Genomic DNA, 144,179 nt, shown 5'->3' on the forward strand with positions numbered 1-144,179 from the left:
ACGAGGAGGAGCGAGGAGAGCCGAGCGGCAGCAGCAGCTGTGTTCAGACTGCCAGAAGTTTGTGCAGAGCTCAGAGAAAAACCAAACTGGTAATGATGGTGTGCAGCAGCTTGTAACAATGTACACACTGGACTGGAGCGTCTTTATGTACGGAACAGGACGGAAACTCTGACAGATGCTCACAAACAACGACGCTAAACACTCCAAAAATCCAGAGTACTTCCTTATTTATATTTCCAGCTGGTTTTATTTGTATGAGACGAAACAAAGACGTCAGCATGGGTTCAAATCATCCCCCCCCCCGCTCCCCCTTTCCCATGACCCTGATAACAGGCGTTACTTATATTTTCTCGGCGTCCTGTTGTCACCTCATGAACTCTAGTATTTATGTTTTTCATGTTTCTAATGTTGACTCTAATGTCTCATGCTGCATTCAGGTGCTCCTCTGTCAGTTAAATATGATGTGTTCAGGTGCTCCTCAGATGGTCACACTTTCTGAGTTGGGAAGTCGTTCCTCCGACTTCAGTGTGTTCTCGTGTTTTCAGTCCGTAATGTCGGAATGTTGTAACAACAACAAACAGGATGTTTCAATGTCTCTGTTATGAGTTAAAGCGCAACACGTGAATTAATCAAAAGTGTCTTAACATTAACTAAACATCTTTCTCCCTCCATGTTGATGACAAATATGACGTCTAGTCCGCAAGTCACCAGATTCTTTCCAAGTTTCCGAGTTGTTATTCTGACTTGAGCAGGCGTTCATGAACATTTTAGAACTCGGAATCTTGTTTTTCCGATGTGCCCGAAATCACATGAATGCAGCGTTAGAGTTTGTGTTCTGTAAATGTTTCTCATGGCTGCTAAACACATTTCCCCTCAGGGACAGGAAGTTAAAGTTGACTTATATCTCAAATTATTTAAGTTCTCTCCTCAGAAATGTGTAGTTGTTTTTAATGAAACTTTACACTTCCAATGAGAATCTCACGATGTGTGATTGTTTTTCTTTTTCATCACAGTAAATACTTAAGATATTTCTCTTTTTTTATCTGAGAATACTGTCAGAATAATTTGTCTCTGCACTTTATTTATTTCATATTGTCACGAAATTGAACTCAGAACAGAACTTCTGACGCTGCTCGATCTGGGAGCTCTAATTTACCACATTACTGTAGACCCTGAATGCAGCACAACTGCATTGCTCACGCTTGGTCCTGGGAGTTGTAGTTCACTTCATTGAGCTTCTGCCTGATTCATTTCGGTGTACGCGTGTTTAAGGACTACAAGTCCCATGTTCCACGAGGCGGGAGTAGCGGAACAACACAGAGCTAGCAGACTAACACAGAGGAGAAGATGTCTCATGTCGGGAAGAAAAGAAAAGTGGACAGAAGCGGACAGGACCGGCTTTACTTCGACAGCTACACCGATGTGACGATCCACGAGGAGATGATCGCGGATCACGTGCGCACCAACACGTACCGGATGGCGATCCTTCGGAACAGTGAGTTGATCCGTGGGAAGGTGGTCCTGGACGTGGGGGCCGGCACCGGCGTGCTCAGCATGTTCTGTGTTCAGGCCGGAGCGAAGAAGGTGTTCGCGGTGGAGGCGTGTTCGATCGCCGAACAGGCCGCGAACATCGTCCAGCAGAACAACATGGAGGACCGGATAGAGGTGATCCGGGGCACGGTGGAGACGGTGGACTTACCTGAGCAGGTGGAGGTGATAGTCAGTGAGTGGATGGGTTATGCCCTCCTGCACGAGTCCATGTTAAACTCGGTGCTGTTCGCGCGCGACAAGTGGTTAAAACCTGGAGGGTTAATCCTGCCGAACAAAGCCGAGCTCTACATCTCCCCCATCAGCGACCCGGTGGTGGAGGACCGGCTGCAGTTCTGGTACACCGTGAAGGACCGCTACGGTGTGGACATGTCCGGTATGTACGGTTTCGCCCGGAAATGCATCATGAACTCAGACATCGCCATGAACTCGGTGCACGTGGAGGACGTGCTGTCACATCCGGCCCGCTTCGCTGAGCTGGACCTGAACACGGTCAGCGTGGACGAGCTGAGGTCGTTGAAGGGGAAGTTCAAGTGCGAATCCTTCGGCTCTGCGGCCGTTAACGCCTTCTGCGTCCACTTCACGGTCACATTCCCGTGTCCGGACAAACCGCTGGTGCTGTCCACGTCCCCGTTCAAACCGGAGACGCACTGGAAGCAAGCGGTGCTGTACCTGGACGACGCGGTGGAGGTGGTGCAGGACACGGCGGTGAGCGGCGAGGTGTGCATGTACCCCTCGGAGGACAGCGGCAGACACATCTGTATCCACGTGGACTACACGATCGGCGAGGAGAAGAGACAGTCCAAATCCTTCTCCATCCCGGACTGGAGCAGTGAAGGCCACACGCAGTGAGGCGTTCAAGGACACGGTCGAAACAGCAGAAACACGCTGAAGAAGTTCCTCTCAGCTGATTCCTGCGCTCGCCGTTTAATGTCCGCTAACAGATTGAAGATGAACCAGATGTTTGATGTTTGACAACTCTTTGTTTTTGTTTCCTGTTTTTATTTACAGAGTTAAAGTGACGGGACCGTGAAGCTCTAACTATGTGAAATAAACAGTCAGAATCTGAACGGTCGTGTTGTTGACTTTTGATTTGTTGAGAGAGAGAGCGAGAGAGCTTCAGTGTCTGAGTGTGAACATTTAGTTTTATTAAACATTTGTTGATCACGACTTTAATGAATTAAAATAATAAAAGTGATCCCGCAAACTCAAAAAGAATCGATGTGAAAATAACTTTCCGCCGTCCTCATCACTTAAACGTGTTTTTATATCACGCCGCCTTTATTTGAATCCTGGTCTAAAGCGGCGCTCCTCCGTGAGAGCTCATCCTCTGTTGTCGACTTAGAAACATAAATTATATTTTCAGTTCATCGCTCATTTCATGATGAGTAGCTCCGCCCTGTGTGGCATCCTCACGTCTCTTGTTTGTGCGTTAAAACCCTCAGAGTTCATCCACTTCCTGTTAAAAAGATCGACTTTGTTACTCACGTTTTATTTCACAGACTTCTTCCAAGAGAAGACGCTCAGCGGTCAGACGATGTTTAAATTCTGCGTGCTCAGCAGGAGGACAGTCACGGTTCACATGTTTTGAGTTCTTTTCTTTTCTTCAGAGTTCAAAGTTCTTCAGACTGTCTGAGACCGCCAGGGGAGACGAGTGGAGAGCGAGTTCTGGATCAGACCTCGTCAGACGCAGCATCCAGGTGAGGTCTGACTGAGCCGGACGGCGTGCAGTCAGACATGAGGCGGTCTGATTTCAGATGTTCATGAACTCATCATTGTCATCGTGTTTGATCCAAACTCGTCTGCAGACTCAAACAACAGAGGTACAGATTCAGACAGTGTGTGTTCTTATCAACAACAACAAACATCGTATAGAGCAGGGGTCTCCAACAGGTAGCTCAGGAGCCACCGGTAGCTCGCGGGCACGTTTTCAGTAGCTCGCCTATAGGTTGACCGACTGTGTTAAAAAAATAATAATAATCTGATGGCAGTAAATGCACCTTTTCCCACTATTCAAATATTTGACCCATAAAAACAAGTGTAGTAGTAGTAGTAATGTTTTCTTGGACATTGATGTGAATTTAAGATTATTGATAAGCATTGGCTTATTGCAATTTCACACATGTACAAACAGCAGCTTAATTCAGCTGATGTGTGCTATGAAGATAAATGCAAGTAGCCCTTGGCCACTTTCATTTTTTCAAAGTAGCTCTCAGATGAAGAAAGGTTGGAGACCCCTGGTTTAGAGTTTATTATGCATGACGTTCTCATAAATACTCTGTACACAACACATCTGTTCTCAGTGAGAGATTAAACCTACAGAGAAGTCACTTTGTTTGATTTGAAGGCAGGGTCAGTACTTTATGAAAACTCTCATTCAGCGGTGAGTAAACACTACACATCATCAGACATGTATGACGGCGGGGGTCGGCTGTATGAAACAAAATGAACAGATAGAAATACTAACATAAATAATACAAACCGTATTCGTCTTTACTTTTGAGAGCAGAACACGCTTCAGCTTCTCAGACTTGGCATTTCTTGTGCATATTTTTTTTTACATCTGTGAAAAAACGGTCGCACACAAAGAGCGAGTTAGTGATTGAATAAATAACGTGATGAACTCAGACTTTCTAAACTCTAAATGAACCATTAAAAAGTCTGACTTTTAATTAAAGAAGAAATTTATAATATTTAAACTACTTAAAGTGCATAATGATCATTTTATGTGTGTGGGTAAAGGATGTGTCTGTGAGACAGTCTGCTGTTTTTAATGTAGGATTGAAAAAGTGACTCAGGTCAGACTGAAGACGGACAAATACATCATTATCCAGAAGCTGAAGGTCAATGATGAAGGCTACAATCAAACATCTACCTGAGAGAGAGGGGGGGGAGAGGGAGGGAGGGAGGGAGGGAGACAGAGGAGAGAGAGAGAGAGAGAGGGAGGGAGGGAGAGAGAGAGGGAGGAAGAGAGAGAGAGAGGGAGGGAGAGACATGAGAGAGAGAGAGGGAGGAAGAGAGAGAGAGGGGGGGAGGGAGAGAGAGAGGGAGGAAGAGAGAGAGTGGGGAAGAAGGAAGAGGGAGAGAGAGAGACAGAGAGAGAGAGGGGGAGCGAGAGGGAGGAAGAGAGAGAGAGAGAGAGAGAGAGAGGACCTGAAGAAGGACCCCCTGAAGACTGATCCACATGAACACAGTCCTGTATGCTGACATCAGGAGTTCTCAGGTGAAGTTCATCCAGACGGAGAAACAGAAACTCTTCTCCTTCAATGGATGTATCCAGAGTAGTTTTATGATCTCTCTCGTGTGTGATTCTGCTTCATGACTTTGTATGAGCTCGCTCAGATCCTTGTTTCCAGCTCGTCCTGTGTTTCTGTAGTGAGCAGGGTGAAGCAGATCCTTTCAGGCTCTACTGGTCACTCTGGAACTTGTTTTGTGTTAGAGAGGCAGACAGAAGTGAAACCCTGCACAGTGTGTCTCTCTCCTCAGGGTCTTCAGGTGTTTCACAGAGAACAGAAGCTGCAGACTCTGATTCACACTGCTGCATGCACGGCCACTCTCTGCCGCTGAATGCTAAACTAATTGTGATCCACTCCTGCCCGCCATGATTTGAAAACCATTAGAAACAAGTGTTGAGACTCAAAATGGGATTATTTGTCTCATTTTACGCAGCAATTTACGAGCCAATCAATATCAATGTGCTTAATCGAAGTGATTCCAGGATGAGTCAGACGGAGACGCAGCAGAGACCCCAGCTCAGAGAGCGGGGGGGGGGAAACATCTCAGACACTTATTCAGAGCTCGCCTTCCAACTTTCAGACTATGAACGTCATAATTACTGAGGAGCAGCTCAGCGATGGATGATTATATTTATCAAAGTTATCACTCAGAGCCTCGGAGGGCCTCTGAGTTTAAAGCTTCTTATATATCTGAGCTCTATCTGAGGGGATTCTGACATTCTCAGACTCATTTAAACCCAAAGGAAAGTCTTCTTTTTTCATGTGCACGTTGTTGTCTCAATTGTGTCCCTCCGATGTTTCATCTACCGCAGCAAAAAAACAACCCAAACCGTGTTCTCCTCGTTCCCCCTGTCGGCTCTGACCATAAATGAAAACCACAGTAATGTCTCTTTAACCTGCAGATGAAGCTGGAGGAGAACTCAGTCTGATGCTTCTGTTTGTTTGTCCTCACTTTATGAGACTCTCTGATTTCTGATCCTTGTTACTTCACTGCCCGCAGCGCTGCAACCAAATACTGGACTCCAGAGCATTCAGGAGCAGAATCTAAAGTTAGAAGGAGGACATACTGGCTACTGCATTGTTGTCAGAGAAGCCAGCACTTCAACATAGCATGTTTCCTTAATGTCTGATCAGATAGTAAGATACCTTTATCATTTCACTCACTACACAGCTTACTGAGTGGACCTTTAACAGATCAAATGAGCTCAGTCTTATTTTCAGTTTTTATTTCAGACTAAATGCATCAAACACGTCCTCAGGACGACTCTCTGTGGAGCAGAAAGACAAAACAGATCTTCCAGAATAAAAAATATAAAGATATCAACTGAACTCTGAGGGCGTGCAGTTATGAGATGTTTGTGTGACGCTGGTGATGTTTGTCCTTGAAGTGTCGGCCTGTCAGGAGACGAGAACACAGCGTACAGATCCTCACATCTCTGATGACCACTGCTTCTACTGGCCGACTGTACGGCTGAACAACACACACCACATGTTAAATTCCTCTTTATCCCTGAGACACAAAACAGCTGTCCTTAAAACGACAACAGTCTGTGGCGATCACAACAGAAGGAAATGCAGAGATGTACAGTAAACCAGCTGACCTGCTGCAGATGGATCTGTGTGTTTCACCTCTGTATCACATTGACCCCTCTGTGACCAAACACATCAAATATGGATTCAAAACTTCAACCAGAGGAATAAGAATGTGCATGATGTGATTTAAAGAGAGATAACTGTCAGTCATCTTTGAAGCCTGTTTTAAATTCCTACAGAAACCACTTCCTGTTCGGACCGTGAAACTCTGTCTTGTGTTAAACTTCTCTCAGAAATCCAGATCCAGGGGAGAAATAATTCAGTGCTTTTCTCTGGAGCTCATTTTTCGATCTCTGCCCGGCACACAGGATCTAATCATGGCCGCTCATTCATCCTCGTATGCTAATGACACCGTGAACAAGCCAATAAGATTCAATTCCGCCCGTCGCTTACTGTAACCAATACTCCTGTCAGCACATCCTGTGAGGACACTTTGGGAACATGCTATTGACTGAAGCTAATTTGGTGCTTGAACCCCCCCTGAGAGGCGGACATCATTTCTCCGGAGCCTGCAGGTCTCGTCATTTATCATCATTAGCATTAGCAACAGGAGCGCTAACACGGCCCGCTCTCTGGGCTTTTCTCAGCGCTGACAAAACGGAACTCTTCTTTCAATGAAAACGTCCTCTGAGCCGTCAACCTCTCACACGGTCATCCAGCCGAACGCAACGAGTCGTGACTTCATGGACTGACAGACACAGACACACACACAAACAAACACACACACACACACACACACACACCTGCACACCGCCTGGTAAGAAAGTAAATCCCAAATCACTGGCTGGGGCACGTAAATCTGAACGGGATGAACCCGATTCACAATCAGGCCGAGGCAGCCAGCTCGCACTACAAATCCACCAAACTCTGCCCCCCCCCACACACACAGACACACACACACACACACAAGCACACACTCCCCCCCTCCTCCCCCTCCTCCCTGCTAATCCTTTTTCAATCATGCACTTTTGGGATTATGCCACTATGTAATTCTTCTCAGGTATTGTTTTATAACTTAATATGATATATTTGAGTGTGTGTGTGTGTGTATTGTGGGGGAGAGAGGGGGGGTGGGGGGGTTAGGTTGGGGGTTTAGGACGCAGTGATAAGCAGTAGAGGTCTGCAGGCAACAGATTGGAGGCTGAAAGAAGAGATAGCAAAGTCTGACAAGTCCAAATGGAGCAGGTGCATAAAGGTGCTCACACTGACCTGATCCTGTCCTTTCAAAACTTCCCAGAATGCATTGTGGACCCTGGCTTTGTCATGGTCTCCCCTCCCCGGAGAGGTTCACACACCTCATGGCGGGGACGGTCCCTGTGGGAGGGGAGGGGCCACATGACGTGGGGACAGTTTCTGCCGCTACGTGTAGTTCAACATTTTCACGCTATCAACAAAGAGAGCAGAATCACTTCAGAAGATTTGAGATTGTCTGATCGAGTACTGATTGTGTTAAAGTCTACAGTCCCTCACGTCCTGTTTCCCACAATGCAAAGCAGCAGGTCAGAGGTCAAAACAACAGACAGCAGCGTCCATCTTATGAGAGGAAATAATCTCAATCAGACTAAAACACTCAGAGACACCACCAGTTCTCTTTGTTGATTCTCTAAATCATGAAGCTCTAAATGAATCTCTCTCGCTACGCTGGAGCGGCGTCTGATGTCAGCTGGGCTGTTGTTTACTTCCTCATTCCAAGACCGGAAACCAGTTAGCCAGGCCTGGTGTACTGCAGAGTAACCACCGACTGGAGGTCAGAGGTCAGACTACTGTCACATGTAGGCACTTTAGAAAACAGCCAGAGTGTCCTTATACCCTCACATGCTCAGAGCACGCCGTGCGTCCTGCAGAACTCGCTCTCAGACGTTTGTTCACCTCTTCTTCAGGTCTGATGATTCGGCTGGATTGGGCTTCATAAAGGTAAATTAAGAAGGAGCTTCAACACAATATTTCTCTCTAAATAACCCTCCTCCTTCGTAGATGTTTTAAGTTGTTGTCAGTTGCAGGAACCATAAATCGACATTCAAAACTTGAGGTCTGTGTTGTACTACGTTGGAGACTTTCACCTTCGAAAAAAAAACTTTTATCAGTCAAGGATTTATGTTATTCTTGTCAGACTGAAGAAGAAAGAGAACAGAATGAGATTTGTTGGAGCAGGAATTTGTTACAAAATGAGAAAAACCTTCCTTCTTGTGTTCACACACAGAGCTGTTCTCAGTGAACTTTAGTAACATGTGAGGTCGTTGTTGAAGAGCCTCTGAGCCTTTTCACGCTCTCTTTGTTCACACGGTCGCTGTACAAACTGCAGCCTGTTTTTAAGGCCTTCAAGAAACGACAGCTTCACGGCTGCATTGTGAGGGAACATGAAATCCTGTGTCATTGTATTGAGTCAATAAGTGGGGATTAAATGTGCTCCATGGTGGCTCTCTCTTGACGCTGAGCGAGTTAGAGGAGGAGGTTCATGTCGGGGAAGTTGACCCCCCCGGCTCTCAGAGGAGGAGACAGAGAGGAGCTGAGTCCGCCACCTCAGTCAGATCTGAACCCTCCAATCCTCTGCTTTTATCTGCAGGCTCTGGATGAGTTTATTAATCAATATGACTCAACTCATCCTGGCATGTTTTTAACATCTCTCTTTGCTGCAGGCGGCTCAGATGGAACAGCTCCTAAACGGGGACAAGTCAGTGTCACATTTTCTATTTAAAAAAAGGAACAGTGAAAACATGATTGTGCCTCTTCAATTCATGCCTCTGATGCAACTCTTACCATAAATCTTCCATGAAGGCTCCATCTCTCTTACTGCCTATTGAAATGATTTCTCTCTCTGAGTAATCAGAGTAAACCCAACAGAAACATCCTGCAAATAAACTCATCATCTCAAATGTGCATCAGGTCACATTTAAGTGAAGATAATAAAGGAGTAGTCTGGGGTGTTTGCCCTGAGCTGCGACTCTCAGGCTTCAGCAGAGAAACAAAGTTGAGGTGAAAGTGAGCTGTCAGAGGCTGAGCGGCTCATTGTGTGTGAGAGCAGCGAGTCTGTCCGCTCCTCTCTCTCTCTCTCTCTCTCTCTCTCTCTCTATGCGGCTCTCTGTGGTCACACCTGGAATCTGTATTTAGATTTTTTTAAATCTTTACATTTGGAGTATTTTCTTTTCTCTGCTGTGTCCGTGTCTTTGTGACGCCGCCTGTACCGGGAACTCTCCTTCCTTCCCGGAGCTAACTGGTCTCTTCCTCAGTGAGTGTCCGCTTCCTGCGCCACGCCGAGATGTCCCGTTTCAAAGCGGATTAATGTGGCTGCAACAGGCGACATGGCGGGCTGTCCCCGGCGGAATGAAGCACTGAAGACCCCCAGAGAGGTGAGACGCTCCTGCAGTTCTGGCTCTTTCTCATTCATTCATCTTTTCCACCGGGAGCTCGGGCGCGTAAACTTTGGAAGCCTCGCTGCTGCGACGCGCGCAGAGACTGTGTGTGTGCTTGTGTGTGTGTGTGTGTGTGTGTGTGTGTGTGTCTCTGTGTCTGTGTCTGTGTGTCTCCAAAATGTGCGTCGTGATCAGACAAAAAAAGGGGCAGATATTGTGAGAACAGATGCTGTTTCATCATTAAGTTCTTCCCCTGCTCCATGTGTGGAACTGTACTCATTAACAGGAGACACGTTAGGTGCGATAACGAGGAAGAAACCGGGTAGCTGTGATCCCGTGAGTGTGCTTTGTTTCTGAGACTATAACCTGCTTTATTCTAACACCTCACCTGTACCAGAGTGTGTGAGACTACAGCTCTGTGTGGACACTAAATCTCTCATATCTAAGTCATGCTTAGCAAACATTAGCATGCTTAGCAACAAACATTTGCTGCAAAAATTACACTTTACGCTACATTCCTTCATTTCTTTCTTTCTTTATTCCTTCTCTCCTTCCTTCCTTTCTTTCTTTCTTTCTTTCTTCCTTTATTGCTTCTCTCCTTCCTTCCTTCCTTCCTTCCTTCCTTCTTTCATGTAATCGCTGCATGTCTGGCTGGTTTCTCACGGCGCGTGGAGGTGCTAGGGGTCAGGGCCTGTAATTATCGACACATTGAGCCGCGCAGAGGTTCACCTGTGCGCCAGGTGTCGTGACCTGTCTGCTGCTAAGAGCCTCTCACTCTTTGTGTTAATCAATAAAGGTGTGAGGAGACATCGCAGGTGTGATCACGCGCGCTCTGTTCTGGTTGGAGGTTTAACTGGAGGATGAAAAATGTATGAAACTGAAATCGTTTTAATTCAGCTCAACCTGAAAAATTAGATTTTATATCAGGTAGATAAAATGATTAATAGGAGACGGCCCCTATAATTTATTTATTGATGTATCTATTTAATGGAACCTTCATGTCTTCATGGTACTATTATTTTATTTTATTTTATTTATAGCTATAAACATTTACATTTTAATTTACAATAAATCCCTTTTGGAACAAAAATGCATCTGTTAAAATTCAAAATTTGATTTGAAGCTACGAGCTTTCAGTTCTTGAATAATTACGCACTTTGCTGTGTCGACATGTTGTCAGTGAGGGACAGAAATAAAACGCTTCACCAGTTTCAGTATCTTTATTTTTATTTTAGTTCTGCGCACACTTTGGTTTGGATGCTCAGTGATCATAAAGCTTGGCTAAGAGAATTTCCTCCCTCTGTTTTTCCCGGATTCATCCCTCCTCTGAGACTAATAAATCCCACATTTATCAGATAATTTATCGCGATCTGGCGCCTCCGGTGAACTCCACAAGCAGAGGTTCAACTGGAGGCGATCCTCCTCCCTCACTGAGCTCCTTTAACGGTTCCTGAAAGAGGAGGACGGGGTGTGTGTGTGTGTGTGTGTGTGTGTGTGTGTGTGTGCGTGTGTGTGTGTGTGTGTGTGTGTGTGAGGGTGGAGACTGGAGGCTGGAGGGGTGGGGAGAGAAACCATAGGTGTGCTGAGTGTGCGTCTCATCTAATCGAGCCACGGAGTGTGTTATCCTCCCGTCATCTCCGGCGGGGTGGTCAGTGCTGCTCGTTGCGGTTCTGCGCGGCGCGGCGCGGTGCGGTGCGGTGCGGTGCGGGGTGACGTCCAGGAGAAGTAGACGCGGATATTGTGAGTCTAATTGGGGAGTTTGTTGTCCCTGCTGAGTGGCTGAAAGCGATCAGAGCAGAGAGAGAGGTCCGCGTTGAGAGAATCATAAAGAGGAGGTGAAAGTTTGTTCTGCAGCTCATGGCTTTTGTTTCCGCGGACATCACGAGTGATGGAGTGACACCTGGAGAGAGGATGATGGACACTTTGGCACCCCCCCGCACCCCGCACGAGGCGCGGTGCTGACCCAGCCCCCTGGACGCTCATCACTCATTTGTTTAGAAGCGGCAGGAAAATCCTCCTCTGATCGTTTTCTTTTACAAACAGCTGAGAGATGGTGCCGACGTGCGCACTCATCACGTTCCCGTTCAGCAGCGCGTCTTAAAGAGCTTCGTTCTTCATCCAGGGTCACTCTGAGCTCGGAACTTGTTGAACGGACTTAACGGACAGGGAGGCGTTCAGGACATGTAAGTTTTTTACTTTTATGGAGAGTTGGAGCGTTAATCAGACTGCTTGTTGTTGTGGTGTGACTTGGCTGTGGCCTGTCCCTGATTATTTTCTCCTGCACAGATCAAGAGGAGGGCTGAGTTCAAATTATTATTTTTTTCTCTATAAACTCCTGAATCAGCTTCTAAGACTCCCTCTAATACAATATTTTAATATTTACAAATGAGGCGACCTTGAATGCATCCTAAACTTCACATCATTCCTGCAGGTCATCTCTAGAGGCGCCCCCTGGTGGAGCTTATTACCTCATCGTTGACTGTTTATCGCAATGCATAATTACATTAGTGTCATGCTGCTTCCTTTGACACGTCATGCACTAGAGGCCTGTTCCTGCTGGACTCCTTCTTCTGTCCACAAACTGATCCATGTTTTCAGCCCCGCATGCACAGTGTCGACTGTTTTTACACCTCACTCCATGGCTTAGCGTGCGTTTTAGTTTGATTATTTTAACATTTATGATCTGAGGATTCACATATGCTACCACCTTGGCCTTGTCCTGGATTATATCTGTTAATGATCCCTTTAAGGGCGTGCCAACTGCTAAAAACTGTTATCAATGCTCATGATGGCTGCCGGGTTCAGAGCTCAGAAACCGACTGAATGCATTAAAATAATGTTCATTTTGAAACATGATTACATCCATTCAGCTGCAGGATTCTCCACTTGAAATAAGCTAGAGATCTTATTAGATTTAAAGTCTCAGCACTATGTCCATGGTCTTTGAATAAATCCGTAGATATGAGAATGAGTGATATGCAGCTGTCTCTTTAAAGCCGCCCTGATGTTTTGCAGCTCTACCTGTATGAGCTCATTCTTCAGAGCTAAAGTGGACGCTTGGAGTCGACATGTCACCGTGGCTGCAGAATAATGTGCCAGTAGCCTTTTAGGAAAAGTGTCTTTAATAATGCATAAGGTGTTCCCGTGTCGCAAAGACAAGCATGCTTGGTGGCTGAGAGGAGGCAGGGGGGAGGTAGGGAGGAAAGGGGGGAGGCGTGATCTTGTCTCACTGTCTCATTGGGCGTTCCCCTGCACTGATGTGGCGCTGGAGTAACTGACGCCCGAGGGTGTTGAGCTCGACTCGGGGCAGCTTGGCCACAGTCACCCTGTCAGAGGAGCCGCTCTGCACACACAGAGTGCATGTGGCAGCTCCAGCGGCAGCTCCGGGGGGGGGGGGGGGGGGGGGGGGGGGGACAGAGGGAGTGATGGAGGGTTGTGGCAGCTGGTGGAGGCGAGTGAAGCACATCCTCAGCAGTCAGGGAGTCGGCCTTCAGAGGCCTGACCTGTCGGCTGCAGCAGCAGACTCTGGGTTTCAGACACGTGGAGTCAGCGTGATGAGTCCAGCTCTGACACACTGAAGCAGGGGGTTACAATCAGATATATGTTGATAACAACCTCTGCACAGCTCATCACACGGCAGAAATAGCTCCTACCATTCATCTGCAGTTTCCGTCTTTCACATGAAGCACACCTTGGAGGATACGCCCACGTCAGACTGCAAAGTGTTGTTTCAGCTGCTGCTGGGCGTGTTCTTGTTTTTGTTCTGTTACACAGAAAACACAGCTGCACGAAAGAGGAGCTGGAACTGATTATTCTCTAGAGATGATGAGAATTTATCATGAAAATAATAACATGGCGGATAAAAATGTGTAAATGTATAAACATCTTAGTATTTGTATATTTGGGGTTATTATTACTGATGTTAGGCAGCTACAGGCCTGCTCTAACAGTATTTTGTTGTACTTGTACAGTGACAGTAAAGATATCTGATCACTGTGCACAATGAGAGTCTTGGCCTTAAGGTTCATTTTATATATATTTATATGTAAAGTATTTTTTGATATTAAAATATTGGACTGAATATTTGTAGCTGTCTTGCTTTTTGTGGTTTGTCAGAGAGAGAGAGAGAGAGAGAGAGAGAGAGGTAGAGAGAGAGAGACAGAGAGAGAGAGGTAGAGAGAGAGAGACAGAGAGACAGAGAGAGAGGTAGAGAGAGAGAGAGAGAGAGAGGTAGAGAGAGAGGTAGAGAGAGAGAGGTAGAGAGAGAGGTAGAGAGAGGTAGAGAGAGAGAGAGAGAGAGAGGTAGAGAGAGAGAGACAGAGAGAGAGAGAGAGACAGAGAGAGAGAGGTAGAGAGAGAGACAGAGAGAGAGAGAGAGAGAGGTAGAGAGAGGTAGAGAGAGAGACAGACAGAGAGAGAGAGGTAGAGAGAGGTAGAGAGAGAGACAGAGAGAGAGAGACAGAGAGAGAGAGAGACAGACAGAGAGAGAGAGGTAGAGAGAGAGACAGAGAGAGAGAGAGAGCAGCTGTTTATTCGTGCCAACTGGAACTATTTTATATCATTTATATAAAAAAACATGAGTCATGAAAAAGTTCCACATTTTTACCCGTTAAGATTGTGCACCGACCAGAATGCACAACAGGAAGTGAACGATCGATCGTTTAGTTTTGTTTTTTGTGAAGAACCCAGACCGGGTTAGAGGATTATTAAACATTAAATGACAGAACTTTAAAGGAATACGTGCTGTGTGGTGGTGGGTTGTGTTATTGTGCAGACGATGTCTGAATCCCCCCCCCCAGACATCCTGCCCCCTCAGAAACAGATGTTACACCTGAGACCGCTTTAATCAGATATCTTACAGGTTTATTGAAGGTACATGCTAACTTTAAAGAAGAGGAAACCTGACACTGAAATGACCTTAACCCAAGCTATCGAAACAAGCTAAATTCATGCTAGCAGCACCCTGACTCAGATGTTTTATGATCTTTGTACTAATTAAGAATTCAGATTTAAAAAGTCTTGATATGAAAAATAAGCAAACGTAAATAAACTTTATTTCTAAGTCTGTTTCATCCAATCAGGATGCTCCTCACACCTGTAGTGTTATCACATGTTCAGATGTTTATCAGTGTCAGACTAAATAGAATAATAATCCAGATCATGTTTTTTTTACAGTTCCTCCCAGCTCTGAATCACCCGCTTTCTTAAGAGAGTCTCCTTAATCTTTGCTTTTTCTACTTCGTGTGTGTGAGGGGAGAGAGAGCCTCTGAAACATGAACACATCTAAATTAATAAAATCCTTGCAGGGTGAGACACTTGTTATGGCTTTCATTTTTATTTCATGGAGATTTCACAGACAGCTAATAATTTATCATATCAGAGGTGGAAAACAAGCCTCAGTTTGAGTCTGAAGTGAAACCACCTCAGCTCTGATTCCTTCTGCGCCCCCCCGCCCCGCCCCCAACTGCCGCACAGCGTCACTTAAGCAGCTGTCAGCCCTCCACCCCTTCATACCTGTCGTCATTATTAAAAGATCACAAGCCTGCCGATGAAGGCGGCGACATTTAAAGAAGAAGCAAAGCGACGGGCTGACTGGGAGGCGAGCCCCGGGGAAGCGTCGTAGGCGTCCTCGCTGCTACACGCTGCTCCAAGCTCACGCTGGCTGTCATGTTTGCAGGGCCACGCTGCGCTCCGTATGTTTATTCATGAGGACAGACACCCTATTGGCAGGTTGTTAACAGGACAGATTAGGGATTCTGGAGCGGCAGGCGGAGGAATGTGGTGAGAGGAGCACGGAGAGCAGGCAGGAGGCTGTTTTTACTGAAGCCGGGCCAGCTTCTATCTTTATCTATCTTTCATCTGTTTCTCTCTCTCTCTCTCTCTCTCTCTCTCTCTTGCACTCAACGAGGCGCTGGTGGAGAATATGAAACAGGTAGAGTGAGAAAAGATGAAAGTCGGCAGAGACAGGACAGAAGCAGGGTCAGAAATCGTCCTTGAAAGTGAATAAAATGTGTGAAATTAAAAATGAAAAGGAGGAAAATAGGCAGGACATCAGTGGTAACCTTGTAATCATTCCACCTTCCTCTGAGCTCAGCTCTGCCTCCTCAGCTAAAGAGGACACCTTTTACATTTTTGGGACAATTTGCCAAACTGCTAAATATTGGTGGAGGTGAGTTAGTACCGCCCCCTGTGGTCGGCCCCAGGAGATTTGAGAAGTTTATGACGTGATCATTTTTTTCAGTGCAGCCTGGTCGAGAGGAAATGTGAGTTTTGGATTTAAAGGAGGACGGAGATGGAGTCAGGAGCAGCAGAAGGAAACACAGACTTGAGGTTAGAGAGAGGAGCAGGCAGGTTGGAGGGACGCCCTCCTTGTTTCTGCTCATCGGATGATTTGCATGATTTAAAAGTGTCTCCCTGTAGTAGTAGAGAGCGTCTCGGAGGATATGCGTGTAACATCTCCCCGGTGGTTTCGCAGAAACACTCAGTGATGCTTGAGCGGCCCCGGAGATGAAATGTAAGCGGACACGGAGGAGGGTGTGTTCTCAGGAAGTGGTCGGGGGTGAGGGGGGGTGTTTGGTTGGATGTGATTGAGTAAGCAGCCAAATGAACCCTCGGCTGGGTGGTCTGGATTCATGTGATTAAATATAAAAAGCTGTGACTGGTCTGTACCTGCAGGCAGCTGCTGAGGGCACACATTACTCAGCGTTCAAATATTTGACCTGAAGACACAAATATATTTTTCTCTCCTTGCAAATCTGCAGCATAAAAAAAGTTTGTAGTGCGGACATATTAAAATATGTACGCCCAGAACATGTTTGAGCCTCAGAGTGAAGGAAGCTCCGCCCGTTCAGTGTGAACACAGAGCTGAGAACAACAAACCCAGAGGGAGTTAGACTTCACGCTCTTCTTTGCTAACTGATATATGCAGTAAAGATATATATATATATATATATATATATATTTTTTTTTTTTCTAATTATTCTTTTTTTTTTTTTAAAGATTTATTTTGGGCTTTTTGTGCCTTTAATGCAGAGAGAGGACAGTGGATAGAGTCGGAAACCAGGGAGAGAGAGCAGGGAATGACATGCGGAAAGGGGCCGCGGGTGTACCGCTTGAGACGAACCATTGCGCCACCAGCGCGCCCCCAGTAAAGATATATTTGATATCTGCTTTTTAAAGGTTTGATATGTTGCACATAGCAAACTTCACGGTGCATTAACAATCTTCTGTCCAAACACAACATGTCTGCATGAACGCCACAGGGCGAGAAAACAATCAGATCAGCACTCCAGCGGCCACTGAGAGACATTATAGTTCATGTCATTAACAAAGACATCATCAAGAAAGAAAAGGACTTAGAAATGTCTCTTGTGGGGCGCTGGTTGCACAGTCGCTAGTGTGCTAGCCCCATGTATGGAGGCTGTAGTCCTCCAAGTGGCCCAGGTTCAAATCCCACCTGTGGCTCCCTTCCTGCATGTCAGAAAAGTTTGCAGACTCAGTGTCTGACTCTCAAATGGAAGAGTTATAGAGTCTGATGGCCACAGGCAGGAATGACCTTCTGTGGAGTTCTGCGGTGCATCATGGAAGATGAGTCTGTGTCCAGCACGTCGTTGAGGGATGAAGGACTTGTGACAGCCGATGTAGGTACGTTGTGAGGACACCAGAGGGATCGAGACTCTGGGTGGGTGTCTCTTGGTTGCTGTCTGACCCCGTGTTTCCTCTATTTAGACAAAGAAACACAGAGGAGGGGGGGTTTGGGGGGAGGGATGTGAAAGACGTGGTCTATGTCAATGAAACCAAACACCTTATTTGATAATTTAAAAATCTCTAAAAGAACATTTGTATTCTTTGTTGTCTGCTTTATCTTCATCACACTAACAGACTGTTCGCCCTGGTGTTTCATATTTGACTTTCCACATACTGAAACACCTGCAGGTTTATACCACCGTTAAAGGTGAGAATATCATCAACAGATTGGTCGTGTTCAGGATCTCTTCTCACAGGAAACGAGACACACATTAAATCCAACTCTTCGATGGGTTTCCCAGCCGCCTCTCTGTGTTCCTGTAAGTGTTTCTGTGCGTGCACACTCTGCACTAAATATTTCTGTACCTGGAAGACGTTCAGACTCTTCCCCCTCTCATCGTGTCGTCAGACGGTGATCGATGGTCGCAGGATGCTTCCTGAGCTAAAATAAACTCTGTTTTCTCACTTAAAATGCACATCCACACTTCTTCCATCTGCTCCCCTCTCCTCCTCCCCCCACAGGGCGACAGAGGGGTTATAAAGGGGGGGTGGGGGGGCGCTGTGTCCAGGACGGTGGAGTCATAACCCCCCTCCCCCCGTCTGTTATCTCTGGCTTGTTACCGAAGACTCGCCGGCGCTTGTTGTCTCATTAGCCGCGACTCACACCTCTCTTTATCCAGAGGTTACACACACACACACACACACACACACACACACACACACACACACACACACACACACACACACACACTCACACCTCTCTTTATCCAGAGGTTACACATACACACACACACACACACACACACACACACACACACACACACACACACACACACACACACACACACACACACACACACACACACACACACACACACACACACACACACACACACACACTTCTCTTTAGTGGCGTCCTTAACGTGGTGATATTATGTCCCTTAATGGGAACAGGGAGGCTGGAGTCAGGAGTTCTCTGGGTAATTGGCTGCTTCTTCACCTGCTGACATCTCCCCCACTGACATTCCTACATTTTACATCGAAGGAGCTTCATTTCTTTTTCCTTAAACCCTCTTCTCAACCCCCCTCTTCTGGTTAAACATCCTCTCACTCCATATTCTTCTGCCTAATTGAATTCCACATTCCCCTCCACATTTTTATGAACCCTGCGATAGAAACCGTCCAGAGTCTAACGTCTAACTATCAGCTGATCTCTCCATTGTTTTAACACGTTTTCACTCTCACGTTACACAAACTTCCTCACTGTCACACATTTTGTTCTCACCGGAATCCAGACGTATAAAAGGTGCGGAAAAAATCTGATGAATGACGCCCTCCTCTTTAAGGACGCCGTGAGACGATATAAATATCAAAGATGGAAACGATCTGAACTCATGGACAGGGTTTTTATAATAGACTTTTTATGATTAGTTAAAGGGGACATATTATTAGAAATCCTCTTCTTCAGTGTTTCTGAACATATATTTTGGTAACCTGAGTGTCTACAGACCCACAAAATGTGAAATAAACCCATCCAGTCCTTTGTTTGTGGTCTGCATAAGTCTTACAACACAGAGAAAAATACTCTGTTTCAAATGTGCTCTCCTTGTGATGTCACAGTGGGATTCTGGTAAAAAAAAAAAAAATCCCCGCCCCTCCCCTGGTATCGCCACCCATGGACTCCACCCAAGCATATAACAAAACCTGTGCACTGGTAAAAAAATAAATAAAAATTATTCTCCCTACAGAGGAGTGATATCTACGGGGAAAACTCGGGGGGGGGCTCATTGCATTTAAAGAGACACACACCAAAACGGAGCATTCTGAGAGAGCTGGTTTATACAGGGTCACAAACCTCCTTTGGTGCTAGATTTATGTTATATTTTGACCAAAGCACAACACAGATGTTTCATTTAGACCACAGGGGACTGTTTCAAAAGGTGGTGGAGGGGGAGTATATGTCCTCTTTAACAACAGAAATGTCTTTTTTAAATCAACTGCTTCATAAATCGGATCAGTGGGATAAGTGGAGGGGGACAAGTTTGAAAGTTGGATGCGGCTAACTTTAAGCAGATGTTTAAGGAGAAAAGGATCCACAGCCCACATGATGTGACAGATATAAATGGATGCTGTGCAGTCTGGAGGTAAATCACGGCGTGTGATTCAGTGCTGAGGCTCCCGTTTCAGACAGCTTCACCACTTATGAGCAGAAACCTGAACGCAACTCTGCAGTCTGAGGTGATTACGTTGACATTCAACTCTTTTTATTCTAATTTGCAAAGTGGGACTCTGTCAGGAGAGAGAGTTCATTTCAGTCCTTCAAATGTAGACTGCTGGGATTGTCAATCAATCAATCATTATTTGTAAAGCGTTGATTCATAACAAGTGTTATCTCACCTCATCTCACACCGTATATTTCAAAAATGTTGTTTTTAATGTAACCTCTTGAGGAAGTCAAACCTGCTGGGAAAAAGGAGGTCATGGTTCACAGAGGTCAAAGTTCAACAGGCAACACAAACGTCCTGTGTGCAGGTTTCTCTCATTTATTTTGACAGTTGTGATGTCACACTTTGTTAAATGTCATGTTATTTGGATCTATCTGTGATGTTGGTGTGTTAGACATTCAACTTAAAATAATGATGCAAAGGTGCCTTTAGGAGCGCTGTGACATATTTATGACGTGTGCAGCCACATGGTTGTCAGTAAACAGCGGGTGCAGTGGTGATCGGCTCCTCTGGGTGATGGCGTCTAATATTCGTTAAAGGCTTTATATGTGATTTTTTCAGACTTAAATATAATATAAATCAAGTATATCCTCTGAAAATAACTCTGTGAGTCATGACTGTAGTAACACCATTGGACAGTGAGTCCCACTGTGCTGTGACTGCTGGACGGCTGGCTGACTCCTCCCCTCACGTATAAAAGTTGTTTAATTGAGGGACTAGAGAAAAGAAGAATAACATACTGTACTCACTGCTTAACTGTGTTTCTAGATCACGCTCATTTCAGGTAAATTTACATGCAGTGTGAAGATACAAGCATAATAAAGATCACTAGCATTAGCATGCTAACACAACAATGCAGCGAGAGTTGTTTTGGTTTCATGCTGGTGCTCAAGGGCGACATCTGCTGGATCAAAAAATCTCATATAAAGCTTTTAAAGTACTCGGTGTGCTCAAGCCCAAAGTTTCCCCAAACAGCTGATTCAAAGAAGGAGGATTTGGTTTTGCTGTGTCTGCTTCTTCTTCTTCTTCTTCTTCTTTGTTGTTTAATAGTGATAAGCAAAACGTGTTTAAAAGTGTTTATATTTGTATTTGAGCTGAGAGACTCGTAGTAAAGCTCTTTCTTTTAGAAGGCAGCAGCTTAATTTCAGTTCAGACGTAATAAGTCTGAGCTACTAGACGATAATTATCACAGAGAACACGCGGCTTCTTCACCTTTGAGGCTGTGTTGTTCTTGGTTTCATCCCAGCCTGCACAGTGTTGAGAGAGGGCAGGGGGGATGAGAGGGGTGAGGGGGCGCGAGCGGGGCAGGGGGAGGCTGTAACCCTGTACCTCTGATCCTGCTTGGTGTGAAAGCAGCAGGATCCAGTTCATCCTGACGGTCTCTCTCTCTCTGATTTTCTGAAGGTTTGATAGACAACAAACACCAACATGTCCTCTCCCACACTCACACCTAACACCTCTCACCTGAGCCAACCCGGGCTAATGTCCTCTCCCTGTCAGACTGTGATCCCACTAGAGACCCACTGTACACTCACCCTCTCTTCTTCTGTTTCTCTGCAGAGCCGCTTGGCCGAGCAGGACCATGACTGACAGCACGGAGAGCTGAGGAGACCTGTCAATCATCTTCCTATCAGCGTGTCAGAGGGGCTATCTCCTGCTCCCCTTCCTCCTCCTCCTCCTCCTCCCTCCGTCTTCTCCTCTTATCTTCTCAATGGGCTGCTGACCCCGCAGACTCTCCACAAACCTGAAACAGGCAGAAAAACAGCTTTCAAACGGAGCGGCTCCACCTGAGGGGAGTCTGGCATGCCTCCCCCCTCCAGCTGAGTGAGAGGACCAAGAAGAAGAAGAAGAAGAAGAGGGATCCCGTGTTCGTACCCCTTCAGGAGGAGCAGTCATGCGTTTCCAGTTTGCGTTGACGCTGCAGGCGCTGTGGACCGCTGTGTGCCAGGCGGCCATGCAGCACTACCCTGCAGCGTGGGGTCACTATGATGTGTGCAAGTCCCAGGTGTACTCAGACGAAGGCCTGACCTGGGACTACATGGCCTGCCAGCCGGAGGCAGCAGATATGACCCAGTACCTGAAGGTCACTCTGGACCCCCCCAACATCACCTGTGGAGACCCTCCGGAGACGTACTGTGCCCTGGTGAGTAGACCTGGATCCTTCTTTAAAAAACTGTTTCCGCTGCAGTAACTGTTTGACACGCTGTAGGGGGACGGGTTTTGAAATGTTGTGATGCTTGCTGTTGAGCTGTTCTGCGACGCACACACCAAAATAACCCACATCAAAGTTCTGTTTTCTCCTCCTCGGGTTTGTTTGCACCAATGTCTGAGCATCATTGGTCAACAACGTCAAGATCTTTGGTGATGACTCGGCAGCACTGTTCCACAAAGAGCCTGTCAGGACTCATAGGTGAACATGTAGCGCCTGTGCCTGCTGCTCCAAACCCCCAAAAACGTTTAACTGTTTGATGTACTCAGTTTCATTTCCACAGCAGGGAACGGGGTCCAAATAAGTCCCAGTAGACGTTTTACCTCCTAAAGGTCCCTGCTGCATATAGGGTTTTTTTCAGCTTGGTCCTCAGCTGACCGAAGTGCTGTACAATACATTAAAAAAGAAAAAACAACTTCAGATCACAACGTCCACAAGAGAGAAATATATATATATGTATACATATATACAAATAAAAAGAAAGAATGTATAAAGAAAGCAACAAAATAAAGAAAGCAACAAAGGAACCTGAAAGAAATGGTCTATTCAGGACCAGGGGACTCAAATGCTGAAATATAAAAGTATGTCTTGAGACGAGACTTAAAAAAGTCAACAGAGGGTGCAGACCTGATTGAAAATACTAGGGGTCTAGAGGAGAAACTCCGGGTAAAGTCTGCGCGACAAATGTGTCTGTTTGCGTTCACACATAGTCTAAAGAACCTCTGGGTAGACTAATCTCCAGAGTTTTTCAGGAGATTTACGTATGTGTGAAAAGGGTTTCAGTTTACGCCCAACTTCAGCTCTTTCTAATAAACTCCTTCAGTACTCTGGGTGGTAATGTTGCTTTCTTAGAAAGCATGGCAGCTTTGTAATCTTTAAGCGTGTATCACCTATATGTGACCCTCCAGCCGTGACTCTCTGAAGCCTGTGTGACTCAGCTATGTTACGGTGTCTCAGGAAGCAGTTTGAGCTCACTGACGTCATGTTTCTCTGTTTGAAGCTGCTTCACTGCAAACACTCTCTGATGTGCTGTTGTTGCTGCCTGCTCTCTAAATAATGTGACTGTACCACACATGACAACACACACACACCACACACACACCACACACACACACACACACGTCACAGTCCCATAAAAACACGGTTCCTTCAGCCGCTGTGATTTCCAAGTAAAGCGACGTCCCAGGACAGATTTTCTGCTGCATCAATAAGAGAGTGGCCTAAATATTCAAAGTATGTAGGGGTGAAAAAGTGCACAGGTTGGCTAAAAATACGGCAGCATGTGTGACGGAGAGAAGTGGGGCACTATTGGAAGGGAGGTTCGTGTTTTTCTTAGATTTAGAAGCAGCATGCACACACGGCGTTCATCATTGGCCCTTTCTCAGCCTTACTATCTTCCTCTGACGAGTCCAGAGATTCACTCTGACTCGGAGACTCAGCATTTTTCTCACTGGGAGCAATTAATCTGTTAATCTGTGTGTGTGTGTGTGTGTGTGTGTGTGTGTGTGTGTGTGTGTGTGTGTGTGTGTGTGTGTGTGTGTGTGTGTGTGTGTGTGTGTGTGTGTGTGTGTGTGTGTGTGTGTGTGTGTGTGTGTGTGTGTGTGTGTGCGCGTGTGTATGTGTGTGTGTGTGATCGACTTCTAGATGAAACAAAGGGCACAGAGTGTCTGAACGTGTCTCTGCTGTCAACTTGGTTCCATCTCTGGTTTGCTCTGGACGTGGCTCTATAGCTGTAATGTTGCTTGTTAGCATTAAATAGATAAACATCAGCTGCTGACATCAGTGTACGCCGTGTTGGCCGATGTTTGTCAGCGGGGGCCAACATCGACTGATATGGATGTCAAACCGGTTCATGGTTGCATCTCTACGGGAACCAAAACTCCTCCGCTAGCTTCAAATAAAAGTTGAAATAGTTCAATAAGTTACATTTTACACATGTTTTTTTTTAAAGAACCTCCTGTCTCCGTAGTGATTTACACAACATCAGCTGACTTTCCTGTGGTTGTAAGACACACATCCACCTTCATGTTGTCATCTTAACTTGACTGTAAACATGGATCTTTATAAGCAGACTTCTTTGTGTCCGTCTGTCACTGTGAGCATCATAGGACTCATAGTAGTTAACGTCTGAGACCCTCTGATGCTGCTCGCACGGCTGCAGACTCCCCGAACATGAAACGTGAAAACAACAAGAGATACAGAATCTTGTAGTTGTGTAGAGGCAACTGCTTGGGGCCCCAGACCAGAAGGGGGGCCTCTAAGGGCTGACGACCTTTAAACCAGAGTGGCGACCCAAAATGTGTAAATTTCGCAACGACAGTAGGAAACCTCCTTAAGAGGGCCCCATCTGACAGCGCTCACTCTTGTTGCCCTGCTAAGCGTTGCATGAATTGTAATACTGTGAAAACCAAACATTGTCAATGAAAGTGGACAAAGAAACATGAAGAGGAATGACTCGTCTTTAGGAGAGAAAAAAGAAACATGATGAGGATGCACTCTGGTTAGAGGGGCCCCCCAACAGACTTTAGAATCATCACTGGAGCTCGCTTCCAGGTCGACTTCAGGAGATGACTTAAAGCTAACTCTCATTTATACTGAGTCTGAATCTCTGTTGTTCTGCTGTTCTGTGTGTCTCTGTTTGTGCCTTTAATTCACAAACAGGAAGTGCTGTCCCTGCAGGACGCTTCACCTCTCAGCCAATCAAATCTAAAAGAGGAAACAGAGATTCAACAGTTGCCCGTACTTGTTAATTTACTCATGTTTTAAAAACGTGAACATCAGGCTTTTTAAAATAACGTACCAGTTTGTTTTTGAGTTTGTTTTTGAGTCGCTTCACATCAAAACATTAGAGACTTGTTGAATCACAGAGCGACTCACAATCAGCTGTTCCAAAAGGGTTTTTAGCACAAATTAAATGTTCTGTATCCACTTAAAAAAAGAGTGCTCTGTAAAATGCTGTGATTGGTTGATTGCTTTGCCCTTTGAAGTTCCTGCGTTGCTGTTGATTCTGTAAATTGCACGGCAATCATGAGAAATCACAAACTCCTGCCGGAGCCGAACATGAGCCAAAGCTGTGTATTAGGTCAAGTGTTTAATAAGCAAAGCGGCCTCCTCCTCCTCCTCCTCCTTCTTCTTCCTGCTGCTTCTCTTTGAGTCTCACAGCTAGTCGCCTCACATTAACGATAAATGATGAATTCATTTTGGGCCGTGGCGTGTTACGAGTCATCAAAGATTCTGTGTGAACGAACGCTTGAAGAGCTCTTTGGGTAGATAGTGAGATGTTGAGGAGCATGAGGGAGTGAGGGAGTATAAATAGAGCAGAGAGTCAGCTGAGAGGAGACACAGAGGATGAACAAAGAGGGATTAACAAAACACAGACGACAGAGACAGTGATCAGGAGACAGAGGACTCGGAGGACTCGCTGACTGAAGAATTAATATCTGCTGCGTGGGGGGGGGGGGGGGGGGGGGGGGGTGGAGGCTCTGAAATGTGAATAATTCAACATGTTTTGTAGCTAATGTGTTTTATTCATAGGGCGCATTATTCAGCCCGACGTCTCTCAGGCACTTTTCAAAAAATGCTGAATCCTGTCATCCTCCAAGGTTGTATGAAGGAAAAGAGGAGGGGCCAAAAGGTGACCCTGCGCCCACCCCTGTGGGTCGCTCTGTGCCCGCTGATTGATCCACACTTCACCCTGAAGCGTGTCTGTGTTTGGTGTGTCGTGGCTGAGCAGTGGTCATGCGTGTGTGATGCTTCACTTGGTTTTTATTATCACAGCTTTAACAGTGTGATGATCTCTGATTGGATTAGCGTTTCTTGCCGCCCTGTCGCCCCTCGTGTCTCCGCCCGTCACTGCGAAAATCCCGTTTAACAACACTTCCTCTCTGTGCAGAACTCTACAGTCAGCTCACCGTACCGCCCAATCCTAAACAATCGGTTTGTGTTTACCCCGGGCCGCCTGCAAATCAGCGGCAGAACAATTATCATTGATATTCCATCTTCTCAGGCTGCCAATACGCCGCCGCTCTGCCAATAGTGGTTTGCATCGTGAGTCAGATCATCGCAGATTCGAGCAATTATCATTAGGCGGCGTTATCGGAGAATTTCATCTCTCTGTAATTGATTTTGTGGAGGTGGAGGCGGGCGGCGCTTCCTGCAGAGATGAAGGTAACAGACACCACCGAGATCAGCAGCTGCAGGGCGTGGCGCCGATAATATGAGGGCACTAATCTCTATTTTCACCCCGCACACACACACACACACACACATTTATACACACACACACACACACACACACACACACACACACACACACACACACACACACACACAGACATTTATACACACACACACACACACACACACACACACACACACACACACACACACACACATACACACACGTTTATACACACACACACACACACACACGCACACATGCAAACACACACACACACACACACACACATTTATACACACACACACACACACACACACACAGACATTTAAACACACACACACACGCACACACACATACACACACATTTATACACACACACACACACGCACACACACACACACACACACACACACACACACAGACACACACACACACACACAGACACACACACACACACTCTCACACGCACAGACACACACAGAAACAAACACACACACACACACACACACACACACAGCAGCCTCTCTGTGAAGGTTTTTCATTCCTCTTCTTGCCTGCTGACCTTTTCGATCACAATAAGCTGCGATCACTGAACTCTGCACACAAACCTGCCAACGCAGGAGACATTCTGTCCCCTCCCGTTAGACTCAGACCGGCGTTTAGAGAGCCTGACCTGGATCTGGAGCTGATGGTATAGCTGCAGGATCCATGAGGGCGGACTTCACTTCATACAGAAAGTTCCTTGTGAACATGAGCACATAAAGAATGAAGCAGGTTTTTGGTGTTTGGAACAGCAGCCTGACATGGTAACCTCCTCTGAGGGGGCGTGGTCAGATCGAGCTCCACATTCGATGCTTGATCCTTCACTTTTTCTCAAACGCTCTCTGCTCATTGAAAACAATTGAAAAAAGACGCTGGTGGACACGGGGCCTTAGACCATTATGATCTGACAAATCAAATTTAAGGTCTATAGAAATCTATATCTATCAAAGCTTTGCACCTCGTGATGTCATCCTTGAAAACATAAAGACATAACAACATGGTGAATACTAAACAGTCACTGAGATAATCTTCTGGATGAAACATAACAGACGCTCCTCGCTCGGTCTAACTCTCTCATTTATACTGAGTCTGGATCTCTGGTGTTCTGCTGCTCTGTGTCTCGCTTTGTGCCTTTAATTTACAAACAGGAAGTGCTGATTGAGGCCGAAACCCGAGTCCCTGCAGGACGCTTCACCTCTCAGCCAATCAAATCTAAAAGAGGAAACAGAGACGATTAAAAAGAAGGTGCAGCATGCGGCGAAGGAGAGGTCATTAGAGCTGAGTCATGATCAGACGAGGACAGCAGAGTTGTGATTAATATTTAGAACAACAACAGTGAAATCAATTCTGGGTCAGTTTGCAGAGATCTGTACACACAGGATGCTATCGGTAAACCGTGAGGTTAATCAATCAGAAAAACGAATCCAAGACCACCGCTCCAACAGTCTCATGAAATCCTTTTTCTCCCTCGGCTTTAGCTGCGTGTTCTCAGGATCTCTCAGAGCCGCATAAAGAAAGAAGAAGGTGGTGTAAAGGTGTGTTTTTTAGTACAGGTGGCTGTGAGCAGTGCAGAGAGGAGAGGTGTCGGTTTGTTCTTTAAACACCGTTAGGAGGAAGGAAGGTAAAAGTGGTAAACAACAGATCGCTCTGTGCAGCGTCTGCTTCCAGCTTCATTCAGATTGAAGACATAAAAGATTCTGCAGAGGTTACAGAGTAATGATGACTTTCCAAGATGGCGGATGAAGCAACAGAATCCAATACTTTTTTGACTTTTTATCACCTCTATGTGGACGTACTCACAGAGCGCAGAAAACATGACGCAGCAGCTTGATGGGTCACCTGATAAAAACTTAATCACCCTCGCCTGCCAGGAAGCTCGCTGTGAACTTGTGAACCTGCCGTGTGCTCACATCACCTCGTCACGTTGTTCTACAAATGAAGTCAGCAGGAAAAAGTGTGGACAGTCTTGTTGAAAAATGTGTCTGCTTGGGTTTACACCTAGCAACAACCTGTGGGGTTGAAAAATGAAGCAGATGCAGAAGTCCCAGAAGAAAACGTACAGTTCCTGGAGCGTCCACTGGGGACAGTCTGAAGATGTCTTTGTTTTTTTATTGTAGAAATCAACAAGTTTACGGCCGGGTTAGAAAAACAGTTTTAGTCTGTAGCTCATTTCTTTACTGATAAGAACTGTTCGGGGGTAAATTACAGTAAGGCGAACAGTCCTGAATAATAGGGGGCGTTGCTAATCTGACTGACAGGTGGGTGGGTGTGTTCTAGCTGTTTACCTCAGCTCCAATGGAACAGTTTCTTACAGTAAAGACGCCACGTCATAGCAGACACAAGATGCAGCATCTTCCATTTTGGTTTCTAAATCTCTGTTGCTGTTGTTTTCTGTGGACTTCTCTGATTGGACGGTTCACTTCCCAGCAGCCCTCACGATGCTGACACAGGACCGGTTCCAGCACCGTGCAGGAGCTGTAACCGGTGAGGAGGAAACACACTGTGACGCACAAATCTGACCTTTTACTGAGCCGATCCTGATTAGAGGTTTCAGACCTCCCCCCTCCCACCCTCAGCGCTGAGAGGTTTCATGGAGAAAAGGTAGAGTGCCGTCAGCAGACACGTGTCTCATTTCAAACAGAGCGTGGCGAGCGGCGTGCGGAGAGAGACTTCCTGTGTCATCAGATTGTTTTTGTGGAGGAACAGGATCACAAAAAGAAACACAAAGAGCTGCTGATTGACTCAAAGAAGGTCAGATAGCACGACTGTAGAAGCAATTAACAGCATTGAAAAATCTAATTACTCATTCAATAGAAGAGTTAAACATCAGAGCTTTAACTCCATCCTTTTTATGTTTCCTCTTTCATCTCCGCCAGACCCAACCCCATCAAAGGTTTGTTCAGATCCCCAACAGACGCAGGACACGCAGACAGGACGCCCGTTAATCACACACTCCTGCAGCTGCATTGTTCTTTGTGTGATTTCTGATAAATATCTGAACTTCTTCTTCAGGCTCCATTTGAATGTTTCACTCCTGATCTTCATCTGTGCTCCAGGGAATTCTGACTCTTTGTCTGTGATTTATTGAATCCAAACACGTTTAATTTGAAGTGAAGGAAGCACGCTCTAATCAACACTCGGTCATCACACTCGGCTTTAAAGGTGGAACATGATGGAGAATAAAACAGCATGATACAGAAGCATGTGTTCATCCTGTTTCCTCAGGCTCTGTGCTCCAAAAGGTCAGATGTCATCTAACAAAGTGAGAGAGAGAGTAAGAGGGAGTGGGAGAGGGAGAGAGAGAGAGAGAGGGGGGTTAGAAAGAGAGAGTAAGAGGGAGTGGGAGAGGGAGAGAGAGAGAGAGAGAGGGGGGTTAGAGAGAGAGAGAGAGAGAGAGAGAGAGAGAGGGAGAGGGAGAGAGAGAGAGAGGGAGGGGGGAGAGAGAGGGGGGGGGGAGAGAGCTGTCAGGCTGGATCTGCTCAGTGTGAAGGTTGCACAAACTACACACCTGACTCCCTGTGGGATCTCATCTCAGTCTCTCCAACACCTCGTGCTGCATAAAGTTTGCATGAACATCAGACTTCCTGAAAGCAGCTCGGTTTTTATCTCATCTTTCACACAAACACAGACTCAAGAGGAGACATCAGACTGCTGCTGACTTCCTGTGTGCCTGTTGTGGTCCAGACTCACACTAAGGTTGACAAAGTGTTCCATACCTTTTACTACCATAAGCCCCACCAAGGGTGACACTTCTTTCGTACCGTGCCCGAGCACAATTCCTCCCCCCTACAACGAGAAATATTTACACTGAGGGGGAAAAGTTAGAGAGGAGAAGTTAGAGAGAAGTCGGTATGCAGTGTGAGCAGTGTCTCTGTGATGCTGTGTGTGTGTGTGTGTGTGTGTGTGTGTGTGTGTGTGTGTGTGTGTGTGTGTGTGTGTGTGTGTGTGTGTGTGTGTGTGTGTGTGTGTGTGTGTGTCGTCTATCTGGGCTCCATCAAGGCGTTCAGTGTTGCCTCACCGTTTATATGCTGCCATAACAAGATAACAGGGGGCCTCTCTGACTCCCGCTCCCCACAGGAGACTCTGTTGACTCGTCTTTTTGTCAAAGTTTGGAGGAAAACATGTAAAGAGCCGTAAAGAGCAGAGAGGAAAGTTTGGAGAAGCTCAAGAACTGGAAATCAAAAACACACATTCAGATATGAAACTTGGAGAAGAAGCGTGCGGCGTGCAGCGTGTAGCGTGCACTGTATAGAGTGCAGCGTGTAGTATGCAGCGTGTAGAGTGCAGTGTGTAGCGTGCAGTGTGTAGAGTGCAGCGTGTAGCATGCAGCGTGTAGCATGCAGTGTAGCGTACAGCGTGTAGCATGCAGTGTAGCGTGCAGCGTGTAGCGTGCAGTGTGTAGTGTGCAGTGTGTAGCGTGCAGTGTGTAGTGTGCAGTGTGTAGTGTGCAGTGTGCAGTGTGTAGTGTGCAGTGTGCAGTGTGTAGAGTGCAGCATGTAGTATGCAGCGTGCAGCGTGCAGCGTGTAGTGAGTAGTATGCAGCGTGTAGTATGGAGTGTGTAGAGTGCAGGGTGTAGTATTCAGCGTGTAGTGTGCAGTGTGTAGTGTGCAGCGTGCAGAGCATAGTGTGTAGTGTGCAGCGTGCAGTGTGCAGTGTGTAGCATGCAGTGTGTAGTGTGCAGTGTGTAGTGTGCAGCGTGCAGTGTGTAGTGTGTAGTGTGTAGTGTGCAGTGTGCAGTGTGTAGTGTGTAGTGTGCAGTGTGTAGCATGCAGTGTGTAGCGTGCAGTGTGTAATGTGTAGTGTGCAGCGTGTAATATGCAGTGTGTAGAGTGCAGCGTGTAGTATGCAGCGTGCAGCGTGTAGTATGCAGTGTGTAGAGTGCAGCATGTAGTATGTAGTGTGCAGTGTGTAGTATGCAGTGTGTAGAGTGCAGCGTGTAATATGCAGCGTGCAGTGTGTAGAGTGCAGCGTGTAGTATGCAGTGTGTAGAGTGCAGCGTGTAGTATGCAGCGTGCAGCGTGTAGTGTGTAGTATGCAGTGTGTAATGTGTAGTGTGCAGCGTGTAATATGCAGTGTGTAGAGTGCAGCGTGTAGTATGCAGCGTGCAGCGTGTAGTATGCAGTGTGTAGAGTGCAGCATGTAGTATGTAGTGTGCAGTGTGTAGTATGCAGTGTGTAGCGTGCACTGTGTAATGTGCAGCGTGCAGTGTGTAGCGTGCAGTGTGTAATGTGTAGTGTGCAGCGTGTAATATGCAGTGTGTAGAGTGCAGCGTGTAGTATGCAGCGTGCAGCGTGTAGTATGCAGTGTGTAGAGTGCAGCATGTAGTATGTAGTGTGCAGTGTGTAGTATGCAGTGTGTAGAGTGCAGCGTGTAATATGCAGCGTGCAGTGTGCAGAGTGCAGCATGTAGTATGCAGCGTGCAGCATGTAGTGTGTAGTATGCAGTGTGCAGTGTGTAGTATGCAGTGTGTAGAGTGCAGCATGTAATATGCAGCGTGCAGTGTGTAGAGTGCAGCGTGTAGTATGCAGTGTGTAGAGTGCAGCATGTAGTATGCAGCGTGCAGCGTGTAGTGTGTAGTATGCAGCGTGCAGCGTGTAGTGTGCAGTGTGTAGTATGCAGCGTGCAGCGTGTAGTGAGTAGTATGCAGCGTGCAGCGTGTAGTGAGCAGTGTGTAGAGTACAGCGTGTAGAGTACAGCGTGTAGTATGCAGCGTGTAGTGTGTAATATGCAGCATGGAGCATGTAGTGTGCAGCGTGTAGCGTGCAGCGTGTAGCGTGCACTGTATAGAGTACAGCGTGTAGTATGCAGCGTGCAGCGTGTAGTGTGTAATATGCAGCATGGAGCATGTAGTGTGCAGCGTGTAGCGTGCAGCGTGCAGCGTGTAGCGTGCACTGTATAGAGTGCAGCGTGTAGCATGCAGCGTGTAGAGTGCAGTGTGTAGCGTGCAGTGTGTAGCGTGCAGTGTGTAGAGTGCAGCGTGTAGCATGCAGTGTAGCATGCAGCGTGTAGCGTGCAGTGTGTAGTGTGCAGTGTGTAGCGTGCAGTGTGTAGTGTGCAGTGTGTAGTGTGCAGCGTGCAGCGTGCAGTGTGCAGTGTATAGTGTGCAGCGTGCAGTGTGTAGTGTGCAGTGTGTAGCATGCAGTGTGTAGCGTGCACTGTGTAGTGTGCAGTGTGCAGTGTGCAGTGTGTAGCGTGCAGTGTGTAATGTGTAGTGTGCAGCGTGTAATATGCAGTGTGTAATATGCAGTGTGTAGAGTGCAGCGTGTAGTATGCAGCGTGCAGCGTGTAGTATGCAGTGTGTAGAGTGCAGCATGTAGTATGTAGTGTGCAGCGTGTAGTATGCAGTGTGTAGAGTGCAGCGTGTAATATGCAGCGTGTAGAGTGCAGCGTGTAATATGCAGCGTGCAGTGTGTAGAGTGCAGCATGTAGTATGCAGCGTGTAGTATGCGGCGTGCAGTGTGTAGTATGCAGAGTGTAGTATGCAGCGTGTAGTATGCAGCGTGCAGTGTGTAGAGTGCAGTGTAGCGTGCAGTGTGTAATGTGTAGTGTGCAGCGTGTAATATGCAGTGTGTAGTGTGCAGCGTGTAATATGCAGTGTGTAGTGTGCAGCGTGTAATATGCAGTGTGTAGAGTGCAGCATGTAGTATGTAGTGTGCAGTGTGTAGTATGCAGTGTGTAGCGTGCACTGTGTAATGTGCAGCGTGCAGTGCGTAGCGTGCAGTGTGTAATGTGTAGTGTGCAGCGTGTAGTATGCAGCGTGCAGCATGTAGTGTGTAGTATGCAGTGTGCAGTGTGTAGTATGCAGTGTCTAGAGTGCAGCATGTAATATGCAGCGTGCAGTGTGTAGAGTGCAGCGTGTAGTATGCAGTGTGTAGAGTACAGCATGTAGTATGCAGCGTGTAGTGTGTAGTATGCAGCGTGCAGCGTGTAGTGTGCAGTGTGTAGTATGCAGCGTGCAGCGTGTAGTGAGTAGTATGCAGCGTGCAGCGTGTAGTGTGCAGTGTGTAGAGTACAGCGTGTAGTATGCAGCGTGTAGTGTGTAATATGCAGCATGGAGCATGTAGTGTGCAGTGTGTAGCGTGCAGCGTGTAGCGTGCACTGTATAGAGTGCAGCGTGTAGTATGCAGCGTGTAGAGTGCAGTGTGTAGCGTGCAGTGTGTAGCGTGCAGTGTGTAGCGTGCAGTGTGTAGAGTGCAGCGTGTAGCATGCAGTGTAGCGTGCAGCGTGTAGCGTGCAGTGTGTAGTGTGCAGTGTGTAGTGTGCAGTGTGTAGTGTGCAGTGTGTAGTGTGCAGTGTGCAGTGTGCAGCGTGCAGCGTGCAGTGTGCAGTGTGTAGTGTGCAGCGTGCAGTGTGTAGTGTGCAGTGTGTAGCATGCAGTGTGTAGCGTGCACTGTGTAGTGTGCAGTGTGCAGTGTGTAGCGTGCAGTGTGTAATGTGTAGTGTGCAGCGTGTAATATGCAGTGTGTAATATGCAGTGTGTAGAGTGCAGCGTGTAGTATGCAGCGTGCAGCGTGTAGTATGCAGTGTGTAGAGTGCAGCATGTAGTATGTAGTGTGCAGCGTGTAGTATGCAGTGTGTAGAGTGCAGCGTGTAATATGCAGCGTGCAGTGTGTAGAGTGCAGCGTGTAGTATGCAGCGTGTAGTATGCGGCGTGCAGTGTGTAGTATGCAGCGTGTAGTATGCAGCGTGCAGTGTGTAGCGTGCAGTGTGTCGTATGCAGCGTGTAGTATGCAGCGTGTAGTATGCAGCGTGCAGTGTGTAGAGTGCAGTGTAGCGTGCAGTGTGTAACGTGCAGCGTGCATTCTGACACTGTCTCTCTGTCTAATTCCTCTATTTTCTCTCTCGTTTTATTTGACGAACACATCTCTGCAGCTTCTTCTCTTCTATTGCTTGGTGGGCTCTAAATCTCTCTCGCTGCAATGGGGGCTTTTGTTGCATTTCACAGTTCATTATGGTCTCTCTCTCCCTCTCTCCCCCCTTTCTCTCTCTCTCTCTGTCCCTCTCTGTCCCTCTCTGCCCCCCTCCCCCCCTCTCTCTCTCTCTCCCCCCTCTCTCTCTCTGTCCCTCTCTCAGTGGGAGAACAAATTGCAGCGTACAAATGGTGACATAAGGTGGCATTCATATTTAGAGGCCCTCATGTTTTCCTTTCTTTTCATTTTAATTGCAGCAGATGAGTGGGGGGGGGGAGGTTCTGATCCGATCGCTCATTTCTATCCATGGTGGGAGGTCGGATGCTCCCACTGCCGCGACACACGCCTTCCCTCCTCTACTTAGCATTTCAAAGCAGCAGGGCCGGCGTCCCTCATCAGCTCATAAATACCTTTGGTGCGTGTGTGTGTGTGTGTGTGTGTGTGTGTGTGCCTCACACCTGGTGCTTTTAGATGACGGTTCACTTCTGTTTTGGGATATCACTGACTGTATGCAGTGAGAGACTGCACAGATTCACGTCTCTATAACTCATTTAAATAAACAGAACCCAGGCACCGGTTTACCTTGATTGACTTCCTGCTGGCCTGATGTCGTGCTCTTACGTTTGACGCATCATTGTCTACAAAGCGAACGAGGTCATTAAGTATTTATTCAGCTTCTCAGTTGATCCTTCTTAAACTCTGCCGCGATGCCGTGGGTACTCATGTATCTGACCTGCTGACTGGAGACTGATAGTTTAGTCAAAGCAAATTAGTCTGACGAGAAGCACTTTCTAAACGCAGGTGGCATTTGGTAGCTACCTTGACCACACCGTTTAGAAACAAGCACTTGTGTTTCGGCGGCAGATATGCACGTTTTCTAAGGTTAGAGTTTGACCTGATGCCGGAGCACGGTGCATCAATGTGCCACAGAGCAGATCGACAGGACAGGAAGTCACCAAAACAACATTACTTTTCAGAATAAAACGCCCTGTTTTTAAGCTAGATCATACTTCACTGAACTTCATCAAGAAAATGTCACAATGGGCAGAGCCAGGCCTGGAGGTCAGGGGTTTTCATGGGCCATTAATGATGTGATTCTGTAATCACCGCAGGAACTCCTTTGGTACAGTGACTCCAGCTGTGCGGAGGTGCTGCTCTGTTCTGCGCTCTGAAAACACAGCCTATGGAAGCAAACACATCATGTGACAGTCCAGGGTCAAAGGCTGCTGGTCCTCTCTGACGTCCTCTTGTTTGTGACAACTCCCAAACCCTGAGATGTGTTGTGTATGGCCCTCACTGAGCACGGGGCAAACTCTGAATCAATACAACGCCACCACTGATGGAAATTGAATGCTGAATGTGAACGCTGAGTAGCCCCTTGTGAACTGCATAAGAGCATTTTGTCCGCTGCTCATCGCTGCAGAGTTGCTGTAAGAGGACAAGTTAAATTAGTAGGGACGAGCAGCTTATAGAGCATCAGAAAAAGAACCCGATGAGATTGTCTTCACACAGTCGGCGCTCTTTAAAGTCATATTACTTTCTCTGAGAACATTTTCATTCTCCTGTGCGCTCAGCTTGATCTGACTCTGAGAGGTAATTTGACGTCTGCTGTCATGTATCATTTTGGATGACGGTTGCAAACAGGTTAGTTCAAACAGGAAGCAGACAACAAAGCAAGAACAGAAGTGATATTTCTGCCAGAAACTCCTTCAAACCCGTACAGGGCTATACGATCCAAACATTACAGCAATATAAGAGTATTTTCTTATAGCAATGTGAACTTTTGGAGGAGCACTAAAATAGCAGCCGAAGGGAGCGAAGCAGTGAGAGCAAAAGACAAAGGCCTGCAAAATGTGCTTGCTTAATTAAAGGAGGGGAATAACCAGAGCAGCTATTTACACCTAATTCTGACATAAATCTGCAGTTACTGCCCCGACGAGACGCTCCTCTCCCCAATTTAGGAAGCACCCGAGAGCTCCCCCCTAATAAGCAGTCGTCCTGATTAAGGCGGCAGAGTTACGCTGTGTGTCTGTGCACAGAGAGGATTTCACCAGAGGGGAGGTAGTTAGCAAAGTCTGTCATGGATATTGAGATGGTTAGCGTTTTATTAGCCCGAGTCAGGACACAGAGAGTCGTTGGTAAATTGGGTGCAGACTTGCAGTGTCTGCAGGACGTCAGCCCGAGGCTGCAGGGATGTACACACTTGGCATTTCAACCTCTCCATCTCTGAGCCGTCCAGCAGTGTCTGCCTCATTCCATCGCTCCGCTAATTAGCAACTTGTTTTATTTCCTGTGGCTGCTGAGCTCGTCTCAGCCCCATCTTCCAGGCCTGAATATGAGCAGAGACGACGTGCGATGAAAACATCTCCCACAAGGTGCCAGGCACATGTCAGAGAGGCGTCATGTGACGAGGGTGCAAGCGGTAATCTGTTCATTATGTTCGCAGGGATATCAGCGATTGAGAGGCTTGGTGTGGAAATGCATTTTACATCCCCTCTGTCTGCACATCACAGGCTCCAAAATGAAATGATTTAGTCGGAGGTGCCAGGCATTAGCTGTTTCTCTGAGACACACATTGTTGTCACGTTGAAGGCTCTCCTTCAGCAGCGTTCGGCGCCGCTTCACAATATTCCCCCGCCGTAAACACGAGGGCGAGATGCCAAGCTGCAGACGCTGAGGCAGGAGCGTCGACATTTGATATGAGCCCGCTCCTCGTCCTCGCCTGGATTCCCCCGGATCTCATCAAGAGCTTCCTGCTCTTCACATTATTAGCTGGCTTGCTGCGTCGCCATCACCTTTTACTGCCGCAGAGAAAACGAGAAACTCTGAGGAGCAGACACAAATCATTTCATGTTCATGAATACCTGATGATAGATCTCTCTTTCACTGATTCAGTCTCACCTGTGACGCTGTGGGAGGAGTCTCAAATTGACACTATAAGGCCGTACAGGGTAGGCGGGGAGGACGGGAGCGAGGTGTTTTTAACGCTGTACACCAGGGTCTTCTAAAGCAGCTTCTGCAGAACGTCTGTTGGACTAACAGCAGTTTATTCAACATGGCAGGTTAACTCTCTAACACGTCACCATGTGATCAAACACAAACGTGGTCCATGACATTATTTCTTCAGTCCATCTTCCAGGATTTGTAACTTGATCAGTCTCGTTTCAACTAGTGGAAGGCAGAACAGGTGGAATAACTTCCTGTGTTTGTGGCTGCAACTCGTTCCTTTTTTGATTGAAATACATCCATGGTGAATGTTAGAAGTGTGCTTTATTCCAGCTGCTGATTTTATTCCACTAAAGATCAAACAGGAAGTCGAACACACGCTGCCGCTCGTCAGTACACTGTCAGTGCACTCGTTTGCTCTGCAATTTGTTTTAGTCCCGGCTGAGTAAAAACGTCCTGCTAATAATCCTAATTAGCTCCCCTAATGCCCCCCGACTCCTCCCCCCTCCTCTAAATACTCCCCGAGGTGAGCCGCTGCCTTCAGCTGCCTCTCTGACTGATAGCAACACTAAAAACCAGAGTCCTTCCTGACTGAGGATTTAGTCAACACAAATATAAAATCTAATGTGATATCAACTTTCACTTTATTATCTGTGACGAGCGTCGACCTCTCATTGGTCAGCCGAGCTCTGGTTAAATGGTTCATAGGTTATTAATAGATCGATAATTGTGGATCAAATGTTTTGGTTTGGGAGCAGATTCTTGCAGGAAATTGTGGAATCAAACTCAGCTTTGCTTTTTCTCATTTCCTTTATATGAAACATGGACGTAGTCTCAGTGACATCATCATTGGTTTGAAATATTTAGATCAATCTAAGAACAGACAAAGAGGCGGCGCTTAAGCCTCCTGACAAACAGCTATAGCGTGCCCACCTGTCTGTAAATTTAGCAACGCCCCTTATTTTGCAAATGATAGTACAACTCTTATGGTTTGTCTGAAAACAAATACTCTCCGTCACTACAGTCACTTCACTCTGAGAACACCACGGAAACACTAGAGGTGACTCTGATGAACATTATTATTGGCTTATGTCTTCTGGACTGTGCTGGACAGGTCACTTTGAAATCTTTGGGTGTTTTTAGCTTTGGTTGGATGTTTGCAGATCAAGGAAGATGTAGAAGCTGCTCACTTCATTCCTTCCTGCTCCTGAGCTTCTTCAGATTCAATCTCTCTCTGAGGAGCCCGTCGGTGCTTTATGTCCGTTAGAAAATCAATAATTAACCCCGAATTTCAAACGCTCTTCTAGCAGGTTAAATCAATCCCAAACTCTCTGCTAGCATCACTTCATCATTTATGTGATTTAATTCATGTTCTCCACCATGCAGAGTATCCAAGTTACAAAAGAGAAACACATATTTCCTTTTTTTCCACCCTGGAGTTAACAATATCACAGAGCACATTTTGGCTCCTGCCCGTGTTTCACTGTGACTCTTTTCAACCTGCGGAAGTGTTTTTTGGGAATAGATCATAAAGCCTGTGTGTGTGTGCATGTGCGTGCGTGCGCGTGCGTGTGTGTACGTGTGCGTGTGTGTGCGTGTGTGTGCTTGTGCTTGCGTGTGTGTCTCGCTGTGTATCCGGGTGCCATGTGGCAGCGAGCGGCTCGAGCTTCTCTCTGCCAGCAGATAAGAACACAGGGTAAGCCGCTCACTGCGCCAGCCTACTGGATTTCACCTCTCGATCATCTTTGTTGGAAGTTGCTCCCTTTTTTAAATTGAGGATTCTTGCAGAGCGCCATGTTGACGTGACTTGCTGTACATGCTCGATGTGGGAATCAGTTTCAGATAGATATCAAAGCAGCTGAATCCTGCAGGGGGGGACTGTGAGGTTGCTCAGAGCATTGTTAATGGAGGGCAGTTTCACATGCGGTTATTAGCTACATTACCATGTAATTGGCTGCTCTGATTGTTGTGATTCTGTAAGTACTTTTGAAACACCTTAAAGCACAATGATGATGTCACAGATGCAGTTTCCTGTGTTCCTGCAGATACAGAGCGGCAGGCTGCTGTGTTTAGGTGTTAGACTGTTGTACTAACTGGATGCATGTCTTGCTGCAGATCTCTGCCAGTGAAATGTTGGCAGCAGTCAGCAAAACAGCTCTGCAACTCGAGGGCAGTGCCTGCTGGGAAGTGTAGGCGGAGGCTGGCATATGGCTGCCGGTGCTCACAGGCTCTCTCAGCAGAGCGTCCCCTTGTTAGACCGCTTGTTTAAGGTGTGCAGGGGTCAGGTGATTCAGTGTCATAGAGCTAACTCATCTCTCTTTTGTTGAACAGAAAGTGTTACAACAGATTCTTCAACAATGAAAGTACAGATTCATATAAAACCAGTGTTTCACTCACCTGATAAGCTTGAGCCCCGACTACTTGTGAGGCAGTAAGTGACATAAACGACAGAGAGAGAGACGTATTATTAGTCTGATATTTACATGAACAAATCCCTAAAAGGCTCCAACAGCTCAAACACGGCCCAGAGGTCAAAGGTCAGGGACTGAACTAGCTGAGGGGCCAACTAGCAGACAGCTAGCAGCTCCCAGCTGTCACTCAAAGAGGCCACGCCCCCTAATTCTACATCCCTTACATCCCAACATTCAGCCCGTACAGTCAAAGAGAGAAATGAGCTCTAGAGACCCAAACTGTTTTTATACCAGACTGTAAACATGTTTATTTTAACATGGAGCTCTATGGGGACTGACTCACTGCAGGAGACATACTCTAGTGGACATTGGAGGAACTGCAGTTTTTTAGCAAGTTGTTGTTAGGTTTATACTCACCTTAAGGTATTTTCTTTACTGGAAGAAATGAACAGTAAAAGCTGCATTAAGCTGGCTCCAGACACCTGAAGACACTACTCAGGGCTGAATAAACTTCATTTTTTGGTCATTAATTTGACACAATTCTCCGTCCAGTAAGGACTACAGTGGAGTTAAAATCCATTGATAATCCATTTTCGTTCTTAGTTTCTTTACCTGTTTTGGAGACATTCATGAATTAAGGGTTAAATCTCTATTTTAATATGTGACTTTCCTGTTTGACTTTGTGTTCGTATCAAACTGGCTCACCTGTCGCCCCTTTGTTATGACGATCAGTATGTTCGGCTCATTTTGGGAGCAGAACAGAAAAAGCTTTCTCACATCTCCACTCATTAATGCAGCTCATTATCTGATTTTCACTCCCTCGCTCCACTTGTGTTAAAAAAGGAATCCAGACTTTAACATTTTAAATGCATTTCATCCTCGACACAATTATAAACATCTGATTTAAATACCGTTCTGGTTTGCCGTGCTGAAGGGAGAGAGAGCGCTCCCTGTGAGAAGCTTTCAGATTGACATTGTTCTCTCCGTGATCTCATGTCACTCTTTCTCTTGAAAGTGTCAAACTTCAAGCTTTTATCTCATCACAACAGACCCACTTGTTCTTCTCTGAGTCTGCGTTCGCTCCCTGCAGCAGTTACAGTAGTTGTGGAAATGACTGCACGCTGAACCGTTGTTTACCTTTTGTTTTATAATTGCTTGTGGCGTTCTTCTTGTTTTAACCTTGTTTCCATATGAATATTCAGCAGAGACACTTCTACATGAAGGCCTGCTACAAACACGATATATGTTTGAGTGACAGCCTCTAAACATCCCCCCCTCGCCCCTCAAACCTTGTCTTTTTAAATCCCTCCTGGCCACCGCCTGGCTGCCTCCAGCACAACAATTTAAATCCCACCTGGTAAACCCTCCTGTCACACTGACAGCTGTCATCAAGTCAGCCGTGTTCACTGTTTAGTTTGCTTTTTAAATTAGCGAATGGATATTCTCTCAGTCTCTTTGTTTTTCGCTCCTGAAAGAGGAAAAGTGCACCCTGAGGGAATGCGGCCGACACACACACACACACTTCTGTTCTTCTTGCAGAGAATTGACAGGCAGTTTGATTCGTCATTTGCTGCAGAAACCTGTGAAGTCACGAGTGTTTCAGTTTGAATTTCTCTGGTAGATTCTCATTCTTCTAAACACACACTGAAAGCTCTGAATTTTGAGCTTTAAGGGTTTTGCTCGACTAAGAATGATGTCATGAAGATCAGACAGGGCTCATCTTGACAAAGCTTTAAATATTTGACGCCACCTGAGCCCACACGAGTCTCATGTTTACCTGCATGAGTAACTTTTATCCACAAGAAGAAGCCACATCAGAGCTGGATAAACACTGAAGCTTCAGTGTCCACCACATGGCAACCTGCGTGAGCATGGACTCTAGAGAGGAGGGGGCAGAGTTACATATTGCTCCTTCAAGGAACAATGTTGTATTTCTCGATGGCTGCTTTGGGGAATCTTCATGAAATGATTCAAATTAAAACTGACATAAGGTTTTTTTTTTAGAAGCTCTGATTAAAAGTCTTCCACTGATTTATGTGAGAAAGAAAGGTGCAGGTTTTAAAATCCACCAGTGAAGTATTAGACAAGAGTCGTCAGCCCGGGCGCAGATTGTCACATCAGCATCTGTTCAGTATTAAAACTGTCTCGGCTCATACATCAGCTGCATGTACAAATGCAAAACAATCATTAGATTAAATTACACTGTTATTATCGTGATGATTTAAGCTTATTGACGGCTATAAAACACAGCGTAAGCACAGCCTGTGGAGTAATCAGCTAATGTCTGACAGTTACAAACAGGAATATTTAAACAGCCGACAGAGCTGCAGACCTGTAATCACTCGGCTCTCCATCACCCCCGACCAGACCTGCACACTCTGAGCTGTAACAGGGAGCACGACCTGTGACTCTGCCTCGACAAAGGTGTGTGTAAAGGCTAACTGGATGTGCAGAACGTCACCTTGTCATGGCTAGTTTACAGCAGTCAAACCTAAGCTGAGCGCTAATGTGAAGCAGGCTGGGGTGAGGCGCAGACCAGACTGAATTATTGAGATCCTGGCTGGCTGCAGAGCACACCCTCCCTCCTCTACAGGAACAGAATCCTGCTGAGAGGAGGCCAACACACCTGGATCTCTGCTAGCTCTCCAGTGCGCCTCTATATATTGTTACCTCTTTATATTTCATAGTTTTTGCTTCCATGCTAATGAAGGTTAACTCCTTTTTCAGCTGGATGTTTGCCAAGTAGTAGCTGCCATGTACACTGGTCCACAACAGCACACCCACAGGAACACTTTGCACAGAATCACACACCTCTGAAGCTCCCCTCGCTGCCTTACTTTGCTCTTTCCCACCTTTTATGTGTTTTTTTCCCTTCACATCTGAATTCCTCCTGAGCACAAACACACAACCTTTCATTACCGAGCTGAACAACACACCACCTCTCAGCGGAGAGCTAAGCTGCTGGAATCCAAGCAGGTCGTCTTTTCGACCCGCTCCAGCACGGCAGGCCCAATTAAAAACAGAAGACTGAGAAAGTAGTGAGACCACAGGAAGGTACTGATAGGCTTCTGTAACAGTGGAAGAAATGTATATTTAAAACCATACGATCAGTATAAACATGGAGTATTCATTGGGGAGTTCCTTTTTTTTTCTTTGCAGAGAGAATAACTCCCATGATTCCCCGCCAGCCTCCTTGTTATAGCATTGATTGAGAGCCCCCTGGTGGTGGAGTTTATGTTTTGTTCATTTAAGATGGCTAAAGAAATCTCCCTGAGTAGTTCCGATATTTATGAATGTATTAATGATTAGGGAACACAAACACACACGATACCTGCAGGTTTGAAATAGAGTAATCCTCCTTTGTTTGGTGATTGGAGGCAGATGAGTAACAACAGTTTTGTCAGTGCAGCATGACTTGACTGTATTTGACTGTAGTGTTGTCAACATTGACTGTACAGCTAAAAGTGTAGCGCTACACCAACAGTACGTCGGTAGGACCAATTCTAAGCAGGTTAAATTGACACTTACAGTGTTCAATTATGTTTCCAGCAGCAGCGCAGCGGGCTCTCAGGGTTTATTGATATTTAGGAGGTTTATTAATTCAACTAGATTGGCTGTCATACTCCCATTAAGAAGTCAAAACTGGGAGGAGGTTTGGCAGGGCCGGTCGGTATCGCTGCCAACACACTCTCTCTGAGGGTTTCAGTCTGGAGCTGCAGGCGAGTACACACGCGCACGCGCACACATACACACACACACACACACACACACACACACACACACACACACACACACACACACACACACACACACACTCAGTGTAGAGACAGTGAATTAGACTGCCTTCAGTGCGAGTGTCAAGAGCGTTATTACAGCCCAACATTTTTAGTGAAATGTTAATTAATGTCCGTTTAGCTTCTCATTGGATGATTCCATAATCAATAAGTGTTTGTTGCTCACTCTAAACAATTCTAAATATCTGCTTGTAAATTTGTGAACAGACTTTGCAGATGTTTAACTTCAATGTTCGGTTAAATGCAGTTTTAAAGATAGAGTCAGCAGCTTTCTCCGTCAAAATAAAAGACAGACTTCTCCTAAAGTGAAGCTGCTCCATCGTCCCTTCTGGGCCTCCATACATGTGTGGTGGTGACTGTGTCTGCAGAGACTCTGTCCTCTGACTGGATTTTACTGTTCTGCTTTGTTCTGGTTGACTCGGGATGTTTCTGGGCGGAGCTGGTGTGTTTCCTCCAGCCAATGACAGCGCAGCAGGTGAGTTTAGGAGTGGATACAATTCAGTGATTGGACGCCATTCAAACCGGTGAATATGACAGACGTGGACGTAGCAGCAAAGAAGAGAAAATATAATCAGAGTGAGGAGAAACACCAAGTGGATAAAGCTCGTTCTAAAACGAGGGTGAACCTTGTGTTGTCTTTTACAAGTGGACGAGGAGTTGGTCTACTTAGGCCAGGTGACAAACACTGGCCGTTAGCTTGTGCTAGCATTAGTAGCTTGCAGTGTAGGTACAAGCAGTACATATACACACTACATCCTGCAGGGGGCAGGGCTTCTGGGGGAGATGAACTATTGTTTACAAACATTTCTACTGACTCCACCTTTAACAAACTAGCAACATAAGGATAACTGACATTATCAGCATGATAAGAACAAATTATACCGACAGAAAATAATTATTGGACATCTAGTTTGATTTTATAGTTCGACCCATGTCTTATGCGTTAACATGGAGGAGGCGGAGCTTATGACCTATAGGGAGCAGGGGGAGCTCTGAATGTTTTGGTTTCACTTTAGGGGAGCTGTCATGACGTCCATCTCTTTGTACAGTTGATGATTAGGACACGTTTCAAAAAGTTTGAACAGCTGCTCATTCATGAGGTCGTATATGTGTTCCTCTTTTAATCCAACAGCTGAAACTGAAACATCGTTTAACTCACCGGCACTCTGCATACACACAGCACAGCAGATTTCCACATATTTCTCCTCTCAGATATTTTTCAAACCCGTGCGGCGCTCTGATAAAGGCACAGAGATAGGATCTGTAAGAAGGCTGAATTACAGCCAGCGCTCGTTTCTGCAGACTGTCGAGTCAGAGGAAAGCAGGAAGTCTGAGAGTCAGCACTGATATGCATTAACTTTATTTTATCACTGACACTGTATCCATGTCCAAATGAAACACCGCTTTGAGTGCTATTGACATTGTCAATCCCTGTTGTGTCATAAAAGCTGCTGTTATCTGCTTTCTGTTCTGATCATGTGTTTGTTTGTAGACTTTGTTAAACAGGACTAAAACACTCAAACAAACACTGTGTTTCCTGCATCTCTTCAACTAGCAATATTCCCCTTTTCCTTGCCACCAGAACACGCTCCCTCACCAGTAGTAAAGTAGGCCAGCTGAAGGGGGGTGGGGGGGGCACGGAGCAGTTTGCCGGTGAAGTTGAAGTAAGAGATAAAGGCTGAAGTCAAACAGGCGGTGGTGAAGAGGCAGAGCAGCAACGCCGATTTCCCAGGTTGCATCCGAGAGCTGTCGAGCCGTACGCTTGCTGCCATGTTTAGTGCGGTGACAGAGCATTTGTAACACCTCCGCCCGTGGCTTCCACAACTCTGTCACGTCAGATGAAATCAACTTGCAGAGAGGAGAGGTAAAGGAAGCAGGAGGAGGCGGGCACAGGAGTAATAGAGATCTCTGCTCACAGAGTGGAGATGTTGTTGGGCTGGAAGCAGCTGCTGCACGCTGGATTCACCCACTTCTGTTATTGTTGTCAGTCAGAGGCACAAAGTGGAGTCAAGGTGGTGCAGAGGAGCCGAGCAGGGCGCACAGGAGAGGCAGCTTTAGAGGGGAGACAGAGATCCTCCATGCTCTGGCTGGGAATCAAACAGCCTCAGTGTTTTTTTATACTGTGCTGAATGAAAAGCAGAAACTTTACACACGTAGGAATCTAAAATCTAAGTCCAAGAAAATGTGGAAACCTTTAAAAACAAGTCTCCTCTCCTCCTCAGTATGCAGTCCAAACCTTTCCTCCCACATCTCCCTGCACACCTCTTAATAAGCAAACCTTTCTGAGCATCTCAAATGTGGAGAGAAATCTCACTGTGGTTGCACAAATTCACTTTTGATTGCACGTACGTTTCTTTGGAGCGCTTCATAAATAGTCGAGCCCCAGAATAGCACCTGCAGTCAGCACTGTTCTCTTTCATTTTACAAAAAAAAAACCTACTTCTTACCCATCTACACACACAGAGCGAGCAGCAGAAAGGACTTTCTTCTTTGTCCCAGATCACACTGTACACCTGAAGGATGCTCTCCCTCCTGCACATTCAGACTGTTCAAAGTCCTGCTGACGACCGGCCACTTCAACAGCAGCTTTATTTCAAAAAGAGAATCACCTCAACTGTGGAAACACAGGAACATAAATACTCCTGTGTTTGTAAAAATGTTTCCCTGAGTCTTTGACCAGATAACCGGCGTTTAAAGAAAATGTTTGGATTCATGTCGGGTGCAGGGTGACCTTATAAGATGAAGCTTTATTCATCCAGGAGCAAATCTAAAGAGACTGTTGTGTACTCTGACAACTCAGTCTTCTCAGCCAGGATTTCACCTTTACACAGCAGGAAAGTTGACCACAACCATCATCCTCATGTTTGTTTGTCTTCTGAAATCACGTTTTGATCTCGTGAGATTCAGTGAGATCTCATGTCTGTGTGTGCTAGGACTGACTCCGTTTCAGTCGACTGTCAGTCTCACAGTCGATCATGAGGGCCGTTCCATTCCAGATCCTACCCCCTCCCCACTGGATCGTTGGTTGACGGCCTGCCAGAACAACCCCAAGCCCCCCCCCCCCCCTCCCCACTGGATTGTTGATGGACGGTCTGCCTCCCCCCACCCCCTTGCTCCCTATCCCTCTTCCTGCATCTTATCACATCTCTCCCCCTATCCCTTTCCAAGCCCGGCGCAGTCTAGGCCTGTGAAGGCTGTTTCTTCATGAGCCGGGGATCCGGCCGAAGATTTCTGCCTTTTAATAAGGCAGTTTTTTCTTACCACTGTAACTTTTGCTGCTTTGCTAAAGTGCTCATGATGGATAGGCTGGATCTTTGTAACATAGCAATAAGTAAGGTCTTTTACCTGCTTTTTGTAATATAGCAATAAGTAAGGTCTTTTACCTGCTTTTTGTAACATAACAATGAGTAAGGTCTTTTTACCTGCTCTTTTGTAATTTTAACAGACAAAGAGTAAGGTATTTTACCTGCTTTTTGTAAAGTGTCTTGAGATAACACTTGACGCTATACAAAATTAATTTAATTTAATTTAATTTAATGTCTGAGGTTTCATAGATCTGTCTGTTTTAAATGCTTCATGACTCATCGTCTCACTTGATATAAATATCACCTTATTCATACTTTTAATGCCGCTCTGAAACCACTCGTACTTTGAATTCAATTCCTTAGTGTGTGCTTGAAGAAATCACCCTGAAATCATCCCTCCAGAACAGGGGGAGGCACCTCCTTTAACAAAGGCTTTCATTGGCTGTTACGAGGTGTCATCAATAGCAGAGTGTTTCTGAACAGTTCATGGATTGATGGGACTCAGTTTGGTGGATTATTCTGATCAGGAGAGTTCAGTAAATCTTCAAACGGTTAAAAGACGTTTGTGTGTTTGTTTGTGTGTTTGTTTGTCTGACCCGCACGTCAGTGTGCGTGCCAGCTGGATTGGACTTGTGTAATATGGTTATAAGGTCACATTAATGCAGCCTTAATGAGTTAGAAAAAGCAGTGTCCTATCATAGAGTACATTGTTATTCCAAGTCTGGAAGACAAACAGTTTAATGATGTGCTGAAACTCAAATAAGAGTGCAAACTGCAAAAAAACATCCCGGACAAATGAACACCGTCTGAAATCAGAAATCAGGTTTTTAATCAGACGTGGCTCTTGTTCAGAGAGCACAGTGAAAAGAATAGTTAAAGAAATAGGAATGAACTGGAGACTCAAGTAGAGAAAATGAGGAGGATTACAGAGTGCAAACATAACCTCCTCTGTGAACAACTATTTCCTTTTTCAATTTAAACACTAGACGGCCATTTCCCTTTGCCTTGTCTCTTTCTGTGTTGACTTGTTTTAATGTGCTCAGCCTGCGTGCAGCCGTCACCAAACCAAGCACTGCATCAAACCCTCCTCTTTAAATCCTCTCACACACACACACACACACACACACACACACACACACACACACACAGGCGCTCGTGTGTGTGGTCTCATTAGCTTGAATCTCTTGGTTTAATTAATCACTAACAGAGTGCTTAATTCATCTCTAATTTCAGCCGAGTGGAGTTGATTAGTGGAGTATTTCCCTCTGGCCCTGTTAAACTTTTTGATTTCCTCTTCAGTGTTTTTTTACCCTCATCCCCCCCTCTCTCTCTCTCGCCCCCCCCTGCCTCTCTCTCCGTCGGTAGCGGCGGCTCATCAGGAGCTCAGAGACAATCAGCCGCTGGAGCACCCTTGACTCTCGGAGGGTTGTGATTAGGACGGCGGCGGCTGCTCAGAGTTATTGTGGTTGAATCGAGTGGATCCACTCGTGTTTCATTGTTGCCGCCACGCTCCGTTAGAGTCAGCGTTTAGTTTTTATTTCCTGAGTTCTCTGCTGCTTCTTTTTTTTAGGCCGACAGGTGATGAAGAGGGAGACGGCGTGAAGTGTTTTCTCCTGCTTTGCTGCATTGTTGTGCGGGCACTTGCTGTATGAAGAGGGAGAAGAACGTAACTCTGAGTCTGATGGTTTCCTTTGTAGCGACTCTTCAGTGCCTTCCTGCAGCTTTTCTTATTTCCACTTTCACAAGTCTAAAGTTATGAACACAAGGAGACACAGTCTGTGGGTCAAACTGATGATGATACTCTCTCCCACCCACCACCTAACCCCCCCCTCCCCCCAAACAGGCTACCACTGTCCACAACTAACATGTGTCTCTAGTCTGTCTATAAACCCCCCAAAGATGAGAAAAGTCCATCCTCTCCATCTTCTGTCTGCTCCACTTTTCTGAAAATGTGTGCTCAAACAGGCCGTTTGGAGATTTTCCCTTCATGACATCACAAAGGGCAGTAACCCCTCTCCCAGGTGGGTGACACTCCCACAGCTAGGTGTTTGTTCTGCCCTCTGAGTCTGCCTTCTCACCGTAAACAATAGGACATGGAGCGAGAAAGCCCGAGACACCCAAGACCTTCCAGAGAGGGGGCGTGGTCAAACACAGCGTTTTACATATTTAAAGGTAAGGCCAAGACATTTTGTCAATACCGTAAATATCACTGATAAATCTTCATCTTGTGTTTAGGGCGCGTGTCTCTCACTTAGACCGTGACACCGAGAAGGTTGAGGCCGTAAGCGGGCGATAAAAATCAAACTACAAATGAATTGAAGTTATTTGTTCTTTTAAAAAAAGGTGTTTCACTTCTCAGTAATGACGTGGAGAAATAGCCAATCAGTTGAGGTCTTGAAGTGTTGATTTAAAATCTGGAGTCCTCCCAATCTGAGACCGAGACAAGACCGAGTAAAAATGCTTCAGATTCTGAGACCTTCAAAAAGAGATTCTGAGTACTACAACACTATTAACACAAAAGCATGTTGATGCAATATCTACATTTCATCTGGAGAGATTTTTATGTTGATGATCTTTAGGAGCTCAGGAGAACTCGCTCGATGCTCAAATATTTTTATTTCTAAGCATCGAGCAAGTTTTGTTCATCAGGAGCTGAACACGGCGTTCTCTTTGTTCTGCAGGGTGGATACACGCGTTCATCCTGCAGCTGGATGCATTATGCACATTCGATTTTTCTCTTTCTTAATCATCGTATTCTCAGCCTCAGATTCTTAATTGTTGATAAAAATCTACTTCAAATTGTAAAATCTGCATGCTGACCCATTCTAAAGTAACGATCAGAAGAGTCCTCTGTTATGGAGTCAGTTTGTTCCATAAGGAGGCGTGTTGTGCAGGAGGAGAAGAAGCAGAATGCTGTGTGGGTGAGGACGTCTCTGCTGCATGACGGCGTGCATCTATAATCCCGTTTAGCCTTTCACCTCTGCCAGGTCTTTCGCTGGTATTTGTCTTCATCAGAATCTCGTTTCCTGGAGCGTCTTCAAATGCTTCATGTCCTTAAATCACGTTATGTAAGTTATCCTGTAGCTATTATTGGTTTTTTATTTAAGAACATTTTAATCGGGATTATTCCAACAATGATCTCTGACTCACATGTAGAGGCTGAACATGGTTTGTACCACCTTTTAATTGCCGGGCGCTGACGTCATCGATGAGCGCGGGACACTGGAGCTTCTGTGGAGTTCAGGTCACAGTATGCAGACAGGGACCTCTGGAGACCGGATGGTTTTTACATGTTCATACAGGATACACGAGTCTGATGTGATCCGGACGCTGCAGACTGAATGTGTCACACTTACACGTCGACACTCCTGATCTTATCATCTGTATTCACACCTTTAAACACAGAGGCTTGTGCATGATGTTAGTCCTCCTTTCTTTGTATTTGTGCTTTGTGTGTCATTTGTCTTCCAGTCTTTGTGCACGGTCGCAGAGCTCCGTCAGCTCTGTACTGAGCGCCTGTTTGTTGCCTGAGGCTGAAACTCGTCCTCGGGGACTCAAATGTTTAACTTTTCTAATTTGATGAAGCTTTTATTTCTTCTAAATCACAGCGAGAAATGTTGAAAAGTGAATTCTTGGTGACGTTTCGTTCATTTCTGTAAAAACACAAAGCTGTGTGTGTGTATCTGTGTGTGTGTGTGTGTGCGTGTGTGTGTGTGTGTGTGTGTGTGTGTGTGTGTGTGTGTGTGTGTGTGTGTGTGTGTGTGTGTGTGTGTGTGTGTGTGTGTGTGTGTGTGTGTGTGTGTGTGTGTTCTCCCATGTTGCTGTCAGTGTGTCAGAGTGTCGTGATCCTCAGAGCTCGGAAAGGAAAAGGCCCGAGCTCTTTTTCCCAGGAGTCAGCTGCCAATCATTTTCTCAGATTCAGTGTTAAGAGAAAAAAAGGAGGAGGGGGAGGTGGGGTGGGGGGGGGGGGGGTGAGGAAAAAGAAGAATAAAGGAGGGAAAGAAGAAGAAAGTGTCCCTGTAGAATGACTAAATAGACCTTCAGTGATCTGACAGAGAAGCCTGGAGCTGAATCACAACGACGCTGCACGCGGTTAAACCTCCTCGCCAAGCGCTCGGCAGCTTCTCCACATTATTGATTTTAATCATCTCTTAAAAGATCTCACTTTCAAAATAAATAAAATAAGACACCCTAAAGACCCGAGCAAAGGGAATAAAACCATGTGAATGCAGTAGATGCTGCAGAGTCGCTGTTAATAGATGGTAGTGGCGTCCTCTCTGCGGTTTGTGGAGCCTCTAATGAGCGCTGAAGCCTGATGACGGGGGTCTCATTGAAAAGGCGTCTCTGGGAGTGAGATATGACGGCACTTATACGACCGTACGAGCACTCAGAGAGCAGACTGTGAGTCGACGCCACGCTGCTCGGCGACTTAGAGGAGGGGACCGCTCCGTCTCACACCGTTTAAATCTGTTCCCTACAACTTCAGCAGCAGCTAAGTGTCACATCATCATTTATTTCTTCAGGCCTGGAGATTAAAGGTGCTGTTTGTTAATAATTGGTTTAAAGACAGAGTCAGCAGCTTTCTCCTTCAAAATAAAAGACAGACTTCTCCTTCAAAATAAAAGACAGACTTCTCCTTCAAAATAAAAGACAGACTTCTCCTAAAGTGAAGCTGCTCCATTGTCCCTTCTGGGCCTCCGTACATGTGTGGTGGTGACTGTGTCTGCAGAGACTCTGGGTGCGTTCGAATTGTCCCTCCTATCTCCTTTCACTATCCTCTTTACCTTAACCCCGCGAAAACGTCATGAGGTCAAGGAAAGATGTTTGGAGAATTCATAAAGGACTTAGGGAAAGGCGATGGTGTTGCTCTAACAATTCGACCACATTTTCCACTAGGCCACGTCATTAAATGCGACAGGCCAGCGGAGGTTAACGTGGGTCTGCCGTGTTGAAACTACAATGTTCAGAAAATGGACTACAAAAAGCGCATCTAAAAAACTTTCCCCTGTGCCTTCTTGCCAGTGAAATAATCCTAATTACCACGAGGTTGGGATTGATATAAAAGCAATATAGACTACCAGGCTACAAGTAACAGAAGTGAAACCATCAGCTTCCTGTCCACTCAGAAATCAACATCAAAGTAAGTATGATTGTATGAAATTAAATGTTACATTTATGCAAAATATAGCCTACACATAATATTTTAAGCATACAAATGTACAACTGCACAAAGCATTCTTAAGTGAATGAAATATGTTGAATAAAACATCATCTGTGTCACTTTACTTCCTTAACTTTTAGAGAATTCGAACGGCTCTTATCATGGCCGCCACTTAAACGCTTCTGGGGTTAAGGTAAAGTGGATAGTGAAAGGAGATAGGAGGGACAATTTGAACGCACCCAGAGTCCTCTGACTGGATTTTACTGTTCTGCTTTGTTCTGGTTGACTTGGGACGTTTCTGGGCGGAACTGGTGTGTTTCCTCCTGCCAATGACAGCGCAGCAGGTGAGTTTAGGAGTGGATAATTCAGTGATTGGATGCCAGTTAAACAGGCTGGTGACAAACACCGGGTTAGCTTGTGCTAGCGGTGTAGCCACAAGCAGTAAACGTACACACTACGTCCTGCAGTGAGTGGGTGGGGCTTCTGGGGGCGATAAGCCCAGGAGGAGGGGTCCAGTTTGAATGTTGAGCTTCATAACAGCGTTTGACGTCCTCCTCCGTTGTGTTTCATTGTCACCTTCCAGTTGTAGTTTACCTTCAGGACAGGAAGCGCTCCAGCACTCATTTGTTTAGCAGCAGGCCGCTCGGGTTTGTGTCCCTGGGGACGAAGCCCGGGCAGCTCCCCGTGCTGGGGTTAGCCTCTTAGCTCGGTCAAGGTGACAGTGATTCATGTTTCTCTGGAGGGCTTCTGTAACGGATCTGTGGCGTTATTATACCATTAAACATACGGGATGGCGGTGCAGGATGGAGGCGGTGGCGAGGGTGTGATGTAGCTTGATGATGTGGACTCCTCAGAGATCGCTCTGTTAAAGATAAGGAGAGTGATCATGGCTGCAGGTGGCTCTTCTTTCAGCTCGTCCAGTCTTTAGGTTATCTGACGGGACAGTTTGATGGAGAGACGGCTCTCTGCAGCAGCCAGCAGATCGATCACACCCCCGTGTATTCGCTCGCTGCAGAAATGTCATCTTAATAAAAGATGAATGACATGGGAAAATGGAGGAAAATAATGCTGATCCGTTTCTGATGCAGCGGTGGAAAGACATGTAGATGCCAGAAGACTTTTTTTTGATTGGACAGATAGAGTAGGAAAGAGTGTGGAGTGACATGCAGGAAAGGAGCCAGCGGCTCGGACTTGAACCCGGGCTGTCCACATAGAGGACTATAGCCTCTGCCCATGGGGCCGCTTGTCCATCTGCTCCTCCACTGAGTGAGATTAATCACAGCATTTCAGTAGTTAATCATGATTCATCACATTTTAAACATGTTTGAAATTTAATTATTTCACTTTTAAAAATAAAAATTGTTAGGCTTTTATTTTTGATGTTTGTATTTTCTTACACCGTGTCCTAACAGGACAGGATAATCGCGTCGCCCACGATCAGACGCTCGCTGACCACACTGCATCCGTTTAATATTTCATTCTCCACTCTGTGAATTTCAGTTTCATCTTGCAAACGTGACGAGATCTAGTGCTTTTATTTTGAAGGTGTACAAACTGAAGTGTTGCACTTTGTATTGTAACGGCTCGTGATGAGCTGGACAAAGTTTTTCTCCGGTGTTGACACAGGTCAAAGGTCAACATTTCAGTAATATGATGAGGATATTATTAAAGCTCTGTTATCTCCACTTTGTACAAGATAATAAGCTAACGAGCTCTGCTGAGGGAGGGCGCCCTCCTTCCTCTTTCCTTGTCCGTCTATGCCAGCGACAAAGAGGAAAAAGAAACAGGACATCTAGGTTAAAATGTCGGGCGACTCCTTCGAGCTGCGACGCTCGCGGGCACTTAGGAATTAGGAATTCATCCCATGCTTTTATTTTGAAATACGGTAAGGACCTTCTTACAGCCTTAATAGGTGCTTAGATTTTTTTTCATATGTAAGCTTGACTTTGCCCTCATTCAGGTGTAGTTTTTGTAGCATTCATTTGAATTTCCCTCGGGATCAATAAAGTATCTATCTATCTATCTAGCGTCCCATCAACCTGTGGAGGTAACAGCTCGTGTTAAAAGTCGTCTACCTGCTCGCTGCTCGCTCATATTTAGCGCCCTGCCCCCTTCACGGTTTCCCCCGGTGACTCTCTCACTGTCATATAAACCATCATGTGATGTAAAGTGGTTTTTATATCTCCTCTCAACGTGCCGAAGGTTGTCCTCACTGTTGTTTTAGTGCTCGTGAATCTTCTGAATCACGATGGACGACGTACATGAGGACGTTTACTCCTCGCCTCACCTCATAACCTCCGCCTGCTCGACTGCACGCCGCTCTGAGGGGCTTTAGGTGTTTGTGTTTCCCCTCTGGTGCCACAAAACAGCATTTTTCATCTGCTGGAGCGTTGAAGGAGTCGGCTTCAGGTCCAGATTAACACGCAGAGGGAGCCGTGTTTGTGTGGGAGGGGGAGCTAATGTCACGCAGGTTAATATCAAGACTGAGGAAGTCATTTCATCATTTATTTACAGTTTAGATTGTCTCACAAAATGTAGAATTAAGGGTTGAACACCAAGATAACAGGCTCGCCATAGGAGAGTGTGTGTTAAAGTTCCACAAAAGAGAGGCTGCCCCTGCTGACTGGCTGCAGTATAGCTCATAAGCTCCGCCTCCTCCATGTAAACAGATGATTCAAACTCTAAAGTTAAACTATATGTCATATACATTAGCTTCAGTTGTTATGGTTACTGCTTATGCACGCTGATTTAGGTCCAGATGTTTTCTGAGACGTTTATGTTTAATATAAGAAAATGAATATAACGTCATGATTGACAGCTGTGTTGACCAATGAGGTTACTGCGTTGCTGTGTGCCTCGGGTTATCAGAGCAGAGGAGGAGCGTTGAGAGGAAACATAACAACCATGAACACTAGAGTTGTTGAACGTTCCATAACTGTGAGGGTCTGCTTCAAAACCAACACAAGATCTGTTCTGTTGATTGAATCCACCTGAGCGACCTTTGTCCTTTGAGCAGAAGGTTAAATGTGTGTTTAGTTAGAGGAAGAGGCGGGACATGAATACTGCAGCTCCAGCAGCAGGTCTCTTCTGCACAGCCTGGAAGTATTTTGGCTTCACTTTCGCACAGCAGGTGGAGGAGGAGCTGTGTCGTTCCTTCAACTCGAACAATGATTCGATACATTCCTCTGCTTTTTTATGGTTTCTTTAAAAATGTCCTCGTTAGAAAACTTTATTAAAATCTATGAAAATATATTCAAGGATCATTTCTGATCTGAGGCCAGTTGGCTGCTCTGTGGTGGTGTGTGTGTGTGTGTGTGTGAGTGAGTGAGTGTAGATGTGTGTGTGAGTCCAGGTCCCCCGTCTTGTTGTTGACCGCGGTCCAGGCCGCTCAACCTCCGGACGACCCTGAGCCATTTGAAAATATGATTGTAATCCTTGTGAGGATTTGGCCTGGGTGTCTATTACCACTGTAATCTGTCACACTGGCATCCAATATTCATTCCGCGTCCAGGTTAAGCCCTTCTCTCTGTCTGCATCACCCATCACTGTGGGAGGGGGGGGGGGGGAATCCTGTAAAGGTGTTGGCATGACTAGAGAGAGAGAGAGAGAGGGAGGGAGGGAGGGAGGGAGGGAGGGTTTGAAATTGAGAGAGCGCTGCTTCAATCAGGCCTCTGGGTCGGGGAAGAAGAAATCTATCGGGGTACACAAGGTCTCATTAATGCAGCTGGGATGGCTTTAACCCACACCTGCCTGCCTTACACACAAACACACTCACGCACACACACACACACACACACACACACACACACACACACAGACACTCATGCACACACACACACACACACACACACACACACACACACACACACACACACACACACAGACACAGACACACACACCTTGCAGAGAAAGTGAGCTGAACACATGGAGGAGAATGGGTAGCTGTCAGACTTTCAGAGAAGAGGCTTCTGGGTAAAATGGGAGAAATCAGCCTAGCCCAACACACTCCTGTTAATCCGTTGATTATTGGTGTTCATTTATTTATTATGTTTATGGATCGTGGACTACCTGAGCGAGAGCATAGCCCCGGGTTTTATTTAGTTTAAATATTTAAAATATGTCCTTTCTGTTTCAGAATCAGAATCAGAATCAGCTTTAACCAGGTGTGCTTAAACACACAAGGAATTTAACTTTGGTAAACTGTGCTCTCTTTGTACAAAGGTATAATATTAAATATAAAAAAAACAATAAACAAATAAGCAAAGACTAATATCTACAGGGCTACATAAGATAATATAAGATAAGATAGCATTCATTTGAAGCCCTTCATGCACGTTGTTTTCCTCATTGTTGTTTTCCTTGTCATTGTTTTCCTTATCGACGTTTTCCTCATCGTTGTTTTTCTCATCGATGGTGGATCAGTTTGAGCTGCAGGAAGAGAGCGATTAAAGAAATGTGTCCATCTTTTAAATGATCTTGTGTTCTCTGGAAGAGAGACGGCTCATAACGTTCAGTATTTGTTCCTGTTTTTAAATCACAAGTTAAACAAAAGTGAGACTCTGCAGAGGCGCTGATGGTCAACAGGGAAGGCAAGGCAACTGCATGGGACCCCAGACCAGTAGGGGGGGCACTGAGGGCTCACAAACTTAAACCAAAAGCAGCGACCCAAAATGTGCAAATTTTACAACGACAGTAGGAAACCTCCCTAAGGGGGCCCCATCTGAGAGCGTTGCATGCATTAAGGCTATTGCTGTGAAAGCAAAGAAGAGGAATCATCCGTCTATTGGAGCGAAAGAAGAAACAGGAAGAAGCAGGAAGTGGAGTAATCGGGACATTGGCAGACAGGGCGAGACCTTATTTGTCGCCTCGTCTCACAGACAGCTGTCAATCACAGCAGAGCGAACACCACGAAGGTCAAACTGACTTTTATTTTGGCCAAATTCAGAAACTCCATTACAAACATCTCTAATGCTTTCACAGTGAGGTTTTGGTGCACTGTTTATGTGTAAAAAGTTACATATGTTCTCATCGCACTCATTTGAATATTGCTCACTGAAGTTCAACTTTTGTCCCGCCCCTTTCTAGTGTCCAGTGCATGCGCCTGCTCACCAAGCATCCCATAATCCTTTGCCCTACTCGCGTGTCGCATCCAATACAAAGTGAATGGGGCACGATAACTGTCACCTATAGTGTGACCGGGGCCGTCAGAGTGATGAACGCTGGTTGGAGGGGCCCCCACTTGATTTTTGCCTCGGGCCCCACCAGACTCTAGAATCTGTTTGTTCATTCTGTTTTGTGAGGTATTTAAGACAGTGCAGTAACGGAGCATATTTTTAACTCAGGAATGAAATAATTTGTGTGGTTGATCAGTAAAGTGTTTCAGTTTCAGAGGCACGATAACACATCAGAAGTCTGAAACACCTAGCAGAACGAGAGCCTTCATGTCACACTGCTTTAGACGAGCAACGTCAAGTGTCCTCGTTCTTCAGTGAGTGCATCAAGATAAAGAGTTCTGTAAGTCGTCTCACAGCCTTCACAGAGAGCCGCTCTGAGCAGCTCAACATTTAGAGGAACGTTTTTTTACCCGTTGATGTTTGGTTGATATTTATTCCTGCAGTCAGTCGGAGAAATGAGCCTGATCAGTGAGACAATAAACGGGGACGGAGCCAGACGTATCTGGAGCAGCTCCCTGCATGTTGGCATGCACCTGCAGACACGCACACACACACACACACACATTCTCTCTCTCCCATTATCGCTCTGCATCACAATGCTAATAATCGGATTAGGCCACTGTGTTTTGGGAGGGTCCAGAGCATCTCTATTAGTGTCAATTTAGTGTGACTTATCCGCTCCAGTAACTTGAGCTGTGGCTCCGCGGTGTGCGCTGGCCGTCCCCCATCCTGGCCACTTCTCATCCCACTGGGATTAATGGAAACATCTTTTGTAATTAGAGAAATGCAGCAGAGCCGGCTGCTGTCAGTTATCGTAATGTGCGCCAAACCATTAATCGGCTAACAGAGCCCTCAGAGGCGCCCTACAGTAAAACACAGAAACCTGCCTTCGATTCTCCCCCGGCACCGATACTCAGCATTTTATCTCCTCTCTGGGCTGTGGGACGACTGCCAAGGTTATTGATCTTCATAAAGGCAGTGTTTTGTCGTTGGTGAGAAGCTGAGGAGACGGTAATGAAAGGTTTTTAACCTGCGTGTTCGCTGGCCAAGCGGGCCGAGCTTCCAGGTGCTACGCAGCAGATTTTCAGCTGCTGGGCCACAAAGATCGATAGAGCTACATCTCTGTCTGATTACAGAGGTGAGCTGTTCCTGTGTGTGTGTGTGTGTGTGTGTGTGTGTGTGTGTGTGTGTGTGTGTGTGTGTGTGTGTGTGTGTGTGTGTGTGTGTGTGTGTGTGTGTGTGTTACTGTAAGCGCTTCTGCCTGATTCAGACGTAAAGGACATCAAAGCTTGACTTCAGATACAGCTGCTCACATAAAGACAGGAAGTGATGACTTACTCTACAAAGTAAAGGCTGAGGCTGAAACAGAGGCTTTGATGAAGGCATCTTATATTTGTATTCACTGATGGACATGTACTCACCTTCAGGACCTGAGATCTATTTTTAGACACTGCTATCAGTGTCTGTGTTAGAGTTAGGGTTACCTGAACACGCCCTGAACTTAACTTAACCCCCGTTTTCTGCCCTTTGTGATGTCATGAAGGGACCATCTCCAAACAGCCTGTTTGAGCACACATTTTCTGAAAAGTGGAGCAGGCAGAAGACGGAGAGGATGGACTTTTCTCATCATTGGGGGGTTTGTAGACAGACTAGAGACACATATACATAGAGTTAGAGAAACATGGAGAAGAAGATTTTACAGAATATGTGACCTTTGAAAAAGACTATCAGTGAATGGATGCTAATTTTGTAGTTTTTTTCACCAGTCAAAATGAAGCAACTCTTACTCAGAGAAGTCTGCATAGTTAAAAAGTGAGGCGATAAATCCAAAATGGAAAAATAAAATCACTGATTTGAAACCAGGGATTTTTCAAAAATGAGTGTCTAAAACATTTAAAAGCTCTCAGGGACCGATGGAAACAGAACAGAGTGCAAATCAGAAGAATGCACAGGAGAAAGAGAGAGTAGTTCTTGTTTATTTAGACAGTTATAGAACAGTATCAATAACAGTTATTAAAGCATATCATATCTGTTCCTTCTGAGGCGCTCTGAATGTCATTGGATTATATTTTAAGGTCTTCCATTAATGACTGCTCATTTTCAGCAGTCCCTCAGCAGCACTGTCGGCCCTCCTTCATGCAGAGTGTGTTTTTTTAGAGACCGTCCACACCTCTCAGCCAGCATAACTGTCACCTGTGAGTTATTACACATCTGTCCGAGGATGCTCCCCGCACCAGATGCTGCAGTTAATGGCACACCTAACCTCCCACAGTGAAACGCTACACTGAAACCCAAGTGGAATTTTCAACTGCCACTTTGCCAACTTCCGTCCAACCTGCAGGAGACGGTCAGGACAGGATATTAATGCCCCCCCCCCCCCCCCCCCCCCCCCCCCGACAGTCAGGGACCTGACGGAAACCTGTTTCATTGTCACCTTGCCTTCGAGGACGGAGAAAAACCTGCAAAGCTTATTAGCCGAACGGAGCTGATTCTCCCTCTGACTCACTCGATCTCTGCCTCACCGCTTCATTAGACTGTGTTACATCAGAGGCTTGTCCTCGCGCACACACACACACACACACACACACACACACACACACACACACACGCACAGGGTGACATCTCCCACCTAATCAAGTAGTGGATTATCTTGTCCTGATAAATTGGAGCTTGTAGCACTTGAAAGGTCCTCATGGAGAAGTGCCCCCGCCCCCTACCCCCTCCCGACAGCTCAGCAGAGCCCCCAGGGAGCACGGAGAGAACATCGCCTCGTAATGATTTGTGGTAAATCGGACAAATGTTTTTGGAAAGACCTCTTTCAAGCACGGGGGGAGACGAATGTTCAGCTTCAAAGACACTCGAAGCCACAAGTCAGATATAAAAATAGACATCTATTAAACCTCTGAGAGCGAAGACGATGAAAACACAGACGTGAAGTCCGCTGCTCAGCCTCTTTTTAAATGAATCTAATTGTAAGAATAAATGAGGTACAAGAGCTGCCCGGGATACTGAGAGGTCCTCAAAGGTAAGCTGAGCTCTGGAAAAGTAATAATATGACTGATTATTCCTGTAAGAAATGTGTTTGCAATCCAGAAGGGTAAAATCCTCATGACCTCAAATGTTGATGAACGGCTGCAGAGACTGAGTAAAAGAAGTGGACGTAGCCTCAAACGTCAATGCAGAAGTGTTTTAAACTGCATTCCTTCTAATGACCACCAGGGGCTGACTCTGCTGGAAGTCTGACTGTGTAGAGCTCGATGATAAAATGTTGATTAATGAGTTTATGGTCTCTATCTGTAGTTTCAAGTCTTCTGCAACACAGCGTGATGTTCATTTAGTACACATTAAGAGGGGGAAGAGTTAGGGCGGGGCTACCTGGGATTGAAAAGTCACCACCGTGGTTGTGTGATGAGAGCAATCCACCACCCGCACTGCAGTCAGACATGCACACACACACACAGCGCTGTGCTCCCCCGCTGGCTCAGCTGTTTCTGTCTCTCCTCTGTAACGCCTCTGTTACTATCGCTGAAGACGCTACGGGGGGGGGGGGGTGTCACTTCATCCCTCGATTATGCCTCCACATCATTCAGATTGAAGGTGAAACATCACAGGGGCTGATATGTTTTAGTGAGTGTACCCAGCCACTCAATCTCTTTACTACTACTATTACTCTCCTGATGCCATGCTGGTATGAGAGACTGAGTTCTGGTCATGGTTATTAGTTCCTGTTTCTTCTCTCACTAACACCTGCTTTCCTTTTCCTCCTCTTGTCTATCTGCAGGAGAACCCGTACATGTGTAATAACGAATGTGACGCCACCACAGAAGAACTGGCCCACCCTCCAGAGCTCATGTTTGACATCGAGGGTCGTAACCCCACGACCTTCTGGCAGTCCACATCCTGGAAGAAGTACCCGAAGGCTCTGCTGGTCAACATCACGCTGTCCTGGAACAAGACCATCGAGCTGACGGACGACATCGTCCTCACCTTCGAGTCCGGCCGGCCCGAGCAGATGGTTCTGGAGAAGTCTCTGGATTACGGACGAAGCTGGCAGCCGTACCAGTTCTACGCCACGGACTGCCTGGACGCCTTCACCATGGAGCCCAAGACAGTCCATGACCTGACCCAGCACACCCTGCTGGACATCATCTGCACCGAGGACTACTCTCGAGGCTACGTGTGGAAGTACGATAAAACTGTTCGCTTTGAGATCAAGGACCGCTTTGCTCTGTTCGCCGGACCCCGCCTCCACAACATGGCTTCACTTTATGGTCAGCTGGACACGACCAAGAACCTGAGGGACTTCTTCACCATCACAGACCTGAGGATCCGCCTCCTGAGGCCCGCCACAGGAGCTACGATGGTGGACGAGAACAACCTGTCCAGATACTTCTACGCCATCTCTGACATCAAAGTCCAGGGCAGGTAAGACCCCAATGCAGACGCTGAGTGACGGCCTCAGTGCCGGGTTAGCAGCTGATGGGATCTGTTCTGATGCCGATCCATCAGGACGGTCAGTGTGTGCATTCTGTCTCAGTCATGATGTAGCGTACAGCATAGAGCTGCAGGCGTGCATGTGTGTGTCACCTTGCAGGGCTGTGCGCATTCAGAAAACAATTTTTCATTGCGTTTCTTCGAGGTTTCTGTCTGGTAAAAGTTCTTCCTCTCCTCTGTAACTGTGTTGCTCAGTGCTGTGCTCATGGTGGATTCATGTCGGGACTTTGTGAATTATATAACGTGAGGTGTTTTCTGAAACAGTTCTGGGGACTTTTTGAAGAGGAACTATCCACTGGGGAGTTCCATGAGCTCTACACACCGTGGTACCTACTCTGAAGGTTCCTCTAAATGGGAATCTAGGAACTGAAATAGTTTATTCAGTATGGAATTAATAAAAAAGGAGGAGGATTCTAACGGGTCCTAGTAGGTACTCTCTCCCAGCACCATGGCAGTTTGAATGCAGAAAGAAAAGAACTCCCCATGGTGGGTACATCTCAGGAAACTCCCTCATGGATAGTTCCTCTTCAAAAAGTTCCTGGAACTGTTTCAGAAAACACCTCAAGTTGTATAACAGACAGAGCGGTTAGAATAGAATAGAACTTTATTTGTCCACAAAGTGGAAAATTGTCTTTGGCTTCACAAGAACAAACAAGAGGTTTTTTTCCTCATGAATTTTATAATTTTATTGCATTTGGTACAAATGATTTTTTACAGAATGGTTTGTTCTGTAAACACCTGTTGTGTTGTGATGACGCCTCTCTTTGCTGATTGGTCGTGTGATGACGCCTCTCTTTTCTGACTGGTCGTGTGTTGACGCCTCTCTTTGCTGATTGGTTGTGTGATGACTGTCTTTGCTGATTGGTCGTGTGATGACGCCTCTCTTTGCTGATTGGTCGTGTGATGACTGTCTTTGCTGATTGGTCGTGTGATGACGCCTCTCTTTGCTGATTGGTCGTGTGATGACGCCTCTCTTTGCTGATTGGTCGTGTGATGACTGTCTTTGCTGATTGGTCGTGTGATGACGCCTCTCTTTGCTGATTGGTCGTGTGATGACGCCTCTCTTTACTGATTGGTCGTGTGATGACTCTCTTTGCTGATTGGTCGTGTGATGACTGTCTTTGCTGATTGGTCGTGTGATGACTCCTCTCTGCTGATTCCTCTGCGTAGTTGTTTTTCTGGTTTTGCTGCAGTGACAGTCCAGTTTCCCAGTAGTGAGGAAAGATGTGATTGCCGTTACCATTCTTTCCATTTAGGCGGCGGATCTATAACGATGTGCGGACTTCACCGGTAGTCAGCACGTCTTAATTAACCGAGCTGCTTACGGCGTGCTGATTCACTCTATTCCTGACGCCAGATTCACTCAGCTGTCTATTAGCCCATGGAAAACATTAGAAGTAGCATTTCCGCCCGTCAGGTCACTGCTCGTTGTAATTAGTGTTTGATTTACGGGATCCACAGAGGGTCAAATAACACCAAAACAAGACGCCATTATAGCGTTTTGTGCAAAAGGAGCAACAACAGGAGTCAGTGGGGCATAGACCTAAGTGGATGTGTTTGACACTGTGTGCGTTCTCCGTTGAACAGATGTGACTGTGGATGTAGGGGTGAAGGAATGAAGATTTAATTACTCTTGTTTTGCTTTCTCACATGAGAAGCTGGCGGAGCAGAAGAGCAGAGTGGCGTAACGTCTCAACACTTCAGAGATACGAGAGGAAGTGTTGAAGTCAGACAACAAAGCTGCTGTCACAACATCAGTTTGTCTCATCAATGAGGTCGAGTGAACAGAATAAATCAGAGTCTGTTCAGCAGAGTGTGCAGATTAGCATCATGTCATAATTTCATATAATAATGAGAACACAGATGTTGTCACTGCGGTCTTGTTTGATTAATAGATGAACTCGGGGGGGGGGGGGTTGTTCATTTTTAACTACAAGAGATGAAAGCACGAGAAGACCTTTGTCATGTCTCCATTTCTATGAAGTAAAGGATCAATGAGCCGTGCAGAAGACAATCATATATAAAGGAGCAATATGTAACTATGTCACCTAGTGTTTAAAATGGGTACTGCAGTCTAAATTCTGGGGGGGAGCTGTCTCCCCCCGCCCCCTCCCCTCTAGAGTCCATGCTCACGCAGGTCACCATGTGGTGGACACTGAAGCTTCAGTGTTTATCCAGCTCTGCATGGGTCCGTAAACCTTTCTGTGTTCTAACCTCTCTCCATTTTTCAAAAGTATCTCCAATATTGATCCTAGTTTGAGCACATTTCTGCTCGTGGAGCTTATTAGAAACATGCAGAGGCTTTTTAGGTCGGGGACAATCACTTCTATCTGAACCACTTCTCTTGCCCGCTTCCATCGCTGCAACACCTGTTGACCTGATAACTGCTCTCATATCTGGAAAACCGAGGGGCGTCCAAAACGGCCGTGTGGGGGGGCCTTAAAACCATCTACCTTCTCTGGTCCAAACAAATCCAGAGCATTCAGGAGCAGAATCTAAAGTTAGAAGGAGGACATACTGACTGCTGCATTGTTGTCAGAGAAGCCAGCACTTCAACATAGCATGTTTCCTTAATTTCTGATCATATAGTAAGATACCTTTATCATTTCACTCACTACACATCTCACTGATTGGATCTTAAACACCACATTGAAATAATCAATCAAAGACAGCGTGCAGAAAAAACTTAGTGGTAAACCTACTGACTCAGGTTATCGACCACGGGGTCGCTGACCGGGCTGTGTGCAGTGAGAAGTGCTAAAGGAGGAAGCCCCCCCTCCCCCCCAGCAAACAGCCTGCTGGTCTTACTGCAATATTTCTGCTGCTGTGACATTATTCAAATGAAAACGGAAAATGCCCCGAAGCTGTTTAATGACACACTAATTTGTTGATTTCTTGAATACTCCATTAAATGAAGCAGAGTGGTGGTCCACACGGCTCTGAGGCTGTGTGAGTGTGCAGGTACCCCAGAGCATAAAGGCTCCATGATAATGAATGCTTCACTCACAAATTGAATTCCTGACGTTTCCTGTGATTGAGAAGGTCATTCAGCCAGAATAACTGGAGGAAATTTACCCACACAAAAGAGTTGGACGCTGCATCCATTCAACACACGCTGAAACGAAGGGAGCTGTCATCAAAATGCAGATTATTTATTCTTCCTGAGGAATCATGACCGGACTCACTCCTCCCTGTGGAGCTGTAGATTTGAGAAATGTTCGACCGCCGCAGTTTACCAGCCCGCTGCTTTAAGACGACGCCCGCCTGAGAAATGTTCCCCACTGTTTACTGAAGGTAACACACAGTTCAGACATAATGAGACACACTGAACACAGAGAGGCTTCACTCTTCTCCCCCCTCCCCCTCCCCATGGAGAATCACTGCTCAGCCCCTTTCTCCAAGTGTCGTATGCGAGACATAAGCTCCTTAATCCCAGAATACGGTTCTGTGAGACTTGGCGGGAGCGATTTTGCAGTGCAGGGAGGTTGGATGTGGAATATTTCAGTGTGCTGGACTCAGCAGGATTGGGGGGGGGGGGGGGGGGGTGTGCAGGGAGATACAGTAGGAGAGCTTGCAGATTCTCAGTGTGAGAAACAAAGACAGGAACCTAAGCGCCTTCCCAAAGTAGGTCAACCTAGCAAAGATTGAAAAGAAGTGTAAGAAGTTTGCAGGATCAGACCTCTCTCTGTTTGTAGCTCAAGATGTCACAGAGAATCCAGGAGTGTCATGCATGAACTTTCTATTATGCTCGATTACGAGGAACCAGACCACAGGCACCGGGGAGAAAAATCGATGCAAAGAATTTCAAATGAAACCAAGCATGGAGCTGTGAGATGGATGTGAACAAAGCCGACTACGCGCTGACTTAAACGAATCGGACACGCTCTCTGTTTTATTGTATCAGTCGCGCTCAGTGTGCACACACACACAGAGAGAGAGAGAGAGAGAGAGAGAGAGAGAGAGAGAGAAGAGGGAGATGATTTTCTAATTATCTACTGTATGACTTTGGCAGAATGTCTCTGCCTGTCTTTCTTTACATGCTTTACAGTAACTGAAGCATGCAATTTGGCAAACTGTCTCTCCTCCTCCCCCTCCTCCTCCTCCTCCTTCTGTGATCAATACGGTGTAATTAAAGCTGGAGAAGATACAGGCAACTCAAGGATCTCTCTCTCTCTCTCCCCGTCTGTTTTCTCTTCGCTCCGTCTCACTCTATTTCTCGGCTGCAGAGTAGACTTGTCCCTGAAGGGTCTCTGGGTCCTTGTCTTGAATTATACACAAGGACCCAGCCGCATTCCATTTCTGCACCACCACTCAGGGGATGCACGGACTACACACCTGCAGAAAACACCACACAGCCAAAGAATGCACCTACCTCTGAGGACTCTGGCTCTGCTGAAACATGAATCACATTCATGGGGTTTTAAAAGCCAAAATTCTTAACACGCTTAAAGGGATACTTCACCCATTAGCATTAAACTTTGTATTATTTGAAACCTGGTAGTATTTTTGAATGGTCGGGCATCCCGCCCTCATTTTCCCCTGAGATGGGAAATCTTTGTATTTCTAAGTCTGAAAAGGAGCTTCCAGTGACACAAAAATTATGATTTTTCCGTCATCGGAAGCTGTTGTGGTTAGCGGGGTGAAACTACAATGCTAGTTCCTCATATTTTCGACCACTGATGCTACAGACCAATCACAGATCAGTGGGTGGGAACTCACTCCCAGAATCAAAACTTAACGTCCGCCATATTGCTTGGAAGCTATGCTAATAGTGTTGGTGCTCTCACTGTTTGCCTATGGACACAGACATAGAGTCTGTTTTCTGCCAGGAATTTCCAAGATCAATTCTGGAAGAAATCTCTGAATCAGTTGAGGAAACGGTCTTATGTGTTGTAGTAAATATGTCTGTAAATGTTTTTATTTCTATATTTCTCCTGCTATACTGTATATTTTGAAGAAACTGTATCGATTGAATTTCCCTCTGGGATTAATAAAGTATTTCTGATTCTGAACTAGAGGACCTTAGTGGGAGGGGCCTGCAGTGCTGTGCATTCTGGGATTTGGTGTCTTTTATCCACATGAGCCAAAAAGACACTTTCTGTCTTTTCCCGACCAAGAAGGCACCAACTTCAAAATGTATTTCACATTTCTACTACATGTATGACCCAATGTCAATACAGATTCATGTTTCAGTGGATGAAGTATCCCTTTATGTTTTGAATTATTTCGTAACAGCTGCGTGCTGTTTCTTCTGAACCGGTGAAACACTGCATAGAAATCATTGAAGCTCCACATCCAGCATTTTAATTCCAGGTTGTTTCCACCCTGAGTGCATACAGAAAACCAAAGATATGAAAAGGAAAAAAGGTCTCACCAATCTATTCTTGTGCCAGTGGGAGTCGTGATTCAATTTACAATGCATATACGAGTGTGAGGTGTTATCAGGCTCTGAAGGGTTCACTCTGCAGGGTGGACAGGTGACTCACCCGGGGAACGGCTGGTCTTTAGGAACACGGTCCTTCATGAGGCCTCGATTCTCAAGGCGGCAAGTCGGGCACTTAACTCTTTTCCCGAGTTTCTGAGTTGTTGTTCCGACTTGAGCTGGTGTTCATGTGAATTTTGGAACTCGGAATCTCGTTTTTCCCGTTCTGTCCAACACCACATGAATGCACCATACAACTCAAGGACATACCCTAACCCTGAACCCTAACCCTGAAGTGCTCTCAGACAAACATAAAACAGAGAGGTGTCAGGTAGAACAAGAAATACAGCGAGGTGTTCAGGTGCATGTTTGACCCGTTGATGTGTTTTAAAATCTTTAGTGAAGATGTTTCAGGACGCGAAGCAGACGTGAGACCGTTCACCATTATTGGCAAAAAGAAACCAAGAGTGTTTCCAAAATGTGAATCTGCTGTGAGCAAACCGCTCTGTTTTCTTTTAGCACCTGTCCACACTCTGTCAGCCCACTAAAGTCCAAAAGTAGAACTCGTGTGAGAAACAGAGAACACAGTGAGACGGTCCATCTCTCCTCAGAGGGTCAGAGTGTCGGGCCCGTCTAATCGCTGTGCAGCTCAGTGAGCGTCTGCTTCAGTTGCAGCTGTTTCAACTACAGATCAGCAATTTGGTGAGTGATGGCTCTATTGGCTCCCCCCCCCCCCCCCCCCCAAGGGATGAACAAACAAGGAGTCAATCTGCTTTCCTCCCCCCTCCTCCTCCCCCTCCTCAGCACTGGGCTCGCTCTCAGGCAGCCCACCGGTCAACAGATAATCTATTTGTGCTAATTTCATGTTTCTCCTGCCCACTCCTCTCCTGAATCAGTCATTTCACTCGTCTGCCTTCCTCAGTCGCTCTCTGTCTGCCACCATAAGCGTCTTTTTACCTTCCACTGTGCTCTGCTCTTCTGCTGCCTCTCTCTTTTTAATCAGCTCTCTGCATCCGTCATTGTTTTTAGGACGGGAGCGGGCGATTGGTTTAGATATCTGTGACCGTCTGTTAACTTGTTGGTGCACGGCTGCAGTCAGACTACCCTCAACCTTTTGTTTGAGCAGCAGAGAGCGGTTTAGTCTAATATTATATATATATATATTATACAGTGGAGGAACTCTGAGACGTCTGGTCAGAGAGGAGGTCCATGACGTGTTGATGTTCTGTGTGTGGTTGTAATCAGACTCCGGTTCACTGTGTCCCCGTCCGTCAGGCTGCTGTCCACACTGACAGATACAGTTTCTGCTCATGAAACCATGATCGTCCCATTATCATCGTTATGACTCAAAGTTTGATGCAATGAAGTAAAAATATCACAGAGATGTGAGGCAGATCGTCGACCTGCTCACCTGTGAGATGTGTACGATCGACTGCCACCTACCATCCCCTCAGAGTATGAACAAACCTACAACATGTTCCTTCAAAATAAGAGCACAGCGTACACAGCTTTGTCTCCCCTGACACACATCCCTGTCCCACTGAAGACCACTTGGTGACCGTCCTTTGAGTCTCTTTAAAGTCCGTCTCTCACAGTTTGTGTATTTCCTGCGTCCTGAAACATTTTCAGCTTCTTTTGTAAGCGTGTGTATTTGGAGACAGTATTTGTGCTCTGAGTGATTCACTTCTCTGCGTGGTGTGTTGTTTTTCTGTGAATGGACTGATTAGATAACAAACAGAGTCAAATTAAATCATTCCATCCTCTGACTCTCTCCCCCGACCTTCGCTCTCCTCTCCTCTCTGCTCTTTTCATCCTCCTCCTCCTCCTTGTCCTCCTCCTCGTCCTTGGAGCAGGAAACACTTCTTTTATTTATTTCTACTGTGTTTGGAGTCGGTTCAGTTTGAAGCTGCGAGCGCTCTTCCTACACTCACGGCTCCACCGGGACTCGGAGCTCAGGATGCTTTATTAACCGGTGACCTCCAGTTTGCTGCTGAAATATCATCACTCTTCTCTTTGAAGGTCTGTGGATCCTCTGAAGATTTACTGTGCTGCTGGATCAGGGCTGTACCCGACTCTGAGCCGTGGTATCTGAAGTAGATTTAGCTTTTTAATATAAATCTTTGACTTTGTGTTTTTTACTTCAGTGAAGTGCCACACCAAATATCAGCCCACACTTCTCTTATGTTTTTACCTGGCTTTGCTGAGTCATCGTCTTCGTAATGATTGTATTCAGCACGATGTAGAGGTGCAGAGAAGTTTAAAGTCTAACTGAGAGCTGCATCATTTGTCAAAACATGTAGCTTAAGGCTACTTAAAGGGACAGGCCTTCAATTGAGATGGGCTTTTATTACAAGTTTTACGGTATCAGTTTTACCCACCCATGCTGAGGTGTTAATTTAGAACCCGCCCCCCAGCCCATCTAAGGACGCAGATATTTCCAGCTGCAGAGTCGATCCCAACGGTGAACATGTCAGCCTTGGAGGTAAAGACGGTGTGTTTCACATGTGGTGGAGCATGAGCTGCAGCAGGAGAACGTGCCGTCACATCTCTGGAGGCCTCAGCTGTCTGTGAACATCATCAGCTGCTGCTGGCTTCATCATGCCGCCGTCACCGCGTTTGTGTCCTTCATGAAGGGGGGTCGAGGACGGAGCGTTACTCCTGGATGACGGGACAAAAATATCCTGTACACTGACATGTTTCCTGTCAATCAAGTCTTGGTTCAGATGTTTAATTAGCTTTCATTAAGACGAGGGGCTGCAGATTAAACTCGGCCAGCAGCGTGCCTCCACCACAATGTCAGCTAGACCTTTAAATTATTAAGCGCGGTTAAAGATGGATGGCGCGTTTTAAAGTCCTCCCCATGTAAAAAAGCAAAGCTAATCCTGCTGAGACACGCGCTGATTGTGCAGGAGAGATCGGCTGCAGCATTTATGCCCCGCCCCTTCCTCTAACGGAAAAACACACAACTTCCTGCTTAAAGGTCAAAGGTCGCTCAGGTGGGTTCAGTCCACTGCAGAACAGACTTTGTGTCGGTTTGAAGCAGACTCTCATGGTTATAGAAAGTTCAATGATTCTCGTGGTCTCTCCATGGCATCCATGTTTCCTCCTCTACACTGATGATCCGCTGCACACAGCAACGCAGGAGCCTCATTGGTCAACACAGCTGTCAATCATGATGTTATACTCCTTTTCATTAAAAATCAACTTCTCAGAAAAACGAACACCTGGACACAAATTAGCACGACAAGAAGAAGCTATAATGACAGAAAAAAATGCATATAGTTGACCTTTGACCTCCCCAGACATAGCACTGAGCTGCAGGAGTGGATAGAAATGATTCTGCTCAATATGTGACCTCTGAACCCTTCTCTTCCCGCTTCTCCTCTCCGCTCCCTACACGCTGCTTTAAGATGTGTTGTTAGGGACGCGTTGATGTCCTCAGTAGAAGACGTGAATGTTTCCTGACCCCCCGGGCGTAAACAGCTCTGGTAAAGAAGTTAATCTGAAGAGAACACAGACACTTCATTTTCTCCACAGAGATAACATCGTGTGTGACAGAAATCAACTCGTGTTGTTTTGAACGCTGACACTGAAGTGGCTGATTTTTTCTCAAACCGAGCTCAGATTTATTTTTAGTTTGTTTAAGATAGAATCACGCAGACTTCTCACTCTGTATTTAAAGACCCAGACTTTCTCCTTGAGTAAACGAGCAGAAATTCAAAATCCTCCTCATGTTCACCATTCATGATGTCAGTGTGTGAAACCTTTATTTATCTGATACTGACTTCAGTAGAAACCCTCACTTCATATCAGCTACTGTCTCTTTAAGACCTGCCTCCCCATGTGTCCACTCTCTTCTGATTGGCCAGCTCTCTGGAAGCCTTCCTGGGGGGGGGGCAGAACGCTGCAGGGTTGTCAGTGGAGGGCTCCTCAGCAGGTCCGGGAGAAGAGAGTCTATGTAAGAGGTTTCACTGTAGAGGCTTGAAGCCGTCTGGTGAAGTTCTTGGTTTCATATCGGGGAACTATGGTGTGATTTGCAGAACAAGTCGTTTAGCGCCCTCTGCAGACTCATCCTGGGATTACTCCGACATTTGTTTACCTCATCTGAAACTTTGCCCAGGTTTAGTTTGAGCATCCAGCATCGTAACACTATAAGAGAGTTTAAGATGAGGAGCAGAAGAACAGAATTTTAAAGTTGTGTCTCAGCTCCGTCTCTCTCCCCTACTACCCCCCTTTCTCTCTCCTCTCTCTCCCCCCCTCTCTCCCCCTCCCTCTCTCCTTTGTCACCCCCTCCCCCCTCTCTCTCTCTGATATAAACAGGATGAAAGAGGGATGGATTTTACTCTCTCTGCTGAATTGGCCCTCATCCAGCTTAAATCTATTGTTCTATTTTTTCACATATTTTTATTTATTTGTAATATTCACAACACAAACAGCGGCGCGTGTTTCGGTTTCCTGTCCTTCTTTCCAAACATCAGAAAACTAATCCCGTCAGCAGAGTAACTTCAGCTCACCTGTGAGATAAACATCAGACACAGCGAGAGCCTCATGTACAAATAAAATCAAGTGATAAGCTGCCATGTCAGCGACACTGCACCCTGAGCAGCCGCACACGCCGGGCTCCTTCCTGTTTTATCAGCGGCCGGAGGAATGAAGCGAGGACAGAGATACAAGGAGTAGAGCTCGCAGTGACACACAGATCATATCGGCGAGCGGAGGACTGCAGGAGCACCGCCTCAGAGCATCTCTGCTCCCGTATCAGGGAGTGCCAAACGTCCATTTCTCACCTCACAAACTTCTCTCCTGATTCATGTTCTCGCGGCAGATTGTGACGATACATGTTTTAAGCGTTTTATTTTTCTGACATCACGAGCAGCTCGCACACAGCACGCCGCGTTGTAGAGGAAGACGTGCACCGCATGACTCACGCCTCCCCGTTCTATGTGCTGGAAGTATACACAGTTTATTCCACGTACGTGTGTGTGTGTGTGTGTGTGTGTGTGTGTGTGTGTGTGTGTGTGTGTGTTTCTGCTCCAGGCAATATCCATCTTATATTTTATTTCATAAATCCAAATCTTCTCACAAACACACACACACACACACACACACACACACACACACTCACACACACGTCATGATGCGTATGTTCATATAAACACAAACCAGATTATTGATCACTAAGTGTTCATCGGAGACTTAAATTAAAATCACAGCAGTGTGTTGAGGACTTCTTCCTGATCTGGTTTCTCTTAAGAAACCTTTCAGTTGCAGCATCGGGGTCACAGCTCCCCCTCCCTCGTGGTCGCTCTGGAGGTATTTTTTTGTGAACACATTCAACATTCATGTGCTGACCCATTTTATTAATGGAGGAGTCTTTTTTCGACGTGTCATTGTGGGCTGCGGACGCCCCGGTAATGGGCCCTCCTGTCAGCGCTTCATGACTAATCCCCTCATTGACCTCTCCTTCACTTGCAGCACCCTGCCCATCCCCCTCTATCCCCCCACCACCACCACCACCACCAGCAGCACCACTACAACCATACTGATGAGTCTGTTACTGGTACAGATCAGAGGGAGATCATTTCTCTCTCTATTTGATTTGAGTTTATTCTCTGACGTCGGCCAGTTCTATTCAGGGTGAAAATGAAGATTGTTATATGGGGGGGTGGTCTGTTTTTTAGGGGCGTCATGTGTGTAAACAGTTTTCAGAGGAGCATGGCAACCTTTACAACACGTGTCCTCCGGGGTTTCTTAATCAATCTTTATTTGTTTATTGCTGATTCATACCAAGTGTTATCTCGAGACGCTTTACAAAAATGGGATAGGAGGAGAGGGGATGATATGCAGGAAGGATTTCTCCTGTTCCTGTTGCCCTCTCCTCCTCACCGCTGAGGTGGAGGTTGGAGCAGGCCGTGCATGAAGGAGGACAGAGGTGGTTGAGGGGACGACACAGTCCGATGGTGGAGGCTGGTCGTCAGGTGGTGGTAGAACCAGATCACCTCTGAAGGTTGAGGGAGCTCCAACTACTCAAGAGCCCGGCTTCTGCTGCCAGGACAAGGCCTCATGACACACACACACACACACACACACACACACACACACACACACACACACACACACACACACACACACACACACACACACACACACACACACACACTGGTCCCTGATATTTGACAGTGATGGATGGAGAGTGTGTGATAATGGGATCACTGAGTCATGAGAAGTGATTGTGAGCGTGTTGTCTCAGTGAGGACGATGAACGCAGACGCTCTTTATGTTTGACCAGCCGGCAAGCTTCCGCCTCCGAGCAGAACTGGAGCGGACAAAAGATGTGCGGCGGACACAGAGGAGGAGAGGAACAATGGCACCAAGACAGACCTGTGGTCCTTTAGTCAGAGGATTGTTAGTTACTGGAGCACGATGCTGATCATGAGGACGATTAGAGCGTCTCAGGAGACATTTGAAACTCTGCTCAAACTTACACGGGAGACAAATACATTCATAACAGCGCTGTTAGCCTGCCAGGTCGCAGCATGTGTGTGCGTGGGTGTATGTGCGTGTGTGTGTGTGTGTGTGTGTGCGTGTGTGTGTGTGTGTGTGTGTGGGTGTATGTGCGTGTGCGTGCGTGTGTGTATGTATGTGTGTGTGTGTGTGTGTGTGTGTGTGTGTGTGTGTGTGTGTGCGTGGGTGTATGTGCGTGTGCGTGCGTGTGTGTATGTGTGTGTGTGTGTGTGTGTGTGTGTGCGTGGGTGTAGGTGCGTGTGCGTGCGTGTGTGTATGTGTGTGTGTGTGTGTGTGTGTGTATGTGTGTGTGTGTGTGTGTGTGTGTGTGTGTGTGTGTGTGTGTGTATGTGTGTGTGCGTGCGTGTGTGTATGTGTGTGTGCGTGCGTGTGTGTATGTAACCACCTCCTGCATCCATCCCTCAAACTGCTCGAGCAGACGTAACTCATAAGTGTTCACACATGAACTGCTGAGGGGAAATGAACAGAAACAACTTTATATCCTATGTTCAGGTTCAAACTATGAGATGATCACTTCATGGAGTGATATCTGGAATAACGCTCGACAACCATTTGGATTTACAAAACCAAGCCAACACAATTTAAAATCATTAAAGAGGACATATTATCCCCCCCTCCACCTTTTCAAACAGCCCCCTGTGGTCTAAATGAAACATCTGTGCTGTGCTTTGGTAAAAATATAACATGAATCAAGCACCAGAGGAGGTTTGTGACCCTGTATAAACCAGCTTTCTCAGAACGCTCCGTTTTGGTGTGTGTGTCTCTTTAAATGCAATGACCCCCCCCCCCCCCCCCCCCGGTTTTTCCCGGTAGACATCAGTCCTCTGTAGGGAGAATAAAAATAGCAGACCTGCTCAAAAGTTTTGTTCTAGTCTGGGTGTGGAGTCCATGGGTGGAGATACCAGGGGAGGGGAGGGGAGACTTGTGCAGACCACAAACAAAGGACTGGATGAGTTTATTTCACATTTTGTGGAAAAAAAAATGAAGAGATTTCTTAAAAAAAGATTAAAAAATTAGATCAAAACCATAACGGGGTTGGGGGGGGGGGGGGGGGGGGGGGTTGTTAGCTGTAAATTAAAATAAACAATATCAACAGCCGAAGCTTTAAGACTAGCTTTAACAGATTAAAGTAAAAACATACATTTTAAAGGAACTGAACTTAAAAAAAAGAGAGCGATAAAAACAATAAATTATAAAACACAATCGGATTGAAATAAAAATCAAAGGAGCGATGAAGTGAAGTATAATTAAAAGAATAAAAGAAGTATGACGGGAGAAAAGATCAGAAGAAGAAATAAAAAGACAAGATGACATAAAAGTCTATAAAAGAAGAGATTTAAAAAGTCCCCGCTTCGGCTCGCCTTGATATCATTTCAGTTTAAAAAAAGTCGGATCAGGATGTTGTGTGGCGTTTACTTTGGTGTGGTCGACTAAATTGCTCTTATATTAATCGTTTACTTTTTCTTCATTCACGCCGTCGGTTTGAGTTTAGTGCTGGCGCTGAAACACGATCAGGAGGGTTTTGATGAAACGATGAGTGCAGATTGAAACGTTAAAGAACTCGTTCAACATCCCATTCCTGCAGCGGCCAAATAAAAACCTGTGACCTGTGAGAGCACTTCCTGTTTCATTTCATCTCATTTTAAAATGAGCAGAATCCAAACAGACTATTTTTATCAGCCTCCTTTTCTTCTGCCATGATGAGAAGTCGAGAAGTTTGAGTTGATGGTAAACACTCGTCAGAAACTCGTAGTCTGAGGAGCGTGGTGAAAAAACATGAACGTGAATCTCTGGGGATTCATCCTCTAAAGTCAGAGAACACAAATAAACAGAAGAAGAAGAAAAGTGGTTTTAAGTAGAACAACACGTTGAGTGAGCCGTGGTGCTGAACGGACAGCCTGCCTGCTGCTCCTCTACTTAAATACTTTTCTTTGTAATGAAGCTGCTTCTTAAATTAAATCAATCTGTTCCTCGTAGCCGGCCTGTGGTCGGCCTCTTGAACGGGCTCGTGTTCGAGGATCTGACTGGAGCGATGCAGAGCGTGATGAGAGCTCAAGTGTTCCTGTGCTGCGAGGTGTGCAGAGGGATCAGACCGCTGCACTGATTACAAATAGTAAACATTATGCATCATTTTTTAATTAACTTTTTGCAGACAGTATAACATGATGTCATATAGGAGTAAATCAGAGCATCTGCATAGAGGAAAACAAAAAGCCCCAATAAAATAATAAACAAACATTATGCATATTTAAGATTCATGATCTCCTGATGTGTGGGGGGAAGCTCGAGGAGAGCTGATCACGCTCTCTGTGGGTTACCACATCAATGAAACGACCGCAGCTAGTCATTGTTTTACTGACCTCCAGCTCGCTCTGCTACCCGTACACACCGTGTTCACACCGTCTCATGTCGTTATCTGAAGTTAAACTTTCAGTAAAAAGTTCATTAAACTATCTCCAGCTTTCCCGGCCCGTCGTCCTCCATGTTTTGTTCCTCTGACATCCCGTGTGAAGGTGAGATGTCCAGAGTTCAGAGTCAGGACTGTATGACTCTGTCAGTGTGTGTGGAGATGTTTGGGTCACATCATCGCTCTCCTCGCTCTACAGGAAGTGAACTCTTTCATCTCTCTTGTCTTCATGTGTCCACTCTCCCTCATGTTCCACTTCAGGTTTTAAACATGTGTCAGTGCAGCTCGTTTATCTGCAGATTAGAGCTGGAGTTAGCTTCCTCTCTGGATGCTGTCGCTCGTCTTCAGGTTGTGGCTCCTGAGTCGTCCTCACCTGATGAGGCGCGCTGACTCGCTCAGGTGTAGCTTCTCTGTGAAGGCCATAGTTAGTTTGAAGCAGCTAGGTGTGCAGAGGCTGCCAGGTGAAGAGCAGACGCACGGTACAGGTATGAGGTGTAGTCTGAAGTTTCCCTCCTGGAGAAAGGAAAAGGACATTTTGTCTTTACTCAGAGAGCCAAGATAAAAACATAACCGATGGTTTCTTCAGGCTTTTGACATCATCAGTTTACTCCTCAAACTTGCAATACTTCTGAATTATTTATCAGAAATCAATTTTCATTTGATCAAGAAGAAAGAAATCTTCTGATTTGTATAAATTCCTTTTTTCTACACCCTCTCTGTCAAAAAGACAAATCTGTCTGCCTCACTGGAGCAGGACACACACACACACACACACACACACACACACACACACACAGACACACACACACACACACACACACACACACACACACACACACACACACACAGACAGACACACACACACACACACACACACACACACACACACACACACACACACACACACAGACACGCACACACACACACACACACACACGCACACACAGACACACACACACACACACACACACACACGCACACGCACACGCACACACAGACACACACACACACCACCTCCTTCCTGCCGTTCTTTAGCCCTCTCTCTCTCGTTCATCCCCACAGGGTCAAACACTACCTAACTGTAAACATCACCCCCTCTGGTCTACCTGGAGCTCCTGTTTTAACTCAGAGTATTAATGACCATCACCTGGGCGGTTTTCAGGGGGGGGGGGGGGGGGGGGGGGGTAGAGGTGCTGAGAGCGCTGAGAGTTAACCCCTGTGCATGCTGGGAAACCGTCAGCGTTTTCTGTAATTACAGCTGATCTCTGGGTCCTGGTCCTGGTTTCAGATTCTGGCCCCTGGTGGGAGGTGTCGGCTGCAGACTTGAGGATTATGTCACCAGGAGTGAGGGAGTCAGGGTTTAATGGTCGGGGACAGAAGTAAGGAGAGAACATGGAGCGGTCGGTTAGTTTATTATTTAACTCTTCTACTGAAATCAATGAAACGTGTTCCTTTAAGTGTGCTGTGCACTTCATACTCCAGTTGTCTTTATTTTAATTGATGCATATTTCAGACACAACACTCACATCTTCCTCGATGCTGCAGGTGGTTTTTAATATTACGGTTGACATGATTATAATTTCAGTTCATAGAGACAACACGGTCCCTAAAGGAGTGTCATGTTGTCTCCTTGTCGGACTCCACAGTTTAACACTAACGTTATCATGTTTGCAGTAATCATGTATAAAGTCAAGTTTCCTGCATGCTCCTGATGATGATGATGAATCTTCAGCTGATGTTTGTGTTTACATGCAGCGCTACAATCTAGACAAAGTGTGACTTTACGTCCAAAGAATGCTCCTAACCCCTCAGTCATATCTAAAAGTTCAACATGTCTCTGACAGAAAACGCTTTATTAATGACACGTCTGAGGGTTTCATTCCAGATATCCAAACAGACCTGGTTTTAATGCAAACAAAACCATATTTAGAATATTGTCATTAAAGGTGTCATGGTTGAAAATGTGAGTGTGTGCGTGGAGTTTCTGGTAATGCAGAAAGTGTAAGAGTTTTTATTTTATTCTGTTCATTGATCTTAAGGATTGTAACTGTCTAAAAACAAGAGTTCTTCTTTATATCGTACAGAAAATGTGTGACTTCAGCATTACACAAGCTTCTCTTTAGGTGCACACACTTTTCTCAAACACACACACACACACACACACACACACACACACACACACACACACACACACACACACACACACACACACACACACACACACACACACACACACACACACACACACACACACACACTTAGAGGTCAAATGCAGTCTAACCTCCTGCAGTCTGCGGACCTCAGACCCAAACCGATCAATACTTGAGGATCTTTGGGGAGTTCTTCCTTTAAAGGCTCTAGTCAGTGATGTCTTTTATGAAATTACACGATCATTTAATATCCCTCCTCCACCTGCCTCACCTCCAATCACTGCAGCTCTGTCCTCCTCCCGATGGAGCTGTCTCACTTCTCCGCAGTGCATTTTCTGTCGCCGGCTCCTCAGCCAATAGTCTTTAGCTGGGAGCAGTATCAGAGAGGCCCACAGCATGTCGATGGTATCGAGCCGACCTGGCATGTCACAGGGAGTAAAGACCTCCTGATTGACTCCTGCTTGGATAGCATGTCGGACTGCATACATTAGTAATGCTGACGTTCGATAGATGGCTGGCCTGGACCGATTGATGCAGGCAGGCGACACGTTTACCTTGATGCAGGGAACCGGAGATGAACTGAACCTGCACAACAAGAAACCACAAAACACACACAACGGACGCTTTATTCAGTACACCTCTTCAAAATGTCAGTAACTCAAATATTGGCAAATGATGTGGCCGCAACTCTTTGCTATCAGGCATGTAGACAAGGTCAAGAACATCTGCAGGGGTTCAATGCAGCCACTCAAGTCTGAGTGTATTAGAAACTGTTGATATACTGGAATTTATATGCAGGACAATCTAACAGAGGAAGAGAAAATCAATACTATATATCAATATAATAGGTTTTCTGGTTTCTGTCGGACAGGCAGGTGACAAACACCAGTGGTTAGCTTGTGCTAGTTATTGGCTTTTCTGTTTCAACAAATGTAATAATCTCAGGATTCTTTCAGTGTAGGTAAAAGCATTAATCAACACGCTAAATCCTGCAGTGGGTGTTCTCTTCTGGTGGCGATGAGCCAAGGAGGAGGGGCCCGGTATGAATGTTTAGTTTACAAACTGCAACGTAATCTGCCTCTGACTCTACCTTTAAAGTTAGATTATGTCCTCAGTTCACCTGTAAAAAAGTGGCCTGACCTGAACAAAGTGTTGTTGTTAAATGATTGCTAAACACTCAACAGGGTTTTCCTGACCAGAAGATTCATATCACACACAGAACTGTTAATGTTCAGACAAAACACACATTCTCTGTGTCTTTTTGCAGTATGTCTGTGAATATATTTTCTCAACAAACTGAACAAAAACTTGACATTTAAGAAACAAGTTTTGCTGTGGACTCCACTTTGTTCTAACTGCCCACTTTGTACAGAGAGCATGAGGAGGGAAGGTGAGGAGAAGGATATAATTAGGGGGAGGTTTGGGGCCAAGGTCCATCCCAGGAGATCTGGAGCCAAGATCTCACTCCTGCCACTTCCCACAATGCACTGCAGGCCAGGGAGGAAAGCGGTAGAGGAGGCAATTAGCAGGTAACACATCAGCAGGCAGGAGGATCTGCTTTAAGCCGATACAGACGGCAGCTGCAGGTCACATGTCAACAGGGAGAGCAGAGTAGATTAAACATACACACCATCCATCCATCTTCTACACTACTTCACCCACTCTAGGTGGGGGGGCTGGAGCTGATCCCAGCTGTCATTGGGTGAGAGGCGGGGCACACCTTGGACTGGTCGCCAGTCAATCATAGAGCTGAAATACATAGAGACAGACGCTCAAGCCTACGGGTAATTTAAAGTCACCAATCAGCTTAACCAGCAGGTCTTTGGACTGTGGTAAGAGTACCCACACAGGGAGAACATGCAGACTCCACACAGAAAGGCTCTGTCCAACGGGGATTCAAACCAGCAACCTCCTCACTGTGAGGCAATAGTGCTAACCACTGCACCACTGTGCAGCCTAGAAAGTTCAGTAACTATCTTATTAAAACAACAACATGTCAGTATCACTTAAGGCTGGAGATATACGTGCTGTTTAACCTCCAATTTTTGTGATAACCAAACTCCATTCAAAAAACAAGTTTTTTAAAGTTTGTCCTTCTTGCAGACAGACCTGAATAACATGGATAAAGACTTTTTACAATTCCTCATCATGATTTAGTTATTCCAGCATCCTTTCAGCCTATTTATTGTCAATACCTCTGTTTATTTTGGGTTCTTGTTGCTGTAGTCGGAGACTTTTTCAGCCCAATTTAGTGTGACTTGTAAGAAACAATGAAACTGCTTCTCAGTGAGGCCTCATTTAGTAAAACCTGACTCAACAAGGATCGGTTTCTGGCAGATCTGCATGGGCCGATATTTGTAGATTTAATCAACCAAAAAATGGTAATCCATTTTTCTAATTTTGAAGTGACCAGAGACACTAGAATGATGGTCCTCTGTTTGTAGTGTTGGTCTGTGTGTGTGTGTGTGTGTGTGTGTGTGTGTGTGTGTGTGTGTTTGTTACGGAGGATCAGGTGGGACAATTTTTCATAAATTAATTTTATCATGTGTGTTTCGTAATTATTCATACACACATGGCCTGAAGGCATTTTCAGCAGCTTCTCCTGCGTTTTTATTTCATCTTCATCACGTATAATGAAGCCAGAGCGTTATAAGAACAACCGCCCCACCCCTCCCACCTACCAACCTGCCGCCTGCCCCTTCCCCCCCCCCCATTTGTGTTGTTGCTCATTTATAGCTCACACACACACAAGCCTTTGACCCAATTGGCTTGCTACGAAAACACCTGGGCGTTAGATTGAAATTTAATTGCTTCACTTCGTTAACCCACTTAAGCACCATGTTGAGTTTAGTCTGCTCAATTTGTTGGGATCAGCAGCTTTGTGCGTCGGGGATGTTGTAGGCTTGGATTATGGATAATTACTATTAATTACTGGCTGATACTTTTGGCTTTGAAGCCTCAGTGAGCAAAATGGAGCGTTGTAGGCTGGGTGGAATTATGTGAATAATGGCTTCATTGATAGGAAGGAAAACGGCATCCAGTGTGAGGAACAGGGTACCGGGCTGCTTTGTTTTTGTTTGTTGTTGCTGCCATCATCAGTGGGGAGCCGCAATATGTCGCCTGCACCCACGGTGTCAATCAGAATCCCATTACTGCAGAGGTCAGACACACACTGCTGCAGGTAAGGCCGCTCACACCTGGATGAAGAAATATAATAAAATTCATGCCAAACAATATCTCCTGCCTCACCATATTTCAAGGAGAACTTTAAACTCCAGTTGGATAAAAGAATGTTTTCTGCTTTCTCTCACACAAAATGAAATCAAAACTTCAGTCGAGGTTTTTTATTTTTTTTGCCAGTGTAGCAATTTGAGCCCACAGCCTCATGGGTAATTTTATGAATACATATCAGGACCTTTAGCTCACAGCCGGTGGCTGGCACGCTCAATAATGCCTGAGGCAATATCACTGTGAGAGAACCACACAAAAACAAAGAAGCCTTGGCTCCATGAATATTTATTAATGGGAGATAGTGGAGCAGAGTAAAAAAAGACAGACTAATAGGTGGATGAGGAAGAGAGATAAGAAAGAGAATGATATAAAGACTGATGGAGGAGAAAACCAACAGAGTGTTAGTGAAGCAGGCCCACAGCACTGCACGAGCCCTGGAGGAAATCTGCCATTAAAATTCTGTTAATGCACGTTTGTTTGGCTGTGAAAAGGATGCTTCTGGTGCAGCGGTGAGGAGACGAGCCTCCCCTGTTATCCACGTCCAGGAGCCACCACTGATTGGCAGCTCAGCAGCTCTGGTGATTTTGAGACCCTCCGGGCCTCAGTGGCGGTCTCCATCATTATGCCGAAGGCACAATCATTTCTGGATGCTGATTAAAACGTTGGCGAGGTTAAAGCTGAAGGTTAAACCACAAAGGGCTCCGTGTGAAGTCGGTTAACATCACTTCCCCTCCCACTCCTCCACACAGTAACAACCAAGACTTTTATTACAGAGAGAGGAAGCTTGTCAGAATGTTTCAGTACTTTGATACCTTTCGATTTCCATGTTTTTTAAAACAATACTATCTGTTACTGAATTACAGAATTAATGAAGTAATGAAATTACTGACATGTTACCCAAGCATTGCCAACATATTTCGGCAATTAAGACACTGTGAAGGAGTTTGTCTGCAACTTTTGATAATTAAAAAACAAGAAATAGCTATAATTGGGTGTCCAGGACTTCTATTTTTGTTGCCATGGTATCCATATCATTTAATTTTAACTGGATCATATTGAAGTTTAGACTCAGGTATCGTGACGACCCTCACAGAGCGATAAAGAAACTCTGAATATGGCTGTGACGGACTGGATTCTTCAGCTGTTAATGCCCTCAGTTTAAACTACTTTTTCTATATTACAATTCGCCCACTCGTTGTGTCGGTGTGGACATGAGATTACAAGACAAGGACACTGAAATTTTGACACCTACCGTTGATTGTCTGTTTAACAGTCTGAAGTTTGGCATCACTATCTTGTTTATTTTTGGAGCCAGAAGAGACTTGGATAAAAAGGTAGAGTTGGAGAGGAACAATGGGTTGGCAAACACTGAAATTATTGAAATGATCTGTTATGGCCAAGGCTGAAATTCAATATGTGGTGCTAGCTGACCAGATATGTTTTTTAACCAATATTAAAAATGTAAGCTTGTAGACATTTCTCTACATACTAAGAAAAAGAACAACAGATAATCGTCTAAAATCATGACTCCAAGCAAACACTAAACAAGCTAGCTATGGTTCTCTTAGACTCAGATAGCTGCTAATTGTTGCTAACATGTAAATGAAACAAAGTTCTAATATGACTGGTTGTAAAGTTTGGAGTTCAGACCTGTTGGACGGTCTGTTAGTACAATAAAGTGCAAACAGGTCTGAATCAGCTGAGTTGACACCTAGCACATAGCTCCCACCTTCACTCAAAGAGGTCATGCCCCCTTATTCTACACCCCTTTAAGTCTTAATATAATGTAAACAGGTTGTATAAACATTCAGCCCGTACAGTCGAAGAGAGAAATGAGCTCTAGAGACCCAAACTGTTTTTATACCAGACTGTAAACATGTTTATTTTAACATGGAGCTCTATGGGGACTAACTCACTGCAGGAGACAGACTCTAGTGGACACTGGAGGAACTGCAGCTGTAAATATGGACATTTTAACATGGATCTCTATGGGGACTGACTCACTGCAGGAGACAGACTCTAGTGGACACTGGAGGAACTGCAGCTGTAAAGTTAGACATTTTAACATGGGGCTCTATGGGGACTGACTCACTGCAGGAGACAGACTCTAGTGGACACTGGAGGAACTGCAGCTGTAAAGTTGGACATTTTAACATGGGGCTCTATGGGGACTGACTCACTGCAGGAGACAGACTCTAGTGGACACTGGAGGAACTGCAGTTGTAAAGTTGGACATTTTAACATGGAGCTCTATGGGGACTGACTCACTGCAGGAGACAGACTCTAGTGGACACTGGAGGAACTGCAGCTGTAAAGTTAGACATTTTAACATGGGGCTCTATGGGGACTGACTCACTGCAGGAGACAGACTCTAGTGGACACTGGAGGAACTGCAGCTGTAAAGTTGGACATTTTAACATGGGGCTCTATGGGGACTGACTCACTGCAGGAGACAGACTCTAGTGGACACTGGAGGAACTGCAGTTGTAAAGTTGGACATTTTAACATGGAGCTCTATGGGGACTGACTCACTGCAGGAGATAGACTCTAGTGGACACTGGAGCAACTGCAGGTTTTTAAACTTCAATATTAGCTTCATTTTTCAGCCCCAGCTTCTGCTGCTTAGATGGTTTCTGCACATTAAATGGAGACTGTCACAGTTAATTAATTAAAACTGGACTCTATGAGGCTCCAAACAGGGTGTGAAATGAGAAGAATATCTGCTCTGGTTTCTTTAATATACTGTAGCAGTGTTGTTTTAACATGAAAGGCTGTGTTAAGATTAGTTCATGGAAAGTTGTCAGAAATGAGTCATTCAGGGTCAGCTTTCAACATTTTGAACTAAAGTTATTAATAACTCTCAAAGATTATAATGTATTTTAACACCATCAGGCTCACACTCAGACACTGGAGGGTTGAGTGTCAGCTACAACCTACAAATGAAGAAGAAGAGATATTTTTATCCATGCATTTACCAGCCATACAGGTCAAGAGATTAGGTTGTCTTTAAGGCTGAACATCTCTTTTGCCCAGAAGTTTCACACTAGCTATATATGTCTTTCTTTGCACGGTCTGTGGTCAAGCGACGGATGTTTCTCCATCAGGTATTTTTGTGAGTGAAGCCTCCGGGAGCAGGATCAGCACACAGCCTTAAATTTGGAACAAGCAGCAGTTACGTTAGCTTTTAGGGTCAAGGAGAGTTGAATGATTTAAGACTTTCCTCCAAATTATTTAATTAACGGGCGGATCAGGATAAGCCGTGGTGGAGCAGAATGTGCAGGGTGACAGAGACCAGCTGTCGGTCTCCCTAAGATGTCAGTGAACACAACTGTGGGGCTATCTGTGTCATCTCCCTCGTCAACACCTCTCCCTCCATCTTTCCCCTCTCTCTCCATCTTTCCCCTCTCTCTCTCTCTCTCTGCCTGAGGAACAGGCACAGAGATTCCTTTCACCTGGGTCCTGTTAGAAAAAGCAGCTGAATGAAAGGGCACTTTGAAAGGCTCGAACAGTGCCAGTCTGCCTGTCTGCCTCTCAGCATTTTGTCCCAAAATAAACAAACACAGTTCCATTAATCTGCGATGAGTCACGCCTGTTGGAAGTCCGGTTTTTCAGTTTGTATTTCAAGTTGCAGCCAGTGCTGGCACACAATGCTGACTCCTGGTATGCTTTGGAAAGAGCGAGGTTCTCTTTGACAATCAAACACGATTCAGCATCAGATGTCAAACAGGGAGGGACCGAAGCTCGACTCACTAACAATAGGACACCAGAAACACAGGAAGAGACCAGAAACAAATTCAAATTCAAAAAAACTTTATTTGTCCCCGGGGGGCAATTCAAACACAAACACAGAAGCAGACCAGAGACACAGGAACAGACCAGAGACACAGGGACAGACCAGAGACACAGGAACAGACCAGAAACACAGGAACAGACCAGAGACACAGGAACAGACCAGAGACACAGGAACAGACCGGAGACACAGGAACAGACCAGAGACACAGGAACAGACCGGAGACACAGGAACAGACCAGAAACACAGGAACAGACCGGAGACACAGGAACAGACCAGAAACACAGGAACAGACCAGAGACACAGGAACAGACCAGAAACACAGGAACAGACCAGAGACACAGGAACAGACCAGAGACACAGGAACAGACCAGAGACACAGGAACAGACCAGAGACACAGACCAGAGACACAGGAACAGACTGGAGACACAGGAACAGACTGGAGACACAGGAACAGACCAGAGACACAGGAACAGACCAGAGACACAGACCAGAAACACAGGAACAGACCAAAGACACAGGAACAGACCAGAGACACAGGAACAGACCAGAAACACAGGAACAGACCAGAGACACATAGAAAAAAAGAAAGAGGAAGAGGAGTAAGTGTGGGGACTCTGTCGGACATGATGGTGACGAACGCTGGTTGGAGTGGCCGCCGATAGAGTTTCGCCTCGGGCCCCACCAGACTGTAGAATCGCTTCTCTTACAGTACCTGATTTACTCAGAGCTTTATGTGGGGAAATATGCAGTTTTTTTTTTTTAAATGGATCAGGGTTGCATCGTACAATCATGAGCATGTGAGATATCATATTTCATCAGTTTAAGGATGTGATGACCCGAAGAAGGTTTAGAGTCACATGGTTTTGGTTGAATTGTTTCCTTTTATGGACCAAGGACACTTTTGATGAACGAAACATCAACAAACTCATGAGGTAGTTTTAAAATGTCTGGTAGCTTCATCTCTGAGTCATGTTGTTTCCTGTTGTTAAAAGTTCTTGAAAAAGCATCGAACTATCCAAAGTCGTCCGTATTCCTGCGAGCTCTTTCTGCTGCTGGAGGATCATAAATTAATTTAACAGGTAGAAATCCCCTCAATGCTCGTTGAGCCGCCGCACCAAATGAATTTGCTGAGTTTATTGTTAAATGGAGGTTCTGGTGAGCCGGATGTGAGGGAGGATTTAGTGCACCTTCAGGGAGCCCCTCTTCCCAAACTGGAAATATGCTTCTGAGATCTCATCTCATATTAATTTGTCATAGTGAACGCAGCTCCACGTCGCCCTCTGGCTAACACTGAGCTATTCAGAGCTGCCAGCCTGCTCACTTTCATTCTCCCTCTGCTGGTTTCGCTTTTTAACTCGGCTTGTTTTCCTCCTCTCCCTCCTGATCCTCCTGGCCCGGCAACTCTGACCTTACCACAATTACGCGTCCTCCTGCGGGACAATTAAAACGGAGCTACCTTCGCGAGTGCACGGGGGGGGAGGAAATAATGATGCCACATTTGTTCTCCTCCTTTTGAACTCGCTCCCCTTGAAGTCAGAGTATTTCAGAGTGTAGAACGCCACTGTTACTCAAGGACGCGCTGTCCTTCAGGCACTTTGTCCAACATTATAAAAGCTTCCTGTGTTTCCAGGAAAATTCACTCACAATGACATGTTTGTCCCTTTTTGTGTCCCCCCCCCCCCATGACAGGTGCAAGTGCAACCTTCACGCCAACAGCTGTGTGTTCGACAAAGAGAAGCTGAGCTGTGAGTGTGAACACAACACCACGGGGCCCGACTGCGGCCGCTGCAAGAGGAACTACCAGGGACGAGCATGGAGCGCCGGCTCCTACCTGCCCATCCCCAAGGGCACGGCCAATACCTGTGAGTACACACACACTCACTCACACACACACACACACACACACACACACACACACACACACACGGGTCAGAGGGATGGGAAGCTGTCTGAGATTCTGCATGCAGGTGTGAATCAAAGTTAAAGGAGATCTCTTCTGCTGATCCATCTTTGAAATCTTTGAATACATGTTGGATGTCCGTACTAAACCTTGGCAGACTTTTTTGAAGACAGAGTTGTTGGTGTAATCCCGGGACGTGGTTACCCGCTGCTCTGAACGAGACGTTACCAGAACATAGCGAGACTTGGCCTGAACCGGATGTCAGGTTCTGCCGACGAATCACAGCAAAGCATGGAGCAAAGCTGTAGGACACACCCACCCCGGAAGCTCACACAAATGTCCCTGCAACTGCAAACAGAGCTGAACAATCCGAGAACAGTGGGCATGTGTGGAGGCGGGGCCTTAAAGAGGCATCGACTGAAATGAGAGATTTTACTGAGGCCAGTATCAGATAAATGAAGGAGGTTCTTGAGCTACACATCTCACAACGCTGCTCACCAGGTGTCTCAGAGTGACATCATTAATGGTCAAAGTGGGTCTAATAGATCTCCTTTAAAGATTCAAAAGTTGACATTTGATCAGCAGACTCCAGAGTTTGCTCACCGTGTCACAGTTTGGTGTCGGGCTGTGAGGTGACAAAACAACATGAAGCGTTTAAAGTTGATTCTAAATGTTTCAAAGACGAAGAGGACAGCAAGATCTTTATATTTAATCAATTGGAAACACGTTTGACCAGGACATAATTCAGCCCGAGAAAATGACTCCAACAAACTCATCAAACTACACCTTTATTTGGGACGGGCGCCAACACGAGGCAAGACTTTAATAATTGCACGTCCCTTTAAAATAATTTAGAAACGACGCCCTGGGGGTTCTTAAAGATGTGTTGGTCCCCTGATGGAGCCGCTGTGTTTGATGAGCGTGGATGACAGGTTGCATCAGAACTCGGGATCCTCAGCTCACGTCCCTCCTGTCGCACGTCGGCCTAAAGAGTGCCATGATGAGCAGCCCTGGCTTCGCTTCCAGAGCACTGCCATTCATTTAAACGGTCGAGTTTTATCCGCCCTGTCCTTTTATTGCCTCCGCTGTGATTTCTGATTTCTACTCGCCTCTGCTCGAGGAATCCGGGCCACCGGCTGATGACTTATTCTGCCTCCCAGAGGATCCGTGTTATGAGACTGAGGGAGGGCTTGTGAAATGGCCGATCCCAGAGCTCAGATTGACAGCACATTATTAAAAAAGGTGACACACACACACACACACACACACACACACACACACACACACACACACACACACACACACACTCCCTGTGCTCTGTGATGAAAAACAGTCTTAGTATAAAGTGCATTATTATACTTTGTCTTGGAGGGGAACAAATCCATAATGTAATAACGCTGTGAGGAAAGAAATCTATAGGAATGCACGTCAGTCCCCGCTGAACGGAAGAAAGAGTACAAGGCTGACAGGAAACTCACCTTTGTGCTGTTTTTCATCTCTAAAAGTCTCACTCTCTCTCTCTCCCTCGCCATGTTTGCCTCCAAACCAAACGAGCATATGGCCACTCTACAGAAACAAATTTGTCAATGATGAAAATTTAATTAAGATTTAATTTCTTTTTACTACGCCCATCAAGTCGTCTGAAGCGATAAGGGGATCGATGAATCATCATGTGGAGGGGTCGTGGAGTGAGCGAGGGGTTGTTATTCTGTCTTACAGTAGAAGAAGAAGAAGAAGAAGAAGAAGAGGAAGATGACAGAGAAGACGAAGATAGAAAAAGAAGAAGAGGGTTGTAAAAGTGATAATGAAAGAAAAGAATGGCGGCGATAGAAGGAGGGGAAGTGTGCATCACTCTCTGTCACAGCGAATGCAGCCTGCTGGGGTGGTTCTGTCTCTCTCTCTATCCCTCCTCTCCCCCCTCACCCCCCTCATCCGTCTCTCAGCCTCACTCGTTCTCTCCTCAGCCTCTCTCTGTGCAGACAGAAGGAGAGGGATCAGTTTGAGAATTAACCATGGCAGTTCATTTCACTGTAGGGCTCAGGATACTGAGGAAGATAGGAGCCGGCGGGGGGGTGGGGGTGGTGTGTGTGAGTGTGTGAGTGTGTGTTTGTGTGTGTGTGGGGGGGGGGGGGGGGGGTCAGTAATGGGTGGCCTCTGAAAACTTCAAATGTCGGAAATGTTTCCTGAATGTGATATTAAGTCCTTAAATGCCCTTTAAATGGAAACTTAGCTTAGCTTAGCTTTGCTTAGTTTAGCATTAACAACAGGTACACAGCTGCTGTCCAGCTGTCCATTGACCTGACCTTGTTGGTACACTTACTCATTATCAATTATTTAAACCTTATTTTAAACCAGAGTTGAAGACACTCTGGGATATTTTTACTGATCAAAGATGAGCCGTGAATGAAGCAGGTAATTATTTTATATCAAATGTAAGGAAGAGAAATCGTTAGCAGTGAAGGACAGGATGAGATATGTGGAACAGGAGGTCATGACCCTCGTCTACACACCGATATAAACAGTGAAGTTACATAACAGGAGAGGGACCTTGTCTCTGCACACCGACTGTGCTGCGGAATTAAATATCCTCACATCACCTGCAGTCGCTGCTGTGTAACGACGCTCGCGCAGGGTCACATGCCCATCCATCCAGGGGTTCTCTTCTTAAATACTCTCATCAACATGTCTCTTTGAACCAGGTTCATCAGAATACATTAATCAAACACTCGACAACAAAGCTCCTCTTTATTTTCCTGTGAGCATCCAGATAGTTCTCTATAAAGTGAAACTATATTTCATGAACATTAATCGTAGTTGGTTTGAGTCCAACTTTTGCTGTTTACACACAGCTTCACTATTGATAACTGTCCCCAAGATATGTGTATGACCATACACATTCCACTGGTCCTGGATAAGATAACTAATCTTACTCCTCATATCATCCCAACATGTCTGCAGTGTTCTTGGGCAGTCCCAGAAGGTGTGTTTATGGTCACCTGTCATCCCACATCCTGTCCAACACAAAGGTGATGAACCTCCAGCAAACCCAGACACGACTTGAGCTTCGATTCAAACTCGCTCCATGACAGGCGATTGGTGGCTTTCTTCCCCCTCATTTATCCTCAATGACCACATTAGTTTCCAATTCCCGTTTTGCTTTGATGTTTTTCTTTCTTTTCGAGGTGAAGATGAGCTTTCATGGCGTTAAACTTTGTTAATAATTCCTTTCGTCTACATTTTGTCCTAATCGTAGAAACCTTCCAGTGATGAAAGTTTGTTCTGTGTGCAGCTCGATGCAAAGAATAGATTTGTTCTCAGGACCGGATTAAGAGACACTTGCTCAGATTTAGAAGCAGCAGAGCCTCGCAGTTTATAGATCTGCTTTAATCAGACGTGTGGACACTGTGGATTAAACCGTCATGATTCAAACAAAGCAGCGCTACACTGTCCGACTGTAAACCTGCACATCAACCCTCCACTGTCCGACTGTAAACCTGCACATCAACCCTCCACTGTCCGACTGTAAACCTGCACATCAACCCTCCACTGTACGACTGTAAACCTGCACATCAACCCTCCACTGTCCGACTGTAAACCTGCACATCAACCCTCCACTGTCCGACTGTAAACCTGCTCAGCTGCCTCATATCTGCAGGTAACAACAAATGTTCCTCTACGTGACCTACAATTCATATTTGATGCTGTTGTTCTCTAATTAGAGGATATTAAAGCCGAGCTGGCAGATGCCTTATTATCAGTCCAACAGGGAGCAGCTGATCATGGACACACACTCTCCTCACACTCATTATTCACACACACACACACACACACATACACTTAGACTTTCCTGATGAATCTTCTCTTGTGCAGAGGAAGTGTGTTTCTATACATCACACCAAATCCCACAGGAGCTCATAATACCGCTGTGGAATAAATCTGATTCTGTTATGATGAGCACAAACATTATTATACGCTGGTCTCAGATATGTAAATGTGAGCTTTCAAATGATCCGTTTACATTTTTTATTCAGGTGGAAATTAGGAAGCACATTAATCAGTGCTGGACTAACGATACATTACGATGATATGGTACTAACAATACAACACACTTTATTGTCCCTGTGGGGAAATGAGTCTCGGACTCAAGTGCTGCAAAGACTCCGCTTCCTCCACAGAACAAGCCGACATTAAATATGTGTAGATTTACGTTTTATTTCCTATTTACAATCATTTATTGAACGATGCTTGTGGAAACCAAAGGAAGCCTTTTCTTCATCAACTTTTCATTGCTAAGTTTTTGGTCTCATCACTTTAAACACACAGTCATTAAACTCCACCACCAGGAGGCTCTCAATCCAAATAATAACAAAAGACGACGTGGAGGCTGGCGAGGAATCATAGGAGTGATTCTCTCTGCTGCTCGATATCGGTGTCGGCAGCAAAACTCCCACATCAGTCGGGCTCTACTCTCAGCAAACACACCAAAGACCTCAGGAGTTCCTGGAGCTGCGTGACCTCGTTAGTTTGTTTGTAGTGATGTGAGAGTGACTCACACAGAGAAGCTAACGGATCGTAGAGGTAGACCAACCTGCGTCCTGTGAGCCTGGTGTGTTTGTAGAGAGAGATGTAACAGCTGTTAATGGTTCAAAAGTGAGGTGATCCAGCACTGCTACCACCCAACGTCCCTGACTCCCAGCCTCCACCATCAGACTGTGTCGTCCCCGCAACCACCGCTGCACGGCCTGCTCCGACCTCCACCTCAGCGGAGTGGAAGTGTGGACAACAGGAATGGCAGGAATACAAAGGAGAAATCCTTTCTGCTTATTATCACATCGCCTCCTGTCCCATTTTTATTAACGAGTAACGTCTTTAACCTGCTCTCTTTGTAAAGCGTCTCAAGATAACACTCGTTGTGAATCTGCGCTTTACAAATAATGACTGATTGAAAAAATCATCTTCCTGTATAAGATCTGTCTCTCTCTGCAGGGATTCTTCCTGTGATGATGTCACACACTTAGAATAACTACCGGAGCCTGTCAGGGACAAACCAACAACTTTTAGACAGTAAAAGTAAAGAGTGAAAGGGTGAGAGGTTACGGTTAGTAGATGTGTTCATCCTGTTCAGGGGTGTGAAGCATTATTTCCCTCCAACATTAGAAGCCTCGTGTTTATGTACAATGTTTTTTTGTTCCTGTCACCAGGCCTGCAGCTCGAATGTGTGTTTAACTAGCGCCATGTGTTTATGCATCCATGCACATAAACAGGCGTGCTGTGCACACATTGCTTCACATCCACCTTCACACACAGCTCCCACTCGTTTAGGTTTTTATTCCTCTCTTCCATTTCAGCCCTCCTCTCTCTAGAACTCATCTTGTCTTGTTGAGCCTCCTCGCATTCTGTTTCTCCTTCTGCCCTTCCTCGCCACCACCTTCGTCTTCTTCGTCTCCTGCCTCCGCCTGTTCTCGCTCCATCTCTTGGTTTTGTTTCATGCTCACATATCTCTCTCTCTCTCTCTCTCTCTCTCTCTCTCTCTCTCTCTCTCTCTCTCCCCCCCACAACACCCCCAACCACCCCAGAGACCAAGCTTGTTTACTCTGTCTTTTCCACATCTCGGCTCTGTGCAGCTGTGACGCTAATCTTTCTTTCAAATATTTGTTTCTTCCATCTCCAGTTTTTTTTTTTTACTCCTTCCCCCGTTGCTGCTGCCACCAACGCACACCTCAATCCTGCTCTTAAATCTCAAACTGAGCCTCTTTCCAACATGGCTCCTGGGCACTTTAAGACTTGCCACCTTTAATTCAGATCTACACACCGAGAGCGAGGGATTCGGGCAGTGCAGCGAGGCAAGCCGTAATTTTGCTCCTGAGGAATTCAATCTCGTTGCATTTCTGTGCGGTTGTGTTTTGGCAGCCTGTGCCGCCGCTAAACGGTTAGCGAAGCCTGTCACCATCACTGCGCTCCATGTAGCCAAAGAGTTCCAGATAATGATAGCAGCCACAGAAAGTAATTACCAACTTCGCCTGCGGTGGAAATTCAGCTGATAAGCTCCTTTTCAGAGACGTCCAGGTAGAGCCGGGGGGAAGCAGGAGAGACACAGAGAAGGTCAGAGAATGGATGCTGACAGAAACAACGTCTCACAAACAGTTTTATTTCAGTTCATTCTCTCACACAGCGGAAACGTTCCTCTTCTAGTCTGGGTATCAGAACACCTAAGAGTAGAGAGTCTGACCAATCAATGACATTTCACCTGGCGGCCATCTTTAGATTTCAGCTTGGAGAGATTTTCTTCAGGGTTGGGGTAAAGGAGAAGAAGTATTTGAATTAACCGCAGCCTTTCTTCTCCCTCTTCTCCAGATACTGCGTCTTTTCTTTTTACATTTCTTGACTGTTAATTTTTGCGTCCGTAACCATGGATACTAGTCGGATTTTCTAACTTACGCCTGCTCCATCCTTGGCGTTAAAGTTACACGGTGGTGCGCCTCAAACAGGGCTGACGTCAGACTGGTGCACACGGCATGATTTTAAGTCCGACGTAACTTTACATCCTGCGTACCTGTTTGACTTAAACTCTGACAAATTCTTATCTACGAGTCTCTCTCAGGTCTGCTTCCTTCATGACCTCTGACCTCCATCAGTCAGAAGAGAACAGGGACTTACAGTCTTCAGTCTCAGGACTTTTTCTTACCCTCTGTTTTATAAGTCAGAACCAAACCAGAGAAATAAAAGGCTTCGACTCGTCTCTGAATCTAAAGCGTTTGTACTTGGTCTTGTCTTGGTCTCAGACTGGGCAACTCAGATTTTAAATCAAGACCGGTCAAGACCACCACTGATCGGCTATTTCTCCACTTCATTACTGTGATTAGAAGGAAAACGCCAGTCTTAGTGAGTGACTTGCGGTCTCGGAGCTCTCTGGTCTAGGGTATGCTTTGGGCTCGATTAGTGTGGTCTTGACTATAACACTAGCTGTTAGCTAACGGTGGAAAACAGGTCGTTCATAATGTTGTTTTGACCTGAAGTGTGACCAACCCTCCATTCTACAGCGTCTTTTCATCCTGCGTCAATTTGAAAACGTTGCATTAATTCACATTTGTCCGATTCTCTGCTTGTTTGAGCTGCAGCCTGAAAATATCACATCATAAAAGTATGTGAGCGTGAGGTCAGAGGAAGACGTGAAGATGGGGACTGAATGGTTGGGCACATTTGATGTCTTCTTCCTGAGGGATGAGCTCGCTCAGTGAGGAGGAAGCCAGAGATTGGACGCCCCTCGCTGGGAGAGCGACCGCTCTGTGATTGGCTTCTGATGATGCATTAGGTTACAGCGATGGTTTTGGACGGATGACAACAGAACTGGAAGAGAACCAGTGAAGGATGAACATGAGGCCTCTCTCTACTCTTTTCTTTATGCCTACATTTAAATGTGCATTCTGTCGTATGTGCTGACCCCACACGCACACACAGATCGTGTTCAGTGAGCCGCACGGTGCTCAGAGATCATGTTCACTATGCAGCAGCATCCAGCGTCCCTGCACAGCTCATAAAAATCAATGGAGCACAGCGACAACACAAGCTAATGCTCTTCCTGTGCGATAGGACGGAATTAGATTGCAGCCGAGCCCCGTAATGGCAGGTCCGGGCAGGTGAAGGGGAGAGGAAATGACGGTGATTGTGAATTAATCGAATGAGCCGACATAGGAGCCCGGACATCTGCTCCAAGCCCACAGGTTGTTCATAAAGAGGATAATTGCACTGACGGACCATCGGCGTTCCAAATCATGACCTGGAAGAGAAGCTCATTTGGCGCCAAACTCCACAAACTGAGTTTGTCAAATGAGCTTCAACCACTCCGATACTTTGACTGTAACTAGAGTGAGTAGATTAACCCATCGTATGCCTCATTATGTTTTCAACACATCAGTTTACATGAATTTAAAAATCAACAGATCAAAAAAATCCCCTCTCCTCCTCATCCTCATATTACTTCAATCATTCACATTCAAACCTCGACCCAGACAAGGTGTTAAATGTTGAACGCAGCCTGCAGCGGGTTATCAGGCTGCAATGGCTGCAAACTTTATCAAATATCATCCACTCAAAGTCGTTGTTTTTGTCCCTGACAGGCTCCGGTAGTTATTCTAAGTGTGTGACATCATTACAGGAAGGATCCCTGCAGAGAGAGACCTTTGAGTTACAGAGGAAACACATTCATACACCGCTGATGAAGCAGCAACTTGGGGTTAAGTGTCTTGCCCAAGGACACATCGGACATGTGGCTGCAGGAGCTGGGGGCCTCGACCCTCCAGTTGAGAGAAGACAGCCTCTACCGCTGAGCCACAGCCGCCCCAGCCATGCAGGCCGGGTTTTAAAAAAACAAACATGATTTCTGCTGATGTATCTCTGATGTTGAACACTTTCTAAACATATTTCTTACAACAGAAAGAAGATTCTCTCTGTGGAAACTTCCCCTTCTGCTCGATAAAATCCCCCCCACAATAACAAGAGGAATACTCTCCCTCTCTGCTTTCATATTTATATCCCTCTCCATTTAATGCACTGAGTCCCCTGCTAATCTTGCAGCCTCGATGGAGATAGCGTCAGTGTGTTATTGCTCCGTCAGCTGCTTAAGCAGGCTCCTTTTAGCTCTGCACGACTCTTCCTTTTTTACACTTCACTTACAGAGATAAAAACTCTCCCAGTCTCACTGTTGTGACTGTGTGAGTAACTGGAGACATCTTTTATTTTAATGCACTCTTTGCATAAATAGAGTTTACAGTAGCCTACATGTGGAAGTATAACGAGGGTGTTCATACACGGTGTAAAGAAGGCGTGCAGCTTCTACAGATAAAAACAGTTTGCTCCACTGCTGCAGCTGAAGGCGTGCATTCTTTTCTCACACAGTTTGCAGATGAAGAAGAATGAACAGGACGGATGTATCACCATTTAATATTACAACAATGGATCCTTAAACGCTGATGTTCTGCACAGGGGCGTAGCCAGACATTTTTTGACTGGGGGGGGGGGGGGGGGGACTGAACTGGGCCACTGACTTCTGCAGAGGGGACCTTAAAGGTATACTTGACCCGTTGAAACATGAATCTGTATTGACATTGGGTCATATATGTAGTAGAAATGTGAAATACATTTTGAAGTTGGTGCCTTCTTGGCCGAGAAAAGACAGAAAGTGTCTTTTTGGCCAAAACACAAGACCGGCCTGTCGGCAGCAGCCGTCTCGCCGCTATATTTATATTTTTTCACCATTATCAGCTTTCTCCATAGAGCCTGTTAGCATAGCTTCCAAGCAATATGGCAGACGTTAAGTTTCGATTCTGGAAGTGAGTTCACACCCACTGATCTGTGATTGGTCTGTAGCATCAGTGGTCGAAAATATGAGGAACTAGCGCTGTAGTTTCACCCTGCTAACCGCAACAGCTTCCGATGGCGTAATATGACGATATTTGCGTCACTGGAAGCTCCTTTTCAGACTTAGAAATACAAAGATTTCCCATCTCAGGGGAAAATGAAGGCAGGATGCCCAACCATTCAAAATGGTCCACTGATAAAAAATGTTCTGCTAGATCTACTTTAAAAAAATAAGGCAACTTTTTGCATAATTTATTTATGTTGATCAAGCAAGATTGTTCTTTGTTTAAACTACTTACTTGTTTTTTTTACATGAAAAATAAAATCCAAGTAAAGTGAACTTAATTTTTTCAAGTACATTAAGAAAAACTAAACTTTGTATAAACTACTCACTTTTTCCGATATAGTAAATGAAATTTGCAAGTATAACCAACTTGATTTTATTATGTAGATCAAACAAAACTAGTCTTTGTATAAATTAATGTATTTAATGGCATTTTTAAGTCAAATCAACTTAATTATATCATGTACATCATGTACAAGCATGACTATTGTAGTATTTGGTGTTTTGAAATACCGAATAAAACACAGTATATATAATAAGATAATTTTTTGTTGTATGGATGAACTTAAAAAGATTGGCTCACATTACTTAAATTATTCGTGTTCTTAAAAAAATCACAATGCCTTGTATTTTGAACAAATGTTTTTGACTTAAATACTATATATATATTTGTGTAAAGATACTAACTTGAATTTTTATTGTTGATTTCACAGATTCAATTAAGTTAAATTTACTTCTCCTCAGATTTATTTTTCTCAGTGTACCAGGTTTCTAATGATACAAAGCTTAATGCAAATGGGTGAAGTATCCCTTTAAGTGTTATGAATGCAAACAGTCACATGAAGAGAAACATTTATTAACCCTTTCTGTCTCCACAATAAACCGGAAACATTAACCCCCAATTCCCACATAGCCCGTGCACGCCGCGGGCCATCAGCGCTATGGTTTTGCTCCGTCTGACGACGCGCTCTCCTGCCCCACGAGATCCGTTTCTGGAGTGTGAGCGTGGCGGAGGGCAACCATGAGCAGCTGTACACACATGACAGGAGAAGATGTTCAGTTTGGAGAGAACAAAGAAATGGAACAACATTTAAAAGGCTCTTCAAAGACTTTTGGACAAATTGTCTCGACTCTCCTCGTTAATGTCCTTGCTCTCGTTATTCCTGTCTCATGGTCAACATCTGCCCGTCCTCTTGTGGTTTGACATCCATTAAGCTCCGCCTGCCTTCTGTGCGTACCTGCTCTTAGACAGGTCACAGATCTTTGATCATGTACGACCTGCAGGCAGAGATCGGAGGGCGAGGGGTTTGAACGACAGATTTGATCAAAGTGCACGTACACAAACACACACGCAGGAAGTCCTCATGGTTCATCACCGTGTTTGGAGAATTTTTTTTGACAGGTCCATCAGATGAAAGTCTCCAGAATCCTGCACTGAAGCCTCCCCACCTCCTCGCCTTCCTCCGCCGTAGGTGTGGTGGTGAGCTGCAGAGGAAGAAAGCTATGGTTTTGATTCCATTTCTTCTCTGGTTCACGTGGGCGCATTCCTCCTCTTGCCCAGCACGCCTCCCTCTGTCCCCGCGGTGAGGGGGCTGTTTGTTTTAGCAGGCAGGCTGCCTTATCACGTGAAGGATTCAGATCAGAGAGAGCGCCACACGTGAGTCCTAATTAAAAACACATCGCCACAGAGGGTGACGTGATGGACAGGAGGACGTCTCGTCAGATCCACGGCTCGGTGTGGCACAGATCTGGTCACCGTAGCGATGAGACGGAATGTATGCTCAGCGGTTGTCTGGCACCGGGACGGAGAGGCAGTGTGTGTGTGTGTGTGTGTGTGTGTGTGTGTGTGTGTGTGTGTGTGTGTGTGTGTGTGTGTGTGTGTGTGTGTGTGTGTGTGTGTGTGTGTGTGTGTGTGTGTGTGTGTGGCTGCAGATGTTTGAAAGACTGATGTGTGGAGAAGAAGCTTGCCACTTTTAAGACGACTCCCATATTTGACTCCCCACGACTTTTTAAAAATGTGACTGAAGACTGAGATCGCCACTGGACAGAAACGGGAATGTTTGGATTCATCAAAACTTACAGGTAAACACTGCACGCTCTTTAAAGTGCGTGTTCAAACAGGTGGGACATCTTAAACAGGAAGTGGCTACAAGCCTCCGAGCATACCTCACCATGAAGATCAGCTGCTTCCTCTTTGAGAACACATGAGTCAAGACTACAGTTCTACATGTTACACCTTTAATGAGAAAATCACTCATAAGTAATGTGCTGTTTGGACCTCAGATGGTTTTTAATTCATTTTTGGGCTTTTTGTGCCTTTAATGGAGAGACAGGAAAGTGGATAGAGTTGGAAATCTGGGAGAGAGAGCGAGTGGGGAATGACATTTGGGAAGGGAGCCACAGGCTGGATTTGAACCTGGGCCGCCCGCTAGAGACGACACCCTCCATGCATGGGGAGCGCACACTAACCACTGCGCCACCAGTGCCCCAGTGCTTCATAGACTTTTTGACACCATTTTTTTTCTGGACCCCCCTTCATGAACCACTGTCCTAGTGGTTAGTGCTCGCACCCCTTGTACGGAGGCTTTGGTCCTCCAGGTGGACGTCCCAGGTTCAAATCCGACCTTTGGCTCTCTTCCCGCATTTCGTTCTCCCCCCTCTCTCTCTCTCTCTCTCTCTCTCTCTGATTTCTCTCTACACCGTCCTGTCTCTAAAATAAAAACATAAATTAAATTAAATAAAAATGTTCAAAGAGTAACGTCTGACATCACAGACTGAGATTTTACAAAGACTGAGGATCTTCAAGGTCACTGACTGCAGGACTACGCCTAGATTCATCCAGAGATTATTTCCCATCATGCACCTGGTGTAAATGTATTACTCCACCTTATGAACAGAAAGCTGAGGTGGAGGAGAGAGAGGTGGAGCTGTGGAGAGAGTAAGAATGAAGACGATCAAACTCGACCATTTAGAGGAAGTCAAAGTGGTGACAAGGTTTGGAGCTGCAGGAGGATGGTCACATCGGGGGTCTCCAGAGTCGTGGTCATTTCTGTCCCCCTCCTCTCTCTCGTGGTACAAAGAGGAGGACGCGTCTCCTCCAGGTTCTCCTTATTTTCCACCGTCCAGGAGAGCAACACGTTCCTAACCTCCTCGCCATGTTTACTAGTTTACAGCTTCCTGTTTGGTGGTGGAGAGGCCACTCCTATTGGTTGTTGACAATGGTGATGCCATTGAACGCTACAGTTTGAAGAAGACCAGACTAAAGAGCTGTGATGATATCAAACATGTAGCAGGATGATTTAAAGATCTTATGGGGCTCAACAGTGTAGCTCCTGAAGTTAAAAAATCCTGTTCATTTTCTCCATAGCTGATTTGATTATTATCCATGATGTCATAACCATCACAGGTAGACTGACCACGAGCTACCTGATTGTGAGACAATGGTTTATGCTCCTGTAGGAGACACAAGTTCATCTAATATCAACCTCGATTTAATAACACGGTTTATTCCTCTTTTTACGTCTCTGATTGGTGGAACTCGCCGTTACCATGGCAATGTTTCCTGCCCGTCAGCCGGCTAGCTAGTTTGTTAACTAACGTGAAGTGTACTAATTACATTGTTATTCCACATTGAATGTAATTTATATATTCACAAACACTACAGGATATTAAAACACATTGTATCAAACACGATAACAACTACAAAAGTTACAATAAGATGAAGAGGGATCATTCGCAATGCATTGTGGGATATGTAGTTCCGTGACTCCGGGTGAAAATGAAGAACAGTCTTGTAACCTTGTGCCTTGTTCTCCGTTTATTAACGCCGTTTTGCAGCCGAATCAAATGTTTTTTAGTCACAAATATTTGGGTAGCTGGTTGTCATGGTAACAGGCTTCAATCTGTTGATATAATGGTTTTATGAACTGTTAACAGAGCCAGATTCACCGAAAAAGTTGACGGTCACTGTTGAGCTCTATTTGATTGTTTTCTGAAAGTTCACTTCATGCTGATCAAACTTGTCTCTCTCTCTCTCCCTCTCTCTCTCTCTCTCTCCCTCTCTCTCCCCATCTCTCTCTCACCCCCCCCCCCCTTGCAGGTATCCCTAATAACATTGGTCCAGTTAGTAAGTAAACAGTCGCTGTACTCTATGACCGCTCGATGCTTTGCTTTGCCTTCTGTGCCACCTTCACCACACGACCCCTGACCTCCAGGCCAACTGTTCATTTCTGATTCCAGTCTTCATTTGGGGGAACAATAAACTGTGTACACTAACATCCATTCTTGTTGGGTGGGAGTAGATAAATAATACCTGGGGGCTATATGGTATTAATTCATCCAGCCTCTCCCGGCGCTGCATGCAGACTCTCGTTTGTTTCCCCCTCCTCTCTCCCATGCATTATAAATAAATGGCATCCAGACTTTATTAAAGTGCCAGCACCTCTCTGGCTGGGTAAAGTCACAGGAGGTCATTTTAATATGAGCCATGAGCACCTCAGCCAGTATTATCTTCCTCAACCAGTAGCCCCCGAAGAGGAGGAGGAGGAAGACGAGAGGTGCCACGGCTCGGGTTACGGCTGCCTGGAAGGCGGCGTGATGCAGCCACTGAAGGACTGTATTGAACAAGTCAAAGTGCATCCACAGCCTCAAAGCTCTGTTCTCACTGAGCATCCTTTGTTCCCGAGCCGAGCATTGATTAGCAGAGCGTCCCCTCCCTGTCTGACTTAAACACACCGGCTGAGGGTTTACGACTAAGACAAGAAGTCCTCGATGAATCCGCCTGACCCGTTCAATAATGACTAATAACTTTATCTTTGTTAAAGTACAAGAAGCCTTCAGCCGTGTGAGAGGCTTTCATTAGGAGCAGACGTCGCCATCGTAACCTCGTCTATTGGTTTATGAAACTTTATTTAAACAGCAATAATTGCATTTTGGAGTCCACCACCTTCTTTTGACGTGACGGTGGTGACGTCTGTATTTAGTCGATGAAAGGCGAGCTCGCTGTTTCCCTCTGTGGACTAAGTCTTCACATTTACCTCTTAGCAGAAAAGATTGGTTATAAGTGAAGATTGTTTTTACAATTTAAGCGGAATATTGTAACTGAGCCGGCCTACACACACACACACACACACACACACACACACACACACACACACACACACACACACACACACACACACACACACACACACACACACACACACACACACACACACACACACACTTATCCTGTCCTTCATCGTTTAAAGACTAAGACGATGAGCGGGCAGGTCTCCAGCTCTCCGCTGTGACAGACACAGATTGTTCCCAGGTGGTTTTTAATCAGCTTTAGGCTGCGAGCTCACACGGCCGGGGAACACTGGTCGTAAAGTCTGATGTCATGAGTCAGAAATGGACAAGTGGCCAAGAAAACCAAACCCCCCCTTCCCTCCCTCCTCCTCACACCTGAGAGGTGATGCTTCCTCTTCATGCACGGCCTGACGGGCATGTGTATGTGTGTGTGTGTGTGTGTGTGTGTGTGTGTGTGTGTGTGTGTGTGTGTGTGTGTGTGTGCATGCCCCTCATACACACATATTCACATCATGGTAATGCCAGACCTCACCATGTCCAAAGCTGTCCTCAAATCCTGCACGAGAGTGTGTGCATGCTGATAAATGTGTGTGTGAGTGTGTGTGTGGTGTAGAGAGGACACTCTGACAAACCAAAGTCTTCACTCCTCATCCAGATCAGCCCACAGGGATTTAGAGTCCTCATGAGTGTGTGTCCCGGCATACAGCGAGGAGGAGGACGTTTTCAGAGCAAACACAGGCGGCTTTAACGAGTGTGAGATTAATAAAGGCAGAGTGGAGTGGACAAATAAAGAGGTGACCACGTCCTTCAGGTTGTTAGACGGACACAAACAAAGCTCTCCACTTCTCATGTTGTTGTTTGAAGGTAATTGAATCCCGTATTGACTTTTCTCAATTCTATTCTATTCTAAGTTTATTAAGCTGGGCAGAATCGCCTAATGCGCACCATTAAAGTGAAATTAATATTTTAAAAAACAATTCTGGCTCCGCGAGATTGCATTTCATTACGGCTATGGCATTGATTAAAATCCATCACCACTCGTTTCACTCGCTCCACCTGAATATTCTCCTCAACAGGATAATGAATGGAGCCCAGATGTGTGTTACATCCAATCAGTTAGCAACACAGAATGATTAAAAAGGACTCACTTTACCAATTAGGCGTTATAGATCAAGACAGAGCGCCTTCATCACGTCAGCTAAACTCTGAGAGCGTCAACGTCCAACGGAGACAAAAGGATAAAAGCACACCAGGCTCCTGTCGATTTATCAGATTTACGACCTGAGTTTGTGTGCGGATGTCGCCCTTTTTCTTTAAGCTCTTTATTTGTTAATCTGTCGTTTTTCAAAGAGTGACTCCTGAGACTTCAGCTCGGTGGCGATGTCGTCAACGGAGCCAGAATCCCTCAGCGGGAGATGATGTGAAACGAGCAGATAAGAGTATGAAAGAGCAGGATCGTCTTTTTGTTCCAGCTCTTTTCTACGCCTGCCGATGTTTAAGTGAAGACTCAGGCTCACAGCTAAGAGGCAGGATTTGATTCCAGAGCAGGAAAAGGACAGACTCAGGATCCAGTTGTCTTATCCGCACACTCAGTTAGTGTGAGAGGCCTCCTGCCGACACGCCACCGGACATTCATTATGTGAGATTGCATCATTCATGGAGTCGATAGCCGGAGGACGGAGAGATCAAGTGAAGAGGCCGAGAGGGCACGATGAGGAAACGTATCCGTATTCCTCCCCTCGCTCGAGTCCTCTCATTTGTAGGCCGCAGCGCATTTCCCTGACACGGAAATACTGACTTGTATGTAATTATGAGGTTATGCTACCCGCAGCAGTCCGTCATTCCCAGTCCCAACACCTGCCATTATTTATTCATTGTTATTCTCCCAGCAGAAACACACTGTAATGAGATATCGATTACTCAGTCCATCTGATGAATTCAACAAAATGCGCCCCGAACTTCTTAATTTGTTATGCCGCTCGCTCGCATTAATCACGACTTAAACACAGAGTTTCACAGGGTTTTATCTTTTTTTCTTCAGTTTGTCACTCATCATTGCCATCGCCATGAACACACACACACACACACACACACACACACATACGAGCCCATGGAAGTCGCACAGTGACGCTCGACGTCTCTCCGATGGGCCTGTGGATGCATCAGCCCTGCCCCATTGTATTTGTTTCCTGATTTACAGATTCGAGTCATGCTGGACATGTCCGTGTCTCCAGTTATGTGTGTGTGTGTCCACCACCACCACCACCACCACGTAGTCCCCCTTCCCCCTCCCCCACCTCTATAGACCTCTTATGTGAAGTGCATCACACCAGTGCACATGAATACATGAATAACTCCTGGTTTCTCTCAATTGCACGCAGTTCGGCCGAATGTCTCATCGCTAGGTGTCGCTAACCGAAAAGAAGGTAGGCAACTGTAAGAACATGCAACAACTGTTTATTCCACATTTTCCCAGGTGAAAGGAGAGCACAAACAGAAACAAGAGGCTCCGGTAGCTGAAAGTATTTGTTGGGTAATTCTTCCCCTTCACCCTTCTTTGGCTATTCTCCTCACAGAACAAAACAATCTGCAGCTCATAAGACAGGCTTCTGGCTCCTTCAGTGTCTTCACAGGGCACACATGTTACAGCATGTTGATGAATGGATTATCCTCTCCAACACTTAATCTGAGCACTATACATTTATATATACACATTTAATTATGTGCAGATCTTCCAGGGATCCTCCATCCCATCTTAAGGCAGCCGAGGTTTCATGCTGTTTTTTTATGCAGATGGATGTTAGCCTCGTCTCAGATTAATCCATGCTGCACACGTGCAGAAACAACAAGTGTTTCCATGACTGCAGCCGAGCGCACACAGTGTATGTGTCGGGGGCTTATGTGGCCCAGCACAATGGCCGAGGCTGGGCCTATTATTCCTTCTTCACACTGTTTGTTTTATGAGCGGAGAAGAAGGGAGGGATTGATGTGATCAGTGCGAGCCAGCTCCTTACCCACGCTCCTCTGCACACATTGAGAAGGTGGAAATCATTGGCTGGCCTCGGCTGAGCTGGAGAGCAGTTTGTCAGGGGATAGTTTGTGTCTGGGGAAACATACACACACGCTCTGAGTTACACTAAGCACTTGTTAATGAAATGAGGCATAAAAGAGGGACCATAATATTAGGCTTGTTCGCCATCTAAGGCGTGTGTAACAGATGCTGCTACAGGCAGCCAGCTCCACTTGGCAATGTCACTCTTTATTTCCCAAAGCCATCCTTCATCATTCTGTTTCTTTTTCTTACTGTTACGTTTAGGATTCGGCATGATGCGCAGTGATTCTCTGACATTACATGTTCTCTGGTTTAATTGATAAATCATGTTTTTTTCTTTTTCTTTTGTTTCTTCTTCAATTTGTTTAGTAGCTCCTCAGGTTGCGTTGTCCACTGCCCCCTCTGTCCACGTTGCAAACAGCAAGCGAGGTAGGAGCTCTGGATTCATACATTGACACCCCCCCTCCCCCCACCTAGACAACCCCCCCCAGCCTTCTCTCTGTCTGAACTGATGTATCTGTTTAGCTGTTAGCCCCCGTGACCCTGCACCACTAACCTGATGTCAGAGCACTGTGTGCAGCTCAGTGCTCCACCTTCACTCGTCTCTGAAGCCTTTTACACACTAAAAGTCCCCCGATCCTTTCTTCCTCAGTCAAAATAAAGCGGTTGCATGAGACTGTGACTATTTTTGGGGGGACATGTTTCCAAGTGGAGACTTTTTTTATTCCCCGTGCGTGCATGATTTATGACCTTAGCCTATTTCTGAAGCGCAGAGATGATTTGTCTTCTGAGAGTACGTCTGCCAGAGTGAGGCGTAATGTGGACGGTCGCACTCGCACACCGACCAGATTTTCTGCTTTAGGTGAGAGGTAGAGTGGACTACACTCGCTGCTCCTTCCTTGGCAGACAGAGAGACCTGCCCTCAATATGGATCCTTAATAACCATAATCCCTCTGACCAAAGCCCTGTCCTTATTCTCCATCCATTAGCCAGCAAGGCTTAAGGGTCATATCTGTCCGCGCTGCAACACACCATGTCAGCGGTCACTCGGTCTGGCACACTGATCCTTACTCAGGGCGCAGAGCTGCCCCCCCCCCCCCCCCCCAGGCCAGAGCTGCCAGAGAGTATCATAAACTGCAGCGTGAGCTTCTTCAGTTCATCTACAACTCCATATCTCTAATTTAGCATGACATTACAGCGCGTAGCAGGCAGGGACTCACTCTCTCTGAACTACAACTCACAGTGCACTCCACCGCTCCCACAACACACACGGGAGCTGTGTTAGAAGGATTCTTTCAAAATCAACCGTCCGCACACTTCAGAGGTATTTGTTGGAGGACTTTGGGCTCGTGCAGCCATAGAAGTTGTCATTTTGCATTTTTTGATCTGGCACTCCATTCAAAGTTTCATCCATGCACAGATAAATCAGACAACAGTTCACTCCCATCTCCTGAGTGAAAGCTCCACCTCGTCCATGGTTTGACCTGCTTCACTGCTGTGGTGTGTTTCCGATGTGGCCGTGTCTCTGTGCCTTCATGTGGAGTCTTCCTCGCATCATGTTGTGGTGTGTTTGACGTGATGTGACCTCTTCCAGTCGTACTAACGCCGTGCTTTATTTATGTGATGTCTTTTTCCTAACTATGGCTGTGTCCATGCCAGACTACTCATGAGTGACCCCCCCCACCCACCATCCTCCTCCTTCATAAAGCAGTCTCCAGTTTTAACCCTGCATGCCATCACGCCTCGCTTAAATACCTGCTAACTTCTCCGTCACAGCAAATACTGCAACGATTTCAACAGTCCCCACCGCGTCTCTCTTTCCTCCTCTCCTTCCCCTCTTTTCCTCTCCTTCCCTTCTTTTCCTCTCTTTCCTTCACACTTCCCCTCTTTTTGCAAGACTGCGAATGCTTCGGCCACTCCAACCGATGCAGCTACATCGAGCTGCTAAACACCGTCATTTGCGTGAGCTGTAAGCACAACACCAGGGGGCAGCACTGCCAGCTATGCAAGCTGGGCTTCTACCGAAATGCCTCTGCAGAACTGGACGATGAAAATGTTTGCATAGGTTAGTCCCCCCACCACCACCACCTGGCCCCCTTTCACTGCCACCCTGCTTTCACACAAACACTTTCCTTGCCTCATCTCCTGTCTGTGACTTGTCACCATAAGAAAGTGTCATCACTCCATCATCATCATACACCCTCCATGTTTTTAAGTGGTCTCCATAACGTCCTCCTTTTTGCTTCTTCTGCTTTAGCACCACGATCTCTCTGTACTGTCAGGTGTTTTACACTGAGGAACTTATCTACAGTCAGATACATCGCAGTGATGCACAAAGCTGGCTACACACGAGACGATTTGAAAATCTGAACCATTTTTAAGAAACGTGGGACACCACAGACATTAAGAAAGTCACAACCGAAAGACGATTTGGCCAGAGAGACCACACACCTGCTGTTTGTAGAAACATCTCCACAGACACAAGATCTCACAGAAATGCACGTGATAAAACATGACTTCAGAAGAAAAACAAACATGGGGGACAATGGGTGTGGTCAGCTGGCAGTCCTGGCTTGGGTACTGTTTTAGGCGAGTTTTAGACACTTTGCAGCATGATGCTTCCTGGTTGGCTCGCTCTCATTGGTTGTTTGAGGCAGCTCAATCTGGACTCACAAATATCAAACATGTCTTTGTGATTCCAGATCAGGGAGGCTCCAACTCGATCAGGAGCAGTGAAATAATCGTAGTGACACCAAACACTCAAGGATTATTTGGACATATAATCAGTTGCGGCAAGCCTCGCCACGCCCCCCATACCCCCCCCCCCCCCCCCCCCCCCAGGAGGCAAATCGAGCTTTAAACAGTCTAGTGTGTAGCCAGCTTACAGGACTTTTAGCTTCATGTTTTAATTGTCTTGAATATGAGACTGTTTCAGAGTGGATAAAGTATGATGACTTGTTGCTTTAAAGTATTTTACAGCAGGTTTGAGATTGAAGCTGTATATTTCAGTTGTCTTTTTTAACTTCTTTTATAGTTCTTATCATTTTCATGTTGATAATTTCTTCTAATCTACAAGCTCATATAGATGTGATGTGTTACAGTTAGCTTCTTGTTGCTAGCTTATAATGCGTTACAGCTGGTTCCTAGCTGCTAGCTTGTAGTGCTTGATGTAGTGAATATGTTTCTCAGTGTAGCTGAAGTTGAAAACTACATTTGTATTTTTAGTAGTTTGCACTAACAGCTAGCTTTTTTACTTTTTGATGCACAATGTTAAAGTTGTTTTTTAGCTGCTAGCTCCTCCTGTTCTATTTTCTTTTTATGGATGTGGTCTGAAATCGTTGGCTTCCTGATTTATTGAGCTACACTTGAATATTGATGGTTGTGGATCAGTCTGTGTTCACACTTCGCCTACTTGTCGTTACACAGCAGGTCCCGTTAGCATGATAAGCTAGGCTAGCTAAGCAACAGCTGCAACCCTGAGATTGATTGACACATGATCAGACCAATCAGAGTTTTAGCTTTGACTCGCGGTGCATTAGTGATGTTTTTCTATTGGTTAAAACAGCAGCAGCCATGGCAACGACACTGATTGACATATTTACAGACAAATCAGTGTTGTCAGCATGGTGTGTTGTTTGGGTTTGATTAAACTGGGACAGGGTGTGTTTCAATACGGGACATGTTAGTGTTTTTTAGATATGTGGGGACTCGGGACTCGGAGCTTGAAAACGGGACGGTTTCGTAAAGCTAACAGTCAGACGAAGAATTTGATGCCACTTTCATTAATTCCACCAGGTGGTTAGTTTAGCTTAGCTTAGCATCTGACAAGGAAAAGTGTGAGCACCAGGAGAAGTAGAGCTCATTTACTGCAAATCCTCCAATAATAACCAGTAGTCAATTATGAAGCCTGACCTTTTATAACGGCCAGGGTCGTGGCCCCGCATGAGCACATAAGGGCCGGCCCCTTTAACAATCAATTTAATCAATTGTTAACTTGAAGATGCTAATTTATGACATGGCTAATTTACATGTGTTTCCATTTTAAAGAGGTTGGGCCTGAAATCGTGGAGTGTGTAGGCATCCTCAGCCTTGTGTACTCTCAGCTCCACAGCCATAGACGGACGTGTTAGCTGTTAGAAAAGACGTCTCAGGCACAATGCAGGAGAGTTGCTAGCTTTGTATTTTTACACAGTTAGACATGTAATATTAAAGATAAAGTTTCAGAGTGCTAAATGTTGCAAACCTTTATACGCTAACACGCCGTTTCCATCTGGTGTCTTTGTCGTTTTGTGTATGACCTTTACGCAGACATTCATACACGGCATCATCTGTTTCATACGAGTCCAAATGTGTGAAAATGGCATTTCTCTTGTACCTAGGGCAGTGGTCCTGTTCTCTGATAGGTTTTTAAGTGAGCCTGTGGAGTGTGCGTTCACATACTCAGTGGCAGGTGTGTTTGTGCGTCCTGAGGGGCGAGTCTGACAGGAAACAAGACTTCTGAGAGAAATGTCACAGCGAAGTCACACCGGCAGTCACAAGGCGCCACACCAGTGCATATGTCACATCCATGAGTTGGCCTCAGGAGGAGCAGCTGAAAACCGTCACAGAGGCGTCACCTCCCCCCAACCCCCACTGCCCCCAGTCACCCTGACGACCCCCCCCCCGTTTGTCACTAGCCGTCAACTCCGGCCTCGTGCCTGACCTGCAAACATCGGTGGAGCGCAGCCGCGTAGCAGCAGAAGGTGCAATGTGTGATGGTCAGAGCTGTCAAAGTCGGTGTCACTCGGACTGCAGAGCGCTCAAGTCGCTGTGGAAACCTGGAAGGTCGGCTGAGCATAGGACACAAGAGATTCAACGGGTTGTTTTATATCAGACAGGTTTCTTTTTAAGGATGTTGCAGGTGTAAGTGTGGCGTCTGTTAAAGATAAAGGTCTGCAAAGAGGAAAGAATAAGTTGAGATATTTACATGATTGAGAAATGAGAGAATATTAAAGAACATATTACTACGATGCCCATTTCAATGTGCCGCACTGTCATCCGTCTGAAACCTTCCCATGCGCTCTGATTCATCACATCTGCAGCTGTCTCCTCTCCGCTTCTTCTTCTTCTTCTGTCTCTCTGTGTGAGTGAATCACATATGAATTAGTGCAGCATGTGAAGATTAGCCCACTTTGTTCATCTTAAATCAAAGCTACTGATAATGCTTTGCATATTTGCTCACTGCACATTGTTGAAGAGTAAGCTAAATGTTCTGATAATTACAAATATGCTGTAACGATGACATGCATCTATTATCAGCTTCATTCTGTCTCACTCTGTCTCCATTACAGTTGAAATGGTAGCATTCTGTTCTGTGAGTCTTTGAATATGGTCACATTGTTGACGAGCTGGAGGAATGTGGAGATCAGAGGAGTCAAAGTGCCGCCCTGTTTCCAGCCTGTGTGTGTATGTGTGTCTTGTTTTTGCAGAGTGTAATTGTAATCCCTTTGGCTCAGTCAGTGATCGCTGTAATGGCACAGGATTTTGTATATGTAAGGAGGGCACTACAGGGCCCAAGTGTCAGGAGTGTCTACCCGGATATTTGTGGGACGATGGCTGCAAATGTAAGTAAAAACCACGACCCCCCCCCCCCTCGCAGCTCCCGACTTCCTTCCTCCTCTCTCTCACTCTCCTTGTTGTCTCCTCTCTCTCTCTCACTCTCCTTGTTGTCTCCCTCTCTCTCTCTCTCTCTCTCTCTCTCTCTCTCTCTCTCTCTCTCTCTCTCTCTCTCCTTGTTGTCTCCTCTCTCTCTCTCTCTCTCTCTCTGTTTGAATCCTGAGCTTTGGCTGGAAGAATGTGCTGCACATGTGCCCAGCTGCCTTTACAAACACATAACAGGAGCTAACACACAAGGCCAGCCCGACCCGCGCCCCACTCTCACTGTGCCTGCGTTGAGAATTTACCCTCAGCGGGCGTCCTCCAGCTCAGATAGAGAGGAATCAGAGGCATGGCAGGATGCATGCTGCTCGCTAACTCGGTTATCCAGCCATGTCGCACACCAACAGAAAACCACAGCTGAGTCAATATTGACTGCTTGACAGGCTGCCTGTGATCTGTTTGAGTAGCCATCGCCCCCTCGCTGCTCCACAGCAGGACTAAGTCATCCAACGCTAACATTTTCCAACACAGAATGCAGGTCATTTTCAGTTCCAGGTCATTTCTTAGCGTCCTCTGTTTGTATCCCCCTCTGCTATTCTAACAAAGCATGCCCTGTGTACTCGCTTTGTTTCAAATGTCACCAACTTTTCATCTTTTGTTTCCAGTCAAACTTCAGGAGGCGGCCGTGAGAAAGCTAAGCCCTTTAGAAGAAGGACTCTGTGCTGCCTTACTTAATGTTTCCTCTTGTGCACAGACTGAACTAATAGGACAGAATATAATCACAGCTAATTGGATGATTGAATCACTCTAGTGACCATCTCGGTTTCACTGACTGTAAACATGCAACACGTTCTCACCTCCAGCTCGTCAAACAGCGCCGCTGAAGGAAGAGGTATTCTCGCTTTTAGCTACACGCACGCATCATGGCTGCCACACATTCCCTGCGTCTGTCTGGAGCGCTGGCTGTGCACAACCTGAAAGAATTAGCTCCACACAGACCCAAACTGCAGTATGCACATGACCAGTAGGGGGCAGTGTAGAGTGACAGAACATTTTAGTCGAGTCTGTAATGATCCACGTCTGCACGATGAGTCAAACATGTCCGTAAGAACATCTGGGACGGATCAGTTCTGTCGCCGTGGAAACAAGAAAAACTAAATGGAGACAAGAGTTCAGCGAGCGACCCGGTAAACTGGTGACTGGTGACACGTTAAATACACATCTGATGAGGATATGTTGACGATATAATGACTAAACAAAGAGACATCAGAGAGGACATCTAAAGGCGCATTCAGCCAAAAGTCACCAGATAACACGGTCACTATTTCAACTTGAACACCTGGACCGCTACATCCCTGCACAGAGGAACATGTTGTAGAAACAGAGCACAGACGGTTTGTTCAGTCATCAGTCTGATCTGATCTATTGATTATTGATGTTTAATTTATGATAGTATAGTATGATCACAGTGACAGTTTACATCTCACACATCAGTTACAAACAGCCTGAACTCTCTGGTGCCCTCTAGAGGCATCCTCCAGGAACACATGCTGCTCCTAGCCAAGTTATGTAAACATTTACTATTTGAACCCGTATGCGCATGCAGTCACGCTCCACAGGTGCGTCTCTGTGTCTCTGTCACTGCGACTGTTTCAAAAGGCGATGAGGGACGTTTGAGGAGAAATGGTCATACCAGATCTATAAAGTGTTACACCCACCGTAAGGCAGCCCTATGGGACTAACAACAATCCACACATTGACCCATTAAAAGACACTAAACACCTTTACAAAAGTCAAAACAAAGGGATTTATTACAGTTACTTCAACTTAATGATAACACAGATCAAATTAGAAAGTAACTTAACAAAAGACAACAGACTGAGAGGCACAGCAGTCTCAACTGCAAATGCCTCTTCCAAAATGCCTCTCTTTCTGCAGCCAGCACTGGCCTTTTAAGCACTAAGGCCAGGTGTACCTCGTTGTGCAAATAGTAGCTTCACCTGGGCTGGAGAACAGAAAGGGAGAAGGGACAAACAGTACAGGGAAACACACAGCCGTAACAAGAGCATCCTGATGGAATAAAGTTCATCAGCTGTCAGTCTGCAAAATGTCCACTTTGCAAACCTGCAGCAGCCCATGCAGACTCTGAAATAATACTGAACCACATGAAGACTTTGAATAATCTGTTTATTGCAGAGACTCCTGACACAGGTGGAAGTTTATTAAAAAGCTGTTTTGATGAAAATATTCAGTGTGTGTGCAGTGTGAACACACAGAGTCAGAGTGTGTCGACTCAAAGAGCTGAAGGCCGATATGTCAGCTTTTAATGAATGCACACAAACGGTGGGATAAAGGCTGAGCACGTGTTAGCACACTGAACGTGTAAAAAAAGCGTGAAAATAAGTCAAACAGACGGACGCCACCAGATGAAAGATGAAATTTAAATCTGAGGAGAGAACAACAAAAGTTATGTCTGTTCTCAAACTTTTTTTGTGCTCAGCTTTATTATAATTTAGTAAAATATATAAAAGTTCAGTATGGTTTAGTGGCCATGTTTGGTGACGCCTCCCGGTCTGCTGGCTCTCATTGGCTGCTGCAGTTATTCCATTGGAGGAATCAGTGAGACTCTGACTTGATTGGGAGTAAAATTATCACGTTGACACCAAGCCGAGGATTATTTAGACATTTAGAGTGCATTTGGCGGCACTAAATGTTCTCCACAGACAGATTAAAGTGGGAAACCCCTGAAATAACACTGCGCCTGCAGAGCTCCTTACGCTGACTTTATTTCTCAACTGGAATAGTTTCCAAACTTGTCTTGACCTTCTCTTGCCGTCACGCCGCTGCAGTGTTTATGCGTACGGTCCAGACTCCATCTGCATGCAGACTGAAGAATGCAATTAAAAGTCAAATCTCTCGTCAAACACATCACAGTCCCCGACAGGCACACCTAGTTCATCACTCGCTCTCTAAATATTATCACTCATATCAAAAGCAAATGCTACAAATCTGCTCATCGGCTGCCCGTGCTGCCGGCTCTGTTTACCTGCAGAGAGAGAGACGAAGGTGTGCAGAATAATTCATCGCTCCACAAATTACTTCCAGGCTTCAGACTTTGCTCGTGTTGAACGTGATAAATACAACGGCGAGATGTTACATTTGTTTTTTGTTACAGCTCGCTGCTAGAAAAAGGACCAAACAATGATCAGCTCATTACCCATAATGCCCTGCTGTTCACTTTTTGTGCCCTCAGGTTTTTCTCCTCTCTTCACAGCACCTTTAATCTCACTGACCCTGTTGTGTATATTTAACAGCCTGTTATTGATGTCTCTTTTTCAAATCGATATCTCTGTTTCATTTTGGACATTAGCATCACTTTAATTGGCAGCCAATGAGGCGCTGAGCCTGCAGGGGTCCGCCATTACACCTGAACTCGCCTTTGAAGTCAGCTCATCTCGTTATTCAGTGACGAACATCGTGCAGCATTCATTTCTAAAGAAGAACAAACACGAGACACGTCAGGCTAGAAGAGCTGCTTGTCTTGATTAACTCCGCCTCTCTGTGAACATTCTTGTGCCGCCGGAAGCGACCATGTTTGGACAAAGCTCCACCCTCTTTGTCCAAATATGGTTGCTTCCAGAAGGGTGGCATGGGCCCCCCTAGATATCTGATTGGTCACCCCGGAATCCTAAACTATGATTGGCTTTTTATCCTGTCAGAGGCGGGACTTATGTAAAAACCAACTATTAGGTCTTTATTATTACAAAAGGAAAGTAATGCACTCTGTATTCCTCTCAAGGAACTAACGGGCATTGTACCAAAATGTTGCTAGTTCATGTTTTTCTGCTTGCTGAGTGTGCAGGAGTTCGCATGCACATAATTCATTTAAAATGAGACGTTGAACATAAAACCAACATTAAGCTAATTATCTAGTGTTATCAAGTAGAAATAGTTGAGGTAAGGGTCAATCATCTATATTTATTTATGTGTGTTTGTGCACGTATCACAAGTCTGGCCTCGCCCCTCAGCTAACACGAGAACGATTGTGTGTTGGGACGATGAGGTGGTCGTTACTCCGAGTGACCCTGAACTACACAGAGAGAATATTTAGAGGAAACGACTGGGAGTCATGACACTCCACATTTTCACAAACAGAACTCAGTCGGCCATTGTTGTTGTAGTCCATCTGCTCGCTTATGGCTGTTGACGGTAAGCGTACTGAGCATGTGTATACAGTCTCTGTTTCCAGTCAACACGACGACACACACACACCAAACGCACAAAAAGGTCAGCGTTACCGTCATGGTGGAAATGTCTCATTAGGGTGCCGTCCTTGAACTCCAGCCTGTTGCTCATGGTCAACTCTGTGCAGGTTTTGGGATGACGATATTTTTTTTTTAGCTCAGAAAGAAGACTGAGAAATATTCACTTTGTTTTATTTGATCATGAAAGCAGCACGGATCAGACTGCAGAGATCAAAGGTCATCGTCTAATTAAAGACGCCTCGCCATGTTCTGATCATATCAAAGCCTCTCAGTGAACAACACCATCTGTAATTAACACACCTGGCTGTCTTACTTGGGGCCTGAAGCAGGATTTAAAGAACCATTCGGCCGACATTAAGAGACGAAGCACAAATAAGATCTGCGGCGTGGAAGCTTCTGAAGCGGCCTCCATCAGCCGCTCCTCTGAGACGGCGTGCATGCAGCCCCGAGTATGAGGCGAGCGCCTGATGTGTGTTATTGTGATATTTATGTCGCTCAGACTTCATAGATTGCTCACCACATTGTTTTCAGCTCCTGTAAAGAGCTGAGGGGGGCAGAAGTGGCCTCCGTGTTTATCATTGTTTATTTGTCTCTGTTGGTTTATTAGCTCGAGCCGCGCTGCTCTGTTTGCCTCCAGCTCGCCTGACAGCTCGCTCCATGGGGAATAGAGCGGCCTCGCCGTCCCCAGCTCTAAATATACTCCAATTTTCACCTGACGCTCCGTTTGTGCAGAAGGCAGAGCTGTACGCCGGGAGGAAGTCACCGAGCTCACTATTCACCTCTCCTCGTAAAGTTCAGCTGCATGTTTTTAATAATCAGCTGTGTTCTTGATGAGTCGAGGGAGAATCGTGCAGATAAAAGAAAGGGGTGAAGGTTTGTCATGACAGAGGAGCGGTTTTTAAAATGCTCATTAACATCTTTAAGGAACACGTTAATGATTCAATATCTGATATCAAAAAGACAGAAATCAAATGTTTACACAGACTGACAGGAAGCATCCATCAGACTCTCAGTGAAGGATTTCTGTCATGTCAGGTCCACCTTTGTTTCTTTTTTCATCCTCTTAAAGTCTCAAAGTTCTGCTGCATGATTTATCATAAAGACGTTTATCTGGAGCAATGGAGGGAAAATCTGCACATAAACAAACACACAGGTGGTTACATTAGGAGTGTTAATAAAGGAGTGAAGGTTTGTCCTCACCTCATCACAGATGTGTCTCTAACCCAGTGTGAGCTTGATGATTCTTAATCAACGTGAAATCTGAAGTCTACAGTAAACCTGGAGCTCAGAGCAGCCAGGCTGAGGGTTTGGTGAGAGGATTCAAAAAAAGGAGGGCGTCAAAATGTTCAACACGGAAAAAACGTTTCGGTTCTGAAGCAATATCATAGGTCGACAATCTCTGATCAACTGAAAGAAACCAAAAGTAGCCGAGCTTAAAAACAAACTTCAGATCTTCAGACATGATTTAAACCAAAAAGCTGCAGAAAGAGAGAGAGTGGGAGAGAGAGAGAAAGAAGAGGAGAGAGAGAGAGGGAGAGAGAGAGAGGGAGAGGGAGAGGGAGAGAGAGAGGGAGACAGAGGGGATGCAAAAGTGACTTTTCTGTCTCTGCAGACGGACGGAGAACAGAGGAGGAGACGGAGTTGTTTAGTTTGTCAGAGGCCGTGAACAAAGTAAACATTAAACTCAGTGAATGAGAGCACCCACTGAGAGCATGCTACCATGTTTACATCTTTAGACGCAGCAGTTTGTCTGCAGTTTCCTGGTCATTAGAAACAGGAAATAATCAAACATTGAGTCTCTAATACTTCTGTCTTTGTTGCCGTGGTAACAGATTTCGATTTCGATTTCTATAAAAGATGAATAACTCGCAAATTGCAAAAAGATTCCTCTAAGAGCTCGAGAAAATCAAACTCTGGAACACTTTACTTCAAGAAAATACTTTTTCTATACACCTAATTTATTCTAAATCCTCTGCAGGGATCTTTGAATTTGAACATGGCGGATCATGTAATGCTCCAGAACTTTATACTACCGTCACGACAGAAGCAAAGAAGATGATCATAATTTATCATGTTCGAAGTAAGAATTCAGATTCAGCAAAGATTCTCTCAGATTCTCTGGAGGCTCATTTCTGACTAAACTACTGAAGCCCTGAGAGGACATTCATCCATGCATGATAACGAGCACATTGTGGTTGTTTTCTCCAGATCTCGACTCATTTATGTCTTTTTCTCGGGATATCAACGCTGGTCCTCCCGGGTTAACGAGTTCCAGCTGATCTCAATGAACGGCGTCATTACCCTGAGATCACGAGAATGATGATGATGTCCAGATCTCCAGAAAACGACCAAAATGTACTCGTTACTAGGCAGTAAAAAAGAGCATGGATGTATGTCCACTCTGGGCCTCCATAGAAACACTACTTACACATTTAAAGAGATCAAATTGGTAAAGGGGGCTCAGTCAGCAGGAAGTGCCAAAAGCAACACAAACCGACAGTTCCTTTCAGAAATTCATTTTCTTGAACATTGTTTACAGGATGCTGTTCTCTTCAGGTAACGTGTCACCTTTACTCTCTCCCCCTCTCTACCCCCCTCCCCCCCTGCAGCCCGGGTGTGTGACAATGAGCTCCTTCGTTGCCAAAATGGCGGCGTGTGTGTGAACAACGTCCGCTGTAATTGTCCCTCCACCTACACGGGCGTGCTGTGTGAGAAGTCCCGCTGTGAGTCAGAGCTGGGGGGCTGCGGGGGGGCTGACTCAGGCCACGCCCCCATGACTCCACCCTCCTCCCCCCGGCTGCTGCTGCTGCTGCTGCTGCTGGGCTCTGCGCTGCTGAGAGCGGCCTCCTGCTGAACGGACCAGGACCTGGCGGGAGACATGACCCCGCCCACCTCCTCCACCTTTACCTCCCCCCTCCCCCACTGAAGTACCCATCAAACCTGAACATGAGCTTTGAGGACTGAACCGAGCTGCTCGCCGCTGTACTCTACAGACACTCGAAAAAGGGAATGTGCAGACAAAGAGTGCAAAAACTTTATTTAATTTAAAGAATATATCAAATAAAAAAAACATATACTTCTAAAAATGACAGATATTATAAAAAAAGAGCTTAATAACGAGTAAAAGAGCCCCTCCCCCTCCAAGCCATACAGGTATGAGCTCCTTCCACTTTGAGGAGGGAACATGACAGACTCGCTCACTTCCTCTCTTATTGCCACGGCAACAACAGCTGCGACCAATCAGCTCTCCTGCAGCGGCCGCCGATCTCCCCCTGGGGCGCTTGTGCGAGTTAAAGATGACTGAAGAGACGCCGCAGACGTCTCAGAGACACACAAACATTCAGACACACACGGCATGTTCTTTGCTGTCAGTGCTTTGTGGATTGAAGGAAATCTGTCAGACTGCCTCTTTGTGACACAGAACTCCCCTCCCTCTTTCATCCCCCTCCACATGTCGACCCCCCCACCTCTCTCTAGCTTCTGTCTCCCCTCTTCATCCTCCTCCCCTCCCGCCCTCCCTCATGCTGACACTGACCTGTGCTTTCGTGAACGTTTCTCTGTAAACCCTCGCTGGTTGAAAGATTCTTCTTTTGTCCGATGTTAGTGATGCACATGTGTAAGAAGCCCCTGCCCCTCCCCCTTCCCCCCACCCCTTCCAGAAAGTTCCTCTGATTCTTTTTCTATCTCAGACCAAACACGCTCCCCTCCGTCCAAGGATAGTCTCCACCTGAGCAGACGAGGAGTGTGTAGAAAACCATTGGTGTATTTGCAAGGTCTCTTTGAGGAGCGAGCGCCACAGCGTCATCGAGTCCTTTTGTATCTTTGAACTGTGATAGCAAACAGGCCGCCTTTAATGTGTCTCCTCCAGACGTCACGTTCTTTTCTTTTCTTCTCTTATTTGTTGATCCAACTTTGAGTTGTGCAGTTATTTCCTTTGTATTGGCAACGTGCTGGCATCAAAGAATCTCAGTTTACATCAGCAGTATTAAAGAAGTGTAATAAACTCCCACCAAAGGACATCCGACATGTTTCGTTCTTGCTTTAACACTCGAACATTTAAGTGAATAAAAGTTTAAAAGTGAACCTGTGTCAGTTTGTGTCTCTGACTTTGTTGTTGTGGTTTACCTTCACATGATAAGAGTATAGTGATTTTTATAATCTGACAAATGAATCCAGTTAAAACATTTGTTTAGTTTACCATCCAAGGCCTTTGCACACTGAGTCCGTCGGTAATCCAAAAAAAAAAGTTACGCACCAACACCTAGCACACCGAGTCTGATGGGTTTAATTTTCGATGAATTATGAAAATTTGCAGAATGAGACAAAATGTCTCATACTCATCACGCAGAGAGATCGATCAGTGAAAATGATTTAGTGACTCTTTCACTGTTTTAAAAACAAGAGTGAAGATAGTTTCACCTGTTGATAAAGGAGAGTTTCACCTGTTGATAAAAGAGAGTTTTACCTGTTGATGGAGAGTTTCACCTGTTGATAAAGGAGAATTTTACCTGTTGGAGAGTTTTACCTGTTGATGAAGGAGAGTTTCACCTGTTGATAAAGGAGAGTTTCACCTGTTGATAAAGGAGAGTTTTACCTGTCGATGAAGGAGAGTTTTACCTGTTGATAAAGGAGAGTTTTACCTGTCGATGAAGGAGAGTTTCACCTGTTGATAAAGGAGAGTTTCACCTGTTGATAAAGGAGTTTTACCTGTTGATAAAGGAGAGTTTCACCTGTTGATAAAGGAGAGTTTTACCTGTTGAAGGAGAGTTTCACCTGTTGATAAAGGAGAGTTTCACCTGTTGATAAAGGAGAGTTTTACCTGTTGAAGGAGAGTTTCACCTGTTGATAAAGGAGAGTTTTACCTGTTGAAGGAGAGTTTCACCTGTTGATAAAGAAGAGTTTTACCTGTTGAAGGAGAGTTTCACCTGTTGATAAAGGAGAGTTTTACCTGTTGATAAAGGAGAGTTTCACCTGTTGATAAAGGAGAGTTTCACCTGTCGATAAAGGAGAGTTTCACCTGCTGATAAAGGAGAGTTTCACATTAAGTGTGTAGGTCCTCCAAATTAATCTGACTTATTTTATACAACTTTCCCAAAAACACTTTGTCATTTGATGCTGATTATAATGTCGATAGAAACAGTTTTCAGTTCAGTTCTAATTAAAATGGTTAAAAAGTTCCATACAATCCAACGTATGGAGTAGAGTGAATGATCCCACATTAAGTCGACTCTAATGGGCTTTAAATGCAGCTCCTCACTTAATTACACAACCTGTAAAGATTCAAGCTTTTAGATTTCAACTGCATCTTTTTTTTATGATGGTGTTTAAGAGAATATTGAACTCTTTAAAAGTGAAGTCTCTAAGGAACGATGTTCATCATATTGTCAGATGTCCCATCATGCATTGTGAGTGGATATAAAGTAAACAGACTTGATGAAAATGTGCTGCATGTCTGTAAAACACGTCAAAATGCTTAAATCTGATGTTAAAAACATGGAGACCACAGACATTAGGACGGTTTCTAACATTATAATCCTCTGGACACACACACGAGACAACCACGAGACCTCACACCTGCTGTTTGTAGGAACGACTCCACAGACACAAGATTTCACAGAATCTCAAGTGATCAAACGTGACTTCAGAAGACAAACAAAGATGGAGGACGATGGTCGTGGTCAGCTGGAAGTGTGGTTTCATGAGATATTATAAAGACACTTGTGTTGTTGCCATGGTTACACAAGCTCCTCTTCTTCCATTTTCCACTCGGCTCGGGGCTCAGGTGTGTTTATGTTTTCTGACAGGTTTGTGAGCTGTAGAAGTGTTGATGACACAGAAAGGTTTACAGACCGATGCAGAGCTGGCTAAACACTGAAGCTTCGGAGTCCACCACATGGCAACCTGCGTGAGCATGGACTCTAGAGAGGGGGGGGGGGGGGACAGCTCTCTACAATGTTTAGACTGCAGTACCCATTTTAAACACTAGGTGTCAGAGTTACATATTGCTTCTTTAAAGTGGGTTACAGAAGTTATAACACAAAGACAAAAAAAAATCTGACTTAAGTCGTGAGAATTACATACAGTTATAATTTAAGAGACAATTTATTCAAAGTGTTCGTCCTGAAGAAGAAAGCCAGGTCGTCGCTCTACATAACATGTTTTCTTCTTCTCTTTGTAAAGTACAAGCAGGAACATTGAGAGGAAATAGTCTATAATAGTCATAATATAATAGTCTATAATAGTCCGCAGTTTTTTTACTGAAGAAAATAACTTTTCTCTAAAACAAAGCAGCTATTAGTGAAACAATCGATGTTCCTGAGTTTCAAACTTTTCAGAGTGTGCAGCTGTGGTTTGAATATTTCAGCGTATGGATGAACTGTCGGCTGCCTGACAGCAGACACTATGTAAACTTTGAACACCAGCTCTCAGGGAGACATCGATACTCGTAAATATTTAATTCACTGCCTCCGACAATGCACGCCACTGAACCAAATCTTTAGCAGATTGAATTTGAGATAAATGGCACGGAAATATCTCCAGAGCTGATACACACATTTTCTACGCTGTGGTCGTGTCAGAGAAGCCTCTGAGGTTTCTGTTCATCTGATCACATCATATTCTGTGTGTCAGCACTTCTTTAGTCCCTTATGCACACATGTTAATAAGATGAATGTCTTCAAATGTCTGAATTATTATAGAAGTCACTATAAATGAATTCATCTTCAAAAGAATAAGAGAGGAGTCCTGCAGAGAGAGTTTCTGTGGAGAAAGAACATTTACACTTTGAGTCCTCATATCATAAGAACACAAACTTTAAAAGGACATGTTTTATGGAATATATACTTAGGGTGTGTAAGTGACTTCCTGTGCTTCTGCAGCCAGCCTCTAGTGGACACTCGAGAAACTGCAGGATTTTACACTTATGCATCAGCTTCATTTTTCAACAGCGGAGGTTGCTGCTTGGTCTGAATAGAAAAGCTTTAACTAGAGAGGTAATGGATGTGTCTTTGAATCTGTGCTGTTATTAGCTGGTATAATAAAAGTCAATGTCACTCACAGGCCACCGTAGCTCAAGGCACAGGTATTTTATTAAAGGTGAGAGATGAATACAGCAACTCTTTCTTTAGACCTCCAACTTTTTTCACAAATTTGACACCTGCAAGATATTTGACTAAACACTGCACAGAATCCAACGTGAGGAAACTGAGATTTTAAGACGGTGAACATGGATGTGTTCTGATAGTGAACGCTGATGTGTTCTGATAGTGAACATGTGTTTTGATAGTGAACATGTGTTCTGATAGTGAACATGTGTTCTAATAGTAAACATGTGTTCTAATAGTGAACGTTGATGTGTTCTGATAGTGAACATTGATGTGTTCCGATAGTGAACATGTGTTCTGATAGTGAACATGTGTTCTGATAGTGATGGTTGATGTGTTCTGATAGTGAACGCAGATTTTTTTTTCTGATAGTGAACATGTGTTCTGATAGTGAACGCTGATGTGTTCTGATAGTGAACATTGATGTGTTCTGATAGTGAACGCTGATGTGCTCTGATAGTGAACAAGTGTTCTGATAGTGAACGCTGATTTGTTCTGATAGTGAATGCTGATGTGTTCTGATAGTGAACATTGATGTGTTCTGATAGTGAACATGTGTTCTGATAGTGAACGTTGATGTGTTCTGATAGTGAACATTGATGTATTCTGATAGGGAACGTTGATGTGTTCTGATAGTGAATGTTTATGTGTTCTGATAGGGAACGCTGATGTGTTCTGATAGTGAACATGTGTTATGATAGTGAATGTTCATGTGTTCTGATATTCTGCGTCAGAGCAGGAAGCTCAGGTTCAAACGTCGACTCAGGATGGCGGTATTGACCCCCGGCAGCGCTCTTCTTCCCGCTCATCGTCTGATGTGTTTGTTAGTGTGTGGATCGATGCTCTTATTGACCCGAGAAGCTCTCATTGATCAGTGTTTCTTTCTGCTGAGTGCTCTCTGAAAACAGTCGTATTCAGTCTCTGTCCATTAAAGGATGTAAAAGCTGCTCCTCACAGAGAAAACTTAACTGAAATATTTCATTCTTTTCTTCACAAAAATGTTTCTTTATAGGTTATACAATATTTCTGTCTCTCCTCCAGCCCACATCTTTCCTTTAAATCACCTCTCGCATTAGCCTTGTAATCTCACTGCTCAGATAATGAACACTTTCAAGGCCTCATTTTTCAAAGCTACACATTCCTTTGGAGACCGCCACACCTGAGAGTTTCCACAACAATGTTAGCGAGGTAAGAGGTCTCCCTGCTGCTGGTTACCTGTTACACATGCAGCACTAAGCTGTTGTATGACTGTGTTTCTTTAGGGAAATGTAGTATTTTCAGTTTCTGTAATTAGAAACACTGTTAAACATCATTGTCATGAATTTGATTTGTCCATTCTTCTTAATGTACAGAATGATCTCTGCTTGTGTTGTACACATTACAACATGCGGCTCAATCAGACCACAAAGACAATAGATTCCTTTTTTTTTATATATATAAAGGTTGTTGTTTGTTTTTTTAATATCATTTTTATTGACATATTTTGATAAAAACATAAACAAACAAAAGACCTCATAACCCGAACCCTAGGATGCACACACCTACAATCACACTCACATATTTACACCCTGGAGGAGAGGAACAGATACAAATAAAAGATTCATCGAAACCCTGATTCAAGGACCAAAGCATACATAGCATTATTTATTATTTCAAAATCCAAGCAGCTATGGTCTGAGAGAATTCTGTATTTGCTGCAGCATCATGATTTGTTATGCAGGTTGTGTCGGACCTCTTCCCAGAAACAAAAAGATTTATGACATATTTGAGATATTTCTCTTCTCTGCATGCAGCACTGTATCTGTGCAGGCCTGAAAAAAATGAAAGGTTTGTTCATTACGTTGTGATTCACATGCATCAGCACAGTCTGTTTACTGAGCTCACGTCGGCAGAGTGAGACAACACATGGGAGGAAAGTGACGGAGGAGGTGACATCTTGTTGAAGACTCACAGTTAAACCATCAGGACTTTTTCCAGCTCTTTAAATTCTCTGACACCCGTGATGCTTTTCCAGCTGTGAGCGGGGAACGTTTGAAATGTAAAGAGAGAAATTCCACCGTGGCTCAACGCGTCTGATGGATGTCAAACACCGCTCACATGAGAGAGAGAGAAAGAGAGAGAGAGAGAGAGAGAGAGAGAGAGAGAGAGAGAGGAGCAGACAGCAGCACAGGAGCAGCTTCATGTGACAGTTTGGAAATAAATAAACCTGTTTCTGAGCCATCGATGCACCTGGAACTCAAAAACAAATCTAACAGATTACTGCAAGGATGAATAAAACGAGAGCAAAACTTGCTGAGCTGCATGACGTTCAACAGGCCTCCAAAAACTGCAATTCCTGTTGTGTCCACTAGAGTCTATCTCCTGCAGTGAGTCAGTCCCCATAGAGTCCCATGTTAAAATGTCCAACTTTACAGCTGCAGTTCCTCCAGTGTCCACTAGAGTCTGTTTCCTGCAGTGAGTCAGTCTCCATAGAGCCCCATGTTAAAATAAACATGTTTACAGCTGCAGTTCCTCCAGTGTCCCCTAGAGTCTGTCTCCTGCAGCAAGCCAGTCCCCATAGAGATCCATGTTAAAATGTCCAACTTTACAGCTGCAGTTCCTCCATGCTAGCTGTCTGCTAGGTGTTACGTCAGGTAATAGTTTTAAGTGTGTTCCCCTCGGCTGCTGTGTGGCACTCTGTGGACATGAGGGAGAGACGCCATTCTGTCTCTCTATAAGGTTGACTCAAGCATCTACTTTTACGTGAAAAGGTTACAGATTTCATCCACTTGACTAAAGTGAGATGTTTCTGAGTTGCAGCCCTCCTGACTGTAGCTGCAGCTCGAGTTAGACTGATGTGGTCGTCTACTCTTATCCACGGCTGTGTGTTTACGTATCCCCAGCTGTGTTTCCTCCTGTGTGCTGGAGGGATGATGGAGATGTTGGAGGATTCTCTCTCTCCCTCTTTTCCCTCCTAACCTCCAATGGCAATCGTGCCACTCGCAGCGTGCTCGTTCCCCAGCGTCCCCCGGAGCCCCTCCACACGTATTCAGCTCCCATTAGTCATTTTCCAGGAATGTGGTGGCGTCAGCAGTTATGTCCCAACCTCCAGTGATGTCAGCGCAGCACCACCTCTGTGTTTCAGAGTTTCAGCTCCGCCTGAGGTCACCTGCTCCCTTATTACAGTTTTATACCTTCAGTGTGATGGATCGTGATGTTGTTGCCCTATTTAGTCTGCTGTGGAAACACACTCGCACATCAAATGCTCATTCAGACCATTTTCATGTGTGTGCAGGCTCGCTCCTCGTGCATCTGTGAGCAACGCTGCAGAATGTAAAGAAACAAACTCTGATTACCTGTTTTGTTCACATTACAGCTGAGAGTCAGGAGTACAAAGGAGACGTGGAGGTCAGTGATCGGACAATCATTTCACTGTTAAACACATTCTGAGAGGATTTAGTCTGAGTACTGAGAGGTAGGCCTGTCCCCGACAAAAGATTTACACAGTCGTATTCCTAATATCCAAATATTATAACAGGTCAGCACAGTCTTCAGTTGTTGAGCGTCTAACGTTGGCTCTCGTTAGAATCTGTTCTCTCGCCCTCGTAGCTCCGACAGACACACGGAAAGGTTGCGAGCATCGTACTCTGATGACCAGCGATTCAATGAACTCCATTAATTACCGTGTTCAGCGTAAATGTGGTGTTTAGCCGAGGTCTGTGTGGAAGATGTTACAACAATTCTTCATTTTGATGAGCAAAGATTACAAACGAGGTGATTAACACACTGACACGGCGAGCTGCGCTGCTCGCTCTCTCAATCTGGGTTCTCATGGTGACTCCATAGTCAAGTGCGTAGAGTGGGGGGGGGGGGGGGGGGAGGAGCATGCTCGGGGTCAGCTGGGGGCTGCAGTGAAAGCGGACAGTGACCCCATCAAAACACAGAGCTGTGTCCTTCCATCAACTCACTTTAACCTGATTTCACTCTACCACGCACGCACGCACACACACACCCCCCCTAGGCGAGGAGGGGGCTGCATGAGGGGGAGTTGGGGGGGGGCACAGTAGCCTAATAAGGGCCATCTGGTGGCCATTCATTAACTTGACCATCCTTGAAGTCCCCGACACAAAATGTCATTTTTCACTGCCGAGGAATCCGTCACATAAAGATGAACCAGCGCCAAATCAAGCAAAGAGAGAGAGAGACAGACAGGCAGAGAGAGAGAGAGAGAGGGAGAAAGAGAGGGAGGATAGAGAGAGAGAGAGAGGGAGGACAGAGATAGAGGGAGGAAGGACAGAGTGAGAGAGAGAGACAGAGAGGAAGAGAAGTGAAGAAGTGCAGAGACACCTGTGGACGTCATGTCATTTAAATATTAAATATTACACACACACACACACACACACACACACACACACACACACACACACACACACACACACACACACACACACACACACACACACACACACACACACACACACACACACACACACACAGGTGGGGGGTCTTCAGGTTTCAGCTCCTCTCAGGTGAAATGTAAATCTCATCCTGTGTGTGTCATTGTTAACCCTTTACTGCTCTTCCTGATCTCCATGCTTCACTTCCTCGTCTCCGCTTCGTGTGTCTTCAGCAGCTCCACAATAAATGTCTTTATTTCAAACGTCCCTGATATCTGTGTTCAAGGTTTCCCGGGATGAATGGAGCTGTGTTTAGAGCTGTGGGTGATTTCTGCAGGAGGACAGTTTACATTTAAAGCTCATGGTGCCTCAGTGCTGCACGCCATCCATCATGCTGCATTGCTGCGTGCAGAATGGCGTTGCTATAGGCGTTCTTTGTCCGCTCTTATTCCTGGTACGTCTTCTTTGTTCATGTTCTCAGCAGGACTCCAGTGACGTTCTGTCTTTTCTCTCCTTCCTCATGCACACATCACAAACACTTTGATTCTCCTCCTCACTGACCTCCAGAAGATTCACCTGTCAGAGACACACACACACGAGCATCAGTTCAGTGAGTGACTGACACGTGTACGGACCGCTCAGCCGTGTTAGAGTCTCTGATCCAATTAGCATGCTCACAATGACAGAGTCTCCACAATAAATAACTTCACACTGAGGTCAGGTGTTAGCATGCTAACTTCCTCTAGCTAACACTGAACACAAAGAACAGCTGATGATGTCACAGGTTTAAAGGTGAAATTAAACCATGAGTTAGTTTGGTCTGATTTGCTGTTTTCACACTCGAAACAACAAAACAGAACCCGTATCAGACTCTTCTTGTGCCGACTGAGACATCGATATTACTCCATCACTGAATCAAAATGAACGTACAGAGGTGTGATGACGGGGGAGAAAGTCTGAGAACCTTCAGTTTGGAGATGAAACGCCACAGGGGCGTAAATATGGCGGCTTGAGACGACAGTCTGAACTGCTCTTTAGTTTGTTTTTGTACAAAGAGGTAAGACATTTAATAAATGATTCACTATGTGGATGTAACAAAACTAATCCAAAAATGAAAATATTAATACATAAACTCAAAGTCAGAAAATTAGAGTTATTAAAGTTAGAGAAGTTTAAAGACTTAATGATTCTCAGACAAGGAGATGAAGTTGCACAGCTCGCCTGCAGGAAGACAAACTCCAGTTAACTCCTTAATGCTCGCTGCATCACCAACATATTCATTTACTATGTAAAAGTAACCTCGAGACGTCCAATCAGAGACAAGCAGCATCAACACTGAAACGATGTAAATATTATTTACATTATTACAGAGGATTCAGCAAACTAAACCCCACACACACACTCCATCTCCTCTGTGAAGGGAAGAAGAAACGCCACTCAGTCGATCAGCTGCCACCACTACAACAACCTTTAATCAGACTGTAACACCTGATCAGAAACAAAGAAAGAATGGAAGACAAAATGAAGTTCCTAAGGACGTCATTGTCATCCTGTGACTTTCTCTCCGACCATGTTTGTTCAGTCTATCAGAGTGTTTGTCCACAGCACACAGGATATGTGTGCACCACCACCAGCGTGTACTCAGGTTGGTGCCCCACACACACACACACACACACACACACACACACACACACACACACACACACACACACACACACACACACACACACACACACACACACACACACACACACACACACACACACACACACACACACACACACACACACACACACACACACACACACACACACACACACACACACACACACACACACCTGTTCGTGTCCTCGGGGACGAGCTGAAGCACACAGGTTTCTCCCGCTCAGAGATGGCGCCCTAATGAAGGACTTCCTCAGCAACAATCTGGGTTAGACACGGCATCCGCTCGTACTCACGACGACAACACGAGGAGGAGGAGGAGGAAGAAGAGGAAGAGGAGGAGAGAGGAGGAGGAAGAGGAGGAGGAAGAGGAGGGAGGGGGAGGAAGAGGAGGAGGAGAAGAGAGAGGAAGAGGAGGAAGAGGAGGAGATAGGAGGAAGAGGAGAGAGGAGGAGGAGGAGGAGGAGAAGAGAGAGGAGGAGAGAGGAAAGAGGAGGAGGAGGAGGAAGTTAAGTTGAGAAACAGGAAGTGGTTAGGGATCCCAGACTGAGGTCTAACAGCTCAAAGGAACGGTAACAAAGGTCAATATGTGATGTCATCAGGTCAATGTGTGATGTCATCAGGTCAGTGTGTGATGTCATTAGGTAGATATTACTTTGGACTCGTCAGCTGAGACTACAGGGAGACACTGAGGACCACTCTATCTACGGAGAGCCAGAAGGGACAAAACAATAGATTAACACTTCAACGCTGAGTGCCCTAAATGTGAAGTTACTGTGAGGAACTGTCAGTGTGGACAATTCTGTCTGAACTATAGAGGAAACCCAGAGGACTGGTGGTCTTAAACATCCAGTAAAGGCCTCTGTGTGACTCACAGCTGAGCCGTGGTGCAGAGATATGATCACGCTGATAATCTGTCCTTATTAAACCTGCAGGGCCACAGCACCGGAGAAACTCTTTTGTTCCCCTGTAGAAGGTAGGATACAGGCATGTTGACTAATGACGGCACAGGAGACCCTCATTTGCAGTTAATAGGCAGTGTGAGGCATCACTCTCTTTACACCCCCCCCCCCCCCCGACATGCTGTACCTGCAGAAACATCAAAGAGAGCAGGAGTTAACCCAACGCTTTGAAGGTGAACAATGCTGCACGATGCTAATTCTCTGACCTCCATCTCCTCTGTGAAGGGAAGAAGAAACGCCACTCAGTCGATCAGCTGCCACCACTACAACAACCTTTAATCAGACTGTAACACCTGATCAGAAACAAAGAAAGAATAGAAGACAAAATGTGTTTGGACACAGCACACAGGATATGTGTGCACCACCACCAGTGTGTACTCAGGTTGGTGCCACACACACACACACACACACACACACACACACACACACACACACACACACACACACACACACACACACACACACACACACACACACACACACACACACACACACACACACCAGGCAGTAAACAAACAGTCTGTTACACTCGTCTATATTCAGACGTTTGGTTTATTTTTTGTTCTCTGTGAGAAAACAACCAAACACAGCGAGTGTGACGTGATTTGTTCTAACAAAGCCTCTCAGTGTAAATGTTTAACGTGGATTCTGTCCCTAAAAATAAAAATCCTTATGACGTATTTCTCACTGAGTAACAATAACAGCATTTTAATTCATCAGACACAGAGAACTATGGAATGAAAAGACTCAAGCAGGAACCTCCGATGTTGAAACATGAAGCCAATGTTGAAGTGCAAAATCCTGCAGTTCCTCGAGTGCCCACTAGGGGCAGAACGACAGGAAGTACACTCACACCCATTCAAACACCTGAGCTGACGTTTGGCTCCAGAGTCATTGACTGTGCATCATTTTTAATTTAATGTTTGTTTAATCAATCTTAAAAAATTAATGATGTGACAGAGCATGTCTTTTATTAAACCTGTCAAGTTCACGCACGCACGCACGCACGCACGCACGCACGCACGCACAAATATCCAACAATGTGGTGAAATAAAAGTCAGCTTCCTGCTAATTAAAGGATTTATTTTTAACTGTTTCATTGTGCTGCTTATTAATGAAGTAATCATTACGCCTCCATCTGTTCCTGTGTGTGTGTGTGTGTGTGTGTGTGTGTGTGTGTGTGTGTGTGTGTGTGTGTGTGTGTGTGTGTGTGTGTGTGTGTGTGTGTGTGTGTGTGTGTGTGTTGGGATGTGTGAATTCTAAAACCAACGACATGCATGCACACAAGAAACAGTGAGTCATGTCAGAGAGTCATTCGAGTCAGTGAGTCATGTCACTTACCCTAACCCATTGACACAAAATGATGTAGCTGCAACATGTACACTAAGTGTGTGTGTGTGTGTGTGTCTGTCTGTTTATGCAGTGCTGATAGTCTGCAGGAAAACAGGCCTGCTTGATATTTACACAGCAGCAGCACCGTCTGGCAGTGATGACGGGCCCAAAAGACGGCAATAAACCAGAGAAACTCAGAGACAAAGAGAGGGAGAGAGAGAGGAAGAGAGAGAGAGAGAGAGGGAGAGGAAGAGAGAGAGAGAGGGAGAGGGAGAGAGGGAGAGAGAGGGAGAGGGAGAGAGAGACAGATGGAGACACGTGGAGAGCAGCCAAAGAAGTCCAAACATGGCAGATATTTTGAGGCGCAGAGATTCAAAGATGGAAGGAGAAGAGGAGATGAATGATGGCAGCAGTTTATTTGTTATTAATAGTTTCTCATATATCTACAGAGTCCATTCCTTTCTGATTATATGAAGAGATCTTCAGTCGTCCGCAGGCTGCGTTCAGGAGACACATTTAATTTTTCAAAGTTTAACTTTATTAGTTTTTGCTGGTCTGATGATAGAAAGTGAACAAGTGTGTGTTCTTGCTTCCTTTGTGTCTTTGTTTACAGTTTCACATGTTCGATTGTTCAGTACTATTCTGTAAATATTTAATAATAATTATCATTTTTGTTCAACTTGACCGTGATGTAGGCTACAGGGTTCCAGACGCATCAACACAGGGGCATCATTTAACCAAGGCTGTTAAGTGTTCAATTATTTTTAGGGTATAATAGGCAACATTTCTGTGAGGACTTTTCTTGCATTGTTGGTTAGGACAGGCTGGAGTTGGAAATGAAAGTTGAAATGTTGGGAGGAGAGAGAGTAAAAGAGAGAGTGAAGAAAAAGCAACTTGACTGAATAAACTGAAAGGAAACAGCCTCACAGCGAGCTGACACAAACAACTAATATTCCCCCCAGACTTTGGGAGTCCAGTTTTATTCCTGTCTTGGCTTCGCCCTAATTGGAGCAAACCATTGCAGCAGAAAGAAACCACAGAACAACACCCCCCTTGAAAAAAACAGTAAATGATTAAACAGCATCATGGCAGGAAGCAAAATACAAACCAACAATAATTTGATTAATCTGATTTATTTGACCTGTTAGCTTCCAAGTGTTTGGGTCGATAAAAAGCTAAAAAAACATGGATACTAAAAGTGAGCTTTGGTTACTCCACCATCGCACTAATCTCATGTAAACTAAAGTGACGGCATCACGCGATTACGTCACACGGAGGAGAAACCAGCGCACAGCGTGACGTTAAAGAACAACAATCTGTTTTCTCCGTCTACACAGAAACACCTTAGCGCAAGTTATGTCCATAACTATGGATCTATGAGACCGAACGATGACTGTCACCATGGTCTCTACCGTGAATGAAGCCTATCTTCGAGACCAAAATAACAACAAAGTCATGTGACTGACCTTAGGGGGATAGCCCCGAAGCATATAAGCATCCGGGGCAGTCACCACTTCCTCTTGCCTTTCTCGCCTCAGTCAGTTCCTCGCGACAAGAGATGGTCATCGTTCGGTCTCATAGATCCATAGTTATGGACATAACTTAGAATCTATTTCGATCACCGTATCACCGTGGATGAGTTGTGGCAGCAATGTCGCAAGGAACTTGTGATCCCCCATCGTAATTTCTCAAAGCAGCCGAACCAAGAATAGTTGAGCCAATTGCTGATGACATGTCATTGACTCTGCCCAAGCCCTTAGTCCCATAACAAACAAACAAACAGCTGTGTGCCTGCCGCAGCTGCTGTGTGCAAATGACATACATCCTCAAAGCTCTTACTGGACACAGTGTATGAAGAGCTACTCCTTCTTGGGAGGCTGGTTCCGGGCAGAACGCCTCCAATTCCATAGCAGTATTTACTGTTAGAGGGCTCACCACCCTCGGAGGAAGAATGGGTTCAGCCACATAGACACCCCTGCATTCTCAGGTTTCCACCTCAAGCATTCATGGCTCACAGAAAGTGCATGTAGCTCACTCATTCTCTTGGCAGAACACATAACTAAAAGAAAAGCTGTCTTGTGTGAAAGAAGCTTGAGGGAGGCCTGCTCCAGCGGTTCATAAGGAGTTATAGCCAGGAACCTCAGCACCAGTGGAAGGTCCCATGATGGTGCTCGCAGACATCTGCCAGGTCGCAAACGGTTAGCCCCTTTTAGAAATTGTGACACCATAGGGTTCTTCCCAACAGACAGACCCCCTACCATCTCATGAAACACAGAGATAGCTGCAGTGTAAACCCTCAGGGTGCTAGGTGCTCTACCTGAATCCAGAAGGTACTGGAGGAAAAGGAGCACTGAAGGCATTGGCACGCTGACACCCTCATGTGTCAGCAGCACCCGAGCAGAGCAGCGAGCAGCACCCGAGCAGAGCAGCGAACTACGGGTGAGCGTATTGCATCATTTTCTGTTCTGTTCTCCTCTGTACTGTGTACCTACTCTTAGCTTAGCTTAGCAGTTAGCTTTACAATGGTTTCTTTTTCTGTCTCTCCCTCTCCTGCTCTCTCTTGCTCTACGTGTCAAATGTTAAGTTACTCCTCGTCCTCCTTTAGTGATGATGATACATGTAAGAAATGTAGTTTATTTTTAGCTTTGGAGGCGAGGGTGTCTGAGTTAGAGAGACGGCTCCGCACCATTGAGTCAGAGTCATCGTATGCAGCAGTAGTTAGCCAGCCACCTGTAGCTGGTGCGGGCCGACATAGCTTGGCTTCCCCCCCGGTAGCTCCCGAGCAGCCGGGAGGCAGTGGCTGGGTTACTGTCCGAGGGAAGCATAGTCGAAAATCGAAGCACACGGTTCCCCACCAAACACTTCACGTTTCAAACAAATTTTCCCCACTCAGCGACACACCCGCTGAGAATAAAACTCTGATTATTGGAGACTCCATAGTCTGAAACGTGAAGCTAGCGAAGTCAGCGGGCATAGTTAGGTGTATACCCGGGGCCAGAGCGGGCGACATCGCATCTTATTTAAAGTTGCTGACAAAGACTAAAGGTAGATTTGATACAATCATGATTCATGTCGGCACTAATGACTCCCGACTACACCAGTCGGAAGTCACTAAGGTTAATGTGGAGTCGGTGTGTACTTTTGCTAAGACGATGTCGGACTCCGTAGTGTTCTCTGGACCCTTCCCAAATCAGACATGATGACATGTATAGCCGCATGTCATCACTCAACCGCTGGCTGTTGAGGTGGTGTCCAGCACACGATGTGGGCTTCATAGATAACTGGCAGTCTTTTTGGGGAAAACCTGGTCTGCTAGCTAGAGATGGCATCCATCCCACTTTGGACAGTGCAGCTCTATTATCTAGAAACAGAGCAGAGGTTATTAGTCCAAAACCTTGACAACAAAACAGAGTTCAGACCAGGAGGCAGAGCTGCAGTCTTACACGCTTCTCTACATTCGATTTTGTCCTACCAGAATTACCTCTGCCTGGAAGAGGTGTGCTCTCTAGAAGTTTGTCGGATAGTGCTGTTGCTAGCTATTTCAGCTGTTTTTGATTCAGTACCGTGTTTCAACCCAGTTGGAAACTCTTATAATAGCTTTAGTCCCTCTCAGCTAGATCAGTTTGTTGATAGTGCAGTGGATTCGCTGAGAGTTACTCTGGATTCGATTGCTCCCCTGAAACAGAAGGTTGTCAAGCGGCGGAGAGTGGCTCCATGGTTCAACTCAGAAACCCGTACTCTAAAACAATCGTCGCGGAATTTTGAAAGAATATGACGCTCGACCAAAACAGTAGAATCTTGTTTTTTCTGGCAGGATAGTCGTAGAAGATATATGAAGGCTCTACGTCACGCCCGAGCTGCCTACTACTCCTCTCTAATTGAGGAAAACAAAGGCAATCCTTGATACCTTTTCAGCACTGTAGCCAGGCTGACAGAGAGTCATGGCTCCATTGAGCCTTGTATTCCTCTAGCCCTCAGCAGTAATGACTTCCTGAGTTTTTTCAACAACAAAGTTTTAGACATCAGAGACAAAATTGGTAACCTCCTGCCCTTACCTGGTGCGGATACGTCTGATACGGCAGAGACAGTTCCAGGACCAGATATTAGTCTCGACTGTTTTTCTCCAATCAACCTTTCAGAGCTATATCCCATTTTTTCTGCGTCGAAACCGTCAACCTGTATTTTGGACCCAATCCCAACCAAGCTGTTTAAGGAAGTTTTTTTCTCGAAGATCCTGGAGAAGGTGGTAGCTAAACAGCTGTGTGACTTTCTCCATGACAACAGTTTATTTGAGGAGTTTCAGTCAGGATTTAGAGTCCACCATAGCACTGAGACTGCACTAGTTAGGGTTACAAACGATCTACTCCTAGCCTCAGACAGGGGACTTCTGTCTGTGCTCGTCTTGTTAGATCTTAGTGCTGCTTTTGACACCATTGACCATCGGATCCTGTTGTACAGACTGGAGCATTTGCTTGGAATTACAGGGACTGCTTTAAGTTGGTTTGAATCCTACTTATCAGACCGATCTCAGTTTGTACATGTTAATAATGAGTCCTCTATGCACACTAAAGTTTGCCATGGAGTCCCACAAGGTTCAGTGCTTGGACCAATTCTCTTTACATTATATATGCTTTCTCTGGGAAATATTATGAGGAAACACTCCATACAGTTTCATTGTTATGCAGATGATACTCAGCTTTATGTATCAATGAAGCCCGATAGCACCAGTCAGTTATGTCAGCTAGAAACGTGCCTTAAGGACGTTAGGACCTGGATGACCAGAAATTAGGTCAGTAAGGTCTTTTACCTGCTTTTTGTAACATAACAATGAGTAAGGTCTTTTTTACCTGCTCTTTTGTAATGTTAACAGACAAAGAGTAAGGTATTTTACCTGTTTTTTGTAAAGTGTCTTGAGATAACACTTGTTATGAGTTGACGCTATACAAAATAAATTGAATGGAATTGAATTGAATTGAATTGAAATAAAGATAAAAATCGTTATGTGAAGTCCGTCACAAACTCCCTGACATGTTCTGGTTTCACGTTTGAACTCATTGTTAAATTCTGAACTGTTCTGTGATGGTTGTGAACGTTTCTAAGTCTGTTTGAAACTTTGAGTGACATCATGTTTGAAGGTTAAAGTGAGCACCAGCCATGTCCATCTGTGTTTGTGTTCCATGACGTGAACCTGATGTTTTATGAAAACATCTTCTGAAACCTTTAATGCTTCATTTTAATCATATCTCCCCCCCCCCCTCTCTCTTTCTCCCCCCCTATACAAAATAAATTGAATTGAAAAATTGAATTGAATTGGGCTCCAAAAGTAAAAGGCTCCAGGTCCCTCTCATGGCACCATGTTGAAAACTATTTCCATCTCTGCTGGTGTGGAAGGTGCCCTGGCATTATTCATGGTCTCTATGACAGCCTCATTGAGGTCCTGAGAGATGGACTGAGGAGGGGCGAGGCCCACAACTGCAGGACAGTCAGGGTTCGGATGCCAAATTTGTCCCGCCGCCTGAGAGAAAAGGTCTGCCCTGAGCGGCAGGGGCCAGGGTGTGCCGTGAACAAGGCTAAGGAGGGCCGGAAACCACTGTTTCCCTGGCCAACGGGGGACTATAAACAGAACCCTGTAGCCCCCTTGTGCAGTACATTGGGGATCAGAGGAAGCGGAGGAAAAGCATATAGTAACCCTTCCAGCCACTCGTGAGACATTGCATCCAGGCCCAAAGGCCCGATCGGATGACTCAAGGTGAACCACATCTGGCAATGGGTCGTCTCTCTGGACGCAAATAGATCGACCCGAACTACGCCGAAGCGAGCCCACAAGCTGTTTACCACTTGTAATCACCACTCTCCCGGGAGCGGCCCCGACCTGGAGAGAAGAGCCGCTGCTCGATTCAGAATGCCCGGTATATAAACAGCTGTGAGCGAGGCCAGGCGTGGGAAGGTCCAAAGTAGGAGTCTCCGAGTCACCCTAAGACAATGCAGAGACTCCGTGCCCCCTTCGTGATTTATGTGGTACACCGTGGCGGAACTGTCTGACCTCACTAGGACATGTTTGCTGTGTATGAAAGGAAGGAGAGCTGTCAGGGACAGATACACTGCTCTCAGCTCCAACACATTGATGTGTTCGGTGTCCCATGGAGGCATCCAAAGACCTCTCACCATTCTGCCCTCCCCGACTGCACCCCAGACTGTGCGGGAGGCATCCGTAGACACCAGCGTCCGCCTGGAAGGAAGATGTCCTAAGGGGATTCCCTGTGTGAGCATCCTGCGGTTCCGACATGGATGCAGAGCCTGCAAACATGATGCTGTTACCCAGAGCTTCACATGCCTGTCCCTCTGTAGGTGGAGCATTCAACCACTGCTGAAGGGGTCAAGCCTTGAGAAGCCCCAGCGGAAGCACTACCACTGCTGCTGAGACTAAACTCAGAGACCTGGGCTTCAACACCTCCCTCCGTCACTGGATAATGGACTTTCAGACCAACAGACCCAGTATGTTAGGTCAGGACACACCTGCTTCACCATCATCACACAGGCGTACCACAGGGTCGTGTGCTGAGCCCATTCCTCTACTCCCTCTTCACCCACGACTGCAGACCTGTACATGGATCCAACACCATCATCAAGTTTGCGGACGATACGGCGGTGATTGGCCTCATCGGCAACAACGATGACACAGCCTACAGGGAGGAGGTACACCAGCAAGACGAAGGAGCTCATCATGGACTTCAGGAGAGAAAGAGGAAGCATGCGCAACCCCATTCACATCAACGGGATGGCTGTTGAACGTGTCTCCAGCTTCAAGTTCCTGGGGACCCACATCACAGAGGACTTCTCCTGGTCCACTAACACCTCCAGTCTGGTTAAGAAGGCTCATCAACGCCTCTTTTTCCTGAGGACACTGAAAAGACACCACCTGTCTTCAGCTGTACTGAGGAACTTCTACCGCTGTGTGATCGAGAGCATCCTGACCAGCAGTGTCACAGTCTGGTACGGAAACTGCTCTGTCACAGACCGTAAGGCGCTACAGCGGGTGGTAAAAACCGCCCGGCGCATCACAAGGTGTCCACTTCCGGCCATTGAGGATGTAGAAAAGAAAACGCTGTCTGTGGCGATCTCACAGCATCCTTAAAGACTCCTCCCACCCTGCCTACAGACTGTTTACCCTCCTGCCCTCCGGTAGGCGCTTCAGAAGCCTCCGGACCAGAACCAGCAGACTGAGGAACCCCAGAGCTGTCTCTCTACTGAAATCTACCCCCCAAACTCCGCCCCCCGCTGACCCCCCTTCCCCTGTACATCACCTCAAACCCATCATCCCCCCACCACTTCTCCTGGTCATACACACATCTCTCATCCACCTGTATTATTGTATTATAGTATGTTCATATCACCTCAATAAGTTGTTGACCTGTAAAATATGTCCATATTCTGTATATTATCTGTAAACTAGTATAGCATGCTCACTGCACCTTAATCTGTATATTATAATCTGAAGAATATACTTATATTTATAGCACTTATTTATATTTATAGCATCCCATTAATCCAGCCATACCCAATAATGGGAAAAACAGGATTGCCTCCTGTCGTGGCTCGATGTTGCTCTTCTTGAAGTTGATCCTGAAGCCGAGGGAATGAATGTGGGTCAAAACCGTCTCTGTGTCCTGTATGACCCGGTTGCTGGACGAAGCACATACTAGCCAGTCGTCAAGGTATGGCATGATCTTTAGCCCTGCCCTCTGAAGTGTTGCCAGGGCGGCTGCTACCACCCTTGTGAAGACCCTCGGGGACTGGGAGAGGCCAAATGGGAGGACCTTGAACTCGTAAGCCTGCCCCCAAAAGGCGAAACGGAGAAACTGCCAATGGTCCCTACAAATAGGGACATGGAAATAAGCGTCTTTGAGATCTATTGTGGTGAACCACTCCCCTGGTTCCACTGACTCTAGTATGTTTCTTGTATGCAGCCTTTTGAAGGCAAGACCTTCATGTAAACATTTAGGCGCCTGAGGATAGGACGAAGCCCTCCATCTTTTTGGGGAACAAGGTAATATATTGAATAAAAGCCAGTGTGCTGTTCTCTCTGATTTACCTTGGTTACTGCGTCTTTCTGCAGAAGAGTGGTCATTTCCTCTGCAAGAATGTTGGCCTGTTCTGGGTCCCTGACTGATGTCATGTGGACCCTGGAAAAATGTGGGGGCCGCTGCCGAAATTGAAGTTTGTAGCCCTTTGCAATTGTTGCCAATACCCAAGGGTCTGAAATGGTCCTCTCCCAGTTTTCCAGGCATAAGTGGGAGTGAACCCAGTGAAGATCCTATGCAGGACCCCCCCCGAGTAACTGAGCCTCTGGGGGGGCACCGCTTTTGGAGTGCCCCTCTTGCTGAAAATCGTGGCTGAGACAGAAGCCTTGAGTGCCCAAGTCCTGCCGTTTGCCACGAGTCCAGTACTCTTGAGGGCCCCAGGCAGATTGATATGGGTGCTCTCCCCTGGTGCCTGTATGCACGCTGTACACAGTTTTCTCAGTTTTTTTTTCAACACCCCCTGTGAATCAGAGTGAAACATTCTACCTGATTCCACAGGCATGTTAGTAAGCTCCCTCCTAACGTTCTCCGGGAGGGTTATCTGAGCCAGCCAGATCTGCCTCCGAGTCAACATGGCAGATGACATTGCCGCAACATCACAGGTGAGTTGTATGTGAGTAGAAAGGGCAACATCTATCAAATTCATGGTGTCCTGGTCACCAGTATTTGCAGTCCTTCTTATAACAGCTAAGAGGATAGCAAGAGCATTCCCTGCACGGGCTGCACGAGCAGCTGAATTGTCCTACAAACCAACCGGTCTGTCTTATCACACTCCCTCCGAGGGCACCGTGGATCAGCTGTCACTCTTTCAGGGCCAAGAGAGGTCAAAGCTGCCATCTCCTTCTCTACTGGTGGTATGTCACCCAGTCCAGTTTCTATCGAGTACTGAGTCTTAGCCAGCCTCCTGCAGCCTGCATTAAACTGAGGGGCGTTGCTAGGTGCATTCCAAGCCCTCTTCAGCATCTGGCAGTAATCTTCAGCTGCCGGGATAGCCACTGAGGGACGGGGCCGTGAAACACCTGCCCAGACCTTCAACTGGGGTTGCGAGCCCCACAATCTTAACCGCACTCATCACCATAGAGATCACATCACTGGGACCAGGCTCCTCAGCACAATCATCCACCGATGCAGATTCCTCCTGGTGAAGTGAACTAAAAGAGTGCGTCCCCTCCGCAGACTCTGAGCACCCCACTTCCTCCAAGAGGGATCCCTGTACCTGGGATGTCCCAGTCGAATGATCTGCCTCAGATGGGGCCGCACTCTGAGAGCGAGCCTCAATCATTGTCACTCTCTCTGACAAACCACGAAAGGAAGCCAAAATCTGTACCTGGCTGTCCTCTGGTCCTACAGCATCCCCTGGAGGAAGGGCTGGACTATGCGGTGGTGGAGAAGTACTCTTTGGGGGTCGTTTTTTTACCACGCCCCTGGGAATGCTCCCGCTGACGCTTGTGAGAGTGGCGGTCAGTGTTACGCCCCCGTTCCCTACCATAAGTCAGACACAGACATTAGTTATAGATTAATTTTTGTTCCTGTGTGAGTACTTGTTTTTGTTACACCTCTACGAGCAGCAGGTGTGTTCATTTGTTTTCTCCCCTAGTACATCCGCGTACAAAGACGGTTATTATTTGTTGCCTGTGCAGCAGGTCAGAAAAAGTTACTGCTTTCGGCCAAAACATAATATGGCTCCCCAGGTTTGTTGCTTTTGTGGAGTAGCCATGGACCCTCGTGATGGTCACCGAGAGTGTCCTTCATGTATGGGCAAGGCTCATCTTTTTGATGATCTCGAGAGCCCATGCCCAGCAGCTATGGAGTCACCTCTGGAAGAGAGGGCTTGGAGAGACGGGCTGGTAGGTCATCCTCTCCTCCCTGTAGTAGCCCCTTCTCCTTCCCATGTTATTTATTTATTTATTTTACCCGCTTGTTCTAACATATATCACCACTCGTACGCAAACGTCATAGGGAAAAACAAAGAACTTTACCTGCACACTGCAGAAGGAACAATCATTAACTTAAATTCACATCAAAAACGGTTTTACTTTAATTTAATCGGCCATCTTGTACGCGCACATACGAGGGAAAAAGAAAACAACTCAGCCGCACAGCCGAAGAACAATTGAGCTGTATGTAGCCTACTTGTTGCATCAAATGTAAATCACCACTCATGTACGTGAATGTACAAGGGGAAAAGAAAAAACCCCTAACTGCACACATGTAGCGCTTCCTATGTATCAACTAGTCGGAGATACAGCGCCCTGGGTTTTTCTCTTAGAACTCACGTTAATCTTATTACTATTATTGCTCCTTTAAGTTTATATGTCCTGTAATTGAACCTAACTTACCGTGCTTCCTCGTACACAAAATGAATTAAATGACTCTAGTGTGATGACGTTTTACCTTTAAACACTGTAAACGTTCGGTTTTTAAAAATGCTTATTTATTAAACCGACCAAGAGGTGAATATGCATTTTAAAGTATTTATTGACAATTATCAATGTGTTTACTTTTTAGTAAATGAAAACAAACAAAACACACTCTCAGCACTCATTTAGAGTATCAGAAAAACTACCATGAGGTAAATGAAATGATAGGCAAGTACCCTTTAAACCTGACTAATGGCACTCTTGAGCCACCATACAAACACTCATATGATACTTATCTAGTTGGTCATCAAAATACCATGAAACTATTTAAACTGACCAGAAGAAATAACCAGCTATTACTAGTTCACTTTAAGTGCTTAAATCCGTTAGAACACATTAATACACTCTTAACACTTTAATGTGGGCCCACACAAAAATAACAAAAGCCGGCATTAAAATAAACAAAACCCCGTTGCAGGCCTGAATTGAGTTTGATGCAATGAACGTTGGCGGCACACTGTACTCACTCACCCACGTCGAACAGTCAGTTCAACGTTACTCTGGAAAAGGCAATAAAGAAGAAGACTGGTCCAAACCCGGTTCAGCCATGCTGAAGAAAACTCCACTCTCCGTTAGTGGAGGAAGAAAAGTCCGCAGATCATCTCAGTGGCCATGAAGCAATGTCACCAGCCGCTCTCAGCCGTGGCAATGAAGAACAGTCCAGGAACAAAACAGAAAGGTAAAGCAGGAGGGAAACAGCGGGTCTCCCTCTGAATCAGTCCGCTCCCGCGACGCACTGTCTGCTGCTAAGCGGCGGCTCCACTGTCCGTACATTCGCTAGCACAGAATTAGCATTCGGGCTAACAAGCAGTAGCCGAGGAGGTTACAGTTAACTTTCAAACAAACATATGCTAAATAAAGCTGGTAGCTGTTTAGCACCTTACTAACGTTCACTTTATCCAACACTTACTCAGTTATTTAGCTCATGGCTACTCAGATAGGAAACACAATGCAGCGGTGTGAGGAGAGCTCACGTTCACCCCGCTTGTCTCACTACTCTCTCTTGCTCTCGTCTTCTTTCCCACCCCTCGACCAATCATAATTAAAGAAATGTGAGGTGTCTTTAAATTGACCCATTAGAGGAAGGTAACAAGAACACACACACACACACACACACACACACACACACACACACACATAAAACATACAAGATAGCCTGTCTTGCCTCGTGTAGAGGGACGTACATTTCAAACAAACTATCCAAACGTGACTTTCTTAAAGTGACATAGCTTATATTATAGTAACATTAGTGTTTCTACTAAACTATGACAACAATACTTTCTTAAAGTGACATAGCTTCCTTTGTAGTAACTGTGGGGTTTCTACTACGATGTATATTTTAACTTTAGTTTACTTGATTTTAACTCTGGGATTTATCCCTGGGTTACACACAGTTTTCAGAAACAACCACCACTAGGCCTTGAACTAGAGATTCATTTCAGGACCAATCAGGGTCCTCCATCGGGGCCCTGGGGAGTCAGCCCCTCTTTCCCCCTCTCTACCACGCCGATGATTATATGTGGTGTCATAATGAGGTCTATTACATAATGGGTCCTCTTGAGCTCTGTAAGGTGCACTCTGTCCCACGTCTTGTTGGCGTTCCAGTTCTCACGCTGCGTGGTCACACAGATATGCTGAACTCAACATCCTTCCCTTTCACTCGTGAACTTTCACTATCTGCTGGGTGAAATCTTGCATGTTTCACTACACGTGCACACAGAGTTACATGGGCAGAGGTGAAGCAGTCTGTGGAACTGGACTGATCACTGATCACTAACTTCAGAGAAAGTCTGAACTCGTCTTCATCTCAGACATACTGCAGCCTCCTCCTCTGCGCTCTGTGACGCAGGCTGATGTCACTCTCTCTCAGCCATCTGTCACGCTGGAGCTCCTCCTCAGCTGGAGGTGGTGCCGGTGCTGGTTGCAGAGCGGCCCGGCTGAGGTGTTCAGAGTCTGACCCCCCTGCAGAGCCAGAAACACTGACTGCTACAGCCCTGCACCGCTCATCTTCTCTGTGTCCGAGCCTCCATCCAGCTTCCGCAGCGGCAGGTAACCGAGCAGCAGATGGCCGACAAGACCATCACCCACACACACACTCTACATCTTCTCGTAGATGCTGCACTAACTAACATATGGTGTGTGTCTGTCACAGTGCTCTGTGTGTGTGAGAGCTCTGTTTTTAAATTCACCTTCTCTGCTTTTATTCTAACCTTCTATATTTAGACGTTTGGTTTCTCTTCTTTAGTGTCAGCATGAAAGCAGCAGAGACCCTCCTTTTATCCCCACATTCATTCACACCTTCCAGCCAATCAGAGAGTGAGAAACAGCCCCCCACAGGCTACAGGTTATTTCAGTCCTTTGGAGGGAAATGCAACAAAACACACGGTGACACCGGTGTAACGAGAACTACTGCACTTTAAGGAGAGAGGATCCTTTACGTCACGCTGAGCTCACAGAGAATTCTCAGTCTGATTGATTTACTGATGAGAGCTGCTGTGGATACTTGGATATATGCACAGTAATGACGTCAACATGTCATTAGGTGTGTTAAAGTCAGGTGATATGTGTGAAGAATCAGAATCAGCTCGTTGATTTGTATTCACTAGGCCGTCTGTTATTTTACAGCAAAGACATTTTCTGCCTAACAACAGCAGAGACAGAAAAATCTGAGAGGGTGTTTTCAAAACCGCCTACTACAGACTGCTGTCAGGCGTTGGACAGTATGTGTAGTGTGACCTCCAGTCGCTGGTCATTCTGCAGTTCACCACTAGGCTGGTTTCCTCTCTTGGAATGAGGTAGTGAACAGCAGCCCAGCTGTGGTGCCTTTTGATGCAGAGCTGAACTCAAACTTGTTCTTCATGTTAAACATCTTTATAATGATTGAAAAGAGACACATTAGGAGAAGCCTTGTATATATTTATTATGTGCTATGTACATGATTTACAGTATGTTACAGCAACAATACGCAGTAATGCTACACAGTAAAGATTGCACAGTTATAGAGTCAGGCCACAGCGGTCGGTACCGAGCTGAGCTTCCAGCGAACATCTTTGGCTTCAGAGGGACAGAGTGAAGAAGGAGGAGGATGAATTATCAATGAATCACAGCAAGAAAAAGTATCTTATCACATATTCTCAGCTCAGCGTTCTGCAGAATTGGTCGAGGAGATTGTTACTTTAAGGCCTGCTGAGACGTGTCCGGCCCTCAATCCTGTCTGAGAGCATTTTAACAGGAACACTGAGCATGTCTGTGCATGTATGAGGACACTCATTTCATTCAGTCTTTAAATGCATCAGGTCAATCAGTCTATAAATCTGTGTTCGGACTGGACTGGTCCTCCTTCTGCAGCAGCTGTTTGTAAAGACTCAGACGCCTCTTGCTCTTCCTCTCCTGATAAAACGGATTTCTTTTCTCCTCCAGCCAACACACTGCCTCAGCTTCAGAGGTGAGGGACAGAGAACAGACACAGATTGGATGAAAGATGGATGGAGAGAGACAGAGAGAGAGAGGGAGGGGAAGTGGCACGGTGAGATAGTGCCGGAGCGAGCGGAGCCGACAGAGAGATGGATGCAGCGAGGTCGCCGAGGTGAGGAGATGGTGTAATGATCAGATCACAGATTCCCCCCGAGCCCAGAAACCTCAGACTGACTCCGAGAGGAGGAGGACCGGAGCCACTGTCAGAGTTCATGTGGGTGGAGGAGGAGGATGAGGAAGAGGAGGAGGAGGAGGAGCAGGAGGAGGGGGAGGAGAGAGGAGGAGGAGGAGGAGGAGGATGAGGAGGAGAGAGGAGGAGGATGAAGAAGAGAGCAGAGTGGATAACAGGAGTCTGAGATGACAGGATACTCTTCCTTGACACTTCTCCCCTGACAGGAGAGGAGCTGCTGCTCGATCACATCAGTGTTTCAGAACGTTTCCTAAAGAAGTTATAAATGTAATGTTTGTCTGCTCAGAGGCTGCAGGAGGACGAGCAGCTTCATCCTGCTGCACACAAAGTGTCAGGAAAGCTTTCATGAAAGCAGCCAGAATGTGCAGAAAGGTAAATGT

General features: G+C 45.8%; 3 protein-coding genes and 1 long non-coding RNA gene across 16 annotated transcripts in view; 2 read left to right on the plus strand and 2 right to left on the minus strand.

Moving 5' to 3' along the window:
- Positions 1–1,298: 1,298 nt before the first annotated feature.
- On the plus strand, positions 1,299–2,618 carry prmt6 (protein arginine methyltransferase 6). The gene has a single exon (XM_020647101.3). It carries the CDS (start codon positions 1,348–1,350, stop codon positions 2,398–2,400), a length of 1,053 nt encoding a protein of 350 aa, XP_020502757.1. The 5' UTR covers positions 1,299–1,347; the 3' UTR covers positions 2,401–2,618.
- A 6,744-nt stretch (positions 2,619–9,362) lies between these two features.
- On the plus strand, positions 9,363–118,282 carry ntng1a (netrin g1a). Of its 13 annotated transcripts, none has more exons than XM_065948865.1 (10): positions 9,363–9,724; positions 21,259–21,841; positions 60,613–61,256; positions 86,544–86,716; positions 100,275–100,301; positions 103,627–103,671; positions 104,667–104,726; positions 106,195–106,362; positions 109,766–109,900; positions 116,809–118,282. In XM_065948865.1, exons 2-10 carry the CDS (start codon positions 21,593–21,595, stop codon positions 117,051–117,053), a joined length of 1,746 nt encoding a protein of 581 aa, XP_065804937.1. In that variant the 5' UTR covers positions 9,363–9,724; positions 21,259–21,592; the 3' UTR covers positions 117,054–118,282. The 13 variants fall into 13 exon arrangements, with proteins under 13 accessions (XP_065804937.1, XP_065804938.1, XP_065804939.1 ...); XM_065948866.1 differs by lacking the exon at positions 9,363–9,724 and adding an exon at positions 9,910–10,063; XM_065948867.1 differs by lacking the exon at positions 9,363–9,724 and adding an exon at positions 10,932–11,910 and having other exon boundaries at positions 104,670–104,726.
- On the minus strand, positions 97,011–100,262 carry LOC136177196 (uncharacterized). The gene is made up of 2 exons (XR_010664835.1): positions 97,515–100,262; positions 97,011–97,204 (listed from the first exon to the last, which is right to left on the minus strand). It is a non-coding gene; the product is annotated as an uncharacterized lncRNA (long non-coding RNA).
- Positions 118,283–143,030: 24,748 nt separating the features above from the next.
- The window catches only part of LOC109993928 (guanine nucleotide exchange factor VAV3), an 81,335-nt gene continuing 80,186 nt past the window's right edge, over positions 143,031–144,179 (minus strand). The window contains exon 28 of the mRNA XM_020647093.3: positions 143,031–144,179. This exon is cut by the window's right edge and continues 2,382 nt beyond it. The gene's annotated coding sequence lies outside the window, so the exon portion shown is untranslated.

Source organism: Labrus bergylta, chromosome 20 (assembly GCF_963930695.1).
Source record: "Labrus bergylta chromosome 20, fLabBer1.1, whole genome shotgun sequence".
Lineage (NCBI taxonomy): Eukaryota > Metazoa > Chordata > Actinopteri > Labriformes > Labridae > Labrus > Labrus bergylta.

Coding starts and splice junctions, on each gene's coding strand:
- ntng1a (XM_065948865.1), top strand. CDS start 21,593: ATGCGTTTCCAGTTTGCGTTGACGCTGCAGGCGCTGTGGACCGCTGTG. Junction 104,727..106,194: donor CGTTGCAAACAGCAAGCGAG/GTAGGAGCTCTG, acceptor TCTTTTTGCAAG/ACTGCGAATGCTTCGGCCAC. Junction 106,363..109,765: donor CGATGAAAATGTTTGCATAG/GTTAGTCCCCCC, acceptor TTGTTTTTGCAG/AGTGTAATTGTAATCCCTTT.
- prmt6 (XM_020647101.3), top strand. CDS start 1,348: ATGTCTCATGTCGGGAAGAAAAGAAAAGTGGACAGAAGCGGACAGGAC.